Source organism: Tympanuchus pallidicinctus, unplaced genomic scaffold (assembly GCF_026119805.1).
Source record: "Tympanuchus pallidicinctus isolate F22 unplaced genomic scaffold, pur_lepc_1.0 scaffold34, whole genome shotgun sequence".
Classification (NCBI taxonomy): Eukaryota; Metazoa; Chordata; class Aves; order Galliformes; family Phasianidae; genus Tympanuchus; species Tympanuchus pallidicinctus.
Genome location: NW_026294752.1, coordinates 179829 through 324007, shown reverse-complemented (window position 1 = coordinate 324007; position 144179 = coordinate 179829). Strand labels below are relative to the sequence as shown.

The window sequence follows — 144179 nt, the reverse complement described above, 5'->3', positions numbered from 1 at the left end:
AGATCGCAATCCATCATATGTAGTCTTTGAAAAGGAGAATGGGGGTTTCTGGCATGCATCTGTCAATCAACTTCTGCACTCACAACCATCACCAAAAGCAAGGGAAAAAAAGTCAAGCTGCTCCACCAAATAGGATGAAACAGTCATGTGACCTTCAGCACACTCACACACATACATACTTCCATACAACGTACGAATTTTCTGCAGATATGAAATGACATTGACAAATACCCAATACCAAGTAAATAAAGTGAGACAAACAGCTACTCACCAAAGACAAAACACTTGCTGTAATCTTCAGCCTAAAGATTTAATAATCCTAAAAGGTATTTTAAGCCGTGGCTTGTCTTTTGAGCCTAAACTTTTCAGATAAGGTGATATAATTTTATATATGCAGACAGTGGTCAGGACTTTAACCCCTTGTCTGCTCTCACAGCCTCTGCTTTTTATTTCCCCCTCTATATTTCTACGTTACAGCTGTTTGAGCTCCTGATTTTATTTTTTTTTCTGCAAGTTTCTTTTGTGTCAAAGTGCCTCGCACTTTTCATATATTTTTTTCATATGTGCACAAATTAGGAGAACTTAGTAAAAGAAAATTACCAACAGGATAGGAAGGAGCAGGGGCTTGGGATCCTGTGGCAGTGCTTGCAGCCCCAAACGTGCCTCTCCGCTTTACTACACCAAAAGTCAAATGTTTTCCTTATTGGAAATATATATTTAAGTATTAGTTTATGCGAGATGTGATGAGCACTCAAAATATAAAATATTCAGACTATGTAAATCCTACTTACAGAATCCTTTCCATTTTGAAGGTTAGCAGAGTTTTGGTTCATTCACTGCTCCACTGAACTGACATAAAATGTTGTTACTTATGATGGCAAACATTACCATTTTTTTTCTAATGGAAGCAGTTTGTTTCATACATCTTCCCCCTCTGAGTTAAGATTTGCAAGAATTTCCGAGACTACTTTTTTCTTATTGTCAAAATACATCAGGCACTTGTCTCCACAAACGGAGTGTCGTGAACAACACGCCACGGCATTGATTGCTGATATGTTATTGGCCAGTGATTGCTGAAGGGTGACATTAATGTAACCCGGTAGCACTTTAACCCTTCGAAGATCAATGCAGTCCCCTGGCAGTAGGTTAGAATAACAGCCCACGTCATTTTTGCTGCATCACGTCTCCGTATAAACGTTAGTTGTGTCTTTTCGCCCTCCTGAAATTGCATTTGTGGCATCAGTGCAAAAAAGTTGATTTTCAAAGACTGCCAGGAGCAAAAATGCAGAAAAAAAGCAGCCTTGTCTCTGGGCATCATATAATGCACATTTCCATTTTAAGTAAAATCCTGACAATATTTTGAAGTTAGTATCTCTTTTTTTAACAGCATTGATAATATTGATCTTAACAGCATTGATAATATTGATCTTACCGTGCGATAGATGAAGAAATGTGAGAATATCAATATTCATAGTAGGCACAGCATCTCATAGTTCTTACAATGTAATTTTAAGATCCAGCATGCAGCAGTGCATAGAAAATAATGGAACATATATGTATGTGTGGGTATGGAACATATATGTATGTGGAACATGTCTGTATGTGTGTGTGGGCATGTGCACACAGGTAAAGGAGGGAGCATCTATTCTGAGGGGACTGAGGTGGAAAGGGTCTATAAATCTTATCTTCCATTTTTCTAATGCTTTTGTTTGGTTAGTTGTTTGTTTGTTTAAGGAAAAAGTTGAGAAAGGAAGTTTTGATAAGTATTTCAAAAATCAGAAAAAAAGAAAAGAAGTCATGCTCTGATGCACAGGGAGCCAGAAGTGCTCCTGGACCAAGACATTTTAGCCTTAAAAGCTTTTCAAACCAAGCACTGTTTAAAGAGAAATGCAATATTAACACTGAAACTCTGCCTGTGGGTGGAGGGAGGACTATTCGAAACGGTGCTTCCAACATCTGCTCTGCGTTTCATTTATAAACATAATTAAAATGCACCATTTGTGCTGAAATCTTATCTGCTTCTTGCTCATGGAAGTAAATACACTGAATGAATATCTTGGGCTGCCTTTTGGTCTGCTGAGGATTTGGTGTTTTTTCATCCCTGGGGACAATTCTGTGGAAAAAACAGGCAGCCTCGTGAAGGCCACAATCAATACCCATGACATCACATACAGTCCAAATACAGTCGGTAAATGGGAGAGTGAGTAGAGGAGACTTCCTTGGCTGTCTTAACAAAAACAGGCACAGTGAAGGGAGATACTCCACAGGAATCAGAAAGCAGGATTAAACGATGTTAATTTTAGAGTTGCTTTCCAAAGAGGATCCTTGTTGAATGGCTATGGACATATAAACATATTTCAAATGTCTGTCTCTTCCCTGAGCAACCCAACCTCACAATTACTTCTGTGGATTTTTTATTAGCAAAGACGCTGGCACATCTTGTAGCAACCAAACAAGCACAGTGCTGCATATGAAAACACCTGCACACACTCAGGCCTGCTGCACCTTGTGCACCAACAATCAGGGCAGCCTCTTGCTCACACTCACACAAGGCTGAAGGAGCTCCTTCCTCACAGGAGAACCTGTGCTGTCACTGCTTTTACCACTATTTCCTGGGAAATGCCAATCAAAAACACAAAACACAAGGGCCTGTGCATCAGTCACTGGCATAGCTCATCCTTTGGGTGTTCCACTTCCAGTCATCAAACAGGTGGAGGAATGAGGTGGCTGCACTGGTGAGCAGAGCTCAGAGAGAAGCTCAGCAGGCTGTGCTCGCTCTTACATTGCATTGCTCTTACATTTGAGATAGGATGTCAATTACTGCATCCCCACTCCTAACAGAGAGTTACTGTCTCCTTTGAAACCTTTTTTGGTGGATCTTCTTCAGAATAACCAAGAGGAAGACAGTTGTGATGCTTCTTATGTGCCCTTCTTATTGACCTTCTTATGTGCCACAGCAGCACTGGCACAATGAAAGGGGCAATGAAAGATTTATGGATGGGCAAGACTCAATTGCGACTTAATTTATGAAAATAGAAGTCCAAGGGGGCCCAAAGCCTGTGCTGGATCTCTGAAATCCAGGAAAAGTGGTGGCCCTGGTGACACTGACTTCTTGCTCTTCTTCAGACTCTTAATTTTAATCTAAGGGCAGACATTTGCAGTATGCGTCTTCTGTCTAACAGAAATAATAAGAATATTGAAGTAGAACTTTAATATTTTAATAATTACAATCATGTGATTGATTCAATCTCTCAAGTACAAAGCTGGGAACTTGTGAAAAGTGTATGATTGTATGTAAGTGTCTTTTCTTTCTTCCAGGAGAATGTATATTTCCTAGGTAAGAAAGACAAGATTTAAAATTATGCAGCAATGCAAAGTCCAAATACTTCCTAATTAAAATGTGTTAAAACACACATTTATTTTTGTTCTGCTCCTTATTTATAATTGCTTATGTTCTCTGCTTCAAAAACTGCAATACTTGGCGATCAGCAGAACACAGAAATTTACTACATCTTTCTGCAGTTGCTCAAATTCCAAAGCAGAACTTACAGTTGCATCAGTGAGTCGAGCAACATCCTCCTGCTTCTTACAGCCTTGGTACGCTAGGGGGACTATTTTTCCTCTTTTCTGAAGTGACAGATGAACAGCACTGTCAGAGCTGCTGTACCTCGCAGCATAGGCCCTTTACTCACTGGTGCTGAACAGGTTAAACATGCAAGGCTCAGGCTTGCACTCTTCGAAGATAAACAAGCCTAATTCTAAGCTGTCAATGGCTTTTCCTCCCTCTCTCTCTCTCTCTCTCTCTCGATCCATCTCTGCCAACCAAGCACAATATTGCATTTTGCATCTTGATTTTCATGGATATGTGAATGGGTTTTTTCCGTATGAGCAAAAATTCCGTTCTCATTTATGCTAATTCTGAAAGAATTGTTACGTATTAAGAGGCACTAATGGAATACAGGCTCTCTCTGCAAGTCCATTCTGGTCAATCACTTTTGCTTTCTGCAGGGAATTTTGTTTACTTTAAAAAAAAAACCAAAACTGCTTCTACTTTCAGCTCCTCCAGATTTTATGATGTATAATTTCTGGGCACCTTCAGCTTGCCTGGAGCTCCATTTTTCCAAAAACTGAACTACTGAGATGTTCCCACTCACTTCAGTGACTGCGCTCCCTTTCCTTCATAAGCACTTGACTGTATCATGGAATGGGAATTTGGAGAAAGAAGATAACTCTGTGCCTGAGTTGCTGGAACAGGGCCCTAGCATAATCTCCATGTTATACATTTCTGTGCCGCCAGTGGGGAGGCTTTCTTTCCCACAGCATGACTGTGCACTGTTAAATAAAAATCTAAATTTTTTTTTTTTTCCACTCTGTTTTAGAGAGAGGAGGCTTGCTATCGCATTTTGGGAAGTGTTTGTGGAAAGCTGAGGAGAAATTCTCCCCATTTCCTGTTACATCTAACAAGCTGCTCTGGTTGGAAGCTGTTTTTTCTGTCTCATGGAGGGCAATTATTCATTGTTTCTGACTAAAGAAGAATTTATATCAGGTGGAAGGCACTCCCTAAAGTGGTTCATCCTGTCCCTGTAGTGAAGGGACAGTGTCTTCCTCCTCCAGTTTTATGTAAAATGTGATTACAACAGTGATGCTAGAATCTAATTAGTCAAATGATAAGCTAATGTCTGGCCTCTCCGAGGCAAAACAGCATTGTGGTGGGAAAACTTGCCAAGAGGAGAGATTAACAAGAAAGGGTAATGTGCTGGGTAAGGCTTCCCACGTGTGTCACTAGCTACAGCAGTATAATAAAGCTGCATTCCTCACATCTCATGGTTTCTTCTGCAGTGTCTGAGACAATAGACTTTTTAAGCTATCTCCTTACTGGATATAAAAAGAGGCAATAGCAGAGATTTACATCATGTGAAGAGCAGACAATATTTGGCTGAACCAACATCATTGAAGTAAGGCAGCCAAGTCAGCAAATAAATAAATGATTGTTACAGTGAAGGGATGGCACTTTTCTAAATTTTTGCAAAATCGTTGGCAAGGTTTAGAATACAACACTGAGAAAGACAGCAGAAATATTAAAAGTAAGGCATCTTATTCTATTCCTTGAATAATAAGAATGTTTTACTCAGTCACAGCATTAACAATATAACTCTCCAAAGCAGCAATGTCCTTACCACACCAATGTGGAAAGACAGGTAGTTTCAGTGTCCTCTCACTGATATATTTGCTTTCATTTATTCAGACTGTAAGTGGTTTATCTTTCATAGCCACTCCTCCCACTTTAACATGAAATAATAGAGAGACAGCATCATCAAAGGCCCCCAGAATGACTGCATGTTGATGTGGCAGGTTGGGTGGATAGTGCCATTGAAAGTACACTTTTCCTACCAACTACACATCTGTTAGATTCTCAGCTCCTAAAAAAAGTCTAAGTAAAATGATGTACCTGTATACCTGTGCTTCTCTTGCTCCAAGCACTATAGATAGCGTTTGAATATTTCATGTGTCAAACATAGCTATGCTATATACTGTCTGGCATTACATTAGGACATCTTGCAGGGAGAAATGTTTGATCTGCTGGTAGTCAGTTCACATCGTGTGGTTACACACTTTATATCCTGCTGTGTACTGCACAGGATCGAGGGAGAACGTGATGGCTCTGAGCTACTGCAATAGCTAATTTGTTTCATCTATCAGTAAACTGCATTATTTACTTACGTGTATGCAAAGTCACTAAGCCATGAAAATTATGATGGAAGCAATTAATAGCAAAAAATTTATTTAAGTTTGTCTAACATTTTCTTGCTTTAAGATGTTCACAACTCTTTACTGCTCAGATCCCTGTTGAGGATCAGTTTCTGTCTGTCATTACAGAAAACTGAGGCTTACAAAGTGAGGCAGAATAGGTTCGTGAAAGGCCTAATGGATTGCTAAATACTTTAAAACCCTTGGGCTTAGTAATTGTCTGAGCTGTAAACTGTTAAGGATAAGAGCTACAAGGAGATCATCAGGGAGCAGCAAGGACTGGCTACTCATTAAAGACAGGTGAACCAGAAGGTTTTGGTGATACGGGGCTCTGTCCTGCATGGTCTGAGCCAGGCGAGCAGAGTTAAGGGCTGCTAACCTGCTCCATTTGCAGCCCTTGACCCCATCAGAGGTGGAGCCAGGTTCAGGCCTGGATAGGGATTGTGGCCACGAGGAGCAGGGGATGTAGCTGGAAGCAGGCCTGGAGACAAGGCTACGACAAAGTTCCCAGCCCATCTAAAGACAGTGACCTGGGGCTGGACGAGCCCTAGGAACCCTCTGGACAAGCAACTGCCTACACAGCAGGCTTCAGGCCCATCCAGGAGGCAGGGTCAGAGACAGGTATACAGCTCAGCAAGAGCAGCTCAGGAAGAGGCTGGAGGCCCTGTGCTGAGCTGGCTAGCCTGGAGCCTTAGCAGGAGAGAGGAGGGATGAGCAGTCCTCTGGGTGAAACTGCTCCCACCATTAGCACCTTCAGAAACTTGACAGAAGAGTCCTTGCACTGCTCATATACTGTCCTACAGACGTTCACTGGTGTCTATTTTGGAGGCAGACTATTGAGCTAGATGGACCTTTGGTCTGACACAGGACCATTGTTTTCATGCTCTTTTGTTTTATTATATTTTTACAAGACAAACGGCCCAGACATTTCTAAAAATGAGTAAAAGAAAGAAAAAAAAATCCAAGGGGAAATGAATGAGCATTACTCACATCAAAAAAGATTTGCAACCATTTATTTCAGAAGCACTTCATGCTTCAGACCAAGGGCTTGATCTTTGAGCCTCACTAGTGTCAGACATTTGGTCTTTTTCCATCCCATGGAAACTGAGCTAAGCTAGATTAACATACAAGGCTTTGAAAGAAACACTCCACATTTGCTTTTGGCAAATTTGTTCTGTTGGTGAAAATATCTGGAAACGATCCACAGTTTTTATCCCTGTCAGAAGATCTGTGCATCCTTCCCACAAACTGACAGAGCCAATGCCTGGGACAGGATGCGATTATCCATTAAAACCCTTTTCCTGCTGCAGGATTGAGAAAATACATCATCAAAGGTTTTCTCAGCAAGTACTCTTAGGGAAAGAAAGTGGTAGGAAAAAGTGTTTTAAGAGTGAATAAAAGAAATAGGAGCTACAAAGAGAGTGAAGAGAAGGAACAGTTGTTGGTAGCAGCTGAGCAGAAACTAGAGTCAAGTGCAGACTCTGGGAAAAACACACAGGAGGAGACTTGGGAGAGAGCAGGGAGATAAAGCTGTGTTCCTGATGGAGAGGTCTCCCATGGAGGACTGACCCTGAACTGTCAGAGATTTGAAGAATGAGAGGCAAGTGATTGAAAGGCTCTATGGAGGATAACCCTTGGGAGTCTTTGTCCTGAGGAAGTTATTCCTGGTTTCAAAATTCCAAAACTGTTATCTGAAATGACAACTGTTTTTAATTGATCATGACATGCTCAAAGCACACTTAATAGGATGTGAATAATCAGGACAGCTGCTTTGGTGACACAAAATGCAGAGAAACCATTTTGATCCTATTTCATAAGAATGTGTTCTGCGTCACTTACACACTGCAATCACAGCTAATCAGGCTGCTTTCTTGGGATACCTTTGGCTTTTAATTACCCTGTCAATTAGAGTTAGGGGTGTTAATGTGGCAATGAAATGATACAGATTGCTCCTGGGTTCTGTTCTCTACTTGTTTGCATTCATCAGTCTTGAAAGAGGAAGAGTTTACACACTGTCTTGACATGGATGTTAATAAGCCTGAAATGAGAGATACACTGCATCGCATAAATAGGTGCCAGCAGCCACAAAGAGAACAAGCTCTGTTTTGTTGAAAGGCACAATGCAGTACAGTAATGAAGAGGTAGAGAGCACAGGCTCCTGGCTAGGGCAGAACACACCTCTGTTTCTCAAGGATGAATGGATCTAGCCAGTGAGTGGATAAAAGCATTTTAGAAGAGGGGACTGATGGCAAAAAAACAGCTACAGCTGAAGAAAATGGACTAGAACATAAAGCATTCTATAGACATATGGTCTTTAAAGTAATAGAAATCATTTGAAACAACAAATTAAAGTAATTTCCAACTGAACTGAATGAAAGAAGCATTCTTAAAGTAAATAAAATTATGCTGATGTACATCTGAGAAAACGAGAAATCAAAGTCCCATATTTATCTGCAAAGCATTTTGGACATTTTTGTTTGTTTGTTTTAAATAATCTGCATTAAGTTGGACAAAGTGTAAAAATGAGAACTATTACTAATGCCATATGACAGGCTATATTAACTTGTATCAAGTGTACATGGTTTTGTGCAAATCAATCCTTTCTCATTGCTTTTGTAATCTTTAGTGGTGCAAATGCCTATGGTGTCCCTGGGTGCTTATGACATATTTGGTTTTCAAGGTAAAGTAAAAGATACATAAAATCCACACAAATGGATTATTTCTTTATGTGGCTCATAAAAGTCTTATCATGCAGTGATTGTAATGAGTTCTGTATTCACACATCCTTACCCCGGAAAGATCTCTGTGGCAAACTCATTCCCTCAAGCAGTTTTGCACACAAAATGGAATCTTAGGACTTCTGTGACCTCAATGGATATATCTGGTTAGAGAAAAAAAAAGAAGTATAAGCAGTGGATGCTGCTAGCCATACCACTGATAAACCTGAGATAATCCTGAACTTCAGAGTAGTTCTCGTTCATTTTGACTTCAGCTTACATACTCTGGGTTTTTTCCAGATTGGACAGAAAGTACACTACTCATTCATCTTCATTCAGTTTCTTGTTCTCATTTTAGTGCACAATGCTCCAGTACTTGGACTGAAAACACTGAAAGGAGAATTATAAGAATTCACACTGTGGGATTACTATCCATCAAATCATTAGGTTTTATAATCACTGTAAAAAATACATTCACTCCCTCTCCAAAAGTTTAAGATCTAAACAACCTTTCAAAGGCCTCTTTAAGAATTGCAATTTTCCTAATGGTCCATTATATCAGTACAAGTTTCCTCACAGATCAAGGGCAGCAGATCATTTTAAGAGCATAGACTCTTTGAGTTAAGGTTAACAGCCTCCTGTTTTTATTTTAGGAAGACCATTTTGATTGTTAGAGATGCTTTCTGGCCCATGGTAAAAACATGGTAAATCTGTGGGGAGAAGGCCATTTGGGACAGCTGTAGATACTGGCTGAGTACATATTAAACTAGTATTTACTCCTTATGTGACAACTTGATTCTAAGATGAAATTTTACATCTTCACAGTTTAAAATTTTACAAACTGATTAATTGAAATTCCTTGCAGTGCATCTCTTGGCAGTCTTTTCCGTGTTCTCCTTCCCACCCTCACAGTAGAAATACCTAGCATAGTATCATAGCTTCCCTAGTGTCTGTCTGAAGACTTTCGGGAGAGCTGGAAAGAGCCACAGGTTCCAGCCTCCAAAAACCTCTGTTCGTGGAACTAAGAGTTCTGCTTTCAGATTTTGCAGAGCCATGACTTATGTCACAGTTCTGCATTGTGAACCTATGCTGCAGACTCCACGGTCAGGAGCCAGAAACTGGCTGTCAGCATTACCTGTCTTCCCTCAGCTCCTTCCTGTTAGCTCACGTGGCCACAGTATCATGAGGCAAAACAAAGCAGTTATCTTGGTACGTTTCCAGTTCTTGCAGTGGATCACAGCAAAGAAAGCCTGCTTGCTCGGAATAAGAACTGGAAAATCAAGTCCCATCATTAAAAATATTGGGCACCACTTTTCTACTGACCTGCTGGGCTGCTTTATTCTCTGTCTTATGCATAGAAAAAGAAAGAAAAAGTAGCTGGAAAGCACATAGAAATTCAGGATCCATTAGGATTCATCACCACAAACCTCTGTCTTATCAGTGTGCTAGCCTCTGGGTAATACATTTTTCAGCCATGTTTAATTAGCAATGATCAGTATCATTAGCTTATTTTACACAAATCATGATGAAAACATAGTGCCACCAGACGTTGTGATGCCATCTTTCATGAGCAATGAGTCAGTGGGACCTTGGAGGCTGCGATGGGAGTTCTCTTTTTCTTTGCAATCTCCAGTGAGTCTCATTTGGTCACACAGAGGACAGGAACTGTTCTGTTTGAGACAGCACCTCATGAAGGGGCTGCATGACAAGGTGGTATAAAAGGCCTTATGCTCTCTGCCCCATGTGTTTAAAAGTACAGGTGACAGAAAGAAGAAGAGGAGCACGGTCTTCCTCTGCTTTCCTGCTGCTAAAATAGAAAACTCCTTATGTTACCATCATGCCTGTTCTAGGGAGGGGAAGAAAGTATCCTGCACCAAGGCAAAGGCCACAGTTCCTGGCAGACTGGATCAGAATGGGCTTTGGATGCCAGAATAAATGTAGGCCAGGGCCATTTTATACAGCATGCATGTTAAATCTACTCTCCTTGTATTAGAATATCACCGTTGTCTAATAGTCTGTCTATTCCCAAAGTCTTATGCACCCACCTGCATGTGACTTTATCTTTGTTTTGCCACAGTTCAATAAGCACTGTTATAGAGACATCAAAGGAAACAATAGTAACTGAATAATGTTAGCATTTGATGCCGTAGAAATAAAATAAAATATCTGAAGCAGAATAGAGCCACAAGATAAATGTCTTCAGAGTCAGAAAGAAAGAATGTCATGGCTTTAACCTGTTTACATGAAAGTATTCTCTCTGGTGGGATAATCAAAGTTTCAAAGATGTTGTCCTATATAATATCAAATTCTATTACTATTCAGCAAGGGAAAAGCTATTCCCTGAAAATCAGGGTCCTCTTAAAGAGCTTCCAGCAGGAAAAAGCTTGTATTGTGTGCACAAGCAAATACAGAAGGCATCTCAGAGGGAAATGTTAGCCTCAAATTAATTTCTGTCAGATTTGATTGAAAAACTCACACATATCTGTCCATTGGAGGTTTGTGACCTGACTCTGCCTGACTGGGATTTGGTAATCCAATAGAGACTCTTAGAAAACATTTATCAGTTTTGCTGTAGTCAAGAAACAAAGCTGAAGAAAGTGAGTAACATCAGTAAAATTAGAACAAAGAGAAATTTTATCTAATCTCTCTGCAGATTCATTTGTTCAATGACTACAAAAAAAAGTGCCCATAATCAGAAGAAAGCACACATACAAATAAACAAGCAGCAACAACAACAGAAACAAAACCCGCCATTAACAAAAAAACCCAACTACTTAGAAGTAAAAATTATTTCAAAATGTTATGCTAATGCTATCTAGCATCATTGCACCATTTCTGAACCAAATTGTTTTGTTATTTTATAATGCATCTAATGGGATTTTTCCTACCAAGTCAAGGTCACATCCTTAGTTTCTTACACACTTGTTGCTGGCCACTACTGAGTCTGGTCTAAGAATAAACAAGACCTAAATTTTTTCTCATGTGGCTGGTTTTGAAAAACTGTCCCATTCATCTTTCACTCAAATTCTCAACTAGCTACTCAGCCTTCACTTTTTTCTCTGTTTCTTATTCTTAGGACTTTAACATCTCAAATAAAAGTAAAATAAAATAAAATAAAATAAAATAAAATAAAATAAAATAAAATAAAATAAAATAAAATAAATCACTTAAGTATCTTGAGAAAATATTCCATTTTTGAAACATTTCTTGTGCATATGGTATTTAAATGTGAAGGCAGACATTGCCAGATAGTTGATCTAGCACTGGACACAGCCAAACCCCTCCTTCGTGCTGGCAGCCCCATGCTAACTGCAGGGACTTAGTTCTTTCTTTTGACACAATAAAACAACACAGAATCGACATCTGCTGTCAGCCATTCAGAACAAGAATCTTGACTTTTATGGTCATTATTGCACACCATTCTGAACTTTGGCCTCATTATATCACTTATTTCATAATGAGACATAACTGAGACACAGCTTCTGATCCAAATTGTTCACTATTTAAAGAAACCGTGCTAAGTTTCATTCAGTCAAATTAAACTGAGTGAGGCAGCTGTATCTAGTCTCAGAGATTTTGTACAGTTTATATCATATTTCATTACAACAGTTTTTTAGGATCTTTAAATGAATGAAGAAGATTGGGAAAGAGTGTAAGGGGATAATGGGAAACTGAAAGGAGGGAAAAAATTGAAATAGAAATTTTGGTATGATGACGAGTAGGGACCACAAAGGCAAGGAAATGGGATGTGTGCATCTGAGTGGGAACGGGTACTGAGGGAATGGGTATTGAATAGGAAGAAAAGGGGCAAGAGGCTGAGAGAGATATGGAGTACAGGTTTCAGGAACAAGATTCTCCAGTTTCTTCCGGAGCTTCTGGATAGAGAAGGAAATGAGTGTTCTGGGTCTTATGCCTGCAGAGGTCCACTTTGCACAACAGGACTACTGAGGAACCAAAATGCCTGACTCTTGTATGCTAAATGGTAAGCACATGGGACAATAACTGAACTAATTTCCTTTACATGTTTTTCCACTAAGTAATTTACTCCAGGTTTTCGGGGCCCAGTCAGGAGAAAGCAGGGTGATTTATATCCTGGTGACCACAACAGAAGGATGCTATGGCCTCACTGCTGTTCCTGCTTCCATAAGGTAGTTGTCTATAGAAGCGGCATGCTAAAATCTAGCAGAATTACCTACTATTTCTTTCTATTTTGATATGATTTCTTCAGGCTAACTAAGGAGATGAACAAGGAAAGAACACCATCAGAAGCTCACTTGTACACTGAATGAGTACAGAGAAAAATGGAAAAACAGATGCATTGCCACTGCAATCACACATGCAAGTGTCTAGTAAATCAAGACTTGCAGAATATTTGGTGCTTTATCCCCCACTGTTGCAATTCATGTGTATTCATTTACTCCGTGAAATTGTAGAATGCCACAACTTTTATTCGTTGTCACATTTTTCATTGTACGTTCCCCTTTTATCTTCTTTATCTAGCAACCAGGAAACACTGTATTTTTAACAGGCATTTCCATTAGCGTATTGACTAAGTGCTTCCCAAGTCCTCTGTCACAAGTCACTGAAACAAGATAGGTGAAGTAGTTATTGATGTCTTCTACTACCTGGGTAGCTGACACTAATTCCAACTATTTTTGGAGGAGGAGGAAAAAGAGGCAGTGTAAAAGTAACAAAATAGCATCACTTCAGAATCTATCTGCAGTCAATTGTAGCCACTTTCCTGCCCCCCCAAATTACTGTGGATCACAAATGAGGTTTGCTGGCTATCAGACTATCACAACTCATCACATTCTTCTCAAGGGACTGAAATTCCAGAGCCTGTGCCTTTAGGATGTATCACTTTTTGGGGACTATGATGAATACATCTGAATACCAATAAACATCAACGTTTATGTGGAGTCAGGTCTCTTAAGCCTAAGCCTCCAGAAATACAAGATAAAGCAGAAGCTAGATTATCCACAGCTGAGATAGAATAGATCAAAACTAGACACAGCTTGGAAAGTCAAAGAATGAGCGGTTGGCCACTGTTGCTTACAATAGCCGAGCTCACAAAAAGCAAGTGGCATGATGGCATAATTTTTCAAGGACACGCAGAGACTTTGAAAAAGACTGTATAATTCAATTTTGGAACTCACTACCACAGGATTTTTAGATTGGCTATTTTGTTTTTTCTTCCACTTTTAGCCAAATGTACAAGATCATAGGAAGTCAGGAAGATCTCCTAACATATGCTTCATTCTTACACTGTTTAGCTAAGCACCTAGAAGCAACCACAGTACAGTAGTTGTCATGTTCTTTGTGAAGGCAAAACAGGGCACAGGACTAGAAAGATGTGACTGCTGAGTCCCACAATCATTTTTTTAATCTTACAATTCCAGTTCTAGAAATCTTTATTGCACGAGAATCTCAAATTTCAGCTAAAATCTTAAACCTCTAATGATGGTATATGTAAAAAAACTTAAAAAATATAAAAATCACTGTGCTACGTGGCCTAAAAAATATGGAGAATAATAAGTCTATGTACATTTCATTTCTGCAATTTAAGCTAGTCTTATAATTGTGGCTTACGATTTCTGAACACTATGGCGACTTGTAATTTTGTTCCTGTTTCGGACTTATTACTACAGTAAATACATTCTACATGCAGAACTTCATTGGGGAAAAAAAAAAAAAGAACAAAAACACATGAAACATCCTTCCATCAAATGGTTACATAAAATACTGTTTTCTCTTTCGGAACTTCAAGAAGTTTTGTTGAATTCACTGAGCGCTCACAGCTTCTATCAAAGTCTGGTCTAGAATGCCTTGATGAAGAGCCTTGTGAATAACTATCCTCAGTTCTACTGTGTACCTTGAATACCAACAATCTTACAACAGGCCAAGAAACACATAGATATTCGGTTTGAGCAGGAGCACAGAACTGCTCATTTAGAACTTGCAATGGTCTAGTGGACTTGCAGGCAGGTGGAGGGGCAGGGAGAGGAACTCAGTCCTTGTTTCCTTAGCAGGGCCTGTAACCTATGTTGACAGCACTGCTAATATTAGCTGTCTGAAGGATGGGCTGCTAATGAATGAATTTCAAACACAGCAGCTCTGTTGCTCTTCCAAAGTAGAAATGAACTCTGCCATGGTTCAGAAAAAATATTCTGAAAGGAATATGGCATTTTAAAAATTTGTTTGCATAACTTAAAGTTTTGCAAGACAACAAGGTTGAAGAAAACAGGCATCGTTTAAGGAATGGTCATGTCATGGTCTATCCTCTGACATTTTACAGGCGATTTTAACAAAATATCCTAAAATTTGGTGTGGAAGAAAATAAGAACTGCTTTGTGCAATTTCTGTTCCAATTCCATACATGGTGAAGGGTTAAAAGAAACTGCATCTATTCAGTCTGGTTACTGTCCAAGACACCTGAACTGAAATGTAGTATTTGTGATCACAGTCAGTTCTGAACCAGTTAAAATCTTTGAATCTAATCACACCAGCTGCCTGGGAAAGATTTCACTGACACAAAAAATGCAACACAATAAGTACAGTAAAATAAGATGTCCCCTGACTTTATATTGTTGGCTTGACTGAAGTGTTTCAGTATGAGCAGAAAGTCAGCTAAAGCATCAATTCAAAACCCAAAAGCATTACAGAAGTGTTAGAGGAGAAACATCAGGACTTTTGTTTTCTAGCTCTCATCAGAATTAGTGAAATACATTCACTTTGAACATAATTCTCACCTTGTTGAGTGTAAATTTGTTTACTGTTCATTTGGTTCATGCTATTTTTCATTCATGATCTTTAAAAGAGAAAGTTTCTATGCTTGCAAGATAAGGTTATTGGTTTTTTTTACCACAGAACAAGGTAATTTGCAGAGTAAAAATTTAAATATTCTCCTTCGAAAGTCAGAACAACTATCCAATATAATTACCTCCTAACTCTCTACCAGTTTAACAGCTATAATCAGAACTATTTAGTGTGGTTTTTTTTCACATTCTACAATTTGGTTAGAGGAAGCAGAAAACACCATTATCTGCACTATCGTAGTTCTACGATAGTGTTCTACTGTAGTGTTCTTCTAGTGTTCTTCTAGTGTACGTAGTTCTACTCTCTCAGTAAAAAATCGTCCCCTGCCATCTAATCTAACTCTCCCTTCCTTTAGTTCAAAACCATTCCCCCTTTGTCCTATCCCTATATACCCATGTAAAAAAAAAAAAAAAAAGAAAAAAGAAAAAAAAAGGATTTCCCTCATGTTTATAAACTCCCTTTAAATATTGGAAGGATGCAATGAGATCTCCCTGCAGTCTTCTCTTCTCCAGGCTGAACAAACCCAGTTTCTTCAACCTATCTTCATAGGCTGCACTTTGCTTTGTTGAATCCCATTAGGTTCATAAGGGCCTACCTTTCGAGTTTCACATGGTCCCACAAGCCTTGAGCACATGCTCAGCTACAAAAAGCTATTTTTCAACGTTGCCACCACCATTAGCTATGCATTTTTGCCAGCTGTGAACAAAAGCCTGTATGCCACACTGGCAAAAATCTGCAGCAGTGACCCACTGTCACTGGCAGCACTGCTGAAACGCACCGCCTACTGCTTCGCTGTGCCCACATCCACTGTTTGGTTTTCATAAACATTCAGTAAGTGTTGATGAATGTCAATGGGTGTCATTTTTTCCACATGGAGGAATTCAATTCCACACCTTTGCCTCATAAACACTTTTATGTCAGACGTCACTTGGTCAGACATCGCTTGGCTGCCATCTGTCACACGATACCAAAATGTAATGGGATGTCGGTAAGAAGGTCCAGCCTCTACTGCCATACCACCTTCTCTGATGTCGTGGGTCAACATAATAAAATAGGAGGCATTACTTTCAGAGCAGCCCTTGTATTAGTGAGTTTAATTAATTCACTTCTCATTTTCAGAATCTGAATTTTGTTTGTTCTGCTTCTGAGCATGTATTTGAGTAGAATGGCCGGACTATGGTGTAATCAGTGCCATCCTGTCATGATACAATGTTTATGGTTCTAGAGACAGCAGACCATCCTCATGGTTTATCACAGCAGAACAGTTCCAAGCATAACATAACACCAGGCTGCTAAATCTAATTTTTCAGTATTTTTCTCTGATTTTGAGTATACCTCTTAAAGCTCTGGGCAGATATATCCTAAAGATGGACTCGGTGGAGGTGCAGCACTGATGGCTTTTGAGATTGATGCACTCAGGTGCCCCCAACTCACCAGGATAGTCCTTTTGCTCAGACATGGTCTCACAGAACACCCCAACTTGGAAGGGACCCACAAGGATCATCTAGTAGAATCTGTTGCACTTCACGAAGCTTGCAGTGTAATGACTGGGGAAAGAATACAGACCTCCCACCCTCTGAAAAGGAGTGAAAGAATTTCTCACACTTTCCCCAAAGTCCTTCTGCTTCTTGAACGGTGTGGTAAAGCCTCATGCTCCTGTATGCCATACGTTACTCAACATATGATACCATCGTGTCACCTGCTGACAAAAGTCAGCAGAGCTGGCTTGATATTGAGAGCACAACAGATGGAGCACAGACTGCTGCCTGCAGGTGCCAGGACTGCGCTCTGGTTTTGTTGCAACTGAAAGGCAGAATAGAGTCCTGAGCTTAAAAAGCTGTCTATAAAAATCTCAGAGATCTATGGGTAAAGAATTCCACAGAAATGCCTCTAGATTAATAACGGTGTTATTTTTAATTCAGCTGCCATTAGCCAGCACCTGTCTTCATAATCCATCTGCACTGCAGTGCTGGCCTACTGAGACTCTGCTAGTTGGTACTGCTGCAGAGCTTCATTCTCTCCAATCTAAAATAGCAAAGGGCCAAGGTAATACAGCACTGGAAAAAGTAGCTACAGTAAATTAACAAAGGATGCCTTCATTTTGGAATTGTCTTTAATTGAAACTCCTTAATTATAGCACTCTATAAATAGCAACATTTTTATATTTTGTAATATTTATATAGAACAAAATTGATAGAATTGCATTTTACAGTGGTGGACAAAAGAATGCATTCGTAAAAATGATTTCTCAAAATCTACCTTATCATTTTCTCAAAATCTACCTTATCCTGTTGAATTGGGAAATTTTGAGTAGGAGAGTAGGAGGGAGAAACATAAGGGTGGGGAATTAATACATATTTGAATTGTTTTCACATTTTGGTTTATTTTGCTTGAAAACCTGACAAGTAAAACACTAATGATAGTGAAACTGGATGGGAGCTCTTTCTATTGGTTTCAGTTGACTTTAGATCAGACCCAAGAAAAGAGACCTACTGGTCTTACTTCGTTAATGACTGGAAAAAAGAATACATGATATGGAAGCGGGGCTGAGGTTTCAGACCCTGATCAGCAAAAGCACAAATCTCAGCCTTTCACGTTTGACTGTTTCCATGCTGAAGAACACACAGCTGGAATATATAACTCTGAACATAGCATTCCTTTGACTTATCAGAGTTTGGCTGGAACCTGCTAGAAGAAAGGGGTCCAAAAGTGGAAGGAGGCAGGCTGGATCCTGCAGAAGATCACGAGGTGGGGAAATTTTAGCCACCAGTAAGACCAAGAGAAATACCCCTGTAAGCTGTACTTATTTGTCTACATTTCTTCATATTTTTGAACTAGAAAATAAATATTGAAATACATTTGGTGACAGCACAATTTTTTTCTTGGGCTACTGAGCTCTCCAACACCCTCTCTTCAACATCCTATGCATACACAATTTTGTTGTGAGACAAGGAGATATTGAGTTTTTTAGAATAGCTATTTCATAACATCTATTTCAGAAAATATCCAAGTTTAGGAAAGCCATAGGGATGTCATCCTCTGAGGCCCAGCCCTGTGAGGTGCCTATGTCCCTTAACTGCTCAGCATGTCAGAAGGAGGCTCTTCATATGCATCTGCATTGCTCAGTCTCTGTTTAATGTACCTCTGAGGCAGAGAAACAGCCTATAATTCCTGAGAAGCTGAAACAACAGAAGCTTCCTGTGGTCCTGTATTAACGCTTCAGAGGAAAAACCTGCAGGTGGACGTTCACTCATTGCAGATTCTCATTCTCCAGCATGTGCTCATATCAGTTATCCTATATACCTCTGTCGGCTGGAGATTTCCTGCTATTGAACTTGACCTTGGAAGGCACTTTGTACGCTGTTTTGCTTGGAAGAAAGGTCTTAGAAGAATACATAGATGTTAATCTCTGTAAACTTGTATCTTAGATATTCACTCACTAGCAGATACAATTTTTGTGCTCTGGAAGGAAACTTCTAGTCAAAGGAAAATAGCGGTGTTTTTTGTGCATGGCCCTGATCAGTTTGATACTGCAAGTGGTACTGTTGGCATGAGGAGAAGTAAAGCAAGCAGGACAAAGAAGAAAAAGGAAAAGTATTAGTTTATTTCTGTTGATCATTATGACTATTACTGTAATGGAATCTATGACCACCTAGCTGACAAAACCACATGTTTGAAGCAGATGCAATACAAATGTGAGGGAGGCAGCACATGACAAAAAAAAATATATCAAAAGCTTGATAAGGCAATGGTGCATATTGCCTTTGGAGTTCTCTGTAACGCTAAGGGCCCTCCTCTTGCATCTTCTAAGCTGTGTCCCTTACAAGATCACAGCCTTAATTTTTGAGTCTTTAACAGTGAGGTAGTTCACACGTTTCACCTGTATTTCAGGGAAGTGAATCTGACATGTGACTCAGAAAGCAGAGAAAGGATGCAGGAATTACAGCTTTTTGTTAATTTTAGACACGTGAGGTTTGCTGAGAAATCTGTTGCCAATGAGATGATTTCTGTTTTATTTATTTGCCTGAGAGATCGTATTCCACATCAGATTTAATTATACATTTAGCATACAAGAACTGTCATTAGCAGTTTTCCTTTGTTCAATCCAATGATATGTTCCCCTCATCATGAACAAGAATGATACTGTATGCTTTGCTAACAAGGCTATTCTACTGCTGACATTAGCATTAGAGATACTTTCTTCTTCTCTGATTGAAGCTCTAAAATGTAAGTAAACTTAAGGACCTATGCGATGAAAAATGAATAGTGAATATTTTATTAACTTTCGTTCTGATGTAATGTCAATTGAAATTGATGAGAATGATTCTAGTACTTTTTAATGGCATTGGATCATGGTCCTAAGCGTAGATCAAAGTGACAAAATCTTACGTACAAACAATTCTGAAACAAAAATTTGAAGTTGAGAGGGCTGTTCCTGAGTCTGAACAACCTCTGTCCATAGAAGACTATGGCTAGAAAGGTGAAATGTCACATCCTTCCCCACAGTTCCAGAGATGTCCCCCCCTACCTCAGTGAGCTTAGAGCTCACAATGAGAAAACACAGAATCATAGATTCATCGAATCATAGAGTGGTTTGGGTTGGAAGAGACCTTTAAGATCATCTAATTCCAACCCCTCTGCTGTAGGCAGGGACACCTCCCTCTAGGTTGCTCAAAGCCCCATCCAGCCTGGCCTTGAATGCTTCCAGGGAGGGGACATTCACAACCCTGCTGGTCAACTTGTTCCAGTGTGTCACTGCCCTCACAGTAAAGAATTTCTTCCTAATATGTAATCTAAATCTACCCTCTTTCAGTTTAAAACTATTTCTGCTCATCCTGCCGCTACCTGCCCTTATAAAAAGTCCCTCTCCAGCTTTCCTGTAAGCCCCCTTCAGGTACTGGAAGGCAGCTATAAGGTTCTCCCAGATCCTTCTCTTCTCCAGGCTGAACAGCCCAAGCTGTCTCAGCCTCTCCTCTTAGAGGGGTGCTCCATGCTCTGAGCATCTCTGTGGCCCTCTTCTGGACCTGCTCCTTGTCCCTCTTGTGCTGGGGGCTGCAGAACTGGACGCAGGACTCAAGCTATGGTCTCATGAAAGCAGAGTAGAGGGGCAGAATCACCTCTTTCGACCTGCTGGTCATGATTCTCTTGATGCAACCCAGAATACCGTTGGCCTGGACTGCAGGAGCACGTTGCTGGCTCATATTGAATCTCTCATCACTAGACACTCCCAAATCCTTCTCCTTAGGGCTACTCTCAAGTCATTCTCCACCCAACCTGTACCTGTGCTTGAGATTGCCCTGGCACAGATGCAGGACCTTGCTCTCGTTCTTGTTGGGCTTCATGAGGTTGGCATGGACCCACCTCTCAAGCCTGCCCAGGTCCCTCTGGATAGCATCCCTTCCCTCTAGCATGTCAACTGCACCACTCAGCTTGGTGTCACCTGCAAACTTGCATAGGGTGCACTCCATCCCACTGTCCATGTTGCCTACAAAGATGTCAAGTAAGGCTGGTCCCAACACCAATCCCTGTGCATTGCCACTTGTCACCAGTCTTCACCTGGACACTGAGCCATTGACTGCAACTCTCTGAGTGTGATCACCCAGCCAGTTTCTCATCCAGTGAGTGATCCATTCATCAAATCTATTTTTCTCCAACTTGGCAAGCAGGACGTCATGCGGGACAGTGTCAAAGGCAGTTCTTTTATCATTTATTAAACAAGGGAAATATTGAAATTGTGTACATTTTAAAACATCACTCACTTTGGAGAAGTTCCCCAAACTCATAAAATAAATTTTCAAAAAATTAAACATGAACTAAAAAAGGAAAAAGGAAACCACTTTTGTTTACATAGAACTTACAGTAGGAAAGAACCTCAAAGATGGAGTCCTTTTTCATTATATCATACTGCTACATCATGTAATTGCATTTATTTATTCATGCTTACTATACTTCTTTCTACTTTATTCTACTGCAGTCGTATTTCTGGTTCTAGCATGATTATTCATTAAAAGTGGGTCCAGTGCATGTAAGAATACGACGGCTTTTATATGATTGATCAAGTTTGTGACATAGCCTTAATAAAACAGTGCATTGAAATACAAACCTGGGACAGAGTGTAGGTGATAGGACGTTTGAGAGGTGGAAGAAGACCGCACAAAGAACTTTTATAACTTGGGAGAGGGACGAGAAAGTTGAAATTTTATGAGCTTACTGAACTTACGCCAAACAATCAGGCAAGAAGTTGTCCAAAATTCTCCAAACAAAATAGGTGACAGGCATCGAAAAGAAAGTGATCAAGATTTACCATTTATTATAAAATCTTGCTTCCAGCTTAGTAATCAAGTGCAAAAGATAGCAAGAGAGATTTTATTGTAGGGTTTTTCAATAGCATCAGCAGTTTCAAATACAGCGTTCATCATCCCGTTCTGAGCAGAGCACAAGAGATAATAAAACATGTAAGGCTCTGTTTTGATGTACGGTCTACGCCTGTTTACAGGGCATACATTCAAACCCTTTGACTAGTCTTAGATCTGGATGGAGGGCTCCAGAAGTATTAACACTGGGCTAATTCCAACAGTTCTTCAACCGCCGAAGACCCGGTGGAAGTTTTTCACCCCTGAGAATTCAGGCTGCTTTGAGATGCAAACTAATTACTTGGCAGGAGTGGAAGAAAGAATTCCTTCTGGAAAATGACTAGGTGCCTTAGAATTTTTTTAGACGTAAATCATTTCTTATACTCTGCAGATTTTCTATTTTCAAAGTGAAGAATAAGAAAACTGAAGTGTTAAATAACTTGTCATCACAAGAATTTTTATAAAAATAGATTTTAAAGTATCCATTAATCTCCAGGCTTCTGAAGTGGTTGAGAAAGATACATGTATGTTCCTACAATATTAATTCCTTTTAAAATATACCTGAGCTGAAGCAGAAAGCTTCGTGGCATATACAAGGTGATGCAGGGAATAGATGGCACAGCAAGAATACAATGTGTATTTCCTGGATCTTTGACTTTAACCAGCGTGTGGATATTTCTGCTTCGCCAACAGCTAATTCTTTCTGCTCCCAATTATATAGATACACACACATACATCCCAAGAACGTGATACATTACAGAAAAAGGTGCCGAAGACAAGTATTGCCCCATCACAGTTAATAATCTTTGAAATCTTTAATGTGAACAATAGCACGAGTCTGTTCTGCAGATTTTTCATTAAAGTACATAGACCAATTTTGAGGAAAAAAATTAAAAAGAGATTTGAGGAAGTAATAACCCAGAGGTTAAAAAAATATTGATTAGGAAAAATATTTTCTTCATAAAGATAATATTTCTCTTTTAGCAAAAAGAAGATGCTTAGTCTCCAGAAAACGAAAACAAAGTATGTTCTGAAAGTACCCATTTCATTTGTTGCTGGCTTTGTTGAATAATGAGCAGAACTGTCATTCGTCTCACAACCTTCCCTCACCTTACCCATCACAATGAAAGATTTAAAATTCTTCTGGAAAGTCTGTGCTACTTCATTTATTATCTTGGAAAAATTAAACACCAACTTCTAAATACTTTTCAGCTCTTTTTTTTTTTTTTTTTCCTCCAATCTAACTACCTGCCCTTTGGTGCCTAATAACTTCTCAGAAGAGACAACCTGAAAATTTAGTATGGATTGCCACAGACTGCATTTACTTCTAATGAGACATAGTTTCTCCTGATCTTTTTCATCTATCTTCAGAGAAGAAAGATAAAAAAAAAAACTGCTTGTTTCTGTCAGAGTTCGTTCTTTGGTGTCAAGGAAACATGCTGGGTTTTTCCTTCTCTATCTTCTAAGTTTTCACCTTGATCTTGTAAAATATTACAAATAATCCAAATGCATATATTGTGCTGCTGTTTTGTAAATTCAAACTGAATAGGCAAATAGTCACAGATAATGATGATGATTACTTGAGATTATTTTTCCATCTTTGAGAAATGCATTGGGTGGAACATTTCTAAATTTCGGGAGGCTGGTGGGTGACTTGCAGACTAAGGCAAATGCAAATTAAGAGAGCTGAATCAAGGGCCTTTGGAGGACTTCAAAGGGCTTTGGATCGAGCCTCAAGTTCTTAGGACTTTTCATCTCTAGATATCAAAATACTTCACAACAATCAGTACATTTCATTACTTCTATTTCATTGATGGGGAAACTGAGGTATAGAAGAATGAGAGGAAATTTTTCTTCCTCTATCATTCTGTGAGTTGCAAATCATAGGAGAGCAGGAAGTTCCCAGGACTGTCCCTTACTGCCATCTCAATCACATCTTCTCTCAACTATCGCCCTTGTTGCTCAAGTAATTTTTATCCTCATCTGATTAAACTCCATAGTACCATGTTATGTACCATTTGACAGAGATCTATTCACCAATCCTACAGGAATGCTGCTAGATGTGTTAGGAAACTTCCAGCACCCAGCACGCTGTGCCTGCTGCCACTGCCTCTCTCCATGGCAGCTGCCTTGCATCTCTCCCTATCGCCCTTTGATCCTCACCATCTCTTACTAATCTCTGCTACATCAAGGGACTGGATGACATTCATATGAAATCCAGCACGTTGATTTAGAAGTCTGTTCATTCAGACAGAAATTGCATCCTGTTACCTTCGTTCAAAAATTAGTAACTTGCTATCACCATCACCCTATGTAAATGGCTGATTATAAGAAGGAACTAGATGCTCATAAAGTAAATAACAAGATCTTTGAGTGTCCCAGTTCTGTTTCTTCTAAATCACATCATCTGTTGTGTCTGTTGTATTTCTTGGAGGCTGGACTATCTGCAGGACGTTAAATAGTTAAAGGAGAAGCCTGGTACTTGGTCGCAGAGGAGCATTCTTAATAGTTGCTGTTTAACACGTACTGGGAGAGGGGGGGCAGAAACAGCTGCTAGTGCTCATTGGATGAGCAACAGCAGTTAACTAATAAATACTATTCCCAAGTGACTCACATACAATGAAGTAACCAAAAAGAGCCATGTTAATTTCTACCCTGTTTTCAAGCAACAGAACAAAATCAATATTTGCTTAATGGAAAAAGGCAATACTTGAGGCAAGCCATCAAGACAGGAAGAGCTGTCCAGTTGCCAAAGCATAGGGATGGCAACCAGGAGACACAGATTTTCCTTTTGAATTGTTTAAAATGAGTTAGCATTGCTCTTTGACTCACTTTCCACCCTAACAAATGGGAAGTTATTCCTTGTAGAAGCTGCAGGAAGCAAAGAGATTTTAGCAGTTTTCAAGTACTATAGGTATTTGTAGGCCTGGCTGCTAACACTGTGGCAAAAAGCGTTGCTGGTGACTTGTCTCTATTCAGCACCGATAAAACAGAGTTTGCTCCTCGGCACTGTCCTAAAAATCTGCTTAAACAAGGTGGGAAGCTGAGGACTGGTGCTCTGCTGCTGTTCTGCCCGCTTAGCATTCAGTGGGCATAGACCCTAGGCATCTGACCCAACAGGTCATAAAGGCATTATTATCCACAAAATGCCTTCTTGGAGGCTAAGGAATGAAGAGAATGGAAACAATTTATTTCCAATTCAAAAAATTGCTTTTTGGGAGGATATCATCCTATTATTGCAGTGGCAGCTGTATTTATCTACAGCCATCGTGGAGAGGACTCATTAACATTTTCATACCACAGCCACATGCTGCAGGAATGCTGTGCATTCTTCCAACAGCTGTGTGGCCTTTTCTTCTATGGAGTATTCACATCTTTTAAACCTTTTGGAGGTGAATCACTTCCTTTGTAGGACCACTGACTTCAGCAGGACTGTAAATGTTTCCTTACTTCAGTTTCCATGTCAGAGGTTGGTGTATTGTTGGTGGGTTTTAAAATTCACAGCCTTTGGGTAGCGGATAGCTTACATTTGAATTAGCTTAAACCCGCTGATACATTATCTGAGCTAGCTTCATGAACAGAAAGCTCTCTGACATTTAACTAAAAAGTAGTTCCATTACAGAGTGGAAGGAGGTAAGAAGAGGCCCTTAAATAGCCCTTATATTACCTAAGGAACCACTCACAGGTACCACCTGCACCCTAGGGATCTGGATTTTGATTCTGCCATTGCTTTACAATCAAGGACTGTCCGGGGGTGAACTGTCAGAATTCAGCTCTGGGGTGGGATCACATCCTTAGGGGATGTAAGAAGATTCAAGGGAAATGTTGTGCAAAAGGAGCAGGTTGATACAAGCAGCTGCAAATTGTAATGAAAGAAAAAGTTGTTTTAAAGGGATATATATTTTTTTCAACTAGATTATAATTAGAGCATCAGAAAACAGAATCTATAGTGAGAATTGTATTTACAGTAAATGGAGTTGTTGTCTCAAGGGTATAGGAATGTGTGATTAAAAGGCCCCATGGCAACGAACTGATGGCCTAATCCTCAGCTACGCTGCAGCTTTTTTCTTCTTTATTTAGTTTCCCATCAGTGTAAAAAGGGTCAGCAATGTAAATTATTGTTTGTGTAAGTGTTGTACACAACTGGAAAAAGGAGGTCACTGAGACAACCTAGGGCTCACTCTGCCAGTTTGGATACATTCTGCACTTCTGCTCAATGAGGGCAGCATCTTGGTGTGGTGGGAGCTGCAGTCAGAGGTGCAGCAGATGCTCCTTGGTGCTCACGGGGGTGTGCAGACATGGAAGACATTCAGTTTCATATTTTGGACTGCAGGAAAGTTAATCAAACCCTCATGAATGAAACTGCAGAATCTGCCCACAAATTAGCGTCATTTGACTATGAAGTTGTGTTATCATAACTGGGAATGAAGGCAGCCTTATATGATTAGAACATGTGAATCAGTCACATGCCTTTGATTTCATATTTTTATACCTATTGAAAGTTTCAATCCTCAGTTTAATAGGCAATATAGAATATTTGAGTGAAGCCTTAACCCCTTTCTGTCGAACAGAACAACTCTCATTGAATTAAGCGGAACCAGAATTTTATGTCACAGCTGTCAAATGAAAGTTACAGCAGTTATCTGCTTGGCAGGAGTATAATTGTGGCTCAATAAAAGTATTCAGTTGTTCCTTCTCCAATTTCATGTTCTTAGTTTTTTCTTCCTTCTGCTTTCTCGATCTCGGTTAAGCAGTATTACAAAATACATAACACAAAGATGGCAAAGTCAAAAATTCAGTTTGGAATGTGAGCGTCACGGCTATAAGCAGAATATTATGCATGGAAAGCATGCAGTATTCCTGAGCTAGGAACTCTGATAACCTCATCAATCATTTCCCGTACATTATATACACTACTTAAGTAAGTGGAAAGCTAAGTATTTTTCCTTGAGGTTAAGTACATGTCAAGAAGAAGAAGAAGAAAAGTGTTTTTCACTGTAAATACCAAATAGATTTTCCAGTGATCTATTTAACACTGACTCCATTAAAACCTTCAGTAACAGCGCATATCAGAAGAAGGAAAATAATTATCAGAAATAACACTTGTGAAGAAACAGAATAGGAGAGAATTTTGCCAGGCTCAGGTGGTTTGACTTCTGAGAGACTAAGTTAAGATACAACACAGCTACGAGGGAAGGGGAATCTTCTGTATCAAAAATAATGATGCCAATATTTCAAGCATTTATTCCTTACACGTTAATTTTCAGAAGAACACCAGTGAGATTTACAAAAGCAGAAAATGTTGGTCTACATCTTTTCCTACTGAAATCAATTAAAACATTTCTATCAATTTCTCAGGTAACAGAGATAAGGATCTGCTTCTGAAGATATTACTTTATAAGAGCCATTGTGTGTGTGTGTGTGGAGAGGGTTATTTTGAAAGTCCAGTACAATAAGTGGTTTTTATATCTTGAAATCATAAAAACTATGAGAAGTTCAAAAAGGAGGCCACTTTTGTTTCAGGTGGAAAAGACTTATAAAAGAACTCAAAAACTTAAAATTGGAACTTAAATAGGTACTTAAAATTCACAAAAGCTCACCAAAAAGCAATGGACTCAAGCTAATCCACGTCACCTTGGGAACCAGGATTCTCTTGCTAGTGAAACCTGAAACAAGAATATAAACAGAAATGTCTCATCAATTCAGTAATACTAAGGGTTTCCATATGGCCCATAAAATACATGACAAATAGTTGATCATACTAAATGTGATCGATAGCTCAGTTAAGTCACAAACGCATTGTTAAAATTACTATAACCACGATTGAAGTGTTTGGAATTGGGATCCTGCATTTTCAATTTCAAATTCCAGAAGTGTTAACAAAAGTAGAAAATCCTAGGTTCAAGATAAAGGATCCTAACTAATATGTATTTTCTTTTAGGAATTGGTCTCGCTTGTAAAGATGGACAGCAGATCTTGCAAACTGGAAAGAAGTGCAATTACTTAAAACTAACATAACCCAGATAGGAACATTGGGATCAAACTTAAGCTACTTAAGATTCTTGTACCAAATAGTATCTTAAGATTGCTATAGGTGTTACACATTATTTTCAAATTTGACTAGTCTTTTATCTTTGATAAAAATGCTCACGACTCTTAGTGAATTTATGTTTGGCCCTGTTGGAAACAAACACAAACGCTGCTATAAAAAGATGTAACCAATGAATAAGCAGCTAGGAGGAACATATGAGAAGTGGGAGCTAAAAACGAACACTTAGAGCTCCAAAACAAGACATGAAAAAAATCCCACAAAACATTCTCGAGGAAGAATAAAAACATCCATTATAATTTTATACTATAGTTTCATTTTTATGCTTTGCTTTAGAAAGAAGAAAGTTATGGCACTAACTGTAAATTAAAAGCTTGGAATCATAACATACATATTATGGGAAATAGAAAGAAAGAAGTCAGTACTAGAAGGATTAAAGAGAAGTTGTGCTTCAATTCGATTGGGAAGAAGAATGGATCCTAAGAATTGAATGACAGACAGTTATGGTATGATTCTGATGAGAATGAACGGTAGGGTTACTGACAATAATAAAATAAAAGAAATGCAAAAGGGGTGAATATCTTGCATGAGTTTAACATTAATACAATCATATTCCAGTCAGCACAAAGCAAGAAAGATGGTAACAGATTAGAGATAAAGCAGACAACGGTCACCAAAATGACTTGCAGGATGTAAAGTATCTTTAATGAAAGACTGGGTGGCCTTTCCATTCCAATCCAGTTTTACAAATAATTAAGAAGTTATTTTGTATTAGGGTTTGAGTATTTAGGTGGGGAATAAAAAGCTGGTAACAGTGAACTTTTGAAAGTTGCAGGTCCATGAAGTTGCAACAGTCATAATGGAGAGGGTCAAAGTTGATGTTAGACAAATTTAAACATAAATAGGGATAACAGAAAATCAGGATGTCCTGCAGTGTTAGAACTAAGGGGCACTGACCAGAATTGGTGGGAGATCTGTAGCAGAGCAATTAAAAAAGGAAAGAAAAAAAACCACCAAAAACCCACCAACTTCTTCAAGCAGAAAGCAGAGAATTTCTGGGCATCTTTGCCTCAGGAGAGGCAAGCAATATCAGCAGGTCCACGAGAGACAAAGTAATGAGTGGTGGGTTCATCAGCAGGAGTTTAAGGGATGGACCTTCTAGTATCCCTAGTGGCACACTGGGCAAAAACGTGGGGTGTGGAGCTCAGCAGTTAGGCTTAAGTGTGCTCCCCAAACTGCATCTGAGTGCCACTATAAGAGACTAAGTGCTAGGCTAGGTGGACCACTGCTGTGACCTGGGAAGACATTCTTTTATTTCACATTCTTTTATTTTTCTAGCAGTGAGTATGGCTGTCCTTGAAATTACTTATCAGAAGTGCAGTAAGATCTGTATAATTGGAAACATTATGTCAAGGATATGCTTTCTTTTTTTAAAAAATGGCACAAAGAGAGGAATTAATTCAGGTAAATTTCATGGCCCGTGTTAGGGAAGAGTTCAGATTAAATCACAGTGCTATTCTTGTCTGGCTCCATAATCTACAGATCTGTGAAATATTCTTGTAATATAATCATTTTTCAATTTCAGACTTGCTCCTTCTTTACCAGACCCTTATTGTTTTTAACTGTATGATTTTTAAGAGGGTCCCTTACTACCTCTCTCTTTACATCTCTTGTTTATCTTTAATAAATGGATAATTGTACTGGCTTTTTCTTGTTTACTGTTCTTCACACTTTTCATCTTCTTTGTGTGCCCTATCCATCACAAGAAGGTACCATTCAATGAACACTGCCTGAGAGTGGAGAGGAGAAAAGGAAGCAGAAGAAACACAGAACAGGGAGAGAGGGTCAGAGGAAGGAAGAAAAGATGAAGTAAGATGCTATTTCTGAAAGACCTGAACATAATTCACTGTAATTTTGAAAAGTGCCTAAATGTCTGGGAACAGAGATCAACTTTTTAAAAGAATTTGTAGTACAGTTTTTGATATCTTTCTCACTCTTTCTTATACAAATGGAAAACTGTTAATATTTAGTTACATTTGCCACAGTGGTGGGACATAGCAATACTGTGTATTTCCCTTTCTTTCTTTGCCTTTTTGATGATATGGCAAACCACACAAGGTAATCTTTAGCTTCTATTGAAGAAGACAGTTACTCAGATGTTCGCACTGTGCTTCTGTGTTTAACAAAAAAATACTTATTTGTCCTTGTTAATCACTATGCTATGAAGATTTGCATCTGAGCTTAGCCTTATGAGCACGGTTTGCCTACTTTTGAGTCATTAAAATATACTTATATGATTCATTGATTTATAATGAAAAGAGCTTTTATAGTCAACGTCTCACTTTTCTCAGGAGGAATTTTCATAAAATAGTTTTTAGAAGGGGACTGAAAAGAAGAAAGCAAACATTTGCAAAACCTCATAATGCTAGAAGGTGAAACAGGATTTTTTTTTTTTAAGTACAAGGGGAAGCTATGGTACAAATTGAAAGTAGCTTCAAAGAAATAATTCTTTGATAGCAAGTGAAAAAAAGAAAAGCCTTTGCAATTTTCTGTCTACAAACAAACTGCAAGAGGAAACCCTTTGAACTTCTATTGTTCTGACAACAATATTAACTATGTTTTATCCAGCACAGTGTTTTTAAATGCTGTTAAATTACAGACAACACCACTTTTTTTTTTCTTTTTTTCTTTATTTTTTTACTGAATAAGAGGTGGTGAGAGCAGAGAGAGATAACCCAGCTGAATATTTTGTTGGATGAATCAGTCCTACTTGAGAGCAACTGAGAGCTCTTGGAGCCTGAAATACAATAATCTCTACCAAATGGCATGGATACTTGTTACTTGCTAGGTTTCACAGCAGTCAGGAAGAAAGCATGTTAAAAGCAAGAGATAAAAATTCTAGCTAGTATTTGGAATCTGAAAGATGGTCAAGGTCCACGTTTCAATGACAATTCCATTTTCTGCTGCAAAAGGTAAATAAAAAAATACTGACTTGAATTTTAGAAAGTTGATGGGAGTTTCAGAACCCTTTTGTAATTGTTCTGTGCTATTCCTGCGCTATTTTGGGTGAATCAAGTTAAAGCTAGCCAATCACTTGGGAAGGATCTGAGCCAAAACGCTCTTCCTAACCTTTAGAGTTAGATAGGTCCTAAGCAGACATCCCTAACATCTCTCACTTCACCCAAGTAACTTCACCAAAACTTCAGATCCACACGCTGGCAGATAGAGCACCGCTTACGGTTAGGCTGGATCATTTACTTCCCTCAGGCTGGGAAGTGAACTTATGAAGTCCACTCATGCCAAAGTACATTTCAATGTTTTCTCTCCAAAGGTTGACTTGGGTGCTCTTAGGACAAAGGATGCTGAGTGCTTCATGTGAGGTGCTGAATAAATTTCAGACTCACTGCTGTCTTTGCAATGTGATGGCTGTCAGCACTTTTGGAGGACGGGGTGTGGGAAAGGAGGCAGAATCAAATTACAGCATGGTAAATTTCCCTGATACAATACAACCCTATGATCATGGTGGATTGAATTCATATCTTAAGACGAAAGAAGAAAAAAAAACCACACATTTGCACATTTCTGTCAGAAATAAGTAGTATGCTTAATAAGTCTCATTGTTTATACCACTTCTTCTATGCACACTGCAAACAGGAACAGCTGTTCTTTGACTGTTCGTAACAAATATGCCTCATTATATGTTATAATAGCCAAGATCTGCCATCCTTTCCCTTACACTCTATTTTTTCTTGGCATTTTTAAAGTCAGTTACTAAAGCTCATTCCAGTTTAAAATGCATCACAAAATGTCTCTGTTTAAGAAAAACAAAAAAACCAACAGAACTGAAGCTCCAAACTCCTAATGATTTCTTTTCCTAAAAGTGGGAGACAAGAAAAACAACCAAACAAGATACCAGACAAACTTTCCTTTCACTAGATATACAGTCTTCAGGTACCAGATAATATACAGGAGACATCCTGAATCCATTGACAGCAATGGCATCGCTTCCTTTGTTTGAACAAGACTAAGATTCAAGGAGGTCAGAATGAGATCAGGATGAGTTTTCTGAGTAAGCTACAGAGCTACCAGCAAACATCTCTTGCAGTCTCTTACAGAAGTTTATTATGACTCTTGTAATCAGTTGCATTTCTTGCCAGCGAGATTCATCAGAGGACCTCATTTGTCTGATACACAGGAATCTACTTCTCTTTTCCAGCCTAAATGTACTGAAAACAGCTGATACCTATTTCCTCTCTTAGCTTTCACTTTAATAGCACTTTTTCCTCTTCAGTTCCTTTTTATTTCTAGAATGAAAAAGCCAGCAGAACAGATCCTGAATTTCTGTGATCTTTTCAGTTGTCTTTTGCTCCCTTTCATAGAATCATTTCATAGTATCACTGAATGGCTTAGATTGGAAGAGACATGCATGATCATCAAGCTCCAAACACCTGCCATGGACAGAGTTGACACCCACTAGATTCGGATTCATCCTTTTTTTTGAGCAAAAGTGGCTTGAAATTTACGTTTTTTCTCAGCTGAGGTCTTAATAATATCTTGCACAATGGTAGCTTAATATCTTACCCTCAGCAAGTTTGCCAATGACACCAAGGCTCGTGGTGAAGCTGACACAACAGAAGGGGTGCCATCCAGAGGGACCCGGACAGGCTCAAAAAGTATGCACCCAAGAGCCTAATAAACTTTAAGTTTTAACTTAAACTTTAACTTTAACATGGCCAAGTGCAAGGCCCATGCACTTGAGTCAAGGCAATCCCAGATAGAAGTACAGACCGGGAAAAGAACCCAGATGAGAGCAGCCATGCAGAGGAGTGTGCCTGGGATGGACAAAAAGTTGGACATGAGCAAAAAGCCAACAGTATGCTGGGCTGCATCAGAAGAGGGGTGGTCAGCAGGAGAGGCTGATCCAGCTCTGCCCTTGTGAGTCCCCATCTGCAATACTGTGTCCAGGCCTGGGGATCCCCAGTACAGGAAAGAAGTGGAACTGCTGGAATGGGTCCAGAGGAGAGCCAGGAAGATTATCGAAGTGCTGGAGTACCTCTCCTGTGAGGAAATATTGAGGGAGTTGGGCTTGTTCAGCTTGGAGAAGAGAAGGATTTGGAGAGATCTACTGCAGCCTAGGGTACTAAATTTTAGAAATAACTTTTCTATTCAGGGGGTAGTGAGCTCCTGCAACAGTTACCCAGAGAAGCTGTGGATGCCCATCTCTGGAGGAGCTCAAGACTGGGTTGGGTGGGACCCTGGGCAGCGTGACTGGGTGAGTTGCAAATCTGCCCAAGGCTGGGGTTTTGAACTAGATGATCTTTAAGGTCCCCTTAAACACAAGCCATTCTATGTGGTGTCCTACGTGTATATGATCAGGATGGCATTTATGTACGCCTTTGCCACGATGCCTCGAGGTATCTGCTAACTGATTAAAAATTCACGTTTTCTTGTATTATCTCCCTTAGAAATTAAATCTATTCATGACAGTAACATGTTCTTGTACCGGCACAGTTGACTGAAGGTCCTCAACCCAGCGTCATCCTCTCAGTGTGTCTTCAAGCAACAGCTGTATTTTCTCTTGACTGAAGTCTTCCTATGGCAGTGAGACACACCATTTTTGTTGTCATAGGATCATGGAATCATTAAGGCTGGAAAAGACCTCTAAGATCACCTAATTCAACCGTCTACCTACCACCAATATTACACCACCATGTCATGGTAATGCCAACTGCATTTAACTTCCACTCTATGACCTTACAGTCCTGTGTTTTCAGCCTGACAGCCCCAGTTGTTGAACGTTATATTCAGTTCTGGGCCTTGGTAACGAGGGTGAGGACTCGGTACATTAACACTGTTGATCACCCTCACGTGAATAACGCCTGAAAGTACTGCTATTTAGCTTTGGTGATATTTTTAACGCAGAAAGAAAGTAGCTTAGATTCATTGCAGGCGCTCAGGTCTTCAGTTTTAAAGAGAGAAAACGCAGCAGCACTTAGAATTGTAGAAAGAAATGCAGGCTTTGTAAGGCCCTCCTGTCACAACAGCCCGAGTGCTGCTCCCGTGAGCGCTCGTCAACGGGTCTTACCCTCACAGACAGGCAGACGCGCTCGGGAACGGCGATTAAAACACGGACAGACAACCCAGCCACCACACAAACTACATTTCCCAGGCGCCTCCGCCCTCCGCCTTCCTGCCCTCACATGACGGCTGGCTGGCCGCGCCATGGCGGAAGCTGCGGAGAAGGTAGAGGCCGAGAGGGGCCGTAGGGCACTGCCCCGCTGGCGGGCGAGGAGCTGGACGGGGAGCGGGAACGGGGAGGTGGGGGGCAGGGAGCAGCCCTGGCGGCGGGGCTGCGCGGGCCGGCGGCGTGGCGGCAGCAGGGGTTGGAGATAGAGGAGGAAGCGAGCGAAACTTCCAGTCCTTCCCCTCGTTTGCTGAGTGTCAGGGCTTGTCTGAGCGGACCGCCCGGGCTGGGGGTGCTGGGTTTAGGTGACATTTGATACAGAATTCTAGCAGCTGGGGCCGGGTGATTGAAATGCAGCTGGCACCGTCGCTGGGGAGAGTAAGGGGCGGAAGGAAGGGCCCCTCTGGAATGGATGAGAAAACAATAAAATTAAAGCTAGAAATGGCTTTCCCTGGCTTTCTGAATACTTTCTCGGTTTGTTTGCTGAGTTAGGGCTCTTACTTCTGATGTGCAGCTGAGCAGCACGGCTCCTGTCCTTCCTGAGAGACCAAATGAAGAAGAGCTCTAAAACTCTCTCAAGGAAATTGGCCATTTGGTTCCATCTTTTCTGCTCTCAGAGACTTTGTTGTGAGAGGCTGGATTCTTTTGGGGGGAAGTTTTTTTTTGTTTTTGTTTTGTTTTTTTTTGTCTAATTTGGTAAGCTTGTAACTAATAACACTTCAGAGAGCCCTTGGGATAAAACCAATCCTGATAAATTTTCTTACCTGCTTTAGTAAAGTAAGAGATTAAAGCAGTTTGTGTTTTCGTAATCGTGATATAGTTCAAGATACCTTGCTGTCTTCTGTTTATTTTCTATGCAGTGTATGCACAGCACAACTGAAAGGGATGTTATGTTGTGCATGCAGTGGGACGGTTTCTTTGCAATCCAAGTTTCACAGTTTTCCACTCCCAGCAGATTTAATAGGTCTAAACAGTTGGTAACATCTGGTTTTATAAACCCTATATCCGTTGTATTAGGAAGCCAAGTGAAAAAAATCTTTTGAAAATTCATATTGGATCTACAGGATGAGAGATTCTAATGGTTGGAGATTACTTTGCATTTCTGTCACTTCCTCATCTGTTTTCTCTTTCTCTATTCTTAGGCTGTCTGAGCAACAGCATTTGCTATCTATCTGAGACATACTTCCGATTTTACCCTAGAGCCTGAGACCTGCTAATGGCAGTTATTCCTACATGATTTGAGATTCTGCTCATCTACAATTCCCTGCTGAGGAATTTCCTTTCCACAGTTAGAAGTGGGGTACAGTCCTCTTGTTTCATGCATTTGGTGATAGAGGGAAACAACCTGACAAAACCCCAGGATAGTTATAACTACAGTCTGCCTGTGCTGGTAGGAGAGTTCTGGGGAAAAAGCTTCTCTCACTAAGTTGCTAGCAAGTGAATTAGTTGGTACGAGTTGATTCTGAACACCTTCAGCAAAACTGTTGTCAGGGAGCAAATAGAGTTTCTGCATTTGTTGCCCAAGCTGAGACTCTTTTTGAATTATTCAGTGATGTTTTCTTTCTTTAATCAGAAAGACCTTAGAACACTTACCTGAATTTCTGTTCTGTTTATGAAATTTTGCAGCAGCAATTGCAGTGGCTTGCTAATACAGCAGCGTTAGCAGCGTAGATTGGTATTCTCACGGTTCACATAGATTGTTGATTTGAATCAACTTCTGGTGCACTGTGACTTTATAGGGCACTGTTTTCCAAGGATGGCCTTTCACATAACAGCTTGCAATTTAGTGTAATCTTTGTTGTTTTAAGTGACAAATGGATGTAAGAATGAACAGCAAGTAAGCTGTAACTTTGCTGTGCACCTGTGTGAGCCTGTCTGTGTGGGGTTTAAACTCAGTGAGCTCCCTCTAAGAATTCTTGTCGCTTTTTTTTTCCCTAGCTCTTGCTTTTCTGAGTAACCAAAACAATTAAAAAGCATGGGGAAAGATGTAAATGGTGTAACTGCACTAAGAAGTCCATTAAAAAAGTCCAAATGGTGTAGCAGCAAAAATGTCCCTTGTTCTAAATGCTTATTTAGAGAAAACAGATAATTTTTTTTCCCCAAACACATTGTCCTTCTGATATAAACTACATGAAGTGTATCTAAATATCAGAATGATGTATCCATCATTTTTTTGTACAAAGGAGCTGAGTATGCAAATCTTAGTGTCAGGCAAATTTTATGTTCAGAATTTAGTGATATTTTGCAGGGGACTCTGTGTGTTGTTATAGCTTGTCTGATAGGCTGCCAGCGTTACCTCCTGATATTTTAGTTCTCTCATCATTTGTTATTATAGAAGTTAAAAGGCACAGAGATTGTACTCATATATAACAAAACTACTGTTTTCTGAAAGAACAGATGGAGAGGCTGATCCACAGTGATAAAAGTTAAGCCTAAGCTTAAAGGATACCTGAGTTTTAATCCCTCTTCACCTTTTCTTGACTACCATACTCCTCCTGCTTGCACTTTCCTCTTTCTACTTGTTAATACAGGCAATGTAGACTACCATTCCCTGGGGTATGTGGTTTAGAGATAGACCTGGCTGTATATGGTAAGATGGTAGCAATCCTGGTTACATCTTGCAGTGAGTTTCAAGTAGCAAAAAGCAGCTTTTCTTTTCTCCCATATCCCATATGTGTAATCAGTTGTGATGGTCACTAAAGGTGAACCTCCAGTAATGCAGATGAGGCTTTTGCAGGCATTTAATTTCTGCTTGGAGGTGACAGTCGCACTGACTTTTATAAATAGGGAAAATAAATAAATGTGGCAGACTAAAGATGACACTGGTCATCAGTGCATTAATTTTTTCCTTTCTCCTTAAACTGTTGGTAACTCTGTTTTCTTTTCTTTTCTTTTTTTTTTTTCCTTCTCAGGTGAAATTCCCTACCTATTTATCACAGTATCCAAATATTACGTTATAAGATTTGAAATGCTGCCTTCTAGCTTGCTCATTCTTTGCTTGTATCATATTTTGTTGTTAAAATGCTTACATTCACTGTCACTGTTAGCTGCAACCTTTTATTGCAATTGATAGCAATAAGTACGTTAAGTAAATCTTCATTTTGCTGACTTCTTTGAGGAGGCATTGCATCAGCAGATTTTACCAGTGGACAGGTGAGAGATTAGCAGGAATCAACGTAGATTTTTTTGTTGGTAGGACAGTAAGATTCATGGTCTTGCCACACAGAGATGTTTTAAAGCTACAGTTGCTTTAAAGGCAAGAAAAAGCCACTTGGTTTGTGTTGATATATGATAGGAAGGAAAAAATCACTAAATTCTGATTTCTGTGGAAAATGGCTTGAAGTTATTGAGTTTTAAAATAACTGTGCTAATAGTTGAATGCAGAAGCTTGTTGCTGGATAACAAGAAAATGCCATTCTGCTTCAGGAGTCAAACCACAAGGCATTGCTTTGTAAAACTTAGTGCTTCTTGAGGGAAGGAAGACTTTCACAGAGGGCATGCTTCACCCTTCCTTGTAGGGCAGGGAGCAGCAGTCTCATGGTCACTTGGTGCCACTGAGTGTCAGTGTGGCACTAGATTAGATGCCCATGGTGTAGGTGTGAGTGGGAAGGATAACTGCTGGAATGTTGAGAAACACTGAACTTTGAGTTGCTTTCATTTTTCTCTCTCATTAAGGACTTAAAAAATAGTTTAAAAGGGAAACTATTACTCATTCACTTAGGGTTATGTATGTACTTAGCTAACATTCTCTTTTCTCTTTGCACTGTTTTCAGGAAACAAGGTCTAATGAGGAATCAACAGATGAATCTGAGGTAAGCCTGCTAGTCCTCTGTCGGTTTGGAAAAATACAGCTGTCACTGGTTTGTTTTGGTAGCTGCTTATTTAGAAGTTCTGCTGATACAGTATAGCAGGAAATGTTAAGCTACACTTCAATTATTGAAAAGGAGCTGTGATTTGCTATTAAATGCTTTTTTATACTTAAAAATGCAGTCACCAAATTGTAGGAAAGTGAATTAAGAGAAAAATTCAAGTGTATGCACCTTTGTTTCCATATGAAAGAACTGAAAATTTAATTGACAGTATAATTATACATGCACTAATACTACATTAGAGTAAGATATTTTCTTTATCTAGTGCCAAATCTTCACACTTCAAGCATAGGTGCTAAGCAGGCACAAATCCTGGTCTGCGGAGTGATGGATTCTGCAGAGGCCATAGTAGTGGTTCTTGAAAGAGTCTTTAGCAAGGGGGTACCTTGTATGACTGTGGAATAACTTTTTCCTCTGCTTTCCATGAGTGGCTGTGACACTGTAGGGTGCTCCTAGGAAGAAGCAGAGATTTCTTTGGCCCCACTGTGGAGCAGCTGCTGAGAACCAACTATTTTGGGGTTGAAACTAGATGATCACTGTGGTCCTTTTCAACCCAGGCCATTCTCTGACCTATGACTTTTTGCCTTATGTGAAACATTTTCGTTCTAGAGCCACACTGTGTGTGGAGGGGCCTTAATGTGAAGTACTTGCAAATAGTGACCAGACCAAATGCTCAGCCTTATGTAGAAGAACAATCTCCTCTGCAGGGCTGATATTCACAGAATAATGTGTATGACTCCCTGCCAGTTTTTGCAGCTTTAAAGCCTATTGCATATGAGGGCCTGTGTTTCTAGTGTTTCAGTAACCTCTTAACACTTTAGTCTATTTCAAATGAATAATTTACAGTGGAATTAATATAAATGTGTTAACAGGTTATTGGACTTTTGTTTATTTTTACTTAGAGGAAGGATGAGTATGATGCAGTTTCTGTCTAATCAAAAGTGGAATAAAAAATAGTGGTAGGAGCAGCACGTCTAAACGTTGTTAATGTTCTTTAGTACTATTTGAAGGGCAAGCTGACAGCTTCACTCTTACTTGTGACTGTAAAACTGTGTGATTTCTTTTGGGTGGCGCGTGGTTTGGGATGGACCTTATAGGAACAGTTCTAGGAGCTGGGTCTCTAATCCTTGCAGCCAGTGTCCTTTTTGAACCGTTAAAAATAGTATTTAAGGCATGGATTTTGTAGAGGCCTTGCCACCACAGTAATAAAGGTTTTTACATATACAACTGGTTGCACTTAATTTCATTTAAATTGTTTCCATAAAATTGAAAGTTATTACTGTTGGTTTCAGAGAGCGTATGATGTATACAGGTTATATTACAGAAATCTATTTTATTATGGAGGAAGATAACTTTGAATAACTGTTTTTGAGTAAATGATGTCCCTGTCTGGACTGGATGTATAAACAAAATACAGAATGTGGGGTTTTCTTTGTACTTCTTGCATTGCTGTGCCGTCGCGTTATTAAAGAACCAAATGCGCAGTGATTCTCTTTTATGCAGCAACTCCTTTGATGTCATTCCTTTATTAGCAGTGAATAAATAACATGCTAATCCTAATTTGTTACCTGCTTGATTTGTTTTGAATGGCCTGTTCTTTACCAAACACCAGGATGTTTGTTTGCATGGGCTTGGAGGTAAAGCTTTATAATAAACCTCAAATGTGGGAGTCCACAAAAGTGACCATTTCAAATATGTGTCAGCTAAGAGCATCTCGCTGTAAGTTTGTTTACTACTCTCTCTTCTAGTAAATTCAGTTCTTAAAACTGCTTAAATGTGTTTAATACTTCCCTTCTGCTTAAGTCAGAATGTGTAAAATCAAGAGGTATTCATTAGCAGAGGTGGTGTCTGTTCAGATGTTAGGCAGGCATCTCTGTGTGTGTCAGTACATCTTTCCTGATAACCACAGTACAACTTAGACTTTTATTTCATATCCTTACGTATCTTATGGTGTTTTGTAAATGTAATTTTCATTTAGACAGGCTGATACGATGAAGAAGCTGTGTATCTAATGCTATATTGTAGCTTTCAAAAGAAAAACCTACTTGGCTTGCTGTGTATTCCTGCTCCATCTTTTTCTTTGTTGTGTGTTTCATTTTGTTCATTTGTTGTTTTGGTTTGGTTTTCTTCTGTGTATTTTGTTGCACGTTGTGCTTATGAAGTATGCTTGCTTTACTTCTCACAACTTCATTATCAAGTGGGCTGCATTTGAGGTTGAGCCTTGCTCAGGTTTTTTTTTGTCAGAAAATTCCTAGTACAATGTGCTTTCAACAGCTTGTTTGATTTTATTTTGCAGCACCTAGAGCTGCATGTTGGGTCCTTCACATATGATGAGACCTTAAAAATAGACAAGAAAGTAATCTAACTTTGGGCTACTCATAAACTGTGGAGGGGAAAAAAAAAGTCTTAATTATGTATAGCCTAAGTCTGACCTCCTGATTTCAAATAATTCATCTGTTTTTGCAGTGTCTGTTTCAGTAAAATCCTTTTCTTCTTAACTGAGTTGTTTTCTTTCTGGCAGACCCATCTTAGATTTTGCTAATGAATGAAAAGATGATGCTAATAAATCTGTAAGAAAGTACTCAGGCTTTCTTCTGCAGGAGTGCAACATGGTAGGAAAGTGAGATGCAAAAGAGCATTTTTCTGGCATTAAGGTTGTTGCTGCTTTGAAAGTTGCTTTTAATGAGATAATCCTGTTACATTTCATCATGGACCATTGTGAGGCGTCCTGAGGAAAATATTATTTTACTTTCAACTAATTAGATGAAATTCATGAAGTGGAAATGGAGCCTTCCTTCTTGATGAGAGAATCAGAGCTAAGTTATCATCCTGCAATTTGGCTAGTTATTTATTAATGTTCTTTCCTTTCTAATTTACTACTTGGCGTATGAGCAGATGGTCCTGTTCCAGTTCTTATTTCCATTACAAGGGCTTTCTTCAAAAGAAGTGTCAGTGGAATCATAAGACCAGTGCATTGTCCCATAGAAAATTCTGTGATCACGTGAGGAATTTTACTGATTTTTGTGCCTTGCACTGCAGACTTGAGTTTTTGTTCTGTATTTTCGACCTGCTGAAGAAAACAACAAGGAAGGCAGATGCTTCTTTCATGCAAAAAGTTTTGAAGGATAATAACTTGTATTCTTAGAGTTAAAATGCTGCATTGCTATGTGCCTTGCTCTTTTCTGTTAGGTATTTGTGTTTGTTAGTGATTGTATCTCTGTGCTGTACAGCATGGTGTGTTTCCATTTGAGCACTTCCACCGCTTCCATTTTTATGTCTCCCACTCTTGATTTTTTTGCCCGTTCCCTGATCTTTGAGCGCTCCTCCCTTGTGAAAAGGAAATCTTCATTTAATTCTCTCGTTTAGCTATTTAAACACCATACTGCTAAATCGTAGGAGAATTTACAAAAGGGAAGTTATTGTAGAAATCCTTTGTTAACCCAGTGTTCAGACAGATCTGAACTTGAACACAGTTATGAAATGTGTAAGCATTAAAAGGAGGACAACAAAAGAAAAGCCTTGATGTTTTCTTTTCCTTTTCAGTGCTCTCCAGATCTTTGTCTTGTATGCTAGGTCTGGATTAGGTCAAAGCAATTAAATCGTTTCAAGTAAATAAAGCATCTGGTAAAAAAAGCTCCTTGTCATACTCAGTTTCCATCAAAATGTCCTCTTAACATGGAGTGCTGGGCACTGGGCTGGAAGAGGTGAGCTCTTCTGTGGCTACTAAGCTTTTGAAGGAGCATCACCATTGCAACAAAAAATTAATGAGTAGACTTGGCTACCGTAATTCAGTCCAACTTGCAGTTTTTTGTTTTCTGCCTGACCTTTTGTAAATCATTTCATGTCATCATGCCTTCTGTCTTTATTATTGAATAACTCCATACTAGGTTGCCTTTTTTTTTTTTTTTTTAATTTCCAGTTTTAAAAACATAAGCCAGGAGAAAAATATGTACTCGAGCACTCTGGAGAGACGATGCTTGTCCTTGCATGGCTTTAAGTGATGTTGGCCTTTTACACAGGGAGAAGGGAAGGAAAATACATATAAATTCCAAATAGAAAGTTATCCTCCTTATTAATGAGGAAAATGTATCATGGAAATTATTTATCAATTTGAGTCAGTAGGATGAGCATGGTAAATTATTTATGGCAGTTTAAATGGAATTTTTTCATATATTAATTAGAAAAACAAGTTTACAGTGAGTAGTAACTAACATAATATACATCGTTAGAGGATTGACTTGCAGGAAAAATGGATTATTGCTAAATTCTTTTAATACCTGCTGGTTTGGGGTGAAAATTACATACTTCATTTAATGAGCTATTAATATTAACCAAAGTGCCTGTTCTGCCTGCGTGTTGTGGAATACGTAAAAAGTAAAAGTACTGCTCAGCTTATAGAAATGAAATGCAGTTGCAAAGCCGGTGTGTTAACAGTATGCAGATGTGGCCTTTCCAAGAGACTAAATGCATTCATTTGGGTGGAATAACAGTGAGGGGTAGAAAATGGAAAGCAGTGGGGAAATTCAGCTGTGAGCCTTCTAGCTCTTTCACTGTGGTAAGTGGGTGAAAGGAACTGTTAAAAATTACTGTTCCCAAATCCGCACTGTAGGGCTTTCATACGCAGTACATCACAAGGTGGCAACTGCTCAAGTAGGGTTTGTGAAGGAAACAAATGCTCGCCCAAGTTCCTTACTCAGCAAAGGGAAAATACAAGTAGAAATGTGTAGTTTTGTTGAGAGTTGTAACTGTTGGGATTTTTCACTCCTGGATGGGCATGGAAGATAAAACAGGCTGTCCTGTGCTGCCTGTGAGCATGGTACAGTTGAGGTGGATGGACTGATCCTGTGGTGTTGCTTGTTTGTTTTTTTAGTTCCTGAAGTGGAGCAGTGAAAAAATTTTCGGATGTTTTTTGCCCTGCACAAAACTATCAGTAAAAGAAAAGAAATTGGTGGGAGTTGAATTGGAACCAAGACTTACTTTATGGACTTTACTTCTTTTTCTATTACATGCCGTTTATAATGATTGCTCGTGTGCAGTATGTTGCCTGTGTTATTTCTGCTTCATAACTTGGCTGATGACCAGCTTCTTCAAACCTGTGCGAGTGAATCTTCAATTGGTGTCCTGGAAATTTAGTGTGACATTCTGCATACCACAACAGTTTTGAGAAGAAATAAAATGCCCAGTGCTTTGCTTTTCTTCCGCCTGTTATTTCATACTCTGAATGCAGCCCTTTTTGATACATATTCACAGGCAGCCATATCATCATAATTCCTTGCTCCTGGAGTATATCTGCATTTTCCCAAAGAGGCTGAGGGATTAAATAAATCCCTGAAGAAAATGCATGGGAGAACAGAAAAAGTGCTGTGTGAAATTTAACATTGTAATCCAGATTTGCCAATTTTACAGCCAGGGGATGGGAAGGTATTGGTGATTTGCCTTAGAGGAATCATAAAGAAGCTGGATGGCAGGTTATGCACTTCCCTTCCTTCACTGAGCTAACATCACTGAATTTTCACTATAGAACTAGAGGAAAATGGTTTTTAGCTGCAAAAGTACCGAATGTGACTTCATGGTTTGGAATTTTCAGTCTTTTGTCTTACTGTTGTTTTGTACAGCAGTAGTTATGGAATTCCTATTCCAACCAATTGTACAGATAGGTAGCTCAGTCTTTTTTGGTATTTATTCTGAATGATTGTGACTTTTATTCCACGCTGCTTTAATTCTTGCAGAGCCTGTGTTTAGGCAGCATTAAAATGCAGCAGTCTGTGTAACCAGGTCTTTTACAAAGATAACTGTCTCCACTGCCCACCTCAATAATTTGCATCTTTGTTGATATTGTTACCAAGGTTGTCACTTGAAATCAGTAATTTCGAAATATGGCTTTGTTTTGAAGGAAACTGTCTTTTCAGTTTTTGGCTAGGCAGGCTAATGAATTAGACCTTGAATGTTTATAGCTTTCATTTGCTGCTGCTTTATCTGCATCTGAATGGGTGACTTGAATCACAGAATCATAGAGTTGCTCAGATTGAAAAAGACCTTAAAGATCATCAAGTTCAACCACGATCAGTCCAACATACTGCCCTAACTCCATCAACCCTCTGCTAAATCACATCCCTGAGCACCACCTCCAAATGGTTTTTAAACACATCCAGGGATGGTGACTCAACCACCTCCCTGGGGAGCCTATTCCAGTGCTTAACAACACTTTCTGTAAAGAAATTCTTTCTGATACCAACCTAAACCTCTCCTGGCACAACTTGAGGCCATTTCCCCTGATCCTGTCACCAGTGAGAAAAGACCAACTCCGCCCTCACTGTGAGCACCTTTCAGATATTTAAAGAGAGCAATAAAGTCTCCCCTCAGCCTCCTCTTCTCAAATGACTGCCCTGGTCCTGCTCACCACAGCACTCCTGATGCAAGCCAGGATGCCATTGGCCTTCTTGGCCACCTGGGCACACTGCTGGCTCATGTTCAGCCCACTGTCCATCACTACACCGAGGTCCCTTTCCATCAGGCAGCTTCCAGCCACTCCTCCCCAAGCCTGCAGGGTTGCCTGGGGTTGTTGTGACCAAAATGCAGGACCTGACACTTGGCCCTAATGAAACCCATACAGTAACCTCGGCCCATCGATGCAGTCTGTCCAGGTCCCTCTGCAGTGCTTTTCTCCCCTCTGGCAGATCAGCTCTTCCTCCCAGCTTGGTGTTGTCTGCAAACTTACTGAAGGTGCACTCAATCCCTCATCAAGATCATTAATAAAGATGTTAAATAGAAACGGCCCCAGTACCGAGCCCTGGGGGGCACTGCTTGTGACTGATTGCCAACTGGATTTGACTCTACTGATCACAACTCTTTGGGTCCGGCCATCCAGCCAGTGTTTCACCCAGCAGACATATACCTAGGGAGTAACAAGTCTTACCATTAAAGACTGAGGCAAAGAAGGCAAAGAATATTAAGAACTTGTGCACTTCACCTTGGTCTTTGTCTTCTCTAAGCATGCAGGTGGCATTTCTGGGGACAGAAGGGCTTAGCTTTAACTTTCTTTATAAAACAGTACCTCAGCCTTATCCTGATCCTTGGTTATCATGTTGCCCTCACCAACAGTTCCAGCTGGGCTTTGGCTTTTCTAATTTTCTCCCTGCACAGCTGCACTACGTACTTGTAATTGTCATAAGTTGCTTGCCTACTTTCCCAAAGACCATAAACTTGAGTTCCAGCCAAAGTCATCCTCCTCCTTCACCAAGACACGAGGCTGTGGAATCATACTGGCACATCCCCCTCCTGCAAGCACTGGCACGTTACATACAGGCTCCATACTACACAGTTACACCCCCACCCTATTTGTTCCTACTTTAAAGCTCTATCAGTTAACCTTCCCAACTCCCATTGTCAGACCCCCTTCTGTTGGTGGGGTAAGTTACTTCTATTGGTGGCCAGCAGGCCCGGTCTCATGTTAATCAAGCAGAGGTCGAAAACCCAACCCGTGTTGGGCACACCAGGCTCAGAGCCAAGTATTATCTATTGGCCCGTCATATTTAGTCCCTCATAATTCCCTGTAACTGGAGGGATAGAGGAGAACACAACTTGAAGGCTCTGAAGTCGTTCTTCACAGTCCTTAGAGGAGCTCTTCCTACATCACTGCTGCTTACCTGAAACGACAGTAGGGGATAATAATCTGAGGGTCAAACTAGGGAAGGAAGTTTCTTCCTTATGTCTTTAATCCGAGCCCTTGGTAGGCATTAATGTATTTTTAGTATTTTGTTAAGATTTCCATGTGGGACCAAACTTCAGTATGGGAGTTCTAGAGGGAAAGAGATTTGTGTTCTCTCAGTCACTTCTAGCCTCAAGGGAGTCCAGTAAAGCATTTAATATTTAAATTCAGCACAGTAAATAAGACAACTTGCTATAACACTTTTAGATCCTTTACAGTCTAGCAAACCAGGCTTTTGAAGGTTAAAGGCCTTTGAGGCATAGATTATTTATTTTTTTTAATTATTATTTAAGCATTTTTGTAGTGTTAAGAGACTGCACTGAGAAAAACTGAGTCATGATCCTAATCCTGAAAATGACGTAGGTAGTCTCTTTACCATTGAGACAGGAACAGAAATCTGGAAATTGTATTACAGGGTAGAGAAGCAGTAATGATGAAGTTGCCCTTTGCCATATTTAGGTATTCTACTGTGATTCTCCTTGTTGGAGTCCTGTGTCACTTGTCTCTTCAGCAAAGTGGATATCTGTCCCTAAACAGTGGATAGCAGCATGTTTTTTTTTCTGGTTTTGCTTTGGGATTTGTTTTTCTTTTCTTTTAAAAGAAGGTAAAATGAAGAAATGGGCAACCAGGAAGAGCGGGAAGACTGGGATTCTGAATGGCAATCTGTGTTTCTTGATTGTACAAAATAGTGACCCAATGCTATTTTTACAGTAATGCAACATAGATGTTAGCTGGAAAAGCACAACACAAATAATTGCTGTTTTCATCAGAAATAATGATTGTCCTTAAATAATTTTAAACAATATTTGGAGCCTAACCATTCAGTATTATTACTGAGCTGGGGACTTGGAGACTTGGTCTGAAGCGGAGATTGAAGGGATCTCCAAACTCTGTTATCACATTATAATGTTACTTCAATCATCAACAGACATTAGCAATTTGTTAAAAGCTTCCTTTTTGTAATCTTTAAAACTGCTTTAAGAATATTAAATCCCCTGCTTATTATGTCCCATACTGCTCCTTGGTTAAGTTTGTAATTCACTAGTTGTATTCCCGTGTCTTAGAAATGGGCAATCTTGTTCTCTAGCATGTTATCTTTTTGTAACTCTTTGTGAAATACAGTAAAGCAGGAATTAAGAAATGATGCATACAGACATTCCTGGCATGCTACTGAGAGAAGTTTGTGTCTGGTAATCTGGATTACTAGTTTGTCTAGGCTGAGTTCAGGCTAAATCTGATCTGGGGGCTGAGCTCAGGCTAAATACAGTCTGGGTAATGAGGATGAGAGATGACTGAGTGATGGAGCAGTGAATCTCTTTTCCTGAGCCACTCACTACAAGGAGACTGTTTTCTCTAAAAATTTGTAGGAATGGGGCTTAGGAAACGTGAAATCAGATTTGTTTATGAGTCAGTGCTTTGATATCTCTTGAATGTGAATGAAGGGAGATAAGGCCAAAAGAAGGCTTTGGGATCTGAGCTGCAGAAGATAAAAGATTGAAAATAATCATAACATTTTGTTACTGGACCAAAGGAGATATTATGGCCAATGTAAGAAATCTCTAGGTGTAGTAATGAGGCGAAATCAATAGTTTTGTTTTATCTGTTGTGTTGTCGGGCATAGTGAGCATTCTCATACGTCTTATAATAGCCTTGCTTCTCAGACCCACTGAGTCCAAGCTGAGCATTGTGCAGCCTTCCCAGTACATTCCTGCCCTATTCAGCACAGGAGCAGTTAAAGGAAGGGCTTGCCCACGGCTCAGGCACATTGTGCAAATGCCTGCTGATAACGCAGCTCTCAGAGGTGCTGGAAGGTGTTAGAAGTTCCTCCCTTCCCTCTTCTCAACAGGGTACCACCCATTCCAATGAGTACTCATTAGTCCCACATGAGTTATGGGATTTGTAGAGAAAAGGCCCTCAAAAATAAAATGTATAAAACCGTTGCAGCCCTCCGATTAAGGCACCACCTCTATAAAAGGCTGGAGCTTGGAGATTTTTATCCTATTGGTCAAGAAGCTGCTGAGAGAGCCTAGATTTGATCAGAAAAGGAGTAGGTGATCTTACTGAGTTCTACTAGATATTTTTCTGGACGTTGTGCTTCTGTATGTATAGAAGAGAATTAAGTAGTTTTCCATGAAGACTGCATTCTGGGACTAGAAGCCTTTTTATATATTTTATTTTATATTTTATTTATTATATATATTATTTGTTGTCAGACAGGGGGTTGGAGATTCATGATCCTTGAGGTCCCTTCCAACCCTGGCCGTTCTGTGATTCTGTGATTTCTGTAGTAAGTGAACCTACCCTCAGCAAACCACAAAGATGTGACTGTTTAATTTTTGCGTAATGGAGGATGCTCTTTGAACCTTTACATCAACCCCCAAATAAATGGAATTATTTATTTCTTTGATTTGACTCAGGATTTTCACAAGTTTGTGGACAAACAATTCCGGAACTGTAACTAGTTAGTTTAATTTCTTGTTAACTCAGATGCTTTTCTCTTTGGATTTTAATGGTTTGCAGGGTCGAAACATGAAGGTGTAAACAGTGCTGGAGTGACCACCTCCAGTAATTGGAGTTCTGGCTGGAACTGGATGGGCGATGCGCAAGCAAAGATGAAGGGCACTTGCCTTATAACGTATGCACCGTTTATTTCCATAAAGGCTTTGGAAAACTTAGAGGACAAATGGTGCAGGAAGGATGACACTTTGCTGTCAATGCCCGTAACATAATTAGAGTATCCACAATCAGCAGAGCATGCAGTTCATGTGACAGACTGACCTGTGGGCAGATCCGCCGCTGCAGGAGCAAATATGGGCTAATGGAATAACTCCAGGAGCTGCCCACAGTTTCCTTCTGGATGTGTTCTTTGCCAGGACAAATTCTTGGGTTATTTTCCCTATTCAGTATTTTACTGCAGTTGTTCCTGTAGGCAGAGCTGGGGAGGGTAGAGTCGGAATATTTGAAGAAGGCTGTTAACTTGCATGTCAAAAGGCAGGTTGCTTCCCTCATGTTGATACTGGCCCTTGGAGGACTTAGTGCACACTTGCAGCACCATTCAGTTGTGTGAATCTGCTCCAGAAGAGTTTGGAGGAAGCTCCCTGCTTACTGGACAGTGGGCATGGGAAGAGCAGCTTTAATTGCAGGAATTCAGAAGCAAGAAGGGCCCTTAAGAGGAGTAGGATTTAGATTGGACTGACCAGCTAATTGGGATATTTCTTTCAACTGGAAACATGCTTCCACAGGAAATAGGTGTGGATACAAGTTCTTCCTAGCAATTTTACTCTTAGCTTAGCAGCAACAGACAAAGCGAAAAATGAAAGGAAAATGAGTTTCAAATTAGCATTCCTGTGGTTGAAAAATAGTTATTATTTACTTTAAAGCAACCCAAAGGTAGTTGCCTCTTGTCAGCTCCGTGGGACTCCTGCACTTTGTGAATTCAAGTCTGCCATGTGTGGAGCACTTTCAACGTCTAGTGTAGTATGTATTTCTTTTCCTCTCAATATCTGACAGGAATTTCAAGATGCTGGGCTGTTGTGTTTTCTTAGGCAGCCTGTGTGGAAGGATGCGTTTGGCGGCAGTACAAGAGGCAGTGCTATAAAATTTACTTTGGAACGTTCCGATTCCTCTAGGATGGTTTAAAGGACTTCTCTTTAATTAAAAGCGCCGCACACTTAGTAAAAATCCATGTTAGTTGAGAAATTGATTTTTGTTTTTTCGGTTTTTTTTTCGCTTTTTAAAGGGAGGCTTGAGTTTCCTTGTCTGGGGTAAATGTCACCGTGCTTCTATGGCGGCTTTGCTGAGAGTCAGGACTTGCACCGTTCCTCCGGGTTGTCATAGAAACGCAGCTAACTGTCAGCTCAGCTCAGGCTGCTGATGGTTTTATTTGTTGGTTTTCAGGATTATTAAAATTTAACAAAAATTATTGATTTGCTTTTTATTAACAACGGCTCGTGTTTACTTTAGAAGTTCAGGCTGCATGGAAGCTTTCCCTGAAAGAAAAAAATGCCATAAAAATGATTAAACTCTGATACTCTCAAGAAGGGATCATCAAATGCGTTTAATATATGGGCTGGGGTCTGCAGCAACAGAGAGATCTCGCATTTTTTGCAAATCACCTTTTCATATCACTTTGTTTACAGCCAAGTCATTGCCTTACCCTCCCCCAGTGTTTCAATTCATCTTTTAGCTCGACTTTTACTTAACATAAAAGATACCTGTCAAGAAAGCGTGAAATGGGTGCATCATTGTGCCTTCTATTTGAGGTTTCATTTTATTTACTTCTTCTTGAAGCTTGGCAGAATGCTTCAGTGCACTGACTTCTGAAAGTATATATATTTTTTTTGTGTATGCATGTGCATATGGGAAAAATTACTTAGTTTTCACTCATAAATAAGACAGGCAAAACTTATTTACAGTGACTTTATCTAATGGTCCATGGATGAATGCTTTTATGCAAACTACTGAAGAGGCTACAATTAACTTTTCACATTGGTTGCACATTTGATGTCCAGACTTCAGCAACATGTGGGATCTCCGAAAAACTAGATGGCTCGAGTTCAATTTTGACTTTTACACATTTATTCAGAGATTACCCACACATTTCAAGTGTAATCTTTATGAGCAGTGTATAAAATGCAGTAATGTATTAATTGCTGTGGAATGGATGCACACTTCCTTCCTCCTTCCACCACTTCCAGCCTTTTTGCTTTGACTCTACCTCCTCCCGTACCACTGTAGTCATTTATTAAGGATCTGTGGGCACAAGTAATTTGGCTGATTTATATACAGCCCTGTAATTTAACGTTGTCATTCTGTCTGGTAACAACTTTGTTCATTGTTGGGCTTACTGAATAAAATTGTTTCTTGGTGGACATTTTGACACTCCACTTCAGACTGCTACGTCATGGGCTGCTGACATCCCTATATTAATCTCATTTGTATTCTGTCACTAAACTCTGAAATAACATTTCAAAAGATCCTTTCTTTGCAGTGTATTTCTATAAGCCTGGTGCTAAATACTGAATGTGTCCATAGGTCCACATGGCTTTTTTTTATGTTTTGTATGGGAGTTTGTGGCAATAGCAAATGTGGCAAAGGCAACTGAAACAAAACATTAACGTCTCTTTTCCCACATTCATTTTTCAGATCATTAGCTACAAAAAGACACTGCACAGAGAGAGTTTTTCTGCCACTGACTGACACTGTTCATTTTTATCTTTAGTCCTAGGAATTGGAAACCAATGGTTTGTGGGAAGTAAAAGATTTGCATTACTGGGGCTCTCACTAGTGTGCTTTGGAAAGTGTTTTGTGTGGGAAATACCTTCAGTGTTGGCGCATTAATTAGAACTAATAGCGTATGTAGGAGATTATTATGAAAGGCCTACTGCTTCCCAGTGTGAAACAAGGAGTATGTATGGGTCTGTGTCTGTCTAGGCATGTACAGTAGTAACTGTGGCCTATTGAAACTCATGAAATCTCTCCTTGGCATTATACTTCAGTAGACCATCGGTCACAGGTAGATGCCTGTGGCAGAACAGTGTGCACCTTGAGTTTCCTTTCCTCTGGAGACAGTGGGCTGGGTGATCAGTGAGTTTGCTTCTTGTGCTTTATACCTCAGTTTCCTCTTTGCTCACAGTGTGCCACTTCCTTTGCATCTAGGCAGCGATTGATGATAATACCTAACACACTGGGAAAGAAAAAGAAAGGAAAAGTTTGGTATTTACTGCAGATGATAGAGGTGACCCATAAGAACAGACCAAGTCCAGATTGTCTTCCCAGATACTATTGCAAAAATATACTTTTATTTAACTAAAAAAACCTTGGTATGCCTTACACAGTTGTCTTACTTGTAGTGGGTTCTTCTTATTTTTGTTTGCAGCATTTTGCCCCTATCCTTCCTACAGAGATACTGCGTCTTGCGAAGGTCCTGAAGTTTCTTGTAACCTGCATGCTTCAGCTTAGACTTAAATGTGGCCATGGTAGAACAATTTATTTTATCACCATTCATTTTTCCATATCCATCTCTTAAATTTTTCCTCTGAATTGGGAATGACTAATTTTATGTAGCAAAATACACACACATTTTTTTCCATGCTTTTTTAGAAATCAACTAAATGCCTCTTAGACTGCAGCTGAACTGTTATGCTATTAACAGTCTTTGTTTGCACACGAAACTTTGGAGTGAAAAAAAAGAGCAGTAACAAAAAAGCACAACCCAAACTCTGGAATGATAAAAGTGTGTAAGTTTGGCTTTGGATTGTAATGGCTGTTGTTAAGATGTGATAGTGATCCATCTATGCCTGTTGCTGTATAACAATTCTGGGTATATTTACATTTCTTTTTACTTAAAATTAACTTCTAAATGGTTTTCCTTTTCTATTTTTTCCTCCCTTCTATTTATACCGTTCTAAACATAGGAAGATGAGAGCGAAGAGGAGCCCAAGCTGAAGTATGAACGACTTTCTAATGGAGTGACAGAAATTCTGCAGAAAGATGCAGCCAGTTGCATGACAGTGCATGAAAAGGTATCACACGACTTTAGGGCAGAGATGGTACTTGTGCTTGGGTTTATGTATTTATCTGTGCTTCCAATGCACCAGTATATTTATGTGTAGAAGTACTGCCAGATTCAGAGGTGCAGTGGAAGCCAACAATAATGTGAATAAAATTCATGGTTAGTGTTGAACAGTCCTTCCTTTCACAGTCAGAATTCAAGATGCAGTAATTTGTTAGATGCTGTGTTTACCTAAGCTACTGGAAAATGTACTGGATTTAATTATGGACAGTATTATGAACTACAACTGGGATACAATCCCAACTTTCCTTCGTCCAGAAAATAAATTGTCATGTAATATGCTTATTTCTGCAGCCTCAATCTCTGAAAACAGGTTCATGCAAAGGGATAGCTCAGCATATATTCAGCTGTGGAAGATGTCTGAGTTTCTGTTTATATGATGTGAAGAAAGTAATTACAGTGTGTTGGTTTTTTTTTAATGCTCTAATACAGTTTCAGATGTACAAGAGAATGAAAGGGAAGACAGGATAAACAGTGCAAAGAAGAAATTTTGTTAAGAGCTGTTTCTTTGTTTTTATCATAAAGGAACTTAAGTTGTATCTTTGACTTCAAAAATTGCTTTATTTTCTTATCTTTTATAAATACTGGGGAGAGTTTTAAAATATGTGAATGATGCAGAACATCTGAAAGTATGAGAGTTCGTAATTTGTCAAGTAACAGTTACTATATAAAACATAATTGTTGCTTTCCGAGTTATTTTTCACAGCCACCAGTAACTCCTTAACATTGATTGTTGAGGGACCTATCTCTGTTATTTGGCTGCCTTTTCAGACTGACTCGTGCTGTGCCTCTTGCACTCAAAGGACTGCTGCCACGGCTCAAGAGGCTCTTAAGATGAGACATGTATTTTAACTCTGGGAATTAATCCAATAAGTCTTCTGAAAATGTTTTTTGACAACCTAGAATTAAGCAGATATTTTGAAAATTGGCAAGCATTGCTTCCCCATCTGTGTGCCACCTTTCTGAGATTCGGGTGAATTCTGAAAAGCAAGAGATAAGCAGGATTGTTCTATAAGGACGTGCACAGATACAGCTTTAACTACAGCATCACAAAGAGTGGCAATACAGGAAAGCTGTTTAAGTATCCCAACACTTTTAGTTTCCCAGCAAACTGTATGCACTATTTATGAGAAGGATCAATATGGTTAGAAGCTAGGTACTGGAGTCTGGTATGTGTCTGAAATATGTCTGCTACAATAGAGAACTTAAAACTGAAGGTGGGTTAAGGTGCTGTTGGGGTGTTCTTTGGTTTGGTTCTGTTTCTTTTCCTGCTGAATGAAGAAAAGCCCCGCTAAAGACTCATCATGAATAAAATTACATCGGATTGTGTAAAATATGGCTCTGATTAAAGCTGTTGAACTTTGCTGGGAATCCTGAAAATCTGGCTTCTGTTTCCAGACTAATTTCCCCTCAGAATTATTTTTTTCTTTTCACTGCTAAAGCATCATATTTTCACCAGGCTTGCTGTCTGCACTGGATGACTAATCGTCATGGCACCTGGTGCATTCAAGCAGGCCTGTGCAGTGGAATAGTCATACCTAGTTATGTCTGCACACCTGATGTTTTATTAACCAGTATTGATTTTTTTACCCGGGGGACTTTTTTCTTCCTGAAAAAAGGCAACCTTGCAGGAGTGAAAGGCATTGCAGGGAATGAATTTCTAATGAACCCCTTCTTTCCCTTTTTTGACTCCTTTTAATGTAGCTTCATATTTTAAGTGCCTGAACTGAAATTTCATTTTAAGCAATTCCATTTTGATAAATCCTTTTAAACCTTGACTTTCTGTAAGGTTATTTTTTAAAGATTGTGCTGCCTGACTGACACGCTTAGCAGTGCCTGTAAATTTGAGCATTTCATTATAGGTTGCAATGAAGCATGCTCACATGCAGTGAAATACAGAGAATTGAGGAGCCTAGACTATTTGAGTAATGCTGAAAGGAGGTGGGGGGGAATAAAAGAAACCTCTGTCATAAATCAAGTAGTACCAAAGTTCTTCCTTTCCTGCTTAGGTGTAGTTTGCATGGTTCAATTAACAGCAGATCTCTCAGAATCAATTGCAGTCTTGTTTATATCAAAATAATTTTGTGATGGCATGCTTTTATGTGGAGGTCACTTTATTTGTTACTTCTTTTTACAATGAAACTCTGAAATACCCAAGGAGAAGTGTTATTTGTATTGAGTCTGCCACACACCAGTGTTACTAAGTGAAAGAAGGCAAACCTTGTGCTTATCTGTGTGCTTAAAAGCAAGCAGAGACTTTCCATAACCCAGCAGTGTTTCACCAATGGCCTATTCCTCTGTTTGAATGTTTTGCTTTTATGTTTGTGATGGGGGAGAATTAAAGCCCAAATGATACCATGACAATTGAAACAAAGCTATGGAAAGGATCCCAGAACTATTTCTGGTCTGTGTTTAAGTACTTGCTTTCACACTGCATTTTTAATTTGCTGCCACAGTCCATCAGGCAGTGCATACAGACTGCAGACACACCATTAGTTGTCAGTAGATGAGGATCCTCATGACTCATTCTGACAGCTAACTTGCACTATCACAGTAATATGGGCTTGAAGCCCTGTTTTATTCTTTAGCTGCAGTTAAAATAAGCTTTGTCTATAGCAGGTTTTTTTTTTTCCTTCTGAGTGTTGCTAATCATTAATCTGTTAAACATCCCGGAGTTCATTTAGCACTGCTGTAGTTCTGGTTGTGGTGTCTTGTATAATCAATCTTTTTCTTTTACAGTTTTTGGCACTGGGAACGCATTATGGCAAAGTTTATTTACTTGATGTCCAGGGGAACATCACACAGAAGTTTGATGTCGTAAGTATGGCGTTATTTACAGCACATCTACTGCATTGTAAAAAGCTGTGATGTACTGAATAATAGATACATTCGTGTTTGTGCCACACCTGAAATTTTACTGATGCATTTCGTGACTCCCCACCCCCACCATAAGACAAATGGCAATTTATAGTCCTTGGAAAACGAAGTTGAACTGGATGGTTTGGTGATGAGCACGTCTCAGTTTCCATACAATAAACTCTCTTTCTGAAAACAGAAGAGGAAATACATATTTATGATTGTAAATGGCTATTATTAATTATGTACCCCAGAAGCTCGTGACTTCCATAAGGTATGAGCCCGCTCATTAGGTGTCTGTTGTCAGTTGTTAGTGTGTCTGCTATCGTCTTATCTAGTTGCCACAAGTAATTGAAAATTGATTGATTGCCTTGCTGGTTCAGTTTATCTACTGCAAATATATAACGCTAATATTTTATGTGAATGTTTTGAAGCTTGGACTCTTAAGGGATTGTATTGATTGAAGGAAGAAGAGGCAGACTTCTTTTTTTTTCTTATTTTGGTTCCTGATATTAGGGGGTGAATGAAGTGGTCAATTTAAAATTGTGTTCTAGAATATTAGATTATTTTTTTTTAGTTGTGCATAGTTGTTGATTTTTATTTTTATTTTATTTTTTACTTTATGTTTTTTAATTTATATATATACACACACACCTCTTTTTCAGTGTCCTCTTTTTCCATGAGAGTCAGAGGAAGGGAACTGGCAATTATTATTTTTTTTTTCCTCCTGGTATTGTCACAAAATCTGGTAGCCAAGCATCAACTTTTCATAGCAGTGTCAGCACTTGTCATAGTATCCATTGCAAGGTGTTGGCATGTTTGCAGAAGGAACGTATGTTCTAAAGCTGACACAGCTAGCTGCATGAGAGAGGTGAAAGGTTTTGTTTATATTTTTGAAAAATCTAATTACACAATTGTGCAAGAGGAAAGAAGTCTCAGCCAAAATGTAGCCTCCCAGGCACAGCCTTTGTAGAAAACTTTATAAATAGTAACAGTCAAATTAACAATGATCTTACTGGGCATTAATTAAAAGTTAACCTGATGATGTTCTCCAATTTCTTGTAACTTCTTACTTTTTTTAGCTCTGTAGAGGTGATGCTGACTGCAGTTCAAAAGAGGAAAGACTTTGATGTCTGCAATTGGTGGTTCCAATTAGATTACGTGTATGTTACTTGTTAACTTTGTCTTCAAATAATCTGTCGGGGGAAAAAAAAAGCAGATTAAAGTGTACCTGAATTCTTCTCTTCCATCTCTGCAGTAAAAGATTTGATTCAAGAACTTGCTCAAATGAAGTTGACATTTTCTCTCGAGGCAAGCATTAAATGCCTTAGACTTGTATTCATTCCAGTCTGTGTCAGGTAGTTGAAAGAGTTTATTTGTAAAAGTGTCTTTTATTTGTGGGTGCACGACCAGGGCCGTCTTCCTCCACACTCTTCCTAGAGATGAAATCTACATCCTTCTGTAAAGATGCAGTGTACAGCAAGTCATAGGAGATGCTGTCTACTAAAGACTCTAAAACAAAATCCCTGGGTTCTCTTTGTACCCACCCACTCAAATCTGCTGTTCTAGTTTTCTTTGTTATTGAAGCCCAACCAGGAGCTGCTGGAAGGCTCGTTTCTTAGGATGAATTTAGGATTGGGCCGTATTAACCAATGCTCTACAGCTTTTATGATATTATCTCCTTTCTGAATCCTTACTGGCTTCAGATAAATATTTTTGTGCCATGTCTGATTATAGGGATAGGAGTGATGACTTCTTTTCAAATTCTTTTTCTTTATTAGATGTAGACTAGAAAAAAAAGTGTTTCTTGCAGTATATTCTTCGTGTTTGTCTGTTGTTGGTTTCTTGTTTATTTTGTTTGTTTCTTTTCTGGTAATACATGAATCTCCTGTGCAAAAAATAAGTACATCAAAGATCAGATGGAAAGGGTGCGTTTTGTCTTTTTCATAGTTTGAAGAAAAATAATTTTGATCAAGGAGAACTTGCATTCTAAAGAAAAAATTTACTTTGTAATTACTAGGTGTTGTAGAGCAGAATGAACTATCTGTGTGTGAAACAAGGCAGCTTTTAACATTCTTTTCTGGTTAAACAGAGAGGGATTTTTTGGATGAACACTGTCAGCTGTTGAACCAGTAGAGATAGTTTGTTTTCCACTGGCTGCTATATGTCAGAATATTTTCCTTCTAACCTGAACTTCTAAAGATTTTGGACTACAGATTAGAAGAATGACAAACAAAACTCTTGATGGGTTTTTCCTTCTCTTCTTCCACTATCTGTTTGCTGTCTCTCCTCCTTGGAGATTTCCATTATAGCACTGCTCTGTTGTGAATTGCAAACAAATATTTCTTAAAGAATTAGAGTCACTTCATGGATTCCATAGATGCAAAACATTCTCTTGTAAATTCTCTGTGGCAAGGAGTATTTTCTTTGATTAAGTTTTCTGTGGTTCTTCATTGAGTCCCGAATGAGAAAATTCCATCTGAGATGTGTTTCCATTAGTGAGTATAAACACAAGATAGTGTTTACTACCTTGCAGTAGTAAATAGGAGAAAGATCTGTTGTTACTAATTGCTAGAAATTTGTAGTGCTTAAAACTTGTTCCAAGTAAATAAAATAGTGTCTTGTCAAAGAGAGATGACCTTACCTGAGGCATTGATATGTTGGGCAAAAGTTCATGTTAAATATATGTGGAACGTATCATTACTTCTCTCTTAGTCCTCTTGATTTCCTTTTATTTCTCTTTATCTCTATTGAACAAATAAATACAAATTTTGTTTTTAAGAGAAGTCTGATTCCATCCTATAGTGGCTTTCATTTGATTTTGATCCCAATTGTGAGACAGATATAAAGACTGACCTCAGAGGATTTACTTATTTCTTCATGTCATGCATGATTATCATGTCTAGTTTCTGTGAACATTGAGAGAGAACTGACAGGTATGTTGCAGAATCTCCAAGGTAGCCAGTTTCTGGATCACGATCTTGAAGTCGGAATTACACAGAATTGCAGAGGTTGGAAGAGATTCAAAAGATCATTAAATCCACTCCCCCTGCTAAAGCATGCACCCTACACAGGTTGATGTCCAAACTGGTCTTGAATATCTCCATAGATGGAGACTCCACAACCTGCCTGGGCAACCTGTTCCAGTGTTTTGTGCCATAAAGAAGTTCTTCCACATATTTGTATGGAGTTTCCTATGTTCAAATTTTAGTTAATTCAAATAATTTATTCAAGTATCTAAACAACAACAGCAGAAAATACCTGTTTGTTTAGTTGTTTTTTTTTTACAGAATCCTGTTAGAACATCGTCCTGTAATACTGGTAGAATAGTTAGGTTATTTTGTTGCTGAATTGCAAATGTTGTTTCTAGTGCTGCAAAAGCTTATATTCACGTACTCCAAAAAAATTCTCAGAGGCTTCTGTGAAACTAACCTTGAATGGCTTAGAAGTCTTTTCAGATCAATCTTTCTTCTATCCTCTGCCAGGTCAACTAGTAGTCTTTTTGGGTTTGCAGTTCTTCTTTGCAGTAAAAGTGAAAATGTGTGCTTTGAAACCAGTATGGGAGATTATTGTTTTTTTGAGAATTATAAGACAGGAATTTGGGGGTGCTGGTGTCTCAGTCACCACACTTGTGTTCTCATACAATCTCCTCTCCTACATGCCTAGCCTGTTTTTGTTTGGTTTTTTTTAGCTCTCACCAGCATGACTGACTTTGACAATGTCAGTCGCCTAAGATTAACTGATATGCATCCTCAAATAATGTATGTTTGACAAATTGGTGTTCTGTTGTACTAGGGTTCAGTGCATTGAGTGAGATGAAATGTGTCAAATGCATGGAAATTATTACTAAAAGGCAACAAGAAGGGGGAAAAAAGCCTGCTAATGCCACTGACAAAGGATGATGCAGGACTGATTCACAGCACGTTAATTCCAAATGCCTCTCTGTCTTTCTTTTCCTCTTAGACTGTCTACAATTTATTAATATAATTATTGCTTCAACTGGCATCTTGTGGATTAAGGACTTGAAGATATGAAGAAATCTGTACAAACATGTTTAGTTAAGTAACAAATCAAAAACCTTCCAATAGGCAAGAAAATGTGTACTCATTCTGGTCTTCTAATAAACATCAACCTTAGAGCAAGAATGAGATGTCTTGGCTAGTGCCAGTGGTATTCTGTGAGAAGGAGAAACAGCACCTATTTTACTAGTAATAGGGAATTTAAATATTTAATGCCTCTCGGGTGCTGCAGAGGTGATGCATGAGCCAAGAAAACAAATGTAAATAGTGTTTGAAAATTTATCTTAGTGCACAGAAGTTGAAGTTTTCTTTGCTTGGAACACTTGTGAGCTATTCAAAGCTGCTGGAATTTCAGAAAGATAATGAAACATTTAAACCTTCTGCCTGTTTTTGCAGAATTTCTTTCCACTACATACTTTTTTTCTCGGCCTCATCATTTTTCTCCTAATTATCTCTCGTTGTGTGGCACTAAACATATCTTTATGTCAGTTTAATCAGAGTGGCAGGAATCCAGAGTCACTGGGCCATCTCTGCTTCCTTAAAAATTCTAGGAGGAATTCCTTCAGTTGTGATATTATTGTCCTTGGACCTGAGAAAGTTGCGGCACTATCCAGCTTCTGGAGCAAGAGTGTTCTTTATTTAAAGATAAATCAGTGGCCCTTTGGTGTTTCTGATTACAAGTCACAAACAGCTGTCAGAGGTTTCTCTTGACTTATCAGGCTTTTGGAAGAATTTAATTGCCAACAAGAAAGCCATATTTCCTAATGAAGAAGAAGCTATTGCTAAGCACTGAATGCTGAAAATGGTGCAGACCATACTAACTATTGAGATAGATAATGAAGCATCTTTCAATGGGGAAGGTAACTTTTAGCATTTGATTGTATAATGAAGAAGTTAGTTTGAATGGAACTTTATGTGAGAGTTTAAGACTAAAATGATATAAATGTCACTTATTTTGACAGTCTGCTTAAAATTCTGTGTTTATTACTTTAACTACATCATTTTAGTTGTCACTGTCAGACTGTGAAAGAAGACTTAGTCGGGAAATGAAATGAAGCAACAGAATTTAGAGTAAAGATCTGGGTAGCTGAATGTCAGTGTGCCTTTTAGATTTGAAGCTGAAATCCTGCTCTTTGTGCAGAACAAAACATACTGCTATAAGTGTAGGCTCCGAAAAAAAAGTGAAAATTCACGTTCTCATAGGGGCAAATGTCTGTGCAGGAAAGTGTCATTGTCCTCTGTGGGACCTCCTGCTCAGAGTTGGTGGTGGAGTCCTATGGCTCCATGCTCAAAGTTTAACCCCTGGCTCAGCCCAGTGGCGCAATGCCAGGTATTGATACAGACTGGGGGAAGAACCCCATGAGAGCAGCCCTGCGCAGAAGGACTTGGGGTCCTGGTGGATGAGAATCTGGCCATGAGGCAGCAGTGTGTGCCTGCAGCCCGCAAGGCCAGCTGTGTTCTGGGCTGCATGAAAAAGGGGCGGCCAGCAGGAGAGGGAGGTGATCGTCCCCCTCTGCTCGGCTCTTGTGAGGCCCCATCTGCAGCGCTGCGTCCAGGCCTGGGGCCCCCAGCACAGGAAGGACGTGGAGCTCTGGGAGCGGGGCCAGAGGAGGCACTGAGATGAGCAGAGGGCTGGAGCAGCTCTGTGTGAGGAAAGGTTGAGGGAACTGGGCTCGTTCAGCTTGGGGAAGAGAAGCTGCGGGGAGACCTCATGGTGGCCTTCAGTGCTTGAAGGGAGCGGATAAACAGGAGGCGGTAGGGCTGCTTATGAGGATAGATAGTGATAGATCTACAGAAAGGGGGGAATGGTTTTAAACTGAGACAGGGGAGGTTTAGGTTGGATGTTAGGACGAAGTTTTTCACCCAGAGGCTGGTGAGGCACTGGCACAGGTTGCCCAAGGAGGCTGTGGATGCCCCATCCCTGCAGGCATTCAAGGCCAGGCTGGATGTGGCTCTGGGCAGCCTGGGCTGCTGGTTGGCGACCTGCACACAGCAGGGGCCTGGAACTGGATGAGCACTGTGCTCCTTTGCAACCAGGCTATTTTAGGATTCTGTGATTCTGTTTCTATTAAAGTTTCATGTATATCATAGAATATCCCATGTGGAAAGGGATGCACCTCCATGAGGCCTCCCCTCAGCTCCTCTGCTCTGTGCTGAGCAAACCATGGGATCTCAGACACTCCTTATATGTCTTGTTCTTCAGACCCTTCCCCTTTCTTTGGTCCTCCTTTGGATGCTCTCTCATAGTTTCACGTCCTTCTTTTATTGTGCCCAAACTGCACACAGTGCTTGAGGTGAGGCTGCACCAGCACAGTGAGACAGTCGTTTTCATTGACAATGCTGATTTAAAAAAAAAAAAATCAGAAATTTTGCACATCATCTGTGTATTCAGTGTATCCAACTCAAATTGAACCTAGTGCTGGTTAATTTTGTACTTGAATAAATATATTAGGTTAATGTGGAAGCTATTCATTATTATTGGAAAAGAATATTACTGAATAAATACTTTTTTTTGTCAGTGATCTACTGATAACACACAATTCTGTTTTTATTGACTTAGAAAGATTCTAACCTCTTCTGTGTGTTTTCTCAAATCTTGAAATCTGAAGAATTGTAGAGGAAAAAATATCTCATTATGAGAGAATGCCAAACATTAAGAATATTAATACTACGGTATGTAAGATAGGATTGCTGATCATCTGAAGGGCAAATGTTTTAAATTATTATTATTTTTTTTTAAATCAGACCTCGTAGGAACTCTGAATCTATTTATATGAAAGATCAAGTAGAGGACTTACTGTAATTCTACTAAGGGAATTTGCATAATGACATTTTTGAATGTTTTAAAGAAAATTACTGGTGACATTATGCAGATACATCAAACATAAAAGTATATTTTTTTTTCCTGACTCTTTTACCATCATGGTTTGGTAACATCAGTTGCTTGAATGCATTCTGCATCTTGTGATTATTTAGAAAATGTAATCTCTTTGCAACTATTAGTAGCTCACTATGCTCACTCTAATTTCATGATTTGACAACAAAGTTCATTTGCTTTTATGAAAAACAAAGAAAGATTATTTCTAATTCAATAAACAACTGTGCACAACACTGTATTTTCTTTTTTCATATCAAATTTAAACAGAGTATTGTTTTACCAAAGGATTATCCATCTTAAGGGAAACTCAAAAGAGCTCCAACAAATTTCAGACATATGTTAAATACTGGGCTTTTATACTTTTCTGTGCCTTTCAGAGGTTTAATCTCTGGCAATCTGACTAGATTGTTCTCCCTCTTAGCATTGTAAGGAACCTCAGGCTCGCAGCCATTGCAGATATCCTTCCCCTACTGCAATTTTGGCAGATTTGACCAGGTGATGCTACTGGCACAAGGCATATTCCATGATTTACTTATTCCTTTTTTAAGTCATCTCATGAGCATATTCTGCCACATCTATCTTATACCCACCCTAAATGTGTTTTGCTGTTACACAGCTGGATTATTGGGCCAAGTTCCTCTAAAGCTTTTATTAGCAGCAGTGAAACAGTTAGTTTCGGATAACACAAATGCATTTTCTAACTCCTTACAACCTTTAAAAGCACAGGAAGGATTTGGAAAAGTTTACCTTCAAAGAAGTTAGTATACTGCTGATTCTAGAGCTGTTTTCCTTTTGTTAAATAGCATATTATACCTGAATGACATCTTCTTGTATACTGAAGGCAGGCACTTGCGTGCACATATAAAAATAATAGCAGTTTACTTGTCAGAATTATTCAGAGTCCTGGCATTAATAAAATATTATTTGCATTAGAAAATGTTTTCATAGTTAGAAAGTCCAGAGCAACTGAGTTCTGGAGGACAGTGTTTTTTATATAAGTTGACATTAATGATAGAGCTGCAGCCCTTTGTTTCCATTAACAATAAAAATGCAGCACTATTAGCAACATAGAATGACATAACAGGGGCATAATACAATGAAGAAAGCATGAAGGTGAAGTCTTTTTTCCCATAGGGGTGAGATATTGTTGGTAAGGAACTTCATAAGTTTAATAACAATTTGCATCCAAATAATGAGACTTCTTTGCGTGAAAAGACATGACAGTGTGTATCCGTTGTTTATTGCAGTCCTGTCAGAGTGCTGAATGTGGTCAGTCCAGATTTGACTGATCTTGGTTGTTAAAACCCTCCAATTTGTTGTTGAACAAAGTAGTTTCTTTAAAGCTGATCATCTCCTCTGTGATGCTGCTGAGGAAGCTAGTTCCACTAAGAGGTTTGTGGCACAAATAAATACAAGTATGAGAAATTCTGTAAGCCTGGTGTTTTTGTTCACCGTTGTAACCCTGGCTCATAGTAGAGGTGTGTAGCTGCTGCAGGCCGTAACAGTTCTTGAAGACAGGAACTTTGACATGTGAGCAGTGTAATAATGGAAGAGTGAATGAATCCGCTTGCTTTTTTGGTCTGCATTAAATAAAGTTTATTATGAGCCAGAATGTCTACACTTGCTGCTTTGAAATAAAGCCTGTTTATATGCAAATGCACTGGGGACATTGCACAGCATCAATTCATCTTCACATTTAGCTTTCCTTATCTTACTGCCACAGTGAGAATGCTGCATAGTTTGCCACTTAAAGTAAGTTACATTGAACTTCGGGATTCATAGTTTCTACTTGTGTGAGGACTCTCCTTCCTCCCACCCTATCATCTTAATTTGCAGATTTTTTTTTTGATCCTGTCCGAATCCAAATTGCAAAACTGATCATTGTTGAGGATCTCTTCACCAGGTTTGTGAAGACTATCTCAGATGATATAATGACAAATAAAGGAAGTTTCAGAGCTGGAGTCTGAAGAGAACAGAATGCTTTCAGTAATCAGGAAATGTATTTATTCTCTCATACAGATCTGACTTCTGCCTGTTTGTACAAATGTTGGTGATCGGATGTCCGTATGTTTTAGCTTTTGGCCATTAACCACCCAGTCTAATATTCAACTTTGCCAACAATCATAGAATCACGCAGGTTGGAAAGGACCTTAAAGATCATCAGGTCCAACCACAACCTAACCATCCTACCCTAACTCTAACAGCCCTCCGCCAAATCACGTCCTTGAGCACCACATCCAAATGGTTTTTAATCACATCCAGGGATGGGGACTCAACCACCTCCCTGGGGAGCCTGTTCCAGAATATGACTGGCTATGTCTTTTGCAGCCAGCGGAGTTCTTCTTCTCTTACAGAGTCTGTGTTCCATGCAATTCAGTCAGTGGGAGATCTTCTCACTGATTTCAGTAGCCACTAGACTGGAATCGTCATCTATAGTACAATGATTGACAGGCTAAACTAACTGCAAAAAGAAAAACTCTCGTGCAGTTTTCCATGGCAAGAGGTGATAGAAAGAAGAAAACTACTTGTGTCCTCTGTTCTGTGTTACACCGGGGAGAGGGGAACAGGCAATCTTCATTGGCTGTCCTAATGCTAGCAAAGCAATGGATGAGCCTTGAGAAGAACAGTCAAGAGCCTCATCTGTCTTTTAAAAGTTGTTTGGTCAAAGCACCTGTAGAATAATCTCTAAAGCTAACCTGTCCTGCCAAGAACAGTGCTGTTTTATGACCCGGTTGGCTTTTCTCATCGGTCACTTCTTTGAGTTGTGTTTTCTCAAGAAATGGAAAAAAATCTCATACTACCCACTTCCTGTTCTGTAAATTAATGACACTGGGGTGTTATTCTATTAAAAATAGCCTACAAAAGTGCCCCAGTAAGTATGATACTCAGGGTTTTGCATTGCTCTCCAGGGCCCAATTTTTAATACAGTACCCTGTGTAGAAGCGGAATATTCCATGATGAATCCTCAAAATTTTCAGTGTTGGAGAGCTGGTAGAGAAAGAAAAGCTGGTTGAGAAATCAGTGAGGTGCATCTTACTGGAATAGTCCTCTTCCAGCCTTTACTGGGATTTCTGAGGCACGTATATGGAGTCTTTACGTGCATCCCTTGCTTCATCCCTCCTGTAAGTGCAAAGGGAAATATTGCAGCATATTCTCAGGTGACTTTGATCCACAGCTAGTGACAACAAAGCAGAGGCAGGCTTAGGGCATTTCATCTTTGAGGCCCTGCAGTTACACAGTGGATGTCAAAGAGGACCTGGGAAGAGGAGGAAAAAGGAGTGAATTGTTTCCTGTGGCACAAAGCTCCTGTAAGGACGTAACTTCACACGTCACTGTTTTAAGAGAAAAGAGATCCTGTTTTGGATTTGTCAGGAATTAGCCAACAGTTAGGGAATGCTAGGAAGAGGTAGGCTTCCAATATAGATCTGTTTCCAGTTGTAGCTCTGTCATTCCTAAACAAGCATTCGGATTGTCTAGCAAATGCTACGGTTTTGAGGAGATCCCTTGTTAATTTTTCTCTTTGGATGTGTTTTTGCTCTGTTCCTGTAGTTGACAAACAAGATTAAGGGATTCACTGATGTGGAAAGTATTGAAATCACTGTAGGCTTACTGGTCTTTCTCAGTTTCTCAGGTGATATAGGAGAGATTCCTTGTCCTCATATTCCCTTAGAATTAGACGAGCTTTTGAGATTTTTCTTTTTGTAGGCAAGGTATGCCTTCCTACAGATAAAATATAAGTTAATGTTAATATTCTATGTCCCAGACTTTGTTACTCTCCCCAGAATTGCCCCTCCCCTTTTTATCTAACCAATATAATCTCCAATTTTTCATTTGGAGAATGATAAATTCACAAATGCTGTAGGAAAAGCACTGGAGCAGGAATCCTCACTTGCTGGAATTAGCAGTACTGTTGAACAAAACCTTTTTGGTGTGGATATTAGTAAATTTTCATCAAATGAAAATTGTCATTGTAAATACAGAATATGTAATTTCTACTGCAGACAGTGGTAAACAGTTTATTCTGTAACATTTAAAACTACCTTTTTGATTTAAACCTTTGTTTTGCTGCATTATGTTTCTTAGTTGTTCACATACACATAGTTATATATGTATTTCTATCACATTATATGTAAACCATGATATAGTATTGTTTTTAGGGTTGCTTTTCCTTCCACTGTGTCAGTAAAACTATGAATATGTAAACTATGCATGTCAGTGCAGGACTGTAATTATTGTAATACTGGGAGCATCTTCTGTGCTTTATTTCCCTTCACCTTTTCTTGCTTCCCAACGTGAAAAGACCCTGAAAAATTCAGCTTCCTTTTTGGCCAGTTACTTAAATAAGGCATTCTTCTAGGGGAGCTGAGGTTATCATTTTGAATTGGGCAGGCACAGTTGGGGAAAGAAAATATACAGTACTGGTTTACTTTATTTCAATAGTCTTAACAACATTGTTTCTCCAAATTCAATGGAGTATAGATCATTTAATTAATATATGTAAAAGCTGAATAGTTGGAGTTTTATTCAGAGCAAATTCCTCAGCCTATCAGTGCAAGCCTTATATTCTAAGAGTATCTTGGCTTAGTTGTGGCAGTAACTGAGGCAGTTTGTTTCCAGATCAGCACTGACACTTGGATACTTCTGTGATGGAAGTAATTTCTTCTGTTGGAAATCAGTCTTTCCACCATTTTCATGGTGGAAGCAATGCAAACATAAAAATGGTAGTCTGTGTTCCTGTGTTCCTGTGCATTTTAAGAAATGAGTTCATATTGCTGAACTGGATTTTTATGTATTTGTTTATGTGAATATCATGCAGATGAAAACTCACAAGTAAATAAAAAATAGGCACTTGTAAGAGTCTGATTTATTTTTTTATTTATATTTTTATTTCAATCTCCATGTGCACAAAATTTTCCTATAGTATGGAGACCAGCTACAGAGTGGTTAGGTAGATCCAGAATTACAAGAACATAATGCAGCAGAAAGGACTAACGGATGGTTTTCTTCTTTGGATATGCTTATATGTGTGCTTTTGCATAGACTGACACTTAAAAATCTTTGAGTTAATTTAGGAAAATTTAGGAAAAAGATTTTTTTTTTCTCGAAGAATGGATGACAGTGCTGCATAAGTGGGTTGTCTTAGCGTTCAGAACCTCTTAAAGTAAAATGAGCTTTGCTGCAAGTATGATCAAACATCACTTTGCTTTTCACACTCCTAACGCATGTGTTGCTAGCCTGCTAACCATGGCTAAAAGGCACGAAGTCACAGGCAACTATTAAAACGTTTAGATTCCTAGCTTGTAAATATTGCATTTCTCACAGAATTGGAATGAAATCCAGTCTTACGTTTCTTGTTCATCCAGTTCATATCCATTGGGATGCAGCATTTGTGCAAGAATCAATTATCCATTTGTTAGTCAGAGGAGCTTTACAAATTATGCATTAGCAGATTGATTTCTCAGGTTCGCCGTTGGGGGACTGATAGTATAAGGTGGGTTGATGATGAGTGCCAGGGGAGAAGGAGTTGCCTCAATGAACACAATTAAAAGAAGCTTTCTGAGTGGCCGTGAATTTAGTCCTGCTTTAAGAACTGACGTCATCCATAGCAAGTGTGTTTATTTCAAGCATTGTTACATTAATTAGGGAATTGATTAGCACACGGGGTATATATATTGGTAGATGCTCGTTTTTCCTTCGCTGTAAATGTAAGGTTTTGCCCAAGTCTATATTTAGATCTACTCGAGCAAGATCTCTGCTGGCTGTTTTTTCCTCTCCCTAAACTTTTCTTTCTTCCATTAAGGTAACATTTTTTTGTTCTGTAGTGTCAGCTTGACATTATTGATTTTGAACAGTCAAACTTACTTATGTTGTCCAGAATTCCAAACATGTCTCCATCGGAAAGAAAACTGCAGCTAATGGAAATTCAGCTGAAGGCTTTTCTTCTTTTGCCAGAAGTTCCAGACTTTATGAAATTCAGCAGCTGTTCTCAAGTTAATCATTTCAGTGTATCTCCCTTCCTAACTAATGGAGTCTTTCTTATTGCCAGACTTGAATCGTGTCGCTTTGTAAATACTGTGTGTGTTACTACTACTTGTGCAGTGCTGGAAGTATGATTGTGACTAAAAAGAACTTGTGGTATTGGTTTTTTGTCCTTAATTGGACTAAAGCAAGGGGTCCCGATTAGGTTAAAAAATACTGTTCAGTGTAGTACTAATTAAACAATTGTTAGACATTACTGAACTTTTCCTAAGCAGATGCGTATGTTTTTATGGCATAGGATTTGAGATTAGGCCATGCTTATTCACTGAATAATGCTTAGGTGAATAAAATGTGCAGAAGTTTTGAAGTGACACTTTGACCTCAGATTGCTATTGTTATTCTTAAATTACACATAAGTAGATGTGTCTGGGAGGGCATTTATTCTCTGTGCCTTAGAAAGCAAACCTGTTTTCTTTTGCCAGGCAAATTAAACTCTTCAGTGGTACAGCTGGGATAAGATTTAAAAAAACACAAGGGAAAGGCCGCTGTAACTCCGTGGCTGAGGCAGTAGCTTTTAATTCCAAAAAAAGAGGAGGGGGGACCTTCCAGATTATTTGTGCTTCTCTTTTCTGGAATCTCAAAATTAGCCACGAGCTGTTGATAGAATGTAAATACAACTATTTGAAATAGTAAGTAGCTTATCTGGCTGGCCCAGCCATGTGTTTAGAAGAATAACTGAATATATGAGCTGGAGATGAAGAAACACCTTGGACTTAGATAATGTGCTAATTTTATTGGCCATCTCCTATTTCTGATTTTCTAGATAGCTTTATATATATATATATATATCTTAAATAGCATAGTGGAGTATAATTCTGAAAATTATAGCCTTGATTGTTACTCAGTGCCAAACCAGAAGCTCCTGGCATTGCCAGTACTTCTCCTTGCTAGAACTTTATTATAAAACACATTTAATACTCAGACTTGACAGCATTTGAGCCCATGGTCTGTCATCTCTTTCTGAGCTCTGTGGAAAGTTCTGACTGACGAAGTCAATTAACAAGCTTGTAGCCAACAGTGCCAATTCAACTTGAAATCTGAAGAAAAATAATTACTGCAAGGTTGCTTTACCTTGTGTACATTATCTAGAATAGCATATTCTGATGAAAAGTAGCTGGAGATGTGTTTAAGTAGCAGCTTTGCTTTTAGTTGAATTTGTCTTTCCTGAACATCTTTTGTTTGCGGTGGCAGACAGCAGGGGAAAGAGGTGGAGAAAGGGGTGGTTAGAAACAACTGATAAAAGCATTGCACATGCAGAAGGCTTGTAAGAAGTTGCCGGTTATACGTAGTGTCATGAAATACCATGCATACTGAATTTCTACTTAATGAATTCCTACTAAACAATTCCGAAGTAATGCAGTGTGAAAAAAACAGATGTTGCAACGATGTTCTTTTCCCCTACCCACAGTACACTGCATGTATATGTGGAGCAGTTTTGCCCTGCCTGGCACCATTCAGTTACCTGAGCATAGCCACACATTTCATCTCCAGAGTGTTCTATGTGGCTTCCAAACAGCAAGGTGATAGATAAGGTCTGTCATCTTGCTCTGCTTCTTCACCTTTTATGCCAAGATAACTTACGTAGTCTACCTTGTAGTCTGCCAACTTCCTGCATTTCATTTTTTGAGCATCAAACTTCATCAAAGCCATTCACCAGCACAGTGGGAACGGTATGGACATTACAGCTGAGCCCTTGCTCTTTGGTGTGTCTGTTTTGTTTCCTTTATGTCTTGGGCTTTCTTGCCATTATGTAGGAGTGCTACGAGACCTGCTGCTGCTGTCATGCAAGCAGTGATGGCGGGCTTTAGGTGGTGGAGAGATGAGAAGAATGGGACTGACTGAACACTGACTCAGCCCGTGACCTTATGTCAGGGTGATGTTATTCAGGATGGACTTTTTGCCTCTCCAATTGCAGAGCAAAAAAAGAACTTTGGAGAAAGTTGTGGCAATAGCACCTCAGATACTTCTCAGAACAAAAGCCATGCCACTTGATCAGCTCTGCTGAACTTTCTGCACTCTTCCTTGCAGAGGGACAGAGGTGTTTATCGTTGTAGGGCAGAGAGAGGAGATGTGCTGGGGTTTAATGGGTGGGTTTTACTTTTTATGTCTCTCTGGCAGAAACCAAAAAAATCTCCTCTTGCACCTTGATGAGCAAACCAGAAATTTAGAAAACCATTTTCAAGGTAAGACAGGAATGAAATTGTGAGCTGGTCATTTTTATGAAGCTTCTAGAAAGCGAGCCTGATAACTGACATTTCCTGTCTTATTCAGCATTCTTGAATCGGGTACATGTTGCACCTGAGAATCAGAGCCATCACGGAGGTGTTGACCACACCAGCAGACTGATGTGCTTGAGCCATTCTCCTCAGCTGACACCCCAAATACGTCTGGAGGAACATGTGCCAGCTGCTTGCACAGCTGGGGCTGTGCTCTCTTGTAGTTTTGAAATGCAGTAAGTCAGCACTTCATCCCTGCGGTGGGTGAAAGTACAGCTGGAGAACATAAATCAAGGGAGGTTGCTCTGATGACTTCCTTGGCAGCGAGTTTTTTGGCAGAGAGCTCGTGGTGAAGAGACCATGTTGTGTTAGGCAGCAGTTGCAGTAACTAGTTGCAGAGTTGCAGCTCTGTGACATGGTGAGGGGCTGAGTGATGTCTTCTGCATGTGAGGAAGCCAGAAAACTGCAGGACTGGCAGCATCCATTTCCCATTTCGTCAGGCCATCTGCTGCAGAGCAGGGCACAGCTGTTCAACCTTGGTTAGAAAGAAGGAAATTGAAAACATAATTTGGTAAATGCTGTTGTTTTTCTTTCTGATATTTTTTCTTTTTCTACAAGTGTGAGGTGAGGAAAATCTTACTTTCCCTGACTTATGTTTTGCGTGTGCATGATACACAGGGAAAAGCTTTCCAAAGACTGTGAGAAGATCTTGGTTTTACCCTTTAAAGGCTGTTCATTGGGACAGTGAGTTTTAATGTAACTTTTTATAGTGGTGTAATTCCAACTGCCATTGCATACATAAGGGCTTGTTATATTTTAGGCACACACTGTAATATTTAATGTGATCCCATGACGCCGGTACTGCTCCAGTGACAGACAGTTCATTTTTGCACAGATGTACGATGGACTTCTCCTTTACAATTCTCAGGATGCCACAAGTGATTTGTTTCGTGATGCAATCTGCTCAAAATCTTCTAAGATTTTCTGAGATTAAGAGCTTTTCTTAAATATCTGGGTCTGACTTACAGAAACATAGAATTGTTAAGGTTGGACGTGGATAAAGATCTTTCAGTGATGCTTGAAATGATATTTGTTACAGAAGGTGAAATCAGGATCGTGGTATATAAGAAAGTTCTTGGTACTTGAATGTGGAGTTTGATGCATGAGAGGATCTGCATGGTATTACCCAAATGTGAGGGCAGTCCTCAGTACTTAAGGACAGATGTTTAAAGTAAACGGTCGAGTGCTGTATAACCCTGCAGGGCAAATTTAAAAGAATGTCCTAAGTGGATAGGGAAAGTGACAATTTATTAAATTGGTGCAGTCTTGAGGCTTTTCTCAATATTTGTCTGAGTACATCCATGTTGCACTTCAATACTTTCTAATACTAGCTTTTGAAAACACTATTAGAAGCGAAAATGAAAGCCAGGGAAAAGATTTGCAGGAAGACCAAGCCAGAATTTTCAGTTGCACTGATGCCTGTTCTGTCAGCATGCCTTATGCTGAGTTTTGATAGCGGGAGAGATTCTTAATGAGTAACTGTGGCGTGCAGACTCAGAAGCTCCAATTCTGGGACCCTGACCCTTCATGAGGACTCTAGGCATGTGAGGCTAACAATGTCAGGTCTCTGGGTTAGGCGTAAGGCCTGAAAGAAGGCCATGTGTGGGTATTGTTGGAGGAAGACGTCTTCCATGTTTTCTGAATTGACACAAGTAGCGTACATCCTCTCATACATAAATCTCAGAAAATGTAGAGGACATAAAAGCATGTGACTACTGATGTAGCTTTAAATTTTGTGTTGTTTTTTTTCTTTTCTAGAGCCCCGTGAAGATAAATCAGATCAGCCTGGATGAAAGTGGAGAACACATGGGTGTTTGTTCAGAAGATGGGAAGGTACGACTAACCTGTTCATGTGTCACGTGAGGTAAAAGGCACTCTGGTATTAAACTGGAGGTAATTGTGATACCTGTGAAATTAAGTGCTACATTTAGCACCACTTTGACCATCCATCTTGAGAAGTGGGCTCACCTTTGAATACTCAAAATTAAAGTCAAATATATTTTGCACGAATGTGCCGTAGGAAAAGTAATTACAAGAATGTCAATAATGTAACTGGTATTAAGCTGATTAACAGCTGTGGCAGGAGGACATGTCACCTTAATCATTACTGCTGTGCCAGTTATACTTCAGTGACTAGTCTGCTGTTCCTGCAAGACAGTGGTTTAATGCCTTTCTGCTATAAATCCACAAAATTGGATTCTGTGGGCTGGTGGTTTTCATTTTCACACACATTATGAATGTTTCTCTTGAATTATAGAATCTTTTGATAAGCAATCATAGTTTATCAGAAGAATAAAGTGTCTTACAACAGCCACATTAAATAAATGTAAAATCAATATATGTACAGTTTCCTAAAAAACTGGCACCTACTTCCTTGACTGAGGACATATTTCATTTGTGCAGTGTATAACTAACAATTATCAGTGCTTCTCTGGAATGTAGAGCTGTGACATTTAGTGGTTTTGGTGATTGATTTTCCACTTATAAGAATGTCTTTTTTGTTTTTAAGTCGATGGCAGTCTTTTGTAATGTTGGTTTGCAATGATAAAATTCTTACGCACAGGGTGTTTTTAAGCTTCTTTTTTGAATATAATGCTCGTGTACATATGGAGTGCATTAAAAATCATTTCAATAATTTCTCAATATCCGCTGGAGTTCCAGAGAGGAACATTTCTTACACAGTTGATCTGGATGGAGGAGGAGTGTTGATGATCCTAATGGATCTAACCCATTTAGTTTAAGTTGGATGAATTCAAACTAAAATTGGATCTTGCAGTAGGCAAAATGGGGAAACAATCTCTTTAGGCTGTATCTGCTTGAGGGTTTTTTTTCCCTTTGCAAGCAAATGTTTTTTTTCTGCAGAGAGCCAGTTTACGTATACAAGCCTATTGTTTCTCAGAGATACCCTGATGTCAATGTCAGCATCTTGACAGAGTAATTGGGATACTAGTGCCTCTCAAAGTACGTTGTAGGATTTTGCAACCTGTGAGAAACACAGCAAGAGTATCCTAATTGTCTACAAGATTGTGAGATAAGGGAAGGGTCAGTAATTGTTAACAGTAATAAAAACATTGTGTTTTTTTAAATTAATACAGTAATGTTAGAAATACGCGTTTGAGGCAGAGATGTTAGGAAATTTATTATTCCTGTTGTGATGTGTCTGTTTGAAAAGGAAAAACTCCATTACGTTGCAATGAATCTCTCTTCACTAGTGCAATGGCTGTTGTGGATCCAGTAAGTTGTGTGCTATACAAGGCAATTTGAACTTTGTTTCCCATGCTAGAGCTAACTCTGATAATGTTTTTGCAAAGGATTGGAGTAACACAAGTGCATATGAATTGCACTTGTATTCTTGAAGTCCAGGGGCATTGCTATTTTACCATATTGTACAGTGGAGGCTTGAGAGATGTGAGTGTTTTACAACTGTCAGAGTGATCCAGAAAGGTGTGCCTCTATGAGAGAATCTACCCAAAGAGTGAGTGAAAACATATCAATATGTTATGCTGCTGTATAAGAAAATGGCAGAAATTCCTGGCCAGATATGGTAGCACTTGATGGTTCTTGGTTATAAGAAAAATGTAATTTTATATGCCCTGTATGTCTTTTCTTACCACAGTGTGTGTACTGTAAGAAATTAAATATACAAATAGTTGGAAGGTTATCAGATAATAACTAGGAATTGTGAAATCTTTGAGAGGAAAGAAAGGGGGGAAAGAAGCTGTTTGTTTGTTTGTTTGTTTGTTTGTTTTAACCAGTAAAACAAAAGCCAAAAAACATTTGCACTAGCTAGGTTAAGATATTTATCTTATATAAATTAGTGATCTTATGTCCTCTGGACCACTGCAAACGATTCTTGCACTATGTAGGGAGTACATTTTCCCATATCAGAATGAATCCAGCATGAGGGAGTTGGAAACTATCTGTCTTCTTGAAGGAAGGCTTTGTGATGAGAACTTCTTATACCCGTTCTGCTGTGTCCTGCATTTTCTTTCACTACTTTTTTCTTTTCACTTTCAAACTAGATCTGGACTAGTTGTTTTTACTGAGGGGGGACACAGCAGTAGAGTGCAGTTCTCTAACCTTCCTCTTGTCAGGCAGCATCTAGATTTACTGTCAAAACCTGCATTTTATACATAGCAACAACTGTGCTGTGAATGAGCCACTTGCTGCTTTTCTTCACTGAAAGTTTTGATGTTTGAAAATGTTCCTTGCCAATGGACTCTGTGCAGCTGGTCATCACCTTCGTGGAAAGGAACAGAAGTGAAAGCTACCACCCACTACTTTGCTGTGTCCACTGTCTGGGAACAATGAGCAGATACTGAAATACAAAAGGAAAATTATGATGATGGAAAAAATAAAAGGGGAAATGCATCTGCAGAAATGTATTTTTTTTATGTTAGAATTTTGTCTGCTTATACACTACCTTGAATCACCTGGGTCTAAAGCTCTCTCATATGTAGATCACCCTGAAAGTGATGCTTCCTATTTATTTCCACAGAATCACAGAATGTCAGGGATTGAAATGGGTCTTGAAAGCTCTCCTAGCCCAATTCCCCTGCAGGAATATTAACACCTGGGTTAGGTCACATTATGAAACTACAACAGATATAGTGAGCACAATAACGCTGTTGGGTAGAGCGAATTCTCAGCTACGAAGTGCTGTTTTTCAACATAGTCACCACCATTAGTTATACATTTCTGCCAGCAATGAATGAGAACCTGCATGCTGCATTCATAAAAATCTTCATGGCTGCCTGCAATGTGGCTTGTCTTTCACATCGTTGCTCCCCCTGCTAAAACAAACCACTCACCACCTTACTGTGCTTATGTCTGCTATTTGGTCTCCATAAACATTCAGCAAACACAGATGGATGTCAGTGGGTGTCATGTTTTCTGCAGAGGAATTCAGTTCCACATCTTTACATCAGATGCACTTCCATATCAGGTGCCATTTTGTCAGACTGCCCCTCTGCTGCCATCTGTTGCACAACAAAATGTGATAGAATATTGGTAGGAAGGTATAACCCCTACTGCCATAACACCAACATCTGCCTCTAACATCATTGGCCAATGTAATCAAATAGGAGACATTATTTTTGGAGCAGCCCTTGTGTCTTGCAGAATGGAATTTCTATTTGGTGTCTTTATTGGCTTGGAACTTCATAAAAGACAGCATAAGGTATATTGAAAAGGTGTTTACATGTGTTAGTGTCACATTTACTGCCTGTAACAACAATTATGTCAAAAATATTCATGAAGTACTGTATTCCACACTTAAAAAAAAAAAAAAAAAGTGGCTCAGAGTGACTATCTCAAAGTTAGCTGGTGCTTCCATATTTGGAAGCAAAAAACAGCTACGTCTAGGTGTGCTGGAATAGTGGATCCTGGATATTTAAGATGGAAAGGGCTGGTAAAATATAGTGTGCTCATGAAATACTTTTTCCAGCTACCTAGAAACAGAAGATGAAGAGAAAGTAGATGATGGAAAGTAGAAATAGATAAATCCAATATAGCTTTGTAATATCAAAAGAATCACTTTCTCTCTGAAGAATAAAAGACATTAAGAAGTAATAAACTGTTATATGGTGTCCCTAGAGTAAACATGATAACATGTATTTTATGCTGAGTTGTTTTTTCCTCTTTAGTTAACTGGCTCCATTTTGTTTTCAAACTCTTAAAGACACATCTTACTGACACATTTGATGCAGTATTGTGACAATGCTGAAGGCACCATTGCCAGTGGTTGTTAATTTTGATTAATTGGTTTTAATTTGAGAGTTGTTTTTCTTCTTGTTCTTGAGAATGTTGCTTTCATTGAGGTTTTTAGACTTGTTTTGAGCGTTTTGTTTTTCTCCTCCTTTCTTCCCTCATATTTTCTCTTTCCTCTGTGCCATATTTTGTGTAGTCTGTCGCACTGGACATACCGTGCCAAGTGTCCAAAACAAAAACCCAGAGAACAAAATCCTGCAGACATCAGCCACAAGGTTTTCCAGGCTTAGACCCATCTCAAATATAGCCCTTTGGTTGGCTTACATAACCACAGCTCTGCGATGATGTGGCAGTATTTCCAGTGGGTGTTTTTAGAGTCTGTGTGTTCACTAATGAGTCACAGGCAGAGCTGATAATGCTGCTTACAAAATGCGTTCCAGAGACAAGCTTGAAAGGGAGATGAGGGCTTGTTGTGAGGTATTTTTGCTTTATTGAGACTGCCAAACTTGGAGCCAGAGTGAGGACAGCTTAGTTCCTCTCGCTGTTTAGCTAAACTCTAATTTTTCACTCTGTCTTCTTGGCCGTCTGGGTTTTTGTCCTCTGATAGCTGAATTGATCTTTTCATAGAGCCATTAAGCTTTATTTCTGTGGCCCATTACTGGGATTTACTGGCTTTGTTCTGCAGGTCTTTCTCTAGTGTTTCTGATCTGTATTTTTGCTTTTATTTTGTAGCTGTCCCCCCACCACTGCCAACACAAGGAGTTGAGAGATAGCAGTACAGTTAAGAGGTTATGTAGATCTCAGAGTTAGTCCAGCTTGTAGTTGAGCATGTAGAGCAGAATGGCTGAGGGGATTATCTCTCCCAGATGGTAAGGATGAGCGACTAGCCTGTCTGAGAGCCTCCTGAGATAGATGTGCTGTCAAATACAGCTTTCCGTAGACCCACTCCCTGCCGTGCTCCTTTCCTTCCCTGCTGAGGTGATCTTGTTCCAACGGTTTCTGACCTACCCCTTACAATAGTAATGTAAAATTAAACCGTTTGCTATTCCTTGTGGAAATCCTAATTTGTAGACCAATTACTAACTCGTGGCCATCAGTCTTCAGCCCTAGTTTTACTCCTAGGCTCTGGGAGAACTCAGATGTCTCCGTCTCATGTGGGAAGGAGAAAGGGATATTGCATGAAGAGACAAGAGACCAAAAGAGAGTAGAGGAAACCCTACTCTGGGCTCGTAGCATCTAAGAAGTCTAATGGAATTTCCTATACTTTGTACCTCTGCACCAATTATGTAAATAAAGAGAAGAAACCACCACAGTAAAAAAAAACCTGTTAATTCTCTTGACAGCAGAAACATACTTTTTTATAAGTGTTGAGCCTTCTTCAGATAAATTAATTTGGATAGCTGTCTTATGGCCTATGGTTACAACTCCACTGCTGACTATTAAATGTACTGAAGCATCAACATAGATGAGAAGAGAGGAATCTTCAGAGAGTGACATTCCCAGTGGTCATGGAATGAAACAAAGTAGTGCTGAATGCACTTGGGAGGAGGAGAGGATGCCAAGAAACATGGGACGTGGTTTTCATGTTCGTTTTGCTTTGTTGTGGCAATTTTTTTTTCTTATGTAAAGTCCGTATTGCTCGGAGGGGAAAAGAAATCTTCCAGTTCCTTCTCAGAAAGGAAGAGTTTTTAATTTATCTTCCCCTGAATGTTATTATTTTGCTCATACCTTACCTAGATCAGTATCTGTTAAACAGATTTGATCAGCCTAAAGCAAAAGGAAGTTGTTTTGCTGCATTTGTGTTTAGGAAACAAAAGCACTTAAAGTAACTACTTTTGCACTACTGAAAATATTTAGCGATAAGCCGTAATGGTAGCTGATGAAGTCTCAATTAACTCTGCATTATTAAATATGACTTTTTTTTTTTTCTTCAGGAAGATCATACAGCTGTTAACATTCACATGAATCTTCTACTTATTATCATTTTCCTTTCACCTTTAACTGTCAGGTGGTTATTACATACATTTCCTTGTTATATTTTTTTGTTTTTAAATTAGGTGCAAGTGTTTGGATTGTATTCAGCAGAAGAATTTCATGAAACATTTGACTGTCCTATTAAAGTAAGTGCTTGTTTTAATCTTTAGTAATTGTATTGTCTTTAATAACAGTAAGGTCACGCTGAATCTAAATGAGAGAGGAGTACTGCTTCAGTGTAATGTTATTCAAGTCACAAGAAAATAGTTATGTATCTCAATATAAAAGCTTTTGATCTGGTTAGGTAGGAAGAAAGCTGATCTAGGTTTTGTAAGAAGTATTATTGAATTTTTCAAATACAAAAGGCAAAGCGAAAGAGAAATTGTCCTGTTTCAGCTGTTACCTGTCTCAACATATTTCTCTCTTTGTAGATCTGTGGTATAAATTCTGAGAGTTCTACTAACTGAGAGGTCAATATTTTGCAACTAATTCATATCTGTTAAACCTATCCTGGGACAGAGCAATGAGTAGTGATGCGGATATAATCTGTTAAAGAAAGAACTCAGTTTCTGAAAAATAAGTGGAGCTGGCTGGATCTTTAAAGAAATGCCTCTAGAAGGTGTATAAGAAGGTTTAAGCTTTTTTATCAACATATGTTTTTACTGCAGGAGAAATGGCGGCGTGTGCAAATTATTGCATTTTGCTGCTTAGGGTCTTCTGTGTTTGCATCTGCTTTTGGAGGGGGAAAAAAATGAGCATACTAAGTTTTTACACACGTTGAATACAACTTACTTGGCTCCTGTTATCCTGCTGCCCACACTTACACGTAAGACAAAGCACTTTTTTGGCTCTCTGACTCAACACTCTAGACCCAGCTGATCAGTCTGAGTGTGAGGCTGGTGCTTTGTGAGGTACACTAGAAAGGTTGGTTAAGCAATGTGACAACACCAAGCTGTGTCCTCTAGGAAGGTCACAAACAAGTCTCACTTGCAGGGATGCTTGTGGTGATCTGATGCCACGTGGTCCTCATTCTGCTACCTGCTGTGCAAAAAAGTAATTGTTCTGCCCGTGACCCTCCGTGTCAGGAATGTAACAAGTCATGTGCCCTACAATATGGAGGATTTCCTTTTTTTTCCTAAGCAAAAGCAGTAGGACAGAGAAGCAAACTAAGATGTCTGAAAGATTTCATCTCTACTTCAGAACCTCAGCTGTAATATTTGATATTTTGCAAAGGGTTGTCTACTTTAAAAATTGATACAGTGCTCTCTGAAACTCTTATTTCAGCTGTAATACATGTTTTCTTCTCTGTTAATACTCAGATTGTTGCTGTTCATCCTCATTTTGTAAGATCCCACTTCAAGCAGTTTGTAACAGGAGGAAAAAAGGTAAGCAGTCGTGGTGAAATTAACTTAGGCTACCTTTAAATAGCTTTTAAAAGGCGCTCAGAAAGTGTGTATCTGTGATAGATGACACCTAAAGAAAATTGCTCTATTTTTTCCTTCTCTTCATACATTGTATTCCACCACATTCTTAATTAACATTCATTTCAGGAAAAAGTAACACGCTTGTTATGTTAAAATCATGTTGCAATGAGTACAGTGTCAAAGCAAAACTACTTCTGTCCTTCTAGCCTGAAAAAAAACCCAGCTATTTGCATTTCCTAGGGCAGTGTTTTCATTTTTACATGGTTTGGGAGCAGAAATTAAACTTTAATACTGCTCTTTTTTACAATATATGTTGGCGTTGATGTTTGAGAATTTTTGTGGGGTTTTTTTGTTTGCTTTTTTTTTTTTTGTTTGTTTGTTTGTTTTTAAGTTGCTCAGGAAATCTCTGGATAGAGTATTTGTATGTATGTAATTAAAGTCTCCTATCTGGACAGTTTGCTATTTTTATGTGTCCATCATGGTATTTCATTGGTCCAGGCTGCAATTTTGACCTTCAGAATACAGATATTTCCAGGTCCAACAAGTATACTTTGTCATGTTGCATATTTTCAGTTAAAATATGAGAAGTTTGATTTGGAATAGTTTCTTAAATTCATGAAAGTTTTCTTTTGCCTTCTCTTATGAATTAAGGATGAACAATCCTCACTTTTAGATGCATCAAACTGAATGCCCTGGCTCAGCCTTACCAGCATGTAAGAAATACAGACTCATCATGGTTCATACAGCTTAATTTTCATTAGCAGCTCAATATTGTTCAATGAATAGCTATTGGGTTTTTTTTTCTTTTGTAAGTAGTGTGCATGTTTGACAGTTTTTGCAGGTTGGTAAGAGCTAGAGGTATCCTTAAAATAATGCATAGTCAGTGTATGTCTTTGTCAGCCACCAGCTTGTGAAGCTTTTTAGTCATGATAAAAGTGGTGTAGAAAGAGAGAGGCAGGGAATTAATGGAACAGGACTCCGTCAGGTGGTAAAAGAGCTTGCAATCACCTGATGCCGAACAGAAAAAAACATCAGGAAGTTAACACATTCTCTTTGGTTATCTTTGATTACTTGACAGGTTGTTTTATATTCTGTCCTCTGGGGAACGGTATACTTGTTTTTAATGCATTCATTTTTTGCTGAGGAACTTTCTTCCTCAGGAAAACTTTAATTGACATCTTAACATAAGGTATTTAGCATTGAAATAGATGTCCCTTGACACCTGTAATTTGATTTTATTGATACATAAAACCAACAAATAAAACCTTTTATCCTTGTGATAGAAGCCATTTCTCTTTTCTCCTTTCCTCCAAAAGGAGCGTATTACCTTATATAATGACAGCAACAAAATGCTCTATGAAGATTCAGAAGGTTAAATCCCACCTACCTATTTATCAAAGATATTTTTTTTTTTTCTGAAAAGAAAAAAGCTTGGATAAACATCTCTGCTCTTTATACCTCTCATGAAGTACAAAGCTGAGAAGCCGCTTAAGGTCAGCAGGCAGTGGGGAGTTCTTCCACAAGAACCCAGAGAAAGGGGCCTGAACCACTTCCCATTATTTTTTTCACCCAGAGGCTGGTGAGGCACTGGCACAGGTTGCCCAAGGAGGCTGTGGATGCCCCATCCCTGCAGGCATTCAAGGCCAGGCTGGATGTGGCTCTGGACAGCTTGGGCTGCTGGTTGGTGACCTGCACACAGCAGGGGAACTGGATGAGCACTGTGCTCCTTTTCAACCCAGGCCATTCTAGGATTCTGTGACTTCAACTATTTCATATAAGAGGCACTCCGCCTGTACAGCTCCACCTGCATGGAGGGTGGAGCTTTGGGAAGACAATTCTTTGGGGTTGTGATGCTGCTGTGCAAACATGGCTATCCTTGCTCCTATCAATCTTAAGAGAAAAGGTTTGCTTAAGATTATTACACTGTGCTCCTTGCCTGAGCTGCATGCAGTTAAATGCTGTAAAGTACATGAATTCTTTGTCCAGATGCTCTGGGGTCTGTCATTAGTTTTTTTGTTACTTTGGGAGATGGTGATATTATGTGTGTGAACATATTTTTTTTTTTCATTGTTTTCTGACATTATTAGAGCAGACAAAAGAAGCCAGAAAGGAATTTCATCACTTACTCAAACTAGTTTTATTATGTACATTGGTATCACAGGACACAAGAAAGATGCTCTTGATTTTGTAACATAAATTTCATGCTGATTTTGGTTTACACTTTACAAAACAGAGAAGCCAAACCACACATGCACACAGAAAGCATGAATGGCACCCACCCCCCCCCGCGTTCTATATTGTTTTGTCTCATGTCAAGAGAGCACTTTAAGATCTGCTTAAATTTATTAATTGTATAGCCAAGCATCTGCCTCAATGGGATCCTTAATTGTAGTGCTTCTGTGAATGGAGCGTGAGGAGCTGTAAGTTACTACATCCTTAATTTTCTCTCTTTTGAGAAATACGCTGTTCTTCGTAACAATGTAATACATGTAAAAGATATGCCTTTAGTTCAAAGGCATGCTGTAGGGCAATTTGCAAATATCCAAGGTAAGCTACAGTGTCTTTAAGAAAATAAACAGAGCACAGGAGAGAAGCACTTTGCTTTGGGGATGTGTGTTGCAGCTGCTCAGTTCCAGAGACGGGTGGATGGTAGGAATTGATGTGAGCTGCTGTGTGGTGTTGAGATTCGCTGTGTCTTAGAAGTGCAGCCTGACTTAAAGCTGACTTGAGAGCAGAGCTCCCTGGGGTAACTGCTTAAATTGTCACAGATTGTTGGAACTTCAACTCCACTTTGCATATAACCATATACAGTTGCTTAGCTAGGCCTGTGCTGGAGTCTTGTAAGAGCGTCTTTTTCTTCTAAATTACATTACAAACCAATTAACTAATTTCAATTGCTTGTTAAAGCTCTTGTTTCTAAAAGTAAAGAGCTTCCTTTAAGCTTGGGATACTATCATTAGCTTCTTTTGGGGCTGGAAAAGCTTCTTCATACACACCCCTTTTTTTTCCCCCAGTGAATGATTGTTATCTGTATTATCTGTGCATTTAAAAAAAAAAAAAAAAGGTATTATAGAAATGTTGTCATGATCTCAGAGAGAAGCAATGGGCACCATACTAAAAAAAAGCCTTTCCTTGCTCCCCTTCCTTTTTCTCTGCAATTAACTACATCACAGTTGTGATGGCTTGGCAGATGATGGTAACCCTGAAATAATAATACTGTATATTGTAAATAACAGAGCATTCTTTTCCGGAGCAGACAGTAGAGCTTCAAAGCAAGGGAAAAGACAAATACTGTACTATTGAAGGCCATAACCTTCTACCTTTTAAAAAAGGGTCTAATCTTAACAAATAACAGGGTAAAAGCCAACTAAATGAGGGTGGTAGAGCTGAAAACAAGGTGTTCTTCATTTAACCATTAGTGAGCCGATCTTTCCCAGTGCATCACCTAAATGAAGGTTATTGCAGAGTCTGAGTGTCCATTATATCCAGAGGGTTAAAGAGGCAGAACCAACGAAGAGAGAAGACTGAAGGATATTTCAGTTCCAAAGTAAAGGTATCAGCTACTGCCTCATATGTAAAGAGAACTTAGGAGAGCAGGGCAACTGGAGGTTTCCTTCTTGGCAGGGGCATTGAAGAGGGTCCCTATTTCACGTTTTGATTAACTTTAGGACTCGGACAAGAAGGTTTTTGTAGTGAAGTTCCTATGAGGATGAATCACCTGGAATGATTGAGTCACTCTACTGAATTTGTGAGGATTTCAGCATAACATAGTAGTGGGGACCCAGCACAACTCAGCGAGCGACTACTGACCCAATATGGGAGGAGGATATTCAGTATCTTAAAGGATGCATTTTCCATGATAACTATTAATTTGAGTATCCAATCCAAAACAATTTAAGCTGGAGAGCCAAGATAAAAGTGAGTATTTACCCTGTGACTGCAAGCAGTTACATATTTACCTGTAGCTACATCATATGTATATACAAAACATACATGATGGAAATATTTAAAGGCAAATTTTTAATATGGACTGTATTTCTGTCGCTAGAGAAGATGAATTATAAGAGCTACTTTCCAAATGCTGATTGATCTAAAAATGGTTTTGTCCCATTCAGCCTCTCAGAGTTAGCATCTGAGCGTATGGATATCCATGGTTGAATATCAGACTCTTCTTTGTCTGTTACAAAAGCAGAGGGAGCTTAGTGTTGCCCGAAGCAAATTCCTCATTTCAAAAACTTGAAAATATGATTTCAATATTGGAAGCTTGAGCAGGACCCACTGCATCTCCTGTCTGAGACACAAAGCAAGACAACCTGAATTCCTTTCCATTCCCAATGGAGCAACATTGTACACAGAAAAAGGATAGCAGTTGTCAACAGTGCACAGACAGTAAGAGAAGTAGCATTGTTGTGCAACTGCTGTTGAGGGTGGTGGATTTTGTATGTTAAAAGTCAAGCCTGGCAGGGAATGTCTCTGATTTTTTGTTTAATTGTCTGCTTTTTAGTGTCAGCAGATGCACTTTGCTTCATGAGTAAGTAAGTGACCTTTACCTCTGAACCCTATGATATGTACTTCATAATAACTGGTTGGACTACTTTGACAAATTATTAAATTGTCAGGATGCTGTTTGCAGCACAGTCCATTTTTAGAAAGCAGATAGTCAGCTGTTTGGCATTATGTTGGGTAGAAGAGCGGCAGACAAGAAAGGCAGATTGCTTTGTAAGCTATAAAATGTCAGTCAGTAAATAGTCAAAGGTCTGCTTAAAGTGAAGGAGTAAATACTATGGCAGTTTCTGCCCATGCATTGGATAATTTACCATAAACACGGAGCAAGCTGTAGCAGCAAGGAAGCTAGCCACAACAGGGCAGGTCTGACATTTGTGTGCAGTAATGAATGGTGCCCAGATGTATCCTGTATTATTCAACAGACTGGACTTCAACAGGGAGGTTAACATCTCTTATTTTCTTAATAAGGAGCTTTATTGGTTGTGTTCAAATGAGGTTTGGTTTTCATAATAAAGAAGGAAAAAATATGTTCATCATGTGCTGTAATGCACAAATTTGGTTTGCGTGAAGAGAGAATGGATTGTAGGCCTGCATGCGTGTTTTGTGTTTTACTAAATTCCGTGTAGAAAACTTGTTTCACTGCCTGAGGTGGCAAGCAAAGAGGATCGAAACACATGGAATGTGTGAGAGCTTGTGCTTCTGTCTGCAAGCCTGCTGGACTTGCTTTCAAAGGTGTTAATTCTGTAGCTGTTTGTGAATAGGTGGCAGCTGGAACCTAGCAGCTGAGTCATTAAAGGTATAGCCTCATAAAACTCCTGTGGCATTTGTTTGCATGAAAAGCTTCACGATTTCTAGCTTTTCGTCTTGCAGTACATAGCCCATGGACTACAGGGCAGTAGCTGCTGCATGTCCCACTGCCATTGCTTCTCTTCCAGCACTGTTGGCTGCCTCCATGCTTGCTTTCCTTCAAGTCCATTGGTCCATTGCTGCTCCACACAGGAGTGATAATATTTTATTGTTGCTATGCATTTTCCTAGGGATGCATGATTAAACAGTACGTCTTCATGTGGCACACTGGTCTGTGTTACCCTCAGGTATCTGTTAATCTGGTCTGTGCCTGTAAATGTTGTTTTTATGCTTAGAACAATAAAAATCTATCGTGATAAGTTGTAAATATGGCAGTAGCATCTTAGGTTTTTGTGATCTGGCCTGGCTGAGAAATGAGTTGATAGGACGGGTGCCAAAATACAGAGAATAGCCATGGGTAGGTACATCTTCACACCTGGGCAAACAGAGAACAAGATAAAGAAAATATTTCTCCTAGTATTACTTCACTGAATGTGAAAACTAATCCAACAGTGCTGCCGTGCTGCCATAGGGAAAGGAAGGGTGGCTCTTCAGTTACAAATTGAAATCTCAGCCTTTGGCATCAGTGAAAGTCCTCCAGATCTTTACAGCAAAGACACTGTTTTGAAACAAAGTAATTGTGTGGAGAAGAGAGGTGAAATTAAACTGAGTTATGTCTGTGTGTTGATACCACCGAAGCTGCAGTCATCGGTCTCTGTATTCAGAGAATTCCTATACACAGTTTAAAGGCTGGGATTACATGCAATTAGTGTTAATGCTAATTGCATGATAAGCTCCATTAAATTCAAGCACTATTCTCTTTAGTGGATGCACTCTGCAAATAGAATGTTATGCTCTCAGAGGAGTTTAATCTCCTGGTAGTGAAAGATATGGAGAGATGTATTCACTAATCCAAGAGAATTATTTTAACTCAGAAGCAAAAAGTGTCCTGCACACTCCTCCCCTCACACATTTCAATGGGTCTTTTTTCCCAGCGATCCAGGAGACAAGCAGAAGCAGTTAAGAAGGCCTGTAAAATAATTGGGAGCGAGCTATAAGGAAATTTCACTGCCTTTGAAGGAATGTGGATGGGCGCCCTTACAAAGTTCATTTTCTTTTGTTGTAGCTGTGTTACCATGTTGCAGTACATGTGAGAGATGCTGGAAGTGCATTCTAAGCACTACTGTATTGTAACAAAGAGCTAGGAAGATTTACCGGGGCAAATCAAAAAAAGGAAAGTATAAACTCTATTGCAGAGAATGCAAGAAAGTGATTTTGTGTCTGCTGTTGAAATATAAGTACTGTGAACGCTGACTGCCAAAATATGGGATTTATGAGAAATAAAGCCCTAAAATATTTTTCCCCTACGAAAGAAGGAAAGGAGGTACTTGGAGGAACCCCTTCAGGAATGGTGGGGAATTCTTATGTGTCTAGCTGCTACTGAAGCTTTAAATGCCTTTCTGGTGTAATGAATATTTCATTACGAAGATGGAAAGGAGGACCAAGAAATAAATTAGGCTGCTTATTTTGAAAGAGCAGTATTCAGTGGATAGTAGTTAAAAATCACAAAAGTTGTGTGTTCAGTATCTCAGGATTTGGGTGTAGTTGTTGTAAGAAATAATAAATAAAACACATTATCAGTAAAGTGGATGTAATTCCATTGCAGATACAGTAGTAAAGCACATTTTGAGATGAAAATATTTTTGTTTTGAAGCCATTCTGTTGAGTGTCTGCTAGCTTCAGTGTTGCATCTATTGCACTTCCTGAGGTGAAATGGGGAGTTTGGGGTGCTGCAGTGATTCAGTTTCACTTTCTGTTTTTTACAAGTAAGTATCAAGCTGAAGTCTTCTACAGCCCTTCTTTTGGGCATTTCATTAAGTAGGTGTAGAGTTAAGCACAGGCTGAAGCAGGATTTCATTTTTCTTTTCTCCTTACAACAGGTGAATTATTTTCTTACAGCTTTTACTTGGGTAGAGAGGCATGAAAAAGCATGGTGTTCACAAGCCATGAAAAGTAGCGAAATAACTAGAAAACATCATTCCATGAAACAGCTGGTTCAGTTAGCAGCAGGTTAAGTTAAATCACAGATCAGTCATTATCATAACAAACTTCAGGTAACCAGTATCAGCCATTTTTACCTCACATCATCCACGTCAGTTTTTGCATCCATGTCCAGTAAGTCCTTTTATGGACTGTATTGAAAGCAGCACCTGGGTGGCTATTCTTTTTCATTGGGAGCTTGTGAACTAGAAAAGGAATCAGCAGGACACCTAAAAATGTAAGTAACATCCTCAGCTTCTAATAGCAGCTAATTCATTTCAACTGAGTAATGCTCCTGGTTCGTGTCTACCTACCAGATGGCTCAGGCACACTCCTCTGCATGTCACAGCCTTATGAGCATAGATGTTATCCTGGTACAATGCTTTTACTGTAGTTGCTATAAAGTAACATGTTCCGTGAGAGTTTTGTTGCCTGGCCTTTTGATGGATGGAGACTCTCTGAGGCAGGGTGCTTCATGTGGGCTGTGGGTCAGGCACTGGGTCATTTCAGGAGGGCTCTAAGTGAGAGCCCTCTTGGTGCTCAGGTGAGAAGCTTGATGTCAGCGATGTTCCTTTGAAAGTTTGAGGAACATCCTGCATAGTGACTGCGTTAAACTTTCGGAGAAAATATTTGTATTGTGGTGCCATCTTGTGGCTGTAGGAGAGATAAGCAGTCTGTGTAATTACCTCAAAAAAAAAAAAAATTAAGAATACGTTATTTTAAGCTAATGTTGTCTTATCATTTGGCTTATTTCTGCAAATAGGGGTGGCACAGAAAAGCCTTGCACAGCAAGCATGTACATCTGGATCTTAAATACCAGCAGTAGTAACTTATTAGATCCATGAGGTTGCAATTTTACACTTCTTAATGGTCCTCCTGCACTTTGTCAGACAGGGTTCAGGTTTTGCCTGTGTTTGTACTGAGGCAAAAGTGGTCCACATTGGTACCTCCCTTATTTGTCCCTGCAAGCACTGAGCTTTGCATTGCCTTAAGTGCTTCCGTGTTACGATCTTAATGAATAACTTCCTGAAATCACACAGAAACTGGGCAGTAGTTAAACTGCCAGGCAGACTGTGGGAATGTAGCAGTGTTTTTCTTTGCTCTACAAAGTATTAGAAAAAAAATACTCCGTGCTTCTAGACACGACGAATTCCTTCTTTATTTGCAGAGCCTGATATACCCAGTCACACCTTCAGCAGTGCTGATTCTGCAGCGTGGTTTGCATGTCTGGGATGGTGCAGCATCTCTTCTCGAGTCCTGTTGAGAGCTGTATGTGGTCCCACATGGGGCCAAGCACAAGGCTGTAGGCTTGGAGGTCTTTGATCATTTTGACTACAAGGGATGCTTTCTTACCGTCTTCTGCTTTTTGGAGGAAAGGAAGAGCCTGTCGCCTGATCAGTGGATAGCTGTGAGACAGCCTGGTTTCTTTCCACCTTTCTTAAGTGCTGCCACAAGTGCTTAAGTGCTCACATGCCTTTGTTGCTTTATCTTTAAAATAGAAATAATCATACTTACCATTCTTTGGAAGAAGCTTGATAGGAGGGCTGCTGATTAATATTGCTATGAAAGTAACTTGATTTCTGTGGTATGTAAGATTCTCATTGTTAATGTACTTCATGAAAACATCTGATTGCATTCTCTTTCATGGTAGGTATGTATTTCTCCTTGCCATTAAATTCAAGCAGAGTAAGAGATAAGGAAACAAAAGCCCACTTCCTTTGTTTGCATGCAGCACTGTGTCACAGAAATATTTCTTGATGCTCTTCTTTGTAGTTACTGCTGTATGAGAGAGGCTGGATGAATAGATGGAAGCCTTCCGTTTTACATGAAGGGGAAGGAAACATAAGGAATGTAAAATGGAGAGGACACTTAATTGCTTGGGCCAATAACATGGTAAGTGTTTGCCACCTCTCTTAAAAGAGCAAAAACACCTCTGCATTACACTGTTATTGAAAGGTTTCAGTGGAGCAAACTATTGAAGAAATAATGCCAGTGTGAACTCTTCTTTATTAAAAGTATATTCCCCCTTTTCATCCCTCCCCCCTGCAAAACTCTTTAAGTTTTCAAATTCGTACTGAACTGACAACATAATATGTATTGCTAATGTTGCAGATGCAAAAAATTCTGTTAGACTACTCAAAAGGCTAGACTTAAGAGAAAATGGGCCCTTTTTGCTCAGAGAGCAATTCATGGTTTAAAGGGAAACATTGCTTTCATGCTGAGTGTTGCATTTCACCTAACACTGTATATGTAATTGATGGGTCAAGGTCTGTGTTTCAAAGCTCAGCAGTGAGAGATTTTAAGTAAAGTATCATGTCTAAATTCCAAATTTTTGTTTTGAAATGTGACGTGGGTTCTTGTGAAAACGTTTATTTTCTTTCTTCTTCTTTTTTCCCTACTGAAGGAAGCATTCATTAAAATATTTTAAAGCTGTTGTTCTTTTATTCTTTTTAAAAAGCAGTTTGGTATGAAGTTGTTAAAGGTAGACTTTTTGTTTAGTTGCTTCCTTTAATGACTGCAACTTAAGCAAGTGCTTGATTGTTACAGCAATAGGTTATGACTGAAAGGTTTTGTTCTTTTCAGAGCCATACAATTAAAATATATATTCTGGGTGAATCTGCAGGGAATAGATAGGACAGTTGAGGAGAGCTATCCCTAGAGATGATGTGCCACATCAGAACACAGCACACTAATAAAATGTTGAGAGCCATCTGTCAGAGACAAAAAGCCATGGTCAGGGCCTATCTTTCAATGAAAAATGAAATGACACTTGCCCTCCAAAAGATTAATATATTTGGTTATTGGCCTTTTCCCTTCCCCCTTTACCTTTTTAAAATTTTCTCCATCCTGTAGTGAGGTTTTTGTTCCTTTTTTCCTTTCCAAACTAGAGAAAATCCCATATAGCCAAGCTGCTTACTTTTTCTCCAGTTATTATTTTCTTGTGCTTTTTTTTTTATTATTATTATTATTTTATTACACACTGCGTGTGAGCTTGTGAGACATCGGGTATTTTGAGATGGGCTTCAGGTTATTGTGGCAAGGTCTAATTTCTGTTTTCAAGTGTTCACATAACATGCTTGCCACTGTGCCCTCCTCTTCCTCCATGACCAAGAGTGTAAGTTCTACAGACAGACACCTGAAAACAAAACCCTTTGCATGCCTCACTCCCTCAGAAACAGGCATTTGTTTCCATCATGATAGGAAATTGACTTAGGAAGTCCTTTCAGTTACAGTGCAAGTGGCATGTTTATCTATAGAGGATTCTATCCTGCTGACTTGAGAGGCACTTTAAATTAAGTTAGTCTACCCTGTGTAGGATTTATTTGCCTTGTAGAAAAACAGATGTGATATGGGTCACTTGTTTGAAAATAATCCTGGAAGACAAAGTGATGAGATTAATAAAAGGCAGATTTATTAAAAAACAGTTCAAGCAAGATTGCAGATTTTATAAAATGAGCTTAGAAAACATGAAGAATGAGATCCTTCTCTGTGTTACCCAGAGATTTGTTCTCTGCAGAAATTGTTACGTAGTTTTTGTTCTTGTTTTGTTTATGTGTGTTTTGTTTGTTGGTTGGCTTTTGTTGCTTTGCTGGGTTGGTTTTTTTTTTTTAATTTTAACGTTTGATGACTTTTAGCCTAAGAGATGCCAGTAGGAGTGTTTCTGTTCCCTTCTGTACCACTTACTGCTTCCTGCAATTTAAGTTTGAAAAAACAAAAAGGGGAGGTGAGGGTTAGGGAGACAAAACGTGGCGTATGCCATGACCCTCATATTGAGATTCTTTGACTTACAGACACTTGAACTGGTGCAGCTGGGGACACAGAAACCTGCAGTCAGGGGGAACAGAAACAGGCAGGGGAATCTTTTAAATCAGTTTTGTCACTAGAAAAATTCTAACATGGAATGGCACCCTGGATGCTGACCTTTCAAGGTTCCTTCCATCCCCTTTTCTGTGATCATAAGACTTGTTTTTCTGTTCACTGAGCTTAAGGGAAATATCTGCTAAAATGCTTTGGTTTTGTTTTGTGTTTTTTTTCTTGCAACATTTGCTATTAAATCACAAAGAAGCAAGTTATTACTTAATGTGAATTAATCTCTATTTTGCTAGTGGAAAGGTTATAGCTCGCCTTTTCTAAATGGTATGGAAAAATCTGATTAATAGCTCTTCAGTGCTCTCTCTCCTTCTAAAATGACTTTAATCTTCCTTTCTTTAAACTTTTTGTTCTGCTAGTTTGGGATATTTCCTGAGGAGGCAGTGAAAAATCAAACCAAACATCATTTAAATATGCTTGTTTTTCCCTTTCAGCGTAAGAGTATAAATGCATTTTTAGAGAAGTAGAGATTGATGTCATTTGTATTAATGAGTTGTTGCTTCACATCTTTTCTTTTTTTCTGAGATGAAAATTTTGGTTTCCCTATGAGGAGTGTTATGGAAGCGCATGGGATGCTTTTGTTTCTTCAAGTAATAGCACCAGCCCAAACAATCTGGAATGGTTCATGACTTGAGCTGCTAATCTGCTCCTCATTCATTCTTTACGTCTTTTTATTTGACGTGTAAAGTTCAAGTGTCAGTTTATTCTGATCTTACCATTTCTCCTGTTACATCCTGGGCTAGGTTGGTCTTTGTATCAACAGCTTTTTGTGTTGGCGTTTTCATCTGTACCCTGCAACTTATAAAAACTGCTACGGCTGTCAAACAGTGCAAAATCGTATGGGCTCTGGTGGTTAGGAGTTTGTCATGCTGAATAAAGTCCTCTTCTGTTTAAACTTTCAGGGCGTGAAGATACTTGACATGATCTCCAAGCAAAGAATTACCAATGTGCCTCGAGATGACATAAGCCTTCGCCCAGACATGTATCCCTGTAGCCTTTGCTGGAAGGATAATTTAACACTGATTATTGGCTGGGGAAATTCAGTAAAGGTGCAATTACCTGTCTTTGTAATAAATGCTTGCTGTTATCACAGACAAACAGAGGATTATTTCTGAAAAGCAAAGACAATCGAAAAAAATAGAGTTTGGTTTGACTGCAGTCTGCAGAACTCCTGCTGCCATAGAAATGTCATTGGACTGACCCTCATGAGGAGGAGGAGTGATAGACACCCAGCGGTCAGACAGATTTCTGTGTGTGAGCATGCAGCGAGTATAATCCTCAGGGACACTTCTCTGTGCCTTCGAGAGATTTCCTCCTTTGAAAGCTTTCAGAGGGGCTTTTGAATTCATTTCTTTTCATTAGCATTAAGGAAGAACAACTTAGCGTGAGTTATTTTTGGAGGAACTTTAGGGTCTGAGGACTTTGACTGCTAAAGGAAGACACGTATTTTGAGCCAACTGTGGGGTAAAAAAAAAAAAAGAGGAGGGGGGATAGAGGGCTGGCTGCTTAGAGTTTTGCTTTGCTTTCACTAGGGAACTGGCATTTTGAACATACGTACTACAAGCTGTCTGTGATTTGTGCAGACCAGTAGCTGAAAGGAGTTTGTTAGAGCCCGGTAGATGTTTTCTTACAACAGCTTGCTACGTCATTGCACAGTGGGAAATTAAAAGCACTTGGTGGGAAAGTACAGTAAAGTAGGTGAAGCATAAAAAGCTTTTGGAGCATTAAGCTTAAAATTTTACAGATGAAGAAGTTTGTCCTAAGTTTGGCACCTGACGTTCCATTGTTTTGTGTGTGCTTCCTGACATTTGTGTATTTTCATTTCTTTATATGTATGTACTCTCCTGTTGCTCGGAGTTGCAGTAGCATATGCTTACTGAAATAGCGAGGTGATGAGACAGTAAGCATGAGAAGATACCAAAATCAAACTCCCACATGCTACTGTGGAGAAATCACAGTGAGAAGATGCTTCCAGATGTCTGTGGTGGTCCGTCTGCCTTCTTCTCTCTCACCCTATGTATAAGGCTGAGGGCTAGGATCAGAAATTTCCTTTTGGGTTTTCTTCCTCAGTGATTCGTCATCACCGTTTTGCTGCCTGTGTTTTTCAAAGTCCAGAAGTGCAGCTTCAAGAGCACCACAGTGAGAAAAGGAGTCTCTGGGAAAAGTTAGCATCATTTTAAGAATCACAGTTTGCTCATCATAATGATCCAAATATCTCTTCCCTAGATTTGCTCAGTGAAGGAGCGGCATGCCAGTGAAATGCGTGACCTTCCAAACCGCTATGTGGAAATAGGTATGATGGTATGAATGTGTGCCTTCTTGGAATTAGATAAGCTTTGAGAGGTCTGTTTTAACATTGAGCCTGGAAAAGTTGTTGCAGTTCAGAAGCAACTTGTAGTCATAACGTAAATGTCTCCTCACTTTTGCCTGATGAGGTTGTTACGATGTCCTGCGTAGTTTTTTGCAAGCTGAGACTCTTAAATTTGTGCTCTTCTACAATCAGACTGTTGTGTGGGGGAAAAGTGGGTGTCCTAACTTGTCTTTCATGCAGATTTTTACAGAGATTTTGGCCTGTTGTCTTTCTTAAATGATGATCAGTACACTAATAAGGAATAAACAGGCACTACCTTAGTTAATTATTTATTGTTAAACTGCTCTGCTTATTCTGGGTTTAGAATAGCTCTAGAAAATTGATTGGAATTTCTTTTTGTTCCCTTTTTTTGCTCTTTGCTTTCCTATTTCTGTAGGTGATGTAAATAATTTCATTATTGCTGATTAATGGAAGTGGTGTTGACAGCATGTGTGTATGAAGTAAAGCACAAAGGGGAATTCAGATGAAATTTGACAGTGGTTGGTGGGGAGTGGTAAACAAAAGCTCAACTGTTCTCAGAGGAAGCTTTTGGTAAGGAAAGGTCTATGAAGAGGTAACACTGACAAGATAAACAGGGACTCCATAGTCCAGAGAGAACAACTATGGAGTTTTGTGCTTCCTTGTCTTGACTGCAGTGAGATGAGATTGTAAATAAGAGTGTTCCAACAAAATCCTGACTCATGTCAGCATACTGACCAGGGAGATACATGCCATAGATGTATACAGCTTTATGATGTCAGAAAAAAAAAAGCCAGAGGTTTAAAATAGCTTCTCAAAATCAACTAGGAAATGGATGTTAAACATTGTAGGAGTTGTAGATACTGAAAGAAATCATGCTTGACTATTAACTGATATTTGAATGCTACTTGCTGGTTAAAATTATATAGTCCCAAAAGAATAATTAAACATGAGATTCCAGGATTTTTGAGAGAATTATATCAAGAAGAAATTCAGTCTTGAATTTTACCTTCCAATCTCTTATAGAAGATTTATATATTCTATATTCTGTACCTGTAAGTCCCTTTTCTAAGTAGCTTTTAGGAAATAATTAAATAGGGTGATTTTACATACTGACAAGCAAACAAGAACGTATTCTTCATTTATAGTATGACTTTGTTGTGGGAGTTAACCTGTCTGCTGGAATTTCATTTTAAAAACAATAAAAAGCTGTCATAAAACTGTTTGGCTGCAAATCTGAAGGTTAGAGAGTTCTGTGGAAGTAACTTTTTCATATTTCAAACTTGAGCATGAAGTCTTCTCGGTATTCTTGAGGACTGCTGTTTTATCTCACTTAACCTGTTGATGATGTGCTTGAAGTTTTTCTTCCTGGTTTCACGTCAAAGCATTGAAACAGCTCTGCCAAAGGCTGCCAGCAGCACTCATTGGAATGTGGATATTAGACTGAGAGGGAAAAAAAGGTGAAATTATTTGTTCAAGTCTGAACAGAAATTACAGTAGCTTTTGATTTAATCACATGGAAAGTCTTTGAGAGTTGTGTGTCATCATGCCATAGCATCCATTTCGATTTAATTGTAGTTTAAACTTTACTTTTCAGGCGCATAGCTGGCAAATTGGTGTTATTAATGGGCAGACTGACCAGCAACCAATATGTTTTTTGGCAAGAAAATCCATATTCTAAATGGATGCATTTGTTGATATACTCCTGTAATGTAAAGAATTTACACAAAACAAGAATATAGTCCAGTGATAGCTTAATATCCTTGAGATATTCTTTTGGCTTATAGCTTTTATGGCATCGTCTCATCAGGATAATACATGTGAGAAAACACTGTATTGTCATAGGCTCCATATCTCAGCAGTTCAGATTTGTTTTTTTAGAGCTATTCAGAGGGGCCTCGAAGTTCTACAACATCATAGCAAACTATGGTGGCATGAGTAGACAGTAGATGTTTTTCCAATGGCTTGCATCCCAGGAAGCAAAGCAATTCCTGCCATGTAAGTTAGGTACATAGGATCCTGTGCACCAAGGATTTTACCTTGGTGCACAGTCATGCTTGATGTGTGGAAGGAAATAAATATGGTATATCTACCTTGATCCTAAACCAGGTGGCCTGTGTTGTAGGAAGGTAACACCACTGAACTGTTTTGGCTGTTGTATTTCAAAGAAGACAATGCTGTGGCTACGTGCAGAAGAGGTATCACAGAATGTATTGTTCTCATGCAGTAAGATCTGCTCGACATCACTAATTTTATTTACATCTTTCAGTATATTAATGTGCTTTTCTTCGTTAATCATTCCTGTTTGTGGTTACACGTCACGCTTCGTTGTGTACAAGAGACTTCATTCACTGTCGAAGATAAACTCAAGCAGAGTGTTTCTATTTAGGTTTAAATGTATGTTAGCTGTGCAGATCCTATCAGTTTATAGCTGCCTGCTACCACGGTGCAGCAGTGTATTGATTAGAAAGTATCGGTATTGAATTACAGGCTTAACGTGGACTAAATGCCATTGTGATTCTTCTCAAAGAGCGCTTGACCCCGGTGCTCACTTCTGATACGTGTACAAAAGCTGTAATGCTAGACAGCTTCTGAACTGGCAGCCCTTCCTCAACTGTGGTCGGCTAGTAGGCTGCTTGCTAAGGAACTAATTAGCACTTTGCACTTAATGCAGTGCCTTGGCAAAGTGGAATTGGGTAATAGCGGGAAATAATCTTCCAGTGGTCTAGTCGAGTAGCTCATGAAGTATTTAACGTGGAAGGCAGTAAAAGACTGGAAGTTGATTAGAGATTTCTCATTCCATTCATTTTAGCCTAGATTTTAGTTGAGGAATCTCTGCTTAATTCCAGGTGCCAGCCTGCCAGCAATGCCTCCAGCATTTCTTTCCCCTGGGCATTCCCCCACTTTCCCCACAAAGCAAACTTCTGGTATAAGAATAGCGTGTGGATATGATGTAACAATACATCCTTGTGTTTTGAGGAGGGGTAGCTGTATCACCACATAGAAAGCTATCACCGAGTACTGAGAACACCATGTTTTTAGCTGAAAGAAAATGCGGGGCTATTTATTTTTTGCTTCGTAAAGCGAGATAATGTGATCTGCTGTAGCAGTGTATTTTTCTTCACAAAAAGAGAACTTAAAGCTTCCTAATGAATATAGTGAGCAATGAATTAAAAGTGAATAAATGTCATCATCTTTAAGCTAATTTACGCAACTATTTAATTGCAGCAAGTCTACTTTAGGAAAAGGAAATGGCCAAAAAAAGAAAAAAGAGAAATCCCCATCTGTGTACCTGTGTACCAGACTTCTGTTCATCGTGTTCTGTCACAAGACAAGTAAATCATCCATAAATTCCTTAACAAAAATTACCCCAGACTAAGACTTCTGGATATTTGCCCTGTTGGTTGATCAGATTTTAGGGGATTTTACAGAAAATTAGCTGGGAAGCTTTAAAACTTTTTGTTTTTCCTGCAATCATGTTGAATTAACAGTATTAAGATAACAGACTGCTTTATTTCATTGGAAATGCTCATCATCTGCTGTGCAGCATTTGAGGTTATATTAGGAATGATTGACAGATCATTGTTCAATACTCTCTAAGAGCCTTTCTAAACTCTCAGCATTCAAACAGAAATAAATCTGAAGATGACTTTTCCAACCATTTTCTTAGTAAGTAAATACAGAGGTTATGAATTCTGATTTCAGAAGCATGAAATAAATTCTGTTTTCCTAATCAGTAATATATAGGGATCTATTTGAGTCTTACCTTATTGCTCTTCCTACTGGAATTGAAGGAAACAGTGGGTAAAAATGCTATCACAATGTGTACGTAACTAAGTAGAGTTGCTTAATTTTCATGTATAGTATGAAGGAGAGAACTGCAAAGAGTTGTAAGGATGCTCAAGCACAAATAAACTACGCTCAAGTGGGTTACTTCAGTGGGCCTCCTCAGAAATTTCCAGTTCCTTTTGTGTTGCAGTTGACATTTCTCTAACTGAGCACATCTTGAGCTTTCTGCTCAGATTCCTAGTCAGAAGGAAGCTCTGCCCTGGGAATTTGAATTTATGAAGACCTTTGTGGAGTTTAAAATGGGAGATAGGAACAATTTGTAAGTATGAAAATACTTAAATGCTGAGGCAGGTGTTCGTATATAAAGATTTTCAAAGGAAGATGTCAGTGTTAGAAAAATTGAGATTTATATTTTCTTCAAGGCTTATCTTGGATGGTACGTTTGAAAGTATTGTTAACTTCTCTTAAAGTAAACTATGTATACGTGTGTGTGTGCTTTGTGATTTGCTTATATCCATCTCAAAACACTTTAAGTGGTACTTATGTAGGACAAAAGCCTTTTGTGGTCCTCTAGCTGGCACTGAGAGCATATATGGGGCAAAAAGCATGTTTTATATCAAACACAACTTCCTGAACCTGGTTAATAACTAATCAAAGCACACTGTTTTCTACAACATTTTGTTTTACATAATTAACTTAGCAAAGCACTGGTACTGGAGATGCCATCTTGAGAGCACTTCAGGGGATGCTATTCTGCTGATTTTATAGGTGTTCCCTACATAGATAGTGAAAAGGTAGAGACATCGCCCCAGCAGCTAGCAGTGCACCAGAATGCTCTGGGCTGGCCAGGGTCACCTTGCTTCATGGCTCCCCTGCTGTTGATATATGTATGAGCTAACTAAAAACTACCCTGAGTGCCTCTCCATTTCTTTTGTGCACCATATAGAATTAAAAACCAGAAAGTATCAAGAAAAAGGCTTCTTTTCATCTATTAAGTTTCACATTTGTTCTCTGCACCTTCCTGCCCACTTTCCCGAAATTAATGTCAAAATCTTGGCCTCAGTGAAATCAATGTCAGCACAGTGTTATCACTGTAAACACAGTTGCACATATTAAATTTGCAGTGCACTATTTTTCGAGATTTTATTAAGCAAAACAGGCTTTAAAAATAAACAAAAGTCAGTGCACTGCCTGTGGGAAAGTTGTTTTTATAGAGTTTGGGTAAATAATGTAATGTATGCTGTTTTATTGATGTGGTATGTTTCGTCTATTTCGCGTAATGAACAAGATGATTTACAGGTTTCATCTCTGCTTCCTTGGTAATTTGTCTGACAGCTGTACGTAGATGATGAACATAAAGTAGATGCACTGTCAACACATCTTCCATCCGCTTGTATGATAGGCATAAACATGTGTGACACGCGGTCATACTATGGTCATTCCTATTTACTTTGGTGCTGTGTTTGGTTTAATTGTTTTGGATCCTTTTCAAATTAACAGCACTTCTGGAATACCTCCTTGTAGGATTTTTTCCCCCTTGATCAGGAGAAACTGTGGAGATAAGTCAGATTAACCTCATGGTGCTCTGAGCTCTAATAACTGTCGCAGTTCTTCAGTAAAACTTTTCCTGATGATCTGTATCAAAGGCTTCTGTCAGGTCATAGAGCGCAGCCTGTGCCAGGCACCCTTTGTTCAAGGCTGTCACAGCTGTGCTGGAGCGTTGTGTTTCCACAAGGTCTCTTGAGGAAGAAGAGCTGAGAGAAGGCTGGAAGTGAAACCGAGGGAGCTGAACTCTATTTAGAAACAAATCTCACAGAGATTTCCTTGTATATCTTTTCTGAACAGCAGTATTGCCTTATCCAAACTAGATTCCGTGGGTATTACAAACTACTTTAGGAGTACCTCACTGACTAAGGAAATGAAGCCCCAGTGTAGGCCAAACACATGTGATTTTTCAAAACTGTCCCCGTAATCTTTATAAAGATACCATTCATCACTCTGCTTTCCTTTCCAAATTCATATGACAGCATTTCATATGCCTCCGAGAGCCTTCGCTTGTCACTTTTTAAGCTGTCAACAAAAGTTTCTTTGCTGTCCTTCTACCCTGTGCTCTAGATGTTACTTTTTTTCTTCTCCATGCACTTGCTCCTGTCTTCCACATTCTCCTAAAATGCCAAATACTAAATTATAAGCTGGGAATAAGATTTATTACGTAGACATTATTAACATGGTTGTTTTTAAAGTCATCGCTCAAAGCAACGTATGACACAATCCAAGTAATCTCATCACTCTTGCAGTATAGAACAAAATAATGACATACAGGACTACCAGTGTGAACCTGTTCTCTGCTAGAATAGATTGTTTTACCCTTGTGCCATGCTTTGGCCTCCCAGTGATGTCAAAGTGTCAGCCATCATTAAGAGAAAAACAGCATTTGCTTATTCAGTGAGAGACAGATGTCAAATACGTATTTTATTTGGCAGTATTTTTTTTCCTCTTATATCAGGAGGACAATTATTTATCCTGTTTCTTCGTATTGCCTTGGCTAAAGCAAATTATATTTATGCTGCATTTTCTATTTGCTTTACTGAAATAATTACCTATTTCAGTGAACAGAAGATAGTGGTAGTGTAGCTTGCTGACTGGAAAGAGGGAAACATTTATTTTCTACTTATATTTTCCTGAAACTGTCTTGAGAGAAAATTATGATGGATCTAATATATTCTGTTTAACAAAAATTAATTTGCTAATACAAGCACTAAGGTCTGCAGATGTTTAATGCCTGTACTGTACACCCAGGAGTAAAAAGCTAAATAATTCTTTCTGCCTAAGAGCTCAGCTACAATGAGCTCTTTTATAAGTTCAGCTCTCTTTTTTTTTTATTCCTCAAAATAGTCAACACTTAAATTGGTCGTGAAAACAAAACAGTTTGGGAAATCATATTTTCAGTTTCAAGGATAAGAAAAGCCTCTATTTAACTGTATCTTTTCTTAGTGATGAGTGTATCTGTAAATCTTCTGATAATGAATTAATAATGACCTTTGTGTTTTCATATATCACACCAATAGATGTATCAGGTGTGATCGTCTTACGGTTACACGACTTTCTGTAAATATGCAAACCTACAGAGATCTTTTGTACACTACCTATTTTACTGAGCTTGGCTTTTTTCCTTTTTTTTTTTTCTTTTTTTCCTCTCCAGTGTGATTACTGGAAGTCTAGCTGACCATTCATTTCAAATGTTTCATCTCTAGCATGTCCTGGAGCACAAACATTTCTTCTTGCAAGTCTTAATGGAATTGAATCTGTTAAATGTAATTTTTCATCATCTTGCTGATCCAACTGGGAAGTCTGTAGGTTTGCTGTATGCATTGAGTCTACTTTTCTCTGAACTGATACTCTGTGTTGTTGGTTGCTCCCTCAAAATAAGCTGTGTGTTTTTCTTAGGAAGCAGTTCATACATTTATTTGCTTAATAATTTAATAATAATGATTTGCTTAATAATTCTTTCTGTTTCCATTCCTGTGTTTCAGTTTTCCAGTTTGATACAGAGTTCTATATCAGTGGGCTTGCACCTCTCTGTGACCAACTTGTTATACTTTCATACGTAAAGGAGATTTCTGAAAAGACGGTAATTATTTTTCTGTTACAATTTCACCACACCACTGATCTCTCCTGGGAGTTAGAACTTACTTAAACTAGTCAGGCAGATCTGATTACCTGTGAAAGAGTTGCAACCAGCTTGTAGTGAGCAGAGCCTGAGACTTCTCTGGCCTAGCAAATAAGGGCAGCAAGGATAATGCTGAAAACTAATGGATTTACCTTTTAAAAGCTCTATCCTTTGTTTCCTGCAGGAAGCAGAGAAGGTCTCTAGGTAGTCTTTCTCTTATTTCTTCCTTTTACCCCTACCTCTTACTGTTTCTCTCCATTTCTCTCTTTATTTTGGCTATTTCTGCTCCAGAAGAAATGAAGGATCTCTCTAGCTAGAGGAGCACCGTGCTGAACATACATCTTAGAAGAAAAGAGATTAGTGAAGCTGATCGGTCACTGTAGCAGGGGTGGGATGCATTATTGCAAGTGCATGGCATTGCCATTCCCCAGACCTTGGTTGTGTGCACCAATGTATGATAGCTAGCTAGCTAGATGGCTAGAAATCAGAATTCATGTCAGCCGCTTCTACTGCAAGCAGGCGCGTATGGTGTCTGTCTCCAGCATTTATTTCATACTGCCAAATAAAAGGCGAGGTAATGGAGGAAATCCTTGAAGTTGCAGTGTGCGAGTGGCAGATGCTCTTGATCATCTCTTTGATAGTAGGCCTGCATTAGCCAAGCATCACCATAGAAACCTTAAGCAACTGGGTGCACAAGTTGCTAGGCAATGCAACACTGTAGGTTCAAATGAATGCTCGAGCTGGCTGAAATCAATAGGGTTAGCTTCCAGCTCTGCTGCAGGATGTCAGTTTATTATTTCTTTATTTATATGGAGGAGAAAAATAATGTCACAGCATTGGTTCCCAAGAGAGCCGGTGTGGTAGTCCTCCAGTGCATGAGAGTAGGTGAGAGAAAAGACGGCAAGCAAATTGGATGGGAAGGGGGAGGAAAAGGGGAATTGGAATTCAAGGGAGAAAGGAAATTAGGAAGCCATCGTTAATGAAGAAGGAGGCTGTGGATGCAGGTAGAAACTGAGATGAAACTCATTCTGGCTGCTACAGGGAAGAAAAATGAAAAAAAATTCAGGTAGTCCAATTGTAATAAAACACAAGAAAGAGATTTCACTTGAATTTGCTTTTAATTACCCTTCTGTGTAAACAGACAATAAAATCTCTGCAAGCTGGACGTTCATAGCTTCCCAGTTTTCTGGTGCCTGGGTTCTTTGGGAAGGAAAGGACTCCCATCCTTGTGCTGTGGCTGTGCTCTGGCCTGGTAGGAGCCCTCCGCCAGCATCTCAGAGCCCCTCTGCCTGAGCTCACAGCTCACTGCAGATGCTGTTGGGTGGTGAAGAACACTGTCCTTCCTACGCTTCATTTCACAGCTTTCAGATGACACCTTCTTACTTGTTACAAATTGCATTGGAATTGAACTCGTGGCTATGCTTCATTTTTCACTTCTGCTGGAACAGTTAGGTCAGGAAAAGACTTCAGTGGTTCTGCTACTGACTGGGTTGGCCAGAGATGTGAAAATCTACTTCTTACATCACAATATTCTTTCATGCTGTATTTTGTTGAAATTGACAGTCTGAAATATAAAATAATGCTTTGTCTTGAGCTTTGTCTTAATTGAAGTAAGCTAGTTGAGCCAGTGTTTTCTCCATGATGTCATCTTACAATAAACATCTGCATTTCACTGCTTAAGTTGACCTTTCTGAAGAGCATCAGCACAGTAAAGGTTTTAGATTACTCTTAGTTTAATTTTAATGTAATGCTGCTGGATGCTTAGAAGCGCAAACCTAAACACCAGCTTAAAAGAAGTTGATCTTGGTACCAGAATAACACTGATTTGTAGAACTTTGTCCTCTGGGGCCTGAGGCCAGCTGAGAACATCTGAAACTGTTGCATTACTTTTTGTATGCAGTGGTTGATCACCATCTGTTCTAGCTCTGAAAACTTCTGTGACCAAGAGCAGAAAAATAATGCCCAAACTCCCAAGCCTGTGTCATCTCTGCATCTCCTTCACTGTGTGGTTCATAGCTGAATACCCATTGCAAAGTGAATTCTGGTGCTGTATCTGGTGCTACAGTTGTTGGGTATCAACTTTACCTGCAGGTGGCCATCAGTTGATATTCTGAGGAAGCTGTGCAGGATGCAGCTAAGATGTCTGCATTTTTCTAGGAGGTGGAGTGTTGCGCCAGGCCCAGACTGGACATCGTACAACCTCTGCCTGAGTCTTGTGAGGAGATCTCTTCTGATGCACTGACAGTACGAGGATTTCAGGAGAATGAATGTAGAGATTACCATCTAGGTAGGTGTTCTTAGTATTGTTTTGTTTTGTTTTCTTAAGTGGATTAAAAATTGTTTAATTTGGAAGTGCTCAGAGCCTTCTTAATTTTTCTCATCTCTGTTAATACATGTGACGCTGAAATGTAAGAACCAGTCAGATGAAAGAACACAAATGTGCTTTGCTTACAAAGAGGGATATAATTAAACATTATGATTTGCAATGCCACTTAAAAGTCAGATTTGCTGGGAAACAGAGAAGTCTTGATCTCGTGCAATGCCCAGTATTTTGGGGAAAAGTATCTCTGATAGAGATCTGTTCACGATCTTTAGAAGCTCTTGTGAATCTTTGGGTAGAAGGGCTTCGGGAGTAGTGATGAATGAATGATACAGAGTCTGGAAAAGTTGTTTAGGGCCAAAGATGGAATAGATGTCATTTCAACAGTAAGATGCCCCCGGATCAGATTAAAAGGGGCACGTTACTACTTAGCTTCCCAGTGCTGACAAAGCTGTCAGCATGTAACAGACCTCAGAGTGTTAAGATGAGTAGGAACTGGGGTTTGACAACTTCAGCCTTGAAGATGGATTTAATTATGTAGGCAGAGAGAAAAACTCTAGCCTAGTATATACCAGTCTTTTAAATAAGATGGTGGGATTTTCTGCTATACATGTTGTAATTCAAGAAGATGCATGGCAAAGCTGATGCAGAATTCCTTGGTGAAGATTATATACGGAGTGTTAAGCAGAAACATTCCTTCTGGCTTTTAAAATCCATGAATCTGATTTTTAAATACCTTCCCTGGCAGCATGTTTCAAATCGTAGGCTTGGCAGGCCTCTTTGTGTTCATCAATGCCCTTAAGCCACTAGAAAGAAATAAACTATATCTCCTCCTGATCTCCAAAACATCTCTGCAGCTATCAGTGGAGTTGTGATTGCTTTATACCTGTCCCTAAGCAGAACACTGATGCCCACAGTTGTACTTTTATGCTTAATAAATATTCTACTTAACCTGACAAGTGTAAAAATTTTGGATGGCTTTAAAGCAAGCAGTATTCTGTGGATTGCTTATAGGCTCAGGAGTGATACGTGATATCCCAGATATTCCAGATATGGGATGGGGAATGCTCTTTTTTCCCCATACCCACTAAATATTGATAGTAATTCTTCATGGGTTCTCTGCAAAAAATAATTATTCTGAGCAGTCATCTTCTCTGCTTGATATTACCTTTAAGTACATTTTTACTTTGAGCTTACTTAAAAATAAAGGCTTATGGTATAAGCAAATGCATTATACATATAACCTTAACTTATAGCGTTGCAAATGCATTGCTGTAATGATGTGCTGTGTCCCCAGAGGTTATGGCATCCATCATTTATGCTTTTGATGGCCTTGACCTTGATGAGGAGGATAAGTTTATTGCAGGCTATGGAGTGTAATAGTCCTCTAAAAGTACAATAATGTGTTCTAAACCGTCATAAAGTTTACACACAGTGAATGAATCAGAATCTGCAATAAGCTGTAGTGTTGTTTTTTTTTTTTGAAAGCTATTTTACCATTTAAGCCAGTTTTAATTCATTGGAGAATATAGCTTTCCAAACAAGCATGTTCTGCAGGAATAGCCTTGCTTCCTTCCTTGCATTTCCTCTTTAAATTCCCCTCTAGAGTGTACTAAAAAGCTTTACTTAAGGAAAATATAATAATAATAAAATTGTGTATGCACTTGCAGAGTATTCGGAAGGTGAATCACTGTTTTATATCATCAGCCCAAGAGACGTGGTTGTAGCTAAAGAACGGGACCAAGATGACCACATTGACTGGCTTCTTGAGAAGAAGAAATATGAAGTAATTTTTACAACATTCTTTCCTTCAGACTCTTCTGATTTGGGAGTTGTGGTGGTACAGTGAACTTAGCTAGATCATTTGAACTGAATTCTGTTCCTCAAGTCGTTATCTGAATGGCTGTGAGGGCAGGTGTTGGCCATGCGTCTCTGCATCATGTCTCTGCAGGTTTAGACTTCTGAGTGGAGCAACTCATCTGAATGGCACTCAAATGAGATAGATGAACTAAACACTGCGAATACTGCCATCAGCATCAGATATAAAATGTGTTTGCTGTCTCTAAAAATTATGAAACCTGTTTCTTGGCTCTAAATCTGCTGATCTGTGTGGCCACTTTCCTGGATCTTTCCTAGACTGTTTTGTAAATATTGGCAGTTTTAAGCACGTGTATCTCAACATCTAAATCAATGTTAAATCCTTAAAGACTATCTCACTGTTCTGGATTCTGATTTCCTGCACTTAGTGATTTAGAACACATGTTGCCATACATGAAGTGGCTTACAAATGCTGCTTGTTGGATGCCCATTATAAGAAAAAAAAGTGCCATTCAGCACTTACACCTTTTGTTAATGCAGTCATGGTACTCGGCATGCAGGTTTGTTTGAATCTTTGCAGATGCTTTTGTGTCTGAAGAACAAACTTGTGTGATGAGTGCAGTTTTGCAGTTATGTAAATCACAGCATCTGGTCCCTGAAGACTCCAGCAATTTGCAAATGACAGCTGTGCATGTGCCTTTGTGAAAGCTATTCAAGGTAGTAGGTAGCATGAATGTTAGAATGTACGTTAAAGGTTTCGTTTTGTTTGTACAAGTGGCAGCTTTGTTTCTGTGCATTTGAAGTAGAAGAAGGAAGCAAAAATGACACTTAAATATAAGTCATACTGACTGGAGAAGGCTTTTGGGGTAAGGAGCTGTATACCCCTCCCCCACTGCCATACTGATGATTTTTTTCACGTTTTGGTAGGGAAGAGTTCTCATTTGAAAATGATCCAATGGGATTGCATTGTCTTTCTTCTTGTAATCTTGAGATCTGATCCTAATATAGTAATGTGGAGTGAACCCAGATGGAAACAAAAGTAGTTTTCTCTTTGGTTGACTGCTTTTGTTTGGGTATGAATTCAAAGCTGCTCATTCAACCATGGCATTAAAAATTCTACTGCTTCAAACACCCTGCTCTGGAAAAAAAAAAAAAAAAAAAGAAAAAAAATTGATTTATGCAGTTCTAGACCTTTCTGTATCGAAAGTTTGTGTATGTGGCTAGTATCTCTGTTTTCTACTTTCTGAATGCAGGAGGCTTTGATGGCAGCTGAGATCAGTCAGAAAACCATAAAAAAGCACAAGATTTTGGTAAGTCTGAAAACTTCTATTCAAAATAAAGTATCTGATTTCCTTTAGAGTTTCCTTTAGAGCACTGTGAGATGCTACAAATGCATTCCCTGTTCTGTGTCACACCAGACAATAGCTGTTAGGCATACTCTGACTAGCATTCGATTTCCTGGTTTCAGCTGCAGAACAGGAATGTTAGTGCATGAAACATGTCAGGATGTGGATTTTATAAAGGTGCTATTGACATTAAAAAGAATTTCACTTCTCTGACTGCTGATAGGGTTTTTGTTTGCTTTTACTTCTGCATTAAATTTACTGTGGTTCAAAAGCACAATTATTGCAATATTAGAGATGGAGCATGGGGTGACACATTTCTCTAACTTTTACCCTGTATGTGTGACAGGGTTTTGGCAGGAGTTTCCAAGGTGCAATTGGACGACCTTTTAAATGCTGCTGAAATTCTGTTGCAGTTTCACATCTAGCTCTCGTGTTCCTTTGCAATTCTCATTATTTTACATAGTTAAACTCCTTTTCTATTGTATAGTTATTTCCCACCTATACAGTTATTTCCCGCTTTTATAGTTCCTTCCAAGAGCAATGAAGATTATTGGTGTTAAAGACAAAGCGTGGGAGGTAGATAATGTAACATTTCTATAATTTGAACACACAGCATCCATACATCTTAAAAATTCTTTTCTTATGCTGTCCAGAAGTTGAGCCAAGACCTAATGGACCTGATGGATTACCTGTCAAGAGTTTGCATGATTTAGCTGCTTTGTGACCCTTGCAAAAGATGTAGAGATTTCTTAAGAGTCAACTTGACATTATATTAGGAAAAAATAAAGTATGCTTTTCTCTTGATGTGCAAGAATTTCCTCTCCTGGAATGAAATTCATTGTGGGCGTATACAAGCATAGTTGTTGAGGGTTGTTGTGAAACCTGCAGAAGCTGTTAATGGAAAAAAATAAAAGTTGATATCAAGTCTTAAGTGAAGGCTTAAGGGTACAGGGATTTCAAACTAGTCATGCTCTCACTGCCTGTCGGTGATCAGAGCAATGGCATCCCACGTGTACCTCCTGACCAGTGTTGTGGTTGTCTTGGGTTGTGTTTAGGCTGCAGTTATAATCACCACCCCTCTGCACCTTCTTATTTTATAACTCTCTTTGCAGTTTGAAACAATGAGTTTTGTGATAGGACTCTTAAGTTACACAGTGGGTACAGTAGCCTGCATTGACCTTAACGCCAGCATTTGAGGTTACAGCAGAAGGCAAGCAGTTGGACAGGATTCTAGTATTATGTGCCTACCAAATCATTTTGCAGCTGAAATGTCTGATAAACTCTTGAGAAGTTGAATTTAATGTGCAATTATATTTCATACTCCTGAAAAATTATTGGTAATGCCTTTACTTTATGAAGCATCCCTGAGGCTTATATTCTCAACTAAGATTTTTGTCTGTTGCTAACTTCATATTGGTAGAGAAGATTTTTGGTTGATGTTCTTATTTTTGAGATAGCCAATGCAAGCACTGAATGATCAGCTGTGTGTTCTGAACAATCTTTAGCATATAGAGGTGGTAGTCTTCCTAGTGTCAACAAGATTATGAAAATGATGTAAAAGAGCATTGTGATTGGAGTTCTTGGGGTATCTAGGCTAATATTTTGTGTTCTGTTCTGTGGGTCCTACTTCTAAAGTAGAACTGAGAGTTTCCATGTAGGGACTGGTGCTTGACATAGTGACAGTGACTGTAGCTGAAACGGGACTTACTGTAGCAGTAAAGTACTTGACTTCCAAACTTTTATAACTAATTACTTATTTTTATTCCCCTTAGGATATAGGCTTAGCCTATATAAATCACCTAGTGGAGAAAGGAGAGCATGACTTGGCTGCTCGGTAACGTATTAAAGACTTTCTTTGCTGGCTGAAGTGTGTCTGTGAGAAACAGTGAGAGCAATTACTGATTCTGAAGTATTTTGTGCTGTTGTTTTCTGTGTGCTCTGGAGTTTCTAAAGTTCGAAAACATACAGACATATTACTGTGTCCTTTATTTTCTTGCCTGTGGGGACCTGAAAGTTATTGGAATCTTTCTTAAGTTTAATTGAAATTGAGACATATTTTTTAGAAAGTAACCTGTGATTTTTTCAAAATTACACTAAATTTTCAACATTGAGGTTTCCTTTAGATGTTGACAATCTTATTAATGTGTCAGTTGCATGTGAGACCATCAGAAGATAGTTTGTGGATCTATGGGTGTAACCAAAAAGACAAATTTGATTACCTAAAAGATAAGAAATTGCCTAAGATTTGTATTTCAATATGTATGTATGTATATGTATATCTTTAAGTGCTTAATTTTACTTTGTGAGTGAAATCTCTAGTATAACCCTAGTCAGTAAGGATGAATGCATAGTAAGATGTCAAATTCTTTTGAATGCAATGACATTGCTTGAAGCAATTGCTCACCAAAATTAGTGAAATTTGAAAGAGTCTGGTAGGGAAAATAAATCCTTGCAATAATGCTGTCACGTTTGTGTTATTCTGTGTATGAACTTCTGTTCTCTCCCCTTTCGTTTTTCTCCCAGAAAGTGCCAGAAAATTCTTGGCAAAAACACAGAACTCTGGGAATTTGAAGTTTACAAGTTTAAAGAAATAGGTCAACTTAAGGTAAGTTTATTTGTATCTCTCAGCTGAGGTAATTGGCGTGCTCTATTTCCTTCATGTTTTGAGCAAGTATCTAAAGAATTGACATTTAATGACTAATGTGGTAGCACAAGACTCTGCCTTTGAAATTCTTGCACCAGATCCTGAGTTGTACAGTTGTCACTCAGGTTGATAGGTGTATGTTAACAAGCCTCCGAACAGGGTTGGAGGCAAAGCATACCCCAGGTACTCAGCTACCTATTTTTAACTTGTTGACAGCCCACAAGTAGAAGACCCACCCCCAGGGGCTTTACTTTCACAGATGCTTACAGTTAAATACATCATTCCCATTTCATTTTCACTTCCTTCCAGTATGTCTTCAAAAAGCCTACCTCAGCTTTTACACAGAAAAGCCTCTGTGAGTGGCAGCCTTTCCTGAGCATCCAAAGTTCCTTACAGCAGAGCCAAGGCTTTAATTGTCAAAAAATAGTTAAATAGCCGAGTAATTTAGGGAAAAATTACAGAATCATAGAATGGCTTGGGTTGGACGGGACCTCAGAGATCGTCTAGTTCCAACCCCCTGCTTGTGGGCAGGGTTGCCAACCACTAAATCAGGCACTCGGTCGGGTCACCCAGGGCCCAATTCAGGCTTACCGAGGGCCTGAAGCACCTCCAGGGATGGGACATCCACAGCTCCTGTGAGCAGCCTGTTCCAGCACCTCACCACCCTCCCACTGAACAGTTTCCCCCTGACGTCTAACCTAATATCCCCTCTTTTCATTTAAAGTCATTCCTCCTTGTCCTATCACTATCTACCTTTGTAAAAAGTTGATTTCCCTCCTCTTTATAAGCTCCCTTTAAGTACTGGAAGTTAGCAATGGGGTCTCCATGCACCTTCTCTAGGCTTTTCATTCCCTCTTTTGCTCTCTTTTTTCCTCTTTTCTTCTTTTTTTTCTCTTTCCCTCTCTTTTATTCCTCTTTCCCTCTCTCTTTTTTTTCTTTTTCTTTGCAAAATGTTTCCCATTTAAAATGTATTCTTCACATATTAGTGTTTTGGCTTAGTTTTTAACCAAAATAGGTAAAGGAAATAGGTTACCAGTTTCATTCTGGAAGAATGTATGTGTTAAAGGAAAATAAAACAGCCATTTGAAACATTTCTTCAGAGATATGTATCCTGCTGCAGAATTAAAAACTTGATTCCTTATACAGCTGTTAGCTGATTTTTCTCAATCTTTGATCCTGCTTTTTTACAGCTAATGAAGTGGTAACACTGCTGCTATTATTGGTTTTGTTTGTCTGGAAAGCTAAGTTTCAGCAGGATGTGATTAAGAAACTAAATAGTCTGTATGATTCTGTCAGACTATCTTTTCTACAGTCAAAATGGGCTCTTTACTCTTTTCTAGATGATTAGATGATGTGTATGTAAACTATTCCCTCCACATAGCAGAGGGTGATGAGGCAGGGCAAGGGGACGCCCGTAGTCTGTGCAGTTCTCTCAATGGCTCCTGTGGCTGGAAATGAGGGCAGTGTGTCTTGTTCTAGGGTACATTCCTATATGGGGGAGAAAAGAAGGGGGCATGGGAATCTGCATACAAACTCTAAAATTCCAAAAAAAAAAAAAAAAAAAACAAACAGTTTTTATTTTTCTTTTTAAAAAAGAAAATTTGTTTATTTTGTGGTGTTTTTTTTTTTTTACTTTTTTTATTATTTTGCATTTCTATTTTAAATTGATTGTTGATTAACCGTTGATTCTTGAACAAAAAGTCCAAGTGAAGCATCTGGGCCAGATCTTCCTGCTGAAATTCAGGACTTTCTCCTGTCCCAAACAAACTCTGCTTCTTCACACCAACAACTGCCTCTGTCACTTCTGGATCTTCCTCCCACCCTGGGGAGGGATGAGGGAGTGGGACGGGAAGGATGGGCTCATGGAAGCCTCAGCTGTGAAAAGATGAGGTACCAGGAAATGGAGGCTCCATGTGAGCCCACAGAGTGGCCCTGAGTTGGGGCCCTCCCTCCCAGCTAACGGTAAACTTACTTGTGATTCTGTGATGTTGAAGGCCCCCAGTACTTATGGTCCTTCTGCTGGACTCGTTCTGCTGCCTCCTCACAGCAGCTCAGAGGATGGCAGTCCCTGCCCTGCTCTCTTCCTCAGGCTTCAGTGAAGAAGAGCTGAGAGGACTTGGGAAGGGACAAGGGAGGGGAATGGGAAGGACGGACTCATAGGAGCCTTGGCTGCGAAAAGAAGAACGACCAGGAAATGGAGGCTCTGTGTGAGCCCACAGGGTGCCCCTGAGCTGGGGCTCTCCCGGATGAGGGCAAACTTACGGGGTGGGAGCATCAGCGCCGGCGTCGAGGCGGCCGTTTGGATGGAGGTGGACGGATCCTGGCGCCCCGGCGATGCCTGGGGCGCGATCTCTTTCTGATCGGCCTGGCAGTGGTGCCGTGCTGGCTGGTGTGCAGCAGCGGAGGTGGATCCACCTCCATCATGTCATCCTCCGGAGGCAGATCCACCTCCATTGGCTCTGTGTCACTGCCAGGCGGGTCCACCTCCATGGGCTCGATGTCGTTGCCCATCGGCCGCCTCTTCTTAAAGGGCGGTTGCTCCATCTCAGATAGGAGAAACTTTCTGACGTGCAGGCGTCACTCGCTCTCTCCTCTCAGGGGTTCTGAGTGTCCCATGGAAACCAAAACATGGCATTTGGGAGATGGTTGCAAGAATGTACCATGGAGTGGGGGCTTTGGGGGGGGGGAGTGGTTCTCAGCCACCCTGCAGCTGCCTGGAACATACCAAGAGGGTCAGGGCAGGGGTTCTTGAGCACCCTGCAGCTAGCTGTCTGTGCCAGACAGCAGCAGAGGGGGCAGAGCGTGCTGATACCCCACAGGCAGCCAAGGGAGACATAATCGTTAAAAACTGTTGAGTTTCAAGAGTTGTATCAGCTGTCCTTCGGCACCTCTTCTGCCCTGATCCTGGAGTAGAGAGATGGGCAGAAGAGGGCCCGGCATCCTCTGCACAACCATACTGGGACAAAAAGGGGGTCTGCTAGAGGGCCTGTGTCTCTAGGGCCTGGTCTTGGCCTGAGAATTGGCCAATTGTGGATAAGAAGACCGATAAAAGATTGCAGTCCTCAGCCTGCACTCTCCGTGGCAGAGTGGGTGATTGAAGGTGAAACCAGGCCCTCACTACAGCACGCAGAGCTGGATATCAGTCATGCCTCTAGAGGTCGTTCGGACAGATTTGATCTCTGCAGTTTGTTGAATAGCAGTCTTAGGAAGCTTAGGGACAGGGATACAGGTGTGCAGGTGGATACAGATGTGCAGGTGGCCGTCCCCCAGCAGTTGACACCTGCGTACCTCAAGCACCAGGAAGCGTTCATATCCTGCCACCAGGTGAAGAGGAAAGGGAGGTATTTGTTTCCCGTGCAGTGTCTAAATTAGAAAATGTGCCAAGAGAATCAACAGACTGTTGTTGAACTAAGATTTAAGCTAGTTGTGTTCCTGTTTCTGGTGGTGACTTGCTCTGCCTGTGCTAACATGGTACCGGGTGATCTCAGTTTGTTCCTTGCTAGAAATGGTGGCAAAAGAGAAGCAGTCTGCCCTGTCTCGTGTTTTTGCTGGTAGGAAGCCAGCTACCATGATGGTGTATGTTTAATGTGAGATTCTCAGTTAATAAATTGCCTTGGGTTATAAGACTATACACTGCTGTCACTGCCAAACCCGTAGAAAACAGTATGCAGTCTCCCTTTGGTGATGCATGTACGTTTATTTCTGAATTTGATGTCTTCCTATTCAAACTCAATGAGCCAAAAAGGACATATTATTAAGATGTCACAGTGTTCAGTCCCTTGCTGGTTTTAAGCTGTTTAATTCTGTTCAAAGAGTGGAAGTGTTTCAGCGTTATGGTTTTTAGAAATGCACGGCTTTTGTGTTAGTCACACCAGTGCAAGAACAGCCTTGCCTTTTAGATGAGTTCTTAGTGGTTCGGTGCACTCTTTGCCACACTGGAAGGTGAAATCACATGCTTCTGTCTTTTTATTTCAATCCAGTAAAGGACTTGAGTGCAGGTACGGGTGAAATTTTGATACGCTGCTTCTAAGTTCTGTTGGTTTTATTTTGTCTGTAGATACAAATGTCTGGAATTGATTTTTTTCTTGATTCCACTTATGTCATCCAACAGACTGTAAAATACAAAAATATTTGCACGTTTGCTGCAAAAAAAATCTCTACTGAATTACTGCCTTTCTAAAAGTGGTTGGTGGTTTTTTCAGATCCCTTGGAAATGGACTTGGGAAAACATAAAGTACAGTATGTTACATCGTTCAGCTTCAGGTTGCAGTTCTGGAAGTTGCCTTTCTTATTTTACTATTGCAGTTTCATACAAGTTTTCCCAGGTTATAAGGGTACATGAAGTAAGTTTAGCCAGATCTAAATTCTTGTAATGCTTGCAATTTCTTTTATTATATTATTTGATTTTTTTACATATTTATCCAACCAGCAGCTATGAAACACAATAATATAATTGGGCTGTAAAGGCTTTTAGTCTTGATGAAGAGACGAAATGTTTTCTAGGACCAAGAAATAAAATTACATGAACTTTTGAAGTTTAGCTCTTATCTTTGGAATGGTTGTATTACGCTGTCATTCTCTGGAATTATTTGTGCATTTCAAAAGCAAATTTCCTTAAAGATTTTTCCCTTCATCTGCAAGCTGTTGCCTGAAACCTGATGGTTGCAGTATAGCTTGTGAGTTTAGGGTTTTTTGAGTGTACCATATTAAAAAATCCTACTTGGCTATCAAGGCTGCATTTTGGTATGTTGGTGATTCTCAATTCTGCAGCTAAATTGTTAAACAGTTTCAAAATTTTAGGGCCTTGAGGCGATCTGCTCCTCTGCTCCTCTGGCAGTGTTACCCTGATGGAGTCTTGAGCTCGTGCATGAATCACTGCAGCATTAGGTCCAGGGTTCCTTGAGCCTGGATTGAGGTGGATTTGTTGGAGGAGGTCAAACTGTGAGTGCTGTTGATTGTGGCGTGGGGGATATGCTCCATGCTGTTGATTCTGCTGTGGCAGCAGTGACTTTCAGCGGGAGTGCAGGATGATCAGGTGGCAGCAGGGATGTTTTAATGACCAAAATGTTGGCTAGAGGACACTTCAAAGACTTCACCTGACTTGGTGGGCTTAGTAGTGAGCAGCATTATCCAGACAGCCTATTTCATCTCAGAAGTATCCTCTGAGGAATACGTGTCTGTGGTTTGGGCTTATTGGTGAGATGTTTTAGGCTATCTCATGTCACCTTCTATATGTGATTTCTTGTGTATATCCAGCTTTTATTGATCAGAAGTCTGAAAGCATGTGTGAAGAAGAAAGAAAAAAGAAAATGCTTCCGTATGTAGTATCTTCTTTTCACTTAAAGTCAGTTTCCCTGTGTGGCTGAGGAATTGATATAAAGGCATCCCAATTTTGTAGCTTTTTTGTCTCTCTGACCTCACTCTTTTAACTACTGCTTAAAAATAAAATAGGGAGAGTTTGTAACCTCCAGCACAGGTTTTAGTTCAGCTTTGTGCCTTGGCTCAAAAATTATTTGGATGCTTTTCTGTCTTCGCTGGGCGCAGGGGCCGGGCTGCAGGAGGTGGTTGTGATTTCCCTTTGAAGCAGTGGGACTTGGGGCCGAAGTGGTTTCCTTTCTGCATTGCTCTGGCCCCACATGAAGAGCCAGCTGCCTCTGCTCCTCAGTGGGTGGTGCTGGCAAACCAGAGTCAGAAACTGCAGCAAAGCCTTTCCACTGAAGCTGTTTGCTTAGGAGGTGACAGTAAAGCAGGAAGGGGGTATGAGAACAGCAGTGTGGGAATCTTTTCTTCGAGCCTCCAGCTGACATCCAGCTTGCTTCCTTTGTGGTTTGGTTCCCTGGGGCAGCTGGCAGGGCTGTGCCCCAAGGTAGCTGTTAAATTCTTTGACAGATGGTGAGAGCTGGTGTTGGCAGCACGCTGCACTTCAAAGTCAAGTATTGGCAGAATTGGTTGCAAATAATCATTGTTTGTAAAGCCACACCAACCTGTGTTGTAGTGTGATGTTATTTTTTCTGCTTTGTTCAAGCAGCCTCAGTAATGAAATGCTCCTCAACGTGTTCTGTTAGTGGGCAACAGACAATTTCTCCGAGTGTTTGGAGGAATTTCATCAGTGCTGGGCTTTCAGCTATAAACCCCAGAGTCCCAGCATGGCAAGTTGTGGTAGGGTTTGTTTTGTCAGGCTGTAATAACCTTGGCCTCTTTTTGTGTGGAATAGTAGTGGTAAATAAGAATCTGTGCTGAAATTCCATGGCATGAGCTAATTAATTTGGGCAGACTCCTGTCTCCCAGCTGTCAGCATGCAGTTTCTTAACACCTTCTATAGAGCAACAGGTCACATTCATTCAGAATTTCCTTGGAGAGGTCTATTCTCAAATTAATTTTTATTCGAGTGCGTAAAAATAGTGAAACAAAACTCTTCAAAACTGTAATGGCTTCACAGTAAGTCACAAATTAAAAGGAAGTGTCTTTCAACTAGTGAGTGCTCATACTTTTTTACAAGATATAGTGGAAAGACTAGGCAAAATGGATTTTGAGAACTGTTTCTGAAGGGTCTTTTGTGTTTGTTTTATTCTCTAATGACTGCAAGTCAGTAGTTACACCTTGGTAAATCCAGTGGCTCATTTTCCCATTCCAACTAGTATCTTACCACTATCTATCTAATGAAGTTTCTTTCAGGTAAGTTATGTTTCCAATGTGTGCCATCTTAAAGCAAGTAGTACTAGGAAACTGGTTACAAATCAGAGCATACAGTGTTTCCAGTGTTCACTAAAAGCTATGTTTTGTGCTTGGCTTTGTTGTTTGTTTCCCAACAACTCTTATTTCTATCATTAAAATACTAGGATGTTATATATCATACCCCTTCTTACTCTTTGCTCTTTTTGTTCCTGCAGGCAATTAGTCGTTACTTGCCCAGACGGGATCCAGTTTTGAAACCTCTCATCTATGAGATGGTCCTGCATGAGTTTTTGGAGAGTGACTATGAGGTACTACAGCCAGACGTGTCCACATGTAGCAGCAGTTGCAAGCAAAATACACTCAGCAGTGTAGAATTCATTGTGTTCAAACAGGTTGTCAATGAACAATTCCATGATAGCAAAAAAAGACACTTTTTGTTTGTTTACAGAAGAATAAGTAAAATGTTTTTCAGAGAACACTAATCTTTTAGGATTTACTTACTAGGAATACTATTATTTTTAGTTGTTTAATGTAAAACATGTAGCCCACCTGCTTCACAAAGCAAGCAACACCTGAAAGAGACCCAGCTTCATGAATCTTGATAACGTTGCCCTGAGAAGGAAAATCTATACGCTGTGCGTGTTTGTGGGCATGTAGAAGTGGCTTAGAGGTGTAGCACAGCATGTATCATCTCAGAGGCTTAGCTGGGGCTTTGATGTTTGAAATGTTCCTTAGGCACTTATTTCTGTTTCTGTTACAATCTCTTATACTTTTAGGGGTTTGCAACCCTGATAAAAGAGTGGCCTGGAGACCTCTACAACAACACAATCATAGTTCAAGCTGTAGTAGATCACCTGAAGAAAGATCCACAAAACAGGACGTTGTTAAGAACCCTTGCAGAACTGTGAGTACAATTTAAAACTCCTATTACAGAAGGTGTGCTTGAGATAGGATACAGTAGGTTATAAATATTTGTCTAAGTTTCTTAACAGAGATCCTTGCTGTGTTGCAGTGTTGCAGTGTATGAACGCGGAGAGTTTAGTATGAGACTGGATTTGCTACTTCTCTTTCCAAAACAAATAGCCTACATTTCTCTCTGTGCTGCCTGAGGAAGTCTTTTTTGGGAAGAGGAAAATAACAGGAAGATAATCTGTTTTTCTTTTTCCCCTCTGTTTGAAAAATAGTATATTTAAGTTTACTGCATGGCTGGAAATATGTGACTAGAAAATGTGTTAAAGATGATCTGGTTCTAAAGTACTTCTTACAAGGATACAGTTCTTCAGTTTTCTCAGCCTGATGCCCACCTATATTAAGTTATCTTCATACACCCTCTTTTGAAGAAGGCAGAGCTACTGTCTGCTGCTCTGTTACTGTCTGTCCCAAAGTTTTAAGAGAGCAATATGGGTTGGTTTTTTGTGTGTTCGTTTTTTTTTTTTTTTAATTTTATTTTGCTCTGAAGGGGTTTTCAGGTGGCTTCCAAAATTAGAAAAGCTAATGTTTCTGTGTAGCTTTCCCTGTGGTTTTAAAACAGGAGGCAGTGAAAATGCAGGAACCACAGAACATGAATACTGTGACTGTTACATAAACGGAGTTGCACAGTGCTATTCCTCATTATTAAAAAAACTGGCAACTATTCTCATGTTCATAAAATCAAGTGCCATCCTAATATGTTTTGCATTCTGATGTATATTTATTTATTTTCCTCTCAGAGGTGATTTTCTTGCACTTAGGTCACATAAATTACAAGGCTGCTTTTTGGCAGGTATACGTATGACCAGCGCTATGGCAGAGCCCTAGAAATTTACCTAACTCTCAGACACAAAGACGTCTTCCAGTTGATCCACAAGCACAATCTGTTCAGTTCCATCAAAGATAAAATTGTTCTGCTCATGGATTTTGATTCAGAGGTACGGTGCTTTTAATATTCACTTTCACCTTAACAAATTATGAATAAATTAGTTTAAAGATAGCAGTGAAGCATGGAGTTGTTTTACTGCGTCTGGATACATTCTGAGACAAGGAGATGTTTGCCTGGACTGCACAGTGATTAATCCAGGGATGAAGTTTTTCTTTTGTATTTCCATTTGAGTGTCACTCACAGAGAGAAGAGTGCCAGTGCTGAGATCATTTGTGCAGGTAGACCTACACCATGATGTTTCTCTGCGTTTCTCCTCAGTTCACACTGTTGAGGAGCCAGATGTAGTACGCAGTTAATTTGGTGTGAGCAGATTTTGAATGTATTTTGCACTTTTTTTTTTCATTGTAATTAATTACTCTGTGTCTGGAAGTTTGTGTAGTCATTAACTTAAATCTCAAAAATCGAAAAGTGTGCATATGGTGCCAAATTCAATCTTCTTTCTTCCCAGTTGTCTAAAACCTCAGCAAATGAGCTTTTGTATGCGTGCTGGGAAAAGAATCTGTTTGGTACTTGGGGAAACAATCTCTATGATCCTTGGAAGAAAACAAGTAGATCATCTGTTTCTGTGCAGCTGTTGTTTCAGCACTGGAACTAAAATATGGAGCAATCTATACCAAAGATGAGTATTTGGTATAGTGTATCATTTTTTTAAAATAAATATAATGAGTTACATCAAGCATCTGATGATGTTTTATTGTTTTATTGAGTTTATTTTGTTTTATTGAACCAAAATTTGATTTTATAAGTGGAAGCAGAGCAGGCACCCTGGTGACTACTCTTGTTTACGTGATCTTGGCTGCTCCTGTTACAGTAGCAGTAGCAGTGTACAGATAGGCTGGGGGAATCCAATTGTAAGGCAAGTTGAGCTGTGTGTGTTTCCTATACAGCCATCACCCTGCAGCTCACTTTTGCATTTGGACAAATAGTATTTCTTCAGCATTTGCCTATGGCCTTCTGTGAGCCATGACTCAATGGGCGTACTGTACCTGCAGTGTAAGTGCACAGAACTGATTACTTTTAGTGTGTGAACTTTGGACAGGTATTCTGGATGAGTACATTACGTGTTTGTTTACCTGTAATGCTCTGCTGTTGGAGAGTGCTGTTGTTATGCAAACTGCTTTCTGAATTAATGCTGCTGAGAAGAATAAGTCTGCAGCGTCCATCCGATACCCATCAGTGAACAAGCATAGTGCTGTAATCAAGAGTGACAAAATGTGCATACCTATTTCTTACCTGGATTTTCTTTCTTTACTTCAGAAAGCAGTGGACATGCTTTTGGATAATGAAGATAAAATTTCCGTGAGTATGACAAGTTCATGATACAGTGATCCAGTGCTGCTTGCATTTTTCATCCCCCTTTCAATCCTGTGAATGTTCACAGAGATTTGCTAATCTTTGGGTTTTTGTTTTCTTGCAGATTGACAGAGTTGTTGAAGAGCTAGAAAACAGACCTGAACTACAACATGTGGTAAAAACTTCTATATTTTACTAGTTTCACTTTGAGCTGGATAAGATATCTGCAGGACACATCTGTTATAGATCACCTCTCCTTCGAGGACAGGTTTAGAGAGCTGGGGCTCTCCAGCAAGGAGTCCACGAGGTGACCTGATAGTGGCCTTTCAGTATTTAAAGGGGAGCTACAGGAGACAGACTCTTTAGCAGGGTCTGTGGTGATAGAACAAGGGGAAATGGTTTCAAGCTCAAATAGGGTAGATTTAGGTTAGACACAAGGAAAAAATCTTTGACAGTGAGAGTGGTGTGGAATGGGTTGCCCAGAGATGTGGTTGATGCCCTGTCCCTGGAGACTATCAGTATGAGGCTGGTTTAGACCCTGGGCAGCCTGATCTGTCTGTGATGTCCATGTTCATTGCAGGGGAGTTGAGTTAGATGACCTTCAGTGATCCCTTTCAGCTCTAAGGATTCTATGGTCCCATGTGTGTATGCTGTGTCAGTGTGCACACGATACTGAAATTTCATAAATCATCACAACCAAAGTGGCTACTTCTGCTCATCCACTTTCTACCACGATCATTGCATTTTTACAATAGTAAAATAATCTGACAGTGTATACACGTGAGAACTTGGTAATGTACTGCTTTGTGGTTAAGATCCTCTGAGGTATTCCTTATTTTTGCATTGCAGATGCTTGTCCTCTCTGGTCAGTTCTTTTTTGCTTGCTTCCCACTTCCTCTTTCCTTACATAGAAGTGGGGTTGGATGTTGGATGCAACTCTGAAGCAGGTTTTTCTGTTCCATAAAGACAGTGAACTGCTTATCTAGAGCAGTAAATTCCATACTCTGCAGGACTGTTCTGCTTTGTGCAGCATTACAATACATCAGAACAACTGTGGCTCCAAATTGCTATTCTGAGAGCAACCCTTCAGTTGGAGCGTGCTGTTGGTAGAATGCTTAACATGTAACTGTGATCTTGGGCTGTATTAGGGAGGGAAGTTTTAACTTGCTGCTGTACTGGGGCTCAAGGCATCGATCGATCTGCTGGAGAGAGTGAGTTTATGAGTTAGAGATCTGATTATAGCAAACAACTCTATGAAGTGTGCAGCCTGCAGCCCAAGAGCTTTTCGAAGAAGATGCCCTCAGTTTATGGAGGGCATGCATTTGTTTCAAAGTGTGGAGTCTGCTTCCCTTTGGATACGAGTGGCCCTCCAGATTATTCTTAAGTCTTTTTTCTTTTTTTTGCTCACAGAGGAAGAATGGCCTTCACCCCTCTATTCATAGGACCAGTACTTTGGTTAAAATGTTCATAATTTAAACTTACCCATAATGGTCAAGCATATCTAGGTAAATAAATGTTTCATTTGATGTATTTCTCCAAAGTTTTCCATCAAATTCAAAATCTGTGAAGATTAAAGGACATTTACTCAAATGTTGCTAAGAAACTGTTTTACAGAGTTAATAATGGAGAATGCTGTGATGAGAGTACTTTGGGGGAAAAAAAATCAGCCTTTTGAATCTTTGTGCCTGTTAGTATGTGTTAGTGTGTTCCTGAGGAATTTAATGAGGAGTTTCTTATACAGTCCAAATAATGTTGTGGGAGAGTTTCTGAATTCCATTTCTTCTTTTGATTCTTAGTATTTGCACAAGCTTTTCAAAAGAGACCACCATAAAGGACAACGGTATCATGAAAAACAGATCAGTCTTTATGCTGAATACGATCGTCCAAATCTACTGCCATTTCTCAGAGACAGCACACACTGCCCACTAGAGAAGGTAAGCCCCATAACACCAGTCATGGAGTTTTACATCTCATGCTTGTAGAACTGTACATTTGTAAGTGTGTCTGGCACTGCCCTCTACTGCCAAAAGGGAGAATCCTTTGGCTTTGTGATCATTACCTGCAGAAGTGATGCACCTTCTCCTGGCTGCTAGCAAAGACCTTTCTCTTGTAGCTCAGATTGCAGGAATTTGAGGTGGTTTTTAAGGCAGAAGTCCAAAATTCATACTTGATGCATGCCTGAAGCATCTTTATTCATCAGAGCCTGACCTGACTGAGGCAGTGGGTTGTGGTTGCAGGAAATAAACAATTGTTTTGAAAAATCTAAGCATAGTCAGTGCTAGATCTTGAAAAATAGATAACTTTAATGGTATGTTTTTTGGCTTTATATTCTAAGGTTCTGAGTTGTTTTCAAGTAACTTACACAATTTAACAGTCAGTAAACTAACAGAGCCAGAAATATTTTGATTTTGTACTTCTGCTAGCAGACTGGGAATTCTGCAAAGTACTGTGTTGCCATCTTTTTTATCCTTTTTACATTTCCCCCTCCTTACTTTGTCTCATCAAATATAAAATGAACTAATGATGCTCATGTTTGTATTTTTTTTTTAATTTAACACTTCTGAATTAAAGTGAACGGAATGGAAATTTGAGTTTTACTCTTCATTTGGGTCAGTATTGTATTAAACCTGATTTCGCAGTTGAGGTCTGATCTGCTCAGCCAAGCTGAAAGTTTGCCTTTCTGTATGCAGATGTAGTGATGACCCTTGTGGAATAGTTTAAATGTATTATCAAATACTGTAGTTTCTGTGGTTGACACTCTAAACAGAACCATTCATGGCACCTCTCTTATTTTGTTTGCTTTTTTCAATTGTCAGCCAACTTTCCTGTTCAATACAGGAAAACAAAACGATGTTAGGACTGCAGCCTTGGTCATTGTTAAAATTGTCCCAGTTGTTCCAAAAACTACATGATTTCAGTGTTGGCATTGTTGGCACTGCTTTAAACTGTAAACAAGAACATGTCAGAGGCCCAGCCCACCCCTTTGCTTCATACACACTTGCATGCCAGGCACCATTTGGTCAGACTGCCCCTCTGCTGCCATCTGTTGCACCACCACAAAATATAATGGAATATTGGTGGGAGGTTCAACCCCTACTGCTGTACCACCAACATCTGCCTCTGATGTCGTGGGCCAACATAAAAAAACAGAAGGCATTGCCTTTGGAGCAGCCTTTGTGCTTTTTACCATAAATACCATATAACAGTGCTTTTTGCTCCATATGTATATAGAGCATAACTTCCCAGGTGCTCACTTTCTGTTAAGCTGGTTCCAGCGCTGTGTGAAAATTGAAAGAAAAAAACAATTTGAACAAACTCGTACTTACTGTTGCTGTAAATAAATGATAAACAATGCAAGAAGAAGTCATTCTATTTCTCTAAAAGTAAGCCACTGCTTTCAAGTGCAGTTTAGCAAAGCTTGTGTAAAACAAACTGAAGAAAAAAATATGACTGTCCCCTCTTTTCCTCTAGAGGGAGCATGGCAGTCACTGAACGTGCAACTTCCAGAAATACTGAATGCTTGGTAATTTGTACTCTAAGTGGAGAGAAAAAAGGTTATCAACTCTGTTTGTAATATATTCATTACTCATTATTTATCCCTTCAAGCAGCCAAAGTATCTGGTTGTGAAATCACTACCCTGCCCCTGAAATTCATTGTGTATGTCTTTGGACTTTATGGTAACCCATCTATTTGAGAATAGAAGGAAGAGTTAATTCCTACCTCTGTCATCAGTTGTAGCTATATCTTACGAAGATGCAGTTTTGATTTCCAAGTATGAAAATATTTATTTGGTGAACAGTTAATGCCATGGAAATTTGGTGAGTCGAGTTTGCTTTCTGCTTCTAGGTTGTAAACAGACGTGGCATCATTTATGGCACACCCAGGCCTGCCTGATTTGCATTGCTAAGAACTTATTGGTAATCACTTTGGTGATTCTAGTAACTGGGGTGTTTTTCAACTGTGCACAGGTTCTGTTACTGCTGAGAACTGATGTCATGGGCAGTTATGGAATCTGTGTGTAGCTGAAAAACATCCCAGTTACTAAAATTATTTAATCTTAGAGAAAAAAGCAAAAAATGCCATGGAATTTCTCCTTTTAATTAATGACAGAGGACCTGACAGTGCATGTTAAGGACGCTGTATTCCTGTCAGAATGAGTAATGCAACTTCATGGAAAGGTATCCTTTAGTTTCTTGTAGCATTTGTGATCAATAGAATATCTTGTTACGTGGTTCCCTGTATTCTCTTTCTTTCTTTTGTCTTAATTCAAGGCTCTAGAGATCTGCCAACAGAGAAACTTTGTAGAAGAGACAGTTTATCTTCTGAGTAAGTAACTCTCCCTGTGATAAATTACAACACGCTTTTAATCTTGTGAAGTTTATGCTGCAAAAACGTGTGATGTATTGTTACTGTCTTTTGGCACACTTCCCAAAGACAAAGTTGGTATGCGGTCAGTAAGACCAAATAACATGATTTGGAAAATAAAGGGGTTGATTATGCATATGATATGATTTTGAGAGAACCTCCAAGAGAAGAGTAATTCTCTCTGTTTGGGGACAGGGGAGAAATAAAACAGGTTTCACTCCAAGCACATCTCAGGAGCTTAGTGTCACCTTTTGCTTAGGCAGAAGGTTTGCTAGTGCTGGTTTTTTCTTATTAAAAAAATAATTCATGTTTGAATAGTTTAAAATTAACTTCCCCACTTCTGAATGGGAGCTGTTGTATTACTGTAAGATTTGTATGTGTGTTTGTGTATTAATTATAATCAGAATGGAAAGTGTTTATTACTGATATAATCAATCTTTTTTTTTTTAATAAGAACATTTTGTGGACCATTTGAGAGCAGAGTAGAATTTACTCATGGATTTACTTGACAAACAGTTCAGAGCTTTTGCTTCCTCCCTCTTATTTTCCATGGGTGTAAGCTGAACTATGCTTAGAGCAAGTTAAGTGTGTTGATACAGGTTCTTAACAAGAGATAAATCATCTTAAAGTTCATATGCATGCAAACATACGTACACATGAACACCCTTCACCTTGTGTCAGATGTTGCTGCAGTTTAGAGTATGGCCTACCATGTCTGTAAGAATGAATCTGGGTCCCAGTCCAGCAGAGTCCTCTGTGCACATGTTCAGGTGATACTGATAGCTCTGGAATGAGCTCTCCTTTCATCAAGTTGATTGGATTAGGTTTCTAATATGGGGGAATTTATCACTTAGAAAATTCGTAAGGAAAAAGCAACAAGTGTTTCTTAAATGCTTATCAGTACTCAGTGCTTTAGGTTTTATAAACTCTTATTTTATCCTTCTAGGCAGAATGGGGAACAGCCGCAGTGCTTTGAAGATGATAATGGAAGAACTGCAAGATGTAGATAAAGCTATTGAATTTGCCAAGGAACAAGATGATGGAGAACTTTGGGAAGACCTCATTTTGTATTCTATTGACAAACCACGTAAGCAGGATAGTTTCTTAGCCTTTCCTGTGTAGTCTTTGTGGAATGCTATTGCACATAAAGGATTGAATTATCCACATGCGTGCTAGCAAAGGCATTTTTGGATCACCAGGGAGATGTTCTGGTTGGTAGAGCATGCCTTATCTCCTCCTGCTGAGCATAGAAGCTTCCCATAAGGGAACATGTGGGCATGCTACAGGATGAGTACATAGAGATTTAACACTTGACAAAGCTGTGCAGTTATGTCCTTAATGACAAAGTAAGGACAGAATGGTACTTTTAATTTGGCACTGTATGAAGCTTTATTTTTAGGCACCCTCAGAATAAACCCTGATGTTTACTACTGCTGCTTCCCTTTAGAAACTTTGAAAATGGAGAGTCTTCACCTGTCTGCCCCTCAGTTGTTTTGTTTCTGTGTCATCAATGCAGGATCTGTAATAACGAGCATTTTTTGCTCTTCATCCACAATATAAATGTCTACTCAAGTTTAAAGTTCAGATGGAATCACAAGCTGTCAGAAGCTCCTTAACAGCATCAGCTTTATTCGGGAGGCAAACTCAGAGGAGTTCATATGACTGGGAAAATACAGAATTATTTTAACTGCAAATTCTGTTAGTTTTGCAGTCTCTTTTGGTGCTTTAAATCAAGACTCTAAAATCTCTGTGGGGATCTCTTTTTCCAAAGGATTGAAGGTCTCATAGAATTAACATAAGAATAAATGCATTTTCATCACTTGTCCACTAATTCTAACAAGCAGCCGCAACCAAAATCTGTTACTAATTTGGAATTATGATGTTATCGAGTTATCTTACCAACAGAAATCCCTATCTAAATGTAATTCTTCACTAAAAACAATGCTACAGTTACTGACAACTTTAGAGGAAAAGGAACTCAAAGCATATACAGTTATCTCCATTCCATCTGCCGTAATGCAGAGCAACTCCAGTGGTGTTCCTTATTCTTGGGCTTTGAAGAAGAACGTTCAGAATAGTTCAGTTGGAAGGGGCCTTCAAAGATCATTGAGTCCAACTTCCTGTTAACTTCAGTGCTGACCGAGTTAAAGCATGTTATTGAGCCCTTGAGGTCAGCTCTGTCTTATTGGAAGTTCATCCTTCTGTTTCATTTAGCCAGTTGCATTTCAGGAAGTTGGACATTAGTGTCCATCTTGTCACTGTTGAGAAACACGTTTCCTTGAAGTTAAGTGTTTGCAAATACACTTCTTAATGCTGCAATTTAGAATAGAATATTCAAACAATGAAGTGAATTTTCTACTTCTTCTTGTACAAGTGCCTTTTTACTGAATTGAAATGTGTTATTCTCTTGTGGTTTTGATGACTTGCTCTGGCTACTCTGGTATCAGTTTTCCAAATAGCCCTGGAGATTTGTAAATAGGCAAACTGTGTCTTTATCTTCCCAAAAGACCTATTTTCAAGTAAATGCAGCTGGAAGAAAGATGTGAAGGCTATGTAAAAGTGGTTTAGTGCTCTCTCTGTAAAGAGCTGTCATAGAAACAACCAAAGCCTGTCTGCTACTGAAGCATCCTTTAAGAAGGTGGATGGATTTTTTTTCTTAATTTACTTGTTTCCTGTTTTTCACAGCTTTTATTACTGGTTTGTTGAACAATATTGGAACTCATGTTGACCCCATTCTTTTGATTCATCGTATTAAGGAAGGCATGGAGATTCCTAATCTGAGAGACTCGCTAGTGAAAATTCTTCAGGACTACAACTTGCAGGTAAATGTTGTGCTCTTCCTCTGAAGATTTTCAGAAAGACATCAAAGACCATTTCACCAGTGAGCAGCACAAGAAATGCTTGTCACCTAGGTTTGTTCATCTTGTTAGGATATCGTTATCGCAGGGAGTTGGGATGAAACCTTGACAGAAAGGGTAGAAATTTGTCCAGATGAATACTTTTTTTCTCTAGATAGCTTCTGCCTCTTCTGAATCTCTCCCATACTGTCATAAGCCTGGTGAGTAAGTAGAATTTTTGAAAGACTTGGATGATTTGGGTATTTTAGATCGTGACTTTAAGGATTTCTGAGAGATTAAGTATCTTGTTCCTGTTTTGTGGAAGGAGTTACCCACAACAGACAGGTGCAAGTTTGCATGTACTGCAGGTTGTAGCATTGCTTGCAGGTTTTTATAGACTTCATTAGATATTACTATCTTTCCAAAACAATGCTAGTAAAATTGCGTGCATCTTTTAAGCAGTTGCATGTTGATCTTGTTGCTGTCAGTTCCCTGCTGCTTGAACTGCTGATCCCACTGTTCCTGCATTCTGTTGAAATCAAAATGGAACATTGTGTACCTCTGCACAGAGAGTGATAAAGTGCTGTTTGCATACATGCAGCGTGTGTTAGGGGATTCAGATAAAGCTGACAAAATCACTTGGTCACATTTTGTGAACGGAAGAATCATTTTCTCTTCAGACGGCTTTTAACAAAATTACTTTGCACTGCTTACTTCTAGACCAGTATCTAAATTTTTTTTATGTGCTTATAATTGAAATGCTTCATGGATTTTAAGTTAATTCATTTTGAAGTAGGTCTGGGTAGCTCAAGGGCTAAAATTTATATCTCTGAGGAGAAGTAGGAATTAGGAAGCTTAATGGAACTTGTGCTTGGATTTTTGGCACTATAGCATGACAACATAGCAAAAAAAAAAAAAAAGAAATTAAGAGGCCTACTTAAGGGACTGGTTGTTTTTTTTTGAGAATTATGAGCTATAGCTTAAAATAAGGCTGCTCCTGAAGTGGTACAGGCAATGTAAAGTGCACCATTATAAACAGATGGTGTCAGAGATGTGATGGCAGCTCTTGGGTGCACACTCACCTAAGAAGCATTAATTTGGCACGGTCAGTTTTGTTAACAGAACTGTTTCTGCATTCAGCACATACTTCAAGAAACAGCTAGGACTTCAAGTAGATGTTTTAAGTGGCTGTTCCTAGCTGAGGGCAGTTCTGTCCTAGCTTCATCATGACTACTGTGTCATTAGCCTCTTCAGAGCTAGTCTCTGTCTGTCTGCATGATGCCTGGTCACACCTTTTCTTCACATTGTGTGGCTTTGTGGTTTGAAATCTGTGTTCTCTATTCTGGCCTGGGACAACTCCTTTCATTTTGGTAAAAACTTCCTTATTTGTATCACATAATGTACCAGACACTTCAAACTTGTACAGCAATCCAGATTTCTTTGGTTAGGACTTTGTGTGATTTCATCCCTTCAGATCACCAGCTCCGTATGTGCACAAGCCTTACTATTCCCATTTTCAAAGACAAAAAAAGAAATCTTATTTCTAGATCCACAGAGGTTGAGCATACTTATAACCCATTGCTTCACTTGCAAGTCACTGCCAAATAAGAAAACCATGCTGATCTTTTTATAACATCAGATCCCCCAAAAGGTGTTGCACCTGGGCCTTTATATTATTTGACTGTGACCTCATTTGCAAGCCTTGGTAAGATTATTTTAGTACTTACACAAGTGCAGATTTCCTACTATATTCCTAAATTTCCTCTGTGGTGAACTTTCCACGAGATGTGATTTTATGTATGTCTAAAAGCAGGTCTGCTTAGACTTTTTCTCTTTGAAACAACATTCTTAACATCCCAACAAAATCAAGTGAATTAAATTGAATGGCTGCCAAAGCATGCCATATGTAGCTTACAGTGTGTTAGTGAATCCAGCAAATAAGTCTATTAATGTAACAAAATTTGTTTTAATATCTCTCTAATCTGACATCTTCCCTGAATAATGTAAGTTTTTATCAAAGCTGGCATGTTGTAGATTGATTTCTTCGTTTCAACTTATTACCATCTCTTACATGAATGCTGCAACCACTGTATGTGCTACCCTAAGCTCACCACAGCTTTAAAGTGAATAATTCACAGTTTTGTGAAGGGTGTGATCCTGTGATTAGTACATTTGCTGCCAACCAAACAAAAATGACACTAAAAGAGATATTAGGTATTCTATAAAAGTGCAGATAATGTGAGACTTATCTCTTCATGGACAATCCATTCAAATGAGTATTACTGATTTATTTCTGCATGGTTTTACAGCTGTGCTTTACAGCTGAGAATCTGTTCAGCTGCCTTATATTATTCTTATAAGAATTATCTGTTTTTATTTTTTTTTATTTTCCCATTTCTGGAAATGCAGTTTTGCATCATGAGTTTTGCATTGCTGAGTACAGACTTCAGAATTTACCTGAACAGTGCAAGATGTAAGCACTCATGTGAGTGCTTTTCTGAATTGGGATTCGAACTCCAAGTGGTTATTGCCTTTTTTGGTTTTTCTTCCCTTCCTGAGAAACATTTTCTGTTCTGTTCTGTTTGTCATTATCAAAGTTAATGTATTAAAACCATAACCATCATAGCAATTTCAGTGTTTATATGCAGTAACATTCATAGACAAAGTTACGATGACATGGGCTGTAAAGATAAAGTTATAATTGTTTGCATTTTAACAATATTTATCAAGTAAGTGTAATCTAAAACTTTTTTTTATATCTATCTCCTGAAATCTAATTCTTCAGTGCCATAAATTTATAGATGAAATAGACCACGAGCTACTTCATTTGAATTTATAAAGTCCTGAAGATAAGCTTACAGTCTTAAAGAGGAACCTGCAGTTTATTAAACTGACATGTTCCTAGCACATCTTCTATTCAACAGCAAATAAATCACCTTTCTCCAGTCAACATTTTCACTGTAACTAGTTATCATTCAAATCCATGGCAGGCTAACCAAATTGGCCTAAGTTATATTGATATCCTGAGAAAAGCTTCATGGTTTTCAACTCTACTGCTTGCATTTAGAAGTGCTTTCAAAAACATGGAATCAAAACATAGCTATCTCTGTATAACTGAGAAGTTGTCAGTGTGACTTTGCAAACTGATGTTGTATTTACGTAGATAAGAGCACCTGCCAGCTCTATGACCTTTGTTTCATCCAACAGTCCTTTTATATTCTTCAAATTACAAGTATGTTTTTTTGCTGAAAGCTAGGATTCAGTTGTAATAGAATCTTTTTTGATAATCTTCTGGAGACAAACCGTATTTAACTGGAGCTCCTCTACAACAACATCTTCTTCATTGGAAGAACAAGAAAAAAATCAGTTCTGAACCTGGGGAAGTTCCGGTACTCTTCAGCAATAGTGAAATGTTTGACTATGTGAGAATGTTTTCTCCTACGATGTCCAGCCTGTCTTCAGTCAGTAATGTATAAACTCCTATCAGAAGACACTTCCTAACACAGATTTTTCCATCTGATGCATGTTGTTCTTCTTCACGTTTCAGGGTGGCAGGACTGAGAACAGGTCAATGGCTGCTGTCACCCATTTAGGCTTTTTGGATACCAGCTTCATACCCTCACAGCCAAAGGCTGTGGTTGTTTGAAGACCATTCTAAAAATGCAAATAATGTGCTACTTGCTTATGTAGGCATGGAGTTTGCCTGTTTTGAGCCCCTTAAGTTAAGGGGATACAAGCAGTTTAGATTTGTTTTGCATCAGAAAATACTGTCGTTCTTAGGTAATTTATTTTACACACTGCAGATGTTGTTTCTGATACAGGTCTCTTCTGAGACTCATATGGGTCTTCTGTTCCCATTAGTGTTTTTGCAGTACAAATTTTTAAAGTATCTCTTAGCAAAGAGTGTGAGGCCAGTATTGCTTTTGTTTGAAAAACATACCAAAATTAACATTTACCATGATCTCTGTGCAATGTATATATATTTTTTTCTAATGAAACTGATGCTAATTAGTTTCTTGGGGCTTTTTTAATACATCATCTCTGGACCGAAACTCATTATTTTCTCTGTAATGTGTATTTGAACTTTGTATTTGCCTTCAATATTCAGTTCCCTGGGAATTAAATTGAAAAAAAATATGAAATCTTGTGTGTTTAAATTTCTGGTAACTGATAACTCAGTGGTCTTAACTAAGGAATCTGGTAGCATTTCTTAAAATAAACAGACATCTCTTAAAACAAATTGTATAATTACAGCCCATGTCTTCTATAGTTGTTGCATCACACTTATTTGTCACAGAGAAGGCTGATCTTAAATGTCCCTTATTTGTTTACTTCTGTGTTAGTTATGTCTGTTACATTTTCTGAATTTATAAGAGTCTGCCTAAGTGAAATACAAGAAATGCTTGTGTAGTTGGAGATTTAAACACCTCCCTTATTCCAGAACACGCCTAATTTTTCAACCTCTTTTTGACAGTTTTCAGTAAAACATTTCAAAAGATTTTGGTATTCTTACATTGTTCTCCCCAAATATACTCAATGGTCTTAGAATTTAAAAGCAGTTTGGTTAGATTCAGTATCTCTAGGTTTTGTGGGTTAGCCATTTTACTCAGATGATGAGTTATTGGTTTAGACTTTGATTGAACCTGCAGTACCTCTGATGGAGGCTGTCCATCCATAATTCTCCCATTCACAGCATTCTGCTGTGAACCAGCAGACACCAGTGGGAATGATGAATGAATGCTGGTTGAAAGTATCTGGAGGATCTGTTAGGGTTTCCTCCTGGATGTAGATATGCAGCTGTTCAGACATCTAGGAGGCACTAGGGACGGGTGGCAGCTTGCATAGTGAGACACTCCCCACTTGGTTGTAGTGACTCTTTTTCAACTCTTTGAAAGGATAGATAACAGCAGGGCAAGGGGAAATAGTTTTAAGTTCAGGAAAGGAAGATTTAGGTTGGATGTCAGGGCGAAGTTCTTTGCTATGAGAGTGGTGAGGTGCTGGAACAGCTGCCCAGAGAGGCTGTGGATGTGTTCCTGGAGGTGTTCAAGGCCAGGTTGGATGGGGCTCTGGGCATCCTGGTCTGGAATTAAATGTGGAGGTTGTTGGCCCTGCATGTGGCAGGGGATTGGAGATTCAAGATCCTTGAGGTCCCTTCCAACGCTGGCCATTCTGTGATTCTGTAACTAAACGTAACATACCTTTCACTGGGGTAATGATGCATTTTGGAGATTTTGGGGTAATTGTCCTGGAGAAACCTGGGCTTTGTTGAGTGCTGGCCCGAATGTATTCCTCGTGCTTTGAGTATAACCTTCAAATTAACTGCATACTGCAGTGTTTTCCTTTAAAGGTAATGTTAAGCATATGCAAATCAGGACTTTATTAATTACGAAGAATGCTCCAAAAGTAATGTGTTTTTATGGCCCTGTCCCACAGCACTGGAAGCAGATGTTGGTGTGGTAGTAGAGGTTGAACCCTCCCACGAATTTTCCATTACATTTTGTTGCCATGCTACAGATGGCAGCAGAGGGACCATCTCTAGCACAGCAACAAAATGCTTTCTGACATGAAAGTGCATCTGAAACAAAGGTGTGGAATTGAATTCCTCCGTGTGGAAAAAAATTGCACCTGTAGACATTCATCAACTCTTGCTCAATATTTTTGGAGACAAAACACTGAATGACAGCACAGCAATTTGAAAGATAACCCATTTTCCAGACAGCCATGCACAGCTGCCATAACAAAAAGAAGAGCATCTCGATCAGCTAAACCACATGAATCAGCAAGATTACAACCAGGGAACTGTGTACAGAACTGAATATTGGCTGCAGCACATTAGAAACAATGATGACAACATTGTGATACTGCAAAGTTTGCACAGGTGAATCCAACAAATGCTCACACAGGAACAGAAAGAACACCATATACAGGTTTATCAGAACGTATTGAATAAGACTTAAGGTGACAATTTTCTGGATCACATGGTGTGCAGACATGATGCCACCTCTATTAGCCAGAATCAAAACTGCAGTCCATGGAGTGGTGACATGGGGATCTCCGTCAAAGAAAAAGTTCAAGATGCAGCTCTCAGCAGGTAAAGTTACATGCACTGTCTTTAGAGATAGGACAGGGGTGATCACTATGGACTTTTCAGGAACTCAGACAGACCATCAGCTCTGACCACTAAATCAAGGCATTGACTGAGCTGAAGGCTCAAGCTTACAGGGTCAGGCCAGAGAAGAAGACAGCCTTTCTCTTGCAGCATGGTAACAGCAGACCCCATCCCACTTGAAAGACCATGGAGCACCTTGCCAATCTTGGCTGGCCTGTCCTACCACACCCACCATATAGTCTGGATTTGGCACCTTCTGACTTCCATCTGTTCAGTCTGTTGAAAGATGGACTGTGTGCAACATTTTCCTAGCAATTACACCATCATTAGCAGCTGTGAAACAGGTGAGGCCACCTCCACTGGTGCAGATTTTTAGTAGTGCAGTACTCAGGCTCTTGTTCATCACTGGCAAAAAATGCATAGCTAATGGTAGTGGCTATGTTGAAAAATAGTGTTTTGTAGCTGAGAATGTATCAAATGGTGTTACTGTGCTCATTGTATCTCTTGTAGTTTCCGTGGAAATAAATAGGAGGCATTACTTTTGGAGCGACCTACATGAATAGTAGTTTCCATTGCTTGTGATTTTAACTGTGCAGCTGCACCTTTTCTACTGTCGAAGAATGAACTCCAGTTCTTCTTCTTTTTTTTTTTTTTTTTTTTTTTTTTTTGCAATAAATATTTTGGTTGCAGATGGTTTCATTAATTTGGTGAAGCACCAGATCCATTTAAAACTTCTTTCTCTAAACTTACCATGGTGTCTTGATTGCATTTACAGCACTTTTTAAAGGGTAAAAAAATTGTTTTGTAAGACTTTTTGTTTCTTACTGCATTTCTTTAGAGAATGGTTTCATTACAGTTTTACATCTGATGTCAAGTTTAGTCTAATCTTCAGGCACAGATAAATGCTTCTCGCTGCTTTTAATACAAAGAAATTCATTCAAGCACACTTTCTCCCTGTCTCATCTCCAAAATCCCTCTCTTACTTCTCTTTCTACAATTCTTATATTGTCCATCTCTTCCTTGAGCTCTTCAAATGTGTTTCTACAGAAGCATTGATTTATTGCCTTGACATTTTATCTTTCACCTCCATCATTCCAAGTTCCTTCTACATTATGGTGGCTGCACCTTGTATTCCACTTGTAATAAAAATAAAGTCTGACGATCAGTCATTGAATATTGTGTGCAAAGTCTTAGTGGAGTTTTAACTGTCACAGAGAAGATGCTGCATATGCCTTGTAACATGTTTCTGTTTCCTCTGTGTTGTTTTTAAAGGATCAAGTAGTGTTGAGGTTTTCATGAGACATAATTGATGTTTTGGTGCTTTTTTGTTTCAATCTTTTTTTTTGTAACAAGTTTTCCTATTGCCACTCTGTATTTTAAGTAGAAAGTAGTGAATCGTTGTATCTCTATTCCACCATTTGCAATGTTTTCTTGGGTCCTTTTACTTAAACATGCAATTTTTTATCTGCTTGTGCTGAGTGCAGTTAGCAAAAACTCCAGTAGATAGCCAAAGAGGACCGTATCCATTTTGCATTAGTTACCTACCTTTGCCAGAGTTTGCTGCTTGAGAATATTCCACATTGGTCAGAGCACTCATCCTGAAAGATGGTCTTGTCCAGCTGCTGCTGTAAAAAATTTCTAAGTATTTCTTTATTAATCTAGTGATGTTTTCCTTTACTTAACATAAAATTTGCCTTTCTGTGTTGCCCTTGGGCAAAGTTGGAAGGGGAAGAGCATATTCAGATAGCTGCTGAGACTATCACACATAAAATTGATTAATTCTCTAAGTGTTTGGTTTGCATTCAGCTTCTTGAGCTCAGAAGTGTTTTGTAACTTGCTGTGTCCAGTGCTGGAGAATACCATTTACCCACTGGCATGCCCAGTTTAAAATGTTTGATGTTAATCAATTTATTTTTTTTATTCATGTATTTCAGATACACAGTCTTAATTGCATAATGACTCTGGCAGCAAGTCCTGTTTAGTTCACAGTGGTATTTACGAAGATGAGGGTTTGGATAGTGTTCACCTGGCTGTAAAACCTATTGTTATACTTCTTTTTAGAGACTTGCATTGGCAGCATCCTGGTCTGGTTTAATGCTCATTACCTCCTGCAGTGCAAATAATCTGGAGAAACAAATAGGCATTGCCTTCTTTAACACTTCCCTTGGTTTGTTTGTTTGTTCAGCTTAAAACTGATTATGAATCTCTCTTTCTCAGAAGACTTTTCAGAAGAATTCTGGTCTTGGAAAGCAAATTTCCAAGCATTGGTTGAATGTGGGGTGGGAGCAAGAAAACTGACAACCCTTTGTTTGGGTTTGTCATATTGTCATGAACCTTCTTCACTAAGCATTGGGAAATAGTACTGTATGCAATTTTGATGCCAGAGATCTCTCTCTTTTTGTGTGTCACAACACTGGCAGACAATAAGAATCTGACATAAAATACTACAGTTAAAAAAGCACTCTTAAGAGTTTTTGCTAAGGATGAACAAGGTCTAACCTTTGATTAGTTGCGTGGGCTTTTAAGTGTGGCTTGCTGAATGGCATCTGAGCAGGAAATGCATGAACAAAATAAATTTTAAATTGTTGGGTTTTGAAGGTTTTAGGATGACCATATCTATTTCCTGACATAGACAGGGAAGATATGAATGGAGGAAGTTTCCAAGTGGTTTAGAATCCAATTGTTAGGGGCAGTGTAAAGAAATACCTCCGTTGTATTCTGTTAGGAGAAGCTTATGGGAAGATGATCTTTATTTATGACGATAATATATTTGCAAAGGATTTGATTTTTCTGAGGTCTTTCATTTTTTTTTTTTTTAATAGTTTTTTTCCATTTCAGTAGAGATTCCTTCCCTCCTATCCTTTTTTTCCCTCGCTGTTTGAAGGTCTGATATCTTGGAAAGGCTTAAACATTTGTTGTTCTCTCTGTAGCAGCAGAAACCCAGAGGTGGCTTGCTGGGATGATGGTTATGCCCACCCATTTAACAACTGCTGTACTTTGTGCTCTTTGCAAAACAGATCTTGCTGCGGGAAGGTTGCAAGAAGATTCTTGTTGCTGACTCTCTTTCTTTGCTGAAGAAAATGCATCGAACTCAGATGAAGGGCGTTCTGGTAGATGGTGGGTACAGCAGAAACGTGGTGACTTGAAGTCTTTTCTGTTGCTATAGACCTAAGCCATGTGACAGTCCATTTTGAAAGCTGCTAGAAAACCTGAGTATTACTTCTTTTTTGTAGAGCGTAAATCTTATTTGTAGAGACGAGATCCGTCATGTAGCTTTTTGTTTGTTCAATCTCTGCATTGCTGGCAATATGTTGCATCCTGCAATTTGTCTGTAAAGGTGGAAAATGCTTTTCAGTGCCAAAACAGGTAGTCAGGTAATAACATCCTGCAACAAGGTAGTTTTTAAAAATGGTTGGAAATATTTTGTGCGGCTCTGCTGATGTGCATGAGCAGTTCTGTGATTTATGCAAGATGTGTGTTTATACCAGGAGTGATGGAAAGGCAGAAGATCAGAGCTTCTGCTGGAAAAATACAGCAGAGAAGTCAGGAACCCGTGTTATGCTGCCTTTTTTATTTGAGCTTGCCTTATGCCTCTACTGCTCTGATATTGATATAGCTCCTGCTTCTTCCTGCACAAAAATCAGAGAATCTGTGATGAGTATCTTAAGTAAATACTCTAAGATCGAGATCAATTTCTGTGATTGCAATGTGTAATACCTGTTTTATTTAAAAAATAAAACAAACATGGAGGTTGTTAACAAAATGTTAGAGATTTATTTCCTTTTTTTCTTTTTCCAGAGGAAAATATTTGTGAATCATGCCTGTCTCCAATACTTCCTGCAGGTAGGATGCTTTTCTGGAAGAAAAAGAGGCTATTTTTTGTTTTTAAAGGAACTACAGTTTGCTGCTATTCAGAGAAATGTGTAATACTCTCCCTTGATAATCACTGTATAAATTTTGGTCTCTTGTGCAAAGCTTGCTTATGAATTCTGATTTGGGAATGGAGACTAATCTGAACCTTTCAACTTACTTTCTTCTTTACTCGTGTGATTTTTTTACTTCCTGCTTTGAAATTGTAGGTATACTTCTTACAACACTTCTTACATTGCATGTGGTATACTTCTTACAACACTTCAAAACATTTCAGAAGTTAGTCTTGAAACTAGAAATTCAGTATCTCATTTTTGAAGGTGTACATTATGCAAAGGAACTAATTTCAGGAATGTCAGTATAGGTGCTAGGCATCTTAAGAAATAGTAGTTTGACCAGGCAAGTGTCTGTCCCAGCATCCTCACACAAGAAAATGTAAGACAAACTATCTGGATGCAACTATTCTTTGTTTGCATAGCTGAATAAAATCTTTTCCAGTTATTTAATCTTGTTTCTACCATCTTTTGCTTAAAAGAAGGAAAAAAATAATACATACAGTTGTACTGTGATTGCATGCACCAACATACAGACCAGAACAGAGACCTGGTGCTAGAAGACCTGACAGAGTTGGACATGCAAGCGCCCTGAGAGATGGGTGTATCTGATAAGTGAGGTGAAAGTTCTTTGAATGTTTCTAATTGGGCTAAATATTCATGAATCAAGAAGCACTTAGACAGCTTATTGCCACATTTAAAGCTTATGTCCTGAGAGCATAAACTCTAGTAATACTCAATATTTTGGTTCTTCCTTCACTAATGCAAGAGTGGTTTCTGTTCGTATTTCTTCAAAATGACTGAATTCTTTGGGGTAGATTATCCTTTGCCCTCCCTAGATTTAACATGTGGCACATATTAACCTGAAAAATTCAGTTGAAAATGTGTACATCATTTAATAAAATCATAAGGAATAAAAATCAGAATAAAATCATTGTGTAACTTCACCACTAGGACACACTACCTGATAGCATCATCCTGCATCATTTCTATAAATACGACAGAATAACTTGTAAAATTAATGTGATAAAGGTATGACTTGGTGTTTGTGTGTGTGTAATCAAACAGGGCTATGACTGTAGCCCCCAAATCCTTTGTTCCATTGCCCTTTTGTAACGGATTTACCTTTCTCTTTCCCAGATGCATCCAAGTCCTTCAACGTGGTGGTGTTCCACTGCAGACACATGTTTCACAAAGAATGTCTCCCAGTATCTAACACAGTAAGGAACCAATCTTAATCTCTGTCACTTCTGCCAAAGACAAGAAGACAATTTCTTTATCTCATCTTTGGGGAAGGGCATGGTTCTATCAGGGATTATTTTGTGATTGCAGTTATTATTTTTGATGGCACTTTGTAATAGTATATGACTAGGGAAAGGATATTTCAGACTGCTGCAAGCAAAATGTATCCAGTTTAGAAAGAAATTGCTGCTGTTTGAGAAGTTTTATAACATTCTTCAGTCTAAATTTTCAATATATGATGCAACTTTGAATAGTGCAGGGAATATGACCCGTTTGAATTTCCTTAATTCTGCCCTTTGACTCCAGAATAACCTGCTTTATTCTATTCAGCATTGTCACATTCCTAAACCTATCCATGACTTCGTCGATAGGCCTGAATGTGAATAGTAACACTGGGATGAACAGTAGCAATTTTCACTCATCTTCTCATGATGAATTGATTATATTTGTCTGAGACACTTGTCTTCTTTTTAATTTCCAGGTATCTTCTGTCCAGTTCTGCAACATATGCAGTGCCAAACACAGAGGACCAGGAAGTGCAATCCTGGAGATGAAGAAATAGCAGCCCCCTAGCTCTCCCTACCCGTCTGTGACACCAAGTCTGTTAGGAGCCACTGTAGTTTCTGTTAGTCATCATTTCTGTAAATAATTCTGAATGTGATTTAAAACTGATTTCTGTAAGTTATCCTGCTTAGTGGATTTCCCTTCTGGAAAGGGAAAATGTGAAAACCTTTGCTTAGTAGCGCTTTGTTACACAATTCATATTTCGCTGTTCCTGTGCTCAGCTTATTCTTTACTTAACTGTGGAACTGAGAAGGAAAATAAAAAGACAGGAAAACAGTCTGAAGATTTAAGTGTTTCACAGATTGGCAACGTATCATGGTTGTGTAAAGAAAAACTAATGAATTTGAATTCTTACTAGCAAACTTGAGATCCATGAGGAATCTGACTTCTTGACGTGGGATTACTTGAGCATTTGAAGGTGCTGGTGTTCTGCATTACATATTAGATTGACAAACTTGTTAAATTTTAATTCCATTCTTCTGGATCGTACCTCACTTGTGTGGCTACACATTCATAGTTTGTTAGAAAATGCTCACTTTCTCAGTCTTCACAGTGCAGCTAGGTTTGTGCCATGTTGAACCCACGCAGAGACTTTTAAGTGTTAGCAGCAGACCTTAATACTTATAAAAGAAGTGTAGTAGTGTTGTTTGGCTTCACAGAAAAAAATCTGGCCTTTCAGAAATGAGGCCTTGAAGATTTTCTTTTGTTCTTAGGAACTCAAAAGAGTTAAGTTAAATAAGTCTCTTTGGATGTTAACAAAAACACCTTTATTTTTAACTTCAACATCCAAAGCTGATCTTTCAGAAAACATCATCGGAAAGTGTGGTCTCTTCAAAATGTTCCCTGATTAAATTAAATAGATACAGGCAACCCTTTGAAAAGTTACTTTTCAAGACTGCAGATGCAATTTTTTAGTCTCTGTGGAAATACATTGTGTTACCATTGGGTTATGATGTTTGAACAAGTAGTTAAAATCCATTTGGATGTGGTGCTCAGGGACATGATTTAACAGAGGGTTGTTAGAGTTAAGGCAGTGTGGTTGGGTTATGGTTGGACTTGATCTTTTCCAACCTGAGCAATTGTATGATTCTATGTTTTAAGTCTTGACATAATGCCATATTAATACAGAACTGTAAAACTGGAACACCTCTAAGTTCTTCTTTACCTTACTTTGATGTAGATACACTTTAAAATAGCACATATTATAAAAAGCTGGATTTCCAATTTATGTTAATTCATGATACTCTTGATATCCCCCAGGCTGCTGACTGAGCTGCTCTCCTAATCTGATATGTGCTTTTGTTGTCCATGTGTCTATCCACCCAAATTTAGGTGCATTAGCAATGCTACGATCTACTTCATATGGTTACAGAATAGATCTCTTTAAAAATAGCAGTAATACGCTGTCACAAAAATACAGTTATCTGTGGGGGGGAAAAATGGTGCAGACTATTTGTGAACATGCAGTAGATGAAATTTTTGGCCAAAGAAGGGCAGCAAAGCTTGTGAAGGGCTTGGAGAATATGCCTTATGAGGGCAGACTGGAGGAACTGGGGCTGGTTCAGTCTGGGGAAGTGGAGGCTGAGAGGAGACCTTACTGATCTCTTCCAGTATCTGAAAGGTGATTGCAGCAGAGCGGGGCTGGTCTCTTCTCACTGGTGACAGGATGAGGGGAAATGGCCTCAAGTTGCACCAGGATAAGTTTAGGTTGGAAATCAGGAAAAACTTCTTTACAGAAAGTGTTGTTAAGCACTGGAATAGGCTCCCCAGAGAGGTGGTTGAGTCACCATCCCTGGATGTGTTTAAAACCTGTTTGGATGTGGTGCTCAGGGACGTGATTTAGCAGAGGGCTGTTAGAGTTAGGGCAGTATGGTTGGATTGTGGTTGGACTTGATCTTTAAGGTCTTTTCCAACCTGAGCGATTCTATGATGCTAAGTAACAGAACATTGTGAACTTTGTAGCACAGAGCATCATCTTCATACATCAAAGCCCCCACAACAATTACTGCCTGGATCTGTAGCAGTTCATTTTCAATGGTTAGTACACATTTTCAGTATATTGTTCTCTTATCCCTTCTTTGTTGCACCGATTAGAGAAGTTGCTTTGATTCCCTGTGAATGAAATGCAGTAAGCTCAAGGGTTGTTTCATCATGGATTTTGAGCTCTTGCATGTCAGAAGAGAAATTTAAAAACTTAAAATCATTTTGTCAGTAACTCTAAACAGCTTTTCTATGTCATAGCCTAAAAATTGTCTGTGCAATGCCATTTGCTGTCAGCTTGCAGGAGGAGAAAAGTCAAATTGCTCTTACACTGTAATGCCACAAGGTGTTCTGTGGCTCACTTGTGTGACAATTTACAGCAAGTATGTTGTTTACTTCAGCTTGGCCTTAAATTCCCTAAGGCATTCGTGTGTTCAGTGGCTCAGTTTGCTAGTTTGCCATCGCTGGCAATCACGTTGCATTTATACCTTGGCATATTCTTTGCATTATGCAGATAATTTTAAATCATTTTATGAAAACCTAATCAAAATCTCCTCTAAATCCAAAGCTTCTTTCATTTGGGCTTCAGGGACAACCCTTTTCATGTTCTCGAATTCCGAATCTGCTTGTTAAGATTCAGCAAGAGGCTCACGGTCCTGGCTTTGATTCACTTTTCTTCCTAAGAAGCCTTCACATCACAGAAAGTCTGGGGTTGGAGTCTAAAATATTCAGTCACCCAAGAGCTTTTCTTCTGGAGAAGAGTTCAGCCTAAAAAGTAACCTCGAAGTTGCATAACCCTGCAGGAAGGCGTGATACTTAGCCAGCCTCACCAGAGCTCATTGAAGATGTTAATTTGTGGGGTGAGCACAGGGTGGATGTTCTCGTGGTAGCTTTTCTGTTTGGGGTTTTCTTGGATGCTCTTTTTATGGCCGATAGACATGTCTGAAGGGGCTGGGAAAACCTCTGCAGATCTTTCTGAGGTCACTGAAGTTGAGAAGTGCGTGATGGGCTTCTGCATCTCCTACAGCTGTGTTTGCAGGTTAGTACTTGTGCCTCAGTGGGCTCAGCTCTTTCACCTGAGCATTGATGTACTGGAATCAGCTGTGTGTGGTGAGTGGGCAAGAATCTGCTGTTGCTTGTTACAAGTGCTGGTGAGTCAGTTAATGCTTCAAGGAGCCATGCTGTGTCCCAAGTGCATCTGTCAGGTGCTGACGTCTGGGAAACCTCAGGCAGGGGGTCTCCAGTGGCAGAACAGAATAAGTTGTCAGCTCTCTAACATGCTTAGCCCTTGGGTGTGCTGGGGAGCTAAGATCTTGCACAAGTTTTGTCATCACATTTAGTAGCAGCAGGGTTTCAGTGCTTGGCTTGGATGATGCTTGGCTGTAGAGCAGCAGCGGCAGGATGGGTTTCTGCAGCTATTTTGCAGCAACATTGCTGGTATCACATCAAAAACTGCTAGTTCAGTAGCTGCCAGCTCTGACCTCTGCAAACTTCCATTCCACAATAAGAATGAAGGTATGTTTGACCTTTGGGTAACTCTGCTAATTGTATGCCTTAGGTAAACCCTTCAGACTTCAACCTTATGCACAGCTCCTGTCACTGTACAAGAAGGAAGTCATGTTCTGTTCTTTTGGGCCACAGTAGTGAAAGAACAAACGTTGGACTGGTTATTCTGTACTGCTGAAGGCAGTGGCTAAAACTGCCAGGACACAGGAATGGAGGAGCGATCTTGTGTTACAGAGCTGTTGGTGCCTTTTTAGATCCACATCATGTTTCTGTTTGAAATACGTGTTTTCATGGGCAGTTCCTGCCACTGGTTTGACTGCAGATGTGTCAAGGGTTATTCTAATGCAGAAAACAAGAAGTACTTCTTGTCTGCTATGTTTGGCAACCAGTGATTTTAGTAGGAGACTATGCTGCACCTTTTCCTATGTATATTGCTCTGAAAGTAATGCCTCCTACTTCTTTCCATGGAAAGAACAGGTACAAACAGTGCAGTAAGGCTGTTTGATAGAGCAGATTCTCATCTGCTAAACACTGTTTTTCAGCATAGTCGCCACTATTAGCTGAGTGTTTTTGCCAGCAGTGAGCAGGAGCCTGCATGCTATGCTTGTAGAAATTTGCACCAGTGAAGGTGACCTGCTGTCACCACTGCTGAAACGCATCACCCACAGCCCCACTGTGCTCACATCCACTCTTTGGTCTGCATAAATGTTTGGCAAGTGTCAGTGAATATCAATGGGTGCCATTTTTCCCCTCTCGTGATCTTTTGTATGCTTTGACTTCAGATCCGTGCAGCTTTTACCCATATTTACTGGAGACAGCATCATTATGTCTTCCTCTCCAGAACTCCTCCCTCAAGCAGACCTTTGCCAAACTCTAGCTCTGAGGCAATTGCTGCACTGTTGGAACAATTTAAATAAAACTCAGAAAGCACCAAATCCAGAGAATTACTTGTCAATTATATACTTTGGGGACTGACTTTTTACTCCATGCCATGAAATATTTATTTTCTCTCAGCATTAGAGAAATCCCCAGGTGATGCTTTTTCTGTTCTTCAAGACAATGCATGCTTTCTTTTACTATAATCAGACATTAAATTATGCTGAAAAGAGGACATCTGAGGTGTCTTGAGATATCAAACGCCCAGGAAAACAGAGTGTGTGAGAAGCTCTAAAATAAATCAAACTGATCTTAAATGAACCTTTTGCAGTGGAGCAGGTCTTACTTAGGAGCCGTTCCGTGTTCAGTCTGCAGCTTTCCTACAAAAGCATTTGCAGTCTGAATGGACAGAGCTGCCAGCAGGAGCTGCAGCAGCTCAAGTCTGCCAGGAGAGCTGGGCTGTGCTGTGGCCAGGACAAGCTGGCAGAGAGAGAGATGCAGCAGATTAATTCAGGGTTAGGAAGCAGCAGGAGCTGCAGAGGGTTGTTAATCTGTTCTTCTTCCCCTTTGGTTTTAGTGTTGTCCTGGTAGGACTTAAGTCTAGTAAGGCTGACAAAGTGATGGTGTGTGATGACTGCAAAGTTGCTTTTAACAAGGTTTTAGCTGGATGGCATGTTCCAAATACGGTTCATACAAGATGCAGGTTTCTCTATTTCTCTGTTTCTGGTCACAGGAGGGATGAGACAACCAATAAACAGCTCTGGGGAAATGTTCTCAAAAAATGAGCAACCACCCACACATACCACGTATATGTATACACAGTAAAGTAGTAGTGCTGAAAGGTGGAGGTGGCAATAATGTTTTACTCAGCAGGATCTGTTCAATAGCAGCTCTTTGCACGTGCTAGAACAAGCACCGCTGAAGCTCTTTGCAGTGTCTATCACCAGCTACTAAAAGTCCTCATCTGAAATTTCTTCAAAGTAATGGTGATTTTTAGTTAGAGGGAAACCCAATGTTGGGAAGCATTCTTTTTGTGTCTGTGGAACCTGTAAAGCCAAGCCAAAAATATCTTTCTGGCATAATTCAGTTCTATGCTATGTAGATTTTCATTATGGTGTCTAGAAGCTTCCTGGTGATGCACTGAGGGGGTTGTGTCCTGCTTCCATTATCCCATCCCTTCTCACCCAATATGTGCCTTGTTTTGCACTGTGCAGTGATTTTCCACGGACCTCTAACAGGCTGAAAAACAGGCAGCCTGGATGTGCATTCTCCTTGCTCAGTATTTGCTCAGTGCAAGGCACTGCACCTGGCTTATAGCAACCCCCCTATCAGTATAAGCTGGGAGACAGAGCCCAGCACTACCAAAAAGGACCTGGAGGTACTGGTGGATGGCAGGCTGGACACGAGCCAGCTGTGTGTCCTCGAGGTCCGGAAAGCCAACCATAGCCTGAGCTACACCAAAAGAAGTGCAGTCAGTAGGTCAAGGGAGGTGATCCTGCCCTTCTGCTCTGTGCTGGTGAGGCCTCAACTGGAGCACTGCATCCAGATGTGGAGTCCTCAGGACAGGAGAGACATGGAGCTGTTGGTGTGTGTCCAGGAGAGTGCCACAGAAATGATCCAAAGAATGAAACACCTCTCGTATGAGAACAGGCTGAGAGAGATGGGGCTGTTCAGCCTGGAGAAGGCTCTGAGGAGACCTGGTGGAGGCCTTTCAGTACCTATAGGGGGTTATAAGAAACGGGGGGATGAACTCTATAGCATGGTCTGTGGTGATAGGACAAGGGGAAGTGCTTATAAACTTAAAGAGGAGATTTAGATTAGGGTGGTGAGGCACTGGAACAGGTTGCCCAGAGATGTGGTGGATGCCCCATCTCTGGAGACATCTGAGGTCAGGCAGGACAGGGCTCTGAGCAACCTGATCTACTGTAGGTGTTCCTGTTCACTGCAGAGGAGTTGAACCAGATGGCCTTTAACAGTCCCTTCCAACTCAGACCACTCAATGATTCTCTGACAGCTATAGCTCCTGGCAGCTGCAGGCTCTAAGGCCAGAAACGCTGATGCCTGGAGGACCTTGGATTGATGAAGCCTGTGCTGAACTTTGGAAACATGAGGGCAGTTTTGTTCCTGCTGAAATCAGTGACAAATCTCCCTTGATTAACCGGGGACAGAATCTGACCCTCCTTACGTAGTATTTTGTATTATGTATGCCATAAAATTGCTTACATACGGAACCTTTCCTTTAGAGCTGGTTGTGACAGTCTGTAACAGCCTAGAAACGTGGAGTAGGAAATCATGTTAATAGTAGAACTTTGTGATCAACTTTAGCATTCGTTGCAGAAGGGATTTATGAGTGTCGTTTATTATTCTAGGAAACAGTGAAGGCCATTTAATTAATGTCTTCTTACAAAACCAAATTAGAACAAAATTACAAGAGCATTAAAGGAGGTTATACCTTCAGCTGCTCCTTTGAACCATGAGTGTGTTGAGGATTGTAGTTGTTTTGCATCTTTCTTTTCATA

The 144179-nt window shown here is 39.4% G+C and overlaps 1 protein-coding gene and 1 long non-coding RNA gene across 5 annotated transcripts; one reads left to right on the top strand and one right to left on the bottom strand.

Annotated features, from left to right (window-relative positions):
- The first annotated feature begins 28017 nt into the window (after positions 1 to 28017).
- On the top strand, positions 28018 to 137574 carry VPS41 (VPS41 subunit of HOPS complex). Of its 4 annotated transcripts, XM_052698999.1 has the most exons (30): positions 28018 to 28189; positions 29022 to 29552; positions 37641 to 37679; positions 51861 to 51968; positions 54758 to 54835; positions 71845 to 71919; positions 77853 to 77915; positions 79089 to 79154; positions 88359 to 88478; positions 91358 to 91504; positions 92682 to 92748; positions 100107 to 100204; positions 102401 to 102530; positions 104234 to 104349; positions 105635 to 105691; positions 107500 to 107561; positions 108251 to 108332; positions 115262 to 115354; positions 115823 to 115950; positions 116809 to 116953; positions 118222 to 118263; positions 118382 to 118432; positions 120054 to 120191; positions 122530 to 122584; positions 123570 to 123710; positions 125309 to 125445; positions 134587 to 134686; positions 135368 to 135412; positions 136633 to 136712; positions 137216 to 137574. In XM_052698999.1, the coding sequence occupies exons 4-30, from the start codon at positions 51951 to 51953 to the stop codon at positions 137294 to 137296; spliced, it is 2415 nt and encodes an 804-aa protein (XP_052554959.1). In that variant the 5' UTR covers positions 28018 to 28189; positions 29022 to 29552; positions 37641 to 37679; positions 51861 to 51950; the 3' UTR covers positions 137297 to 137574. The 4 variants fall into 4 exon arrangements, with proteins under 4 accessions (XP_052554959.1, XP_052554958.1, XP_052554956.1 ...); XM_052698998.1 differs by lacking the exon at positions 29022 to 29552; XM_052698996.1 differs by lacking the exons at positions 28018 to 28189; positions 29022 to 29552 and adding an exon at positions 33221 to 33401.
- Positions 42692 to 48818, bottom strand: LOC128088460 (uncharacterized). Its single transcript, XR_008210257.1, has 3 exons — positions 48223 to 48818; positions 45230 to 45534; positions 42692 to 43064 (listed from the first exon to the last, which is right to left on the bottom strand). It is a non-coding gene; the product is annotated as an uncharacterized LOC128088460 (long non-coding RNA).
- Positions 137575 to 144179: the final 6605 nt, after the last annotated feature.

Bases quoted from the DNA above. Each gene is read 5' to 3' on its own strand.
- VPS41 (XM_052698995.1), top strand. From the start codon at position 33,906: ATGGCGGAAGCTGCGGAGAAG. The intron at 88,479-91,357 runs GTAAGTGTTTGC...TTAAACTTTCAG, and splicing joins TTGCTTGGGCCAATAACATG to GGCGTGAAGATACTTGACAT. The intron at 115,951-116,808 runs GTGAGTACAATT...GCTTTTTGGCAG, and splicing joins TTAAGAACCCTTGCAGAACT to GTATACGTATGACCAGCGCT.